Genomic DNA, 144,179 nt, shown 5'->3' on the forward strand with positions numbered 1-144,179 from the left:
CTCAGGCGTTGTGGGGGGAGAAGGATGACGTCATTTTTTTTGGCAATGTATAAAGAGAAAAATCTGGTAGAGTGGGTTCATGGTAGATCTAGTTAGACTTCAGATTTCAAAGGTGTAAAAAAGGCTGTGTATTGTGCACAACTTAAGTGACTTGTGCATGATAGCACTCGCCTGTAAATAAACCATAAACACGTGAGGCCATAAGCCCGTAACCTCAAAATAAAGGACAACTTAAATTTCTATAAACTATAATACTTACAATCCATCTTTCAAATCATTAACCTAATTCCCAGCCTACGGTAGTAGTTGGATTATGTATTCTCCCACATCCCACAGTAGTTTCTTTTCTCAAGACACTTACCTAAACTGTAACTATGAAGTATGGACACTCCTCAGATTAAGCATGTTCCGGTGTCCGACACGTGTCGACACCACCGACACCAATGATTGCATCAAACCATGTCATTTTCTCAAATTATTATCATCTTGTTGTGTCCGGTGTCCGTGCTTCATAGAACAAAAATCCCTAATCTTGTGAATAGAATACCAGTAATAACCAGACTATATCAAATATCATTTTTTGACAAAGTAGGATAAATTTTGGGAAAAACCCAATAAAGAAACCAATTTTGATCATCAAAAACCATTATTCTTCGCTAATACTTACAATCCATCTTTCAAATCATTAACTTAATCCATGGCCTACAGTAGTTGGATTAAGTATTCTCCCATATTGCACAATAGTTTCTTTTCTCAAGCCACTTACATAAACTAAAACTATAAAACACGGACACTCCTTAGGTTAGCCATAGCGACACGATTCAACAAAACACCAACACCTATAATTACATTAAATTTCTCAAATAATCATCGGTGTCAACGTGTCAGTGTCGTGTCAGGTATGTCTTTGCACGTGCTTCGTACAACTAAAATCCCAACTCTCGTGAATAGAATACCAGTGATAAATTAATAAGAAAATGATATCAAATATCATTTTTTGATAAAGTAGGGTGAAATTTTGGGAAACCCCCAATTAAAAAAAAACAATTTTGATCATAAAAAAATCATTATTCATAACTAGTTAGTACTTACCGAATTAAAATTCCTAATTCACAACCAATGAATCAACTCTAATCATCAAAAAAGCTCAACAACATCGAAATTCACAACAACTTAATCATTTTCCTCAAATAATAACAATCCAAAATCGATCCAGAAACTTACAATTGGAGAGCTTCTAGAAACTTCTCATGCTCCTGATCAGTCCAACTCTCTCTAGATTTAGTAATCGTGTATGGTTTTCGGATCTTCTTACTCGGATCCTCAGTAGCAGCGGCGCTAGTATGTGACGGCGGTGGCGGCGGAAGATTGTTGACGCCAGGAAGACCCATGTTTGAAGGATCGAAGAAATGGAAACCTTGTGCTGGATTAGGGTTCACTGATACCATTAATTCGAAAAGCGTAATTTCGAATTTTCGTGTGCGTGTTAGTGTTTTTTTCTGTTGCTGTTGTTAACCGTTCTTGTTGTACTCTGTTTGCTTCTGTTCGCAGTATTCGGGAAATTTATATGGATTCTAGAAGTTTTTAAATGACTGTTTTGACCTTGTCTCTTGTTTGCAGTCCCTGTGTGTACACGTAGTATGTCACCATAGTACCAATGAGTCAATGACGGTTGTTTTCTTTCCTCCTTCAATGATCGATAAGTGTTCTATCTTTCAATTCTTTAATCATTAATAACCATTTATTTCAAGCAAAGGAATAATCATTTATTTCAGAATCGATAGAATTATAAGTTATTACTCCGGACACAAATATAATAAAAAAAAACACTTTAAATTTTGGATATAAATATAAGCAAAAGTCAATTATTTTTAAACTAATTAATACTATTATTCCTAATATATCCTTATTTAATCATTTCTTTATGTGATATTCAAGACATAAATCACTTCTCAAAGGGTAATATAATAAACTTAACTCATGTTTTGCATTAAATCAAGAAAATTAACTACATTTAACTAAATTTCTTAAACACCGTGTAAACGATTATTTTTTCTTATATTTGTGTCCGGAGGGAGTACTACTTGACAAAAAAAAATGTACTCCCTCCGTCCCAAAATATAAGCATAAAGGGGTCAACAAAAGTGAATGTATCTGGACTAAATTTTAAACCAAATTCATCAATTTTCGTTAACAACTTTTTGCTTCTATTTTGGGATGGAATGAGTATTAATTTTATTTTACATTTTCTCGTTTACATTAAACTAGTATCCGGACCCGTGCCAAGCACGGGTTAAAAAGTGACTATAAAAATTAAGATTTTAATATTTCAAATTTTATAATTATCTAACACAAAAAATGATAAATTACACTAATATATATGTTTAATAAGTCACCAAATTTTTTTGTCTTTAAAAATCTGTGTAACAAATTTTGCTACTTCAAAAATTAAAATGCCAATAATTAAATAATGACTAAAATTTTGGAAAAAAAAAATAAGCCCAAAAAATCATTTTTTTTAATAAGGGATCTAAATTTTACTTTTATGAAAATATGAAGACCAATATACATTTAAATTTATTTTTATTACAAAAACAATTTAATACAATTCAAATTTGCTGCGCACATAAAATAAAGTAGAATAGTTACATTCGAATATCATCTTTTTATTTCTAAACTTTTGACTTTCTGCATTTTATTGAAAGTAAAATAGTTACATGCGAATATCATATTTTTCTTACGGTTAGCCTGACATAATTCGGTTTCTGCTTTATCCTTACTCAATCATCGGAAGTTGGACACTTCCTCTATTTTTACTCGATGTGGCCACCAGGAAACGACTTTCCTTCATTGTGTTTAGGATTATACATTCTCTAGAAACCTTTGGCACCACATTGAATTCAATGACTGAACTTTCTTCTCTATAATTGACGCACATGATTGGCTCAAGGTTGGCTCCATGTGTCCCCAAGCTAATTCCTTCTCGGCTGGTGTTTGGTGTATGGAGATATCATAATTTAATTTATTTAAACAATGAATCTTGTCCTTAAATCAGCTATCCTTCAACATCCAGAGCTTGGTCGAGATTTTCACGTCTTTTTTCTCCTCTAATCACGTTGGTACAGGTTCATCAAATGGAACAATGAAAACTTCTCTTGTGTGGTCCTCAACGTTGACAATAGTTATTTAGGTTCCCCGATTAGAGCTAGTTATGAGGGTCTTATCAAATACAATTTATATTTTTTACTTACCAGACTTTTATGGCTTCATTCGTGAGTCGTCTGACATGATGCTTGCGAAACTTTATGTTGTTTATAGAGGTCTTACATTGGCCAAAAACTTGGCTATTGAAGAACTTGTTTGCTACTCTGACAAAGTGTTAAATTTTTTTGCATTAGAAGTAAAAAAAAAAAATCATTGATTATTTTGATTATATATAGAAAAACTGACAATTTGAAACAAAAAAAAAAGAAATTGAGAAGATCTGATTTTCGTTCCTTTAATTCATGATTCTGAATAATTAATTGAGAATTGTGACATTTATTGTAGTTCAATTTTTAATAAATGTCCATTATTAAGTTGAAAAAGTTATGGTAAGAGAAGTCAAGTCAAAATTCTCGAACATAATTAAGTGTTTTTAATTTATAATCATATTCAAAATTCACATGTATTTGAATTACAAAATTGCTCTCAATTTTACTCTTTGTTTAATTATTCGGTAGAGTAAATCTTGTGACAAAAGAAATAAAACATTCTGATTTTATTTTTTTACAAATAAAAGAGTGATTCATTCTAAGTTAATCATCTTAGAGAAGAATAAAAACAAATTTGTATTTTCTAACAAAAGATTTATCTGCATTAATTTATCTATATTTTCCTCTAACATGTCTCCAAAGTTTTTCATCCATTTTAATCTCCTTGTTGTGGTCATTCTTCTACAACCATATAAAAATAAAAATAACATTAAAACCGAACTCAAAACAAAAATTCAAATAAAAAATATAATCCAATGAGAAACAATCGTATCCATTCAAAGGACACATTAATGTCACATAGAAGCAAAGCTAATAAACCACATTCACATTATAAAAGAAAAACCACTTTCGTATCGCACGGATTATAAAATGCACTGATGTCCAAAGAGTTTCCAAAGGAAAAATTAGTGGTGTTATAGAGAAAGTCTTAGTTGGGCACATACCAAACACATGACATTTAGGCACATTCAATCAAATATTGACAGCACATAAAGAATATTACTTTTTAAAAAAATGAAATTGAAAGTGTTTTGTCTTCTCTCTATGCACTTTGGTCTTCTTTCTCTTCCGTCTCTGCAATATCCTTACCCTCTCCCATAATTGGATCAAATCAAAATCCTTCTTTCAGTCTATGTTTAAATCCTCATAAAAAGCTAGATCTATGATCTGTCAGCTACTCAGCTCTAAAATGAAGATGTGTGTCAAATTATCAGTGTTTTCTTTTGTCAAAGTCTTCATTTTTAGTTTATCACATATTGAAGAAAGAGTTAAAATTTCTCATAGCCAGAAGATGGTGTTGGTTTGAGTTTTGTTGACTCAATGATTGATTGTGATTATTTTATTTTTGACAAAATAGACAGAAGATTGATTGTGATTATTTATTTTTAATAAAAGTAAAAAAAAAATTGCAAAAGAAGAACAATGGAGAACAACAATGGAGGAACAGTGGAGAACATGTTGAGACTGTTGTCTATTGTAGAACGTGTTGTAACTTGCTGACGACGTGTTGTCTATGGTGGTGAAGCAACAATGGAGAATAAAAACAACAATGGAGGAAATTGGAAGTTTGTGGATGCTGTGGTGATTCAAGCAATCAAGGAGACACTCTCTCTCTATCTTTAACTTTTTTATTTTCTATTATTTTTATAAAAAAATTAAATATAAATGTGGTGTCAAATTCTTATTAGCTGTGCTTAAATATGAAGTGTTGGGCACGTGCCCAAGTAAGAGTTTCTCGGTGTTATATGTCCGGTAATCAATATTAGACCATACTTACATATTAGTTTTCACAATATAATTTGATATAATTTGGTTTTACTATTTCATTAGTAAAAAACATGATATTAGTGAATAGTTGCTACATACATAGATCATCTTACATTAAAATAAATAGGATATAACAACATGGCCATATGGTTTGGAACAACAAAACGTTTTATAACCTTTGCCAAACTTTGTTACCTTGAAAGATAATCACATTTATCAATAGCATGATCTCCATGTAAAAATATTAGGAATAAAAAGTGTTAGAAAAATATTATTAAATATAAGAGTAAAACAATATACATATAAAAAAGTACGATAAAAAAGTATAACAACAATGGGATGGTAAAAATTGTGGTTGTTGTAGAAAATTAATTGATTGATATGCCTTTATATAGATAGATATATGAAAGATGGTTTTAGAGATGCATCACAATATTAAATAAAAAATTTTGTAGTACAACTATGTGATCTGACATATTTAATTTTATTTATGAATGAGATGAGATTAAAATTGATTAGTAACTGATGCTAATTTTAAGGAATAAATATTTTAAATATTTTCATTTAATAAGTTTTCATTTAATTTCGTTTCTTCAACAATAGTGCATAAAAGATTTTTTTTTTCTTCTTGTAGTTGGATGTTAATTTGATGATATTTCATATTATTCTATATATTACACAATTTTTGTTTGTTTTGTTCTCAAGTCATATTTTATTTGTTTTCTATAAAATGGATCCTAATATGTATAATAATAAAAATTAATTATTATATTTTTCATTATATATTTCTCGTCATATTTATGAACTTTTCACCATTTTTATTTATTGCCATGTATTTCTCATTATATGTTTGAATGAAGATACGTACCATGGGAGTACCATACGCGTACCGGTAACCGGTACCGGTACTCTGTCTAAAACGGAGTACCCGCGCAACATAGGAGCGGCCATAGTCACCATCCCGGGTCATCATTGGGCCAGTTGCTAACATGCTAGCTCCTTCAATTTTTAAATCATTGAATTGAACATTCTAAGGACCATCAAAATAATTTTAAAAACAGTGGTACAAATAAGCCAACAAAGAAGCCGATGAAAATGAACATCATATATACTATTCACACAAAAGAGATGAAGAAAGTAACTTTGAATGTTAGCTGAAAGAAAAAAACAAAAAAAAATGAAAAAATGATTACAGAATAACTTGAGTAAAAGATGTAGAAAATACCAACCAAATATAAAGAAATAGACTTTGATGATTTTCATTGACATGGAATACACGTATATATAGAATGTAATGTACATCCAGGAAATATAAAGTAATGATTGTAAATAATTACAAATAATGATATGAGATATTGTGGTACTAATTGTGAGGTGTATTTCTTAATGAGTAAAGTGACTAATTTGAGGTAATCAATGTCAGAAAGAAATGTTAGTGATGAAATGTCAACTCATCGTGAGTATGAATAGCAAAAAATGTTGTTAGTGAATATGAGATATATGAGAATTAATTGCCAAAATCACATGAGAAGATAATTGTTTTCATAATGCAATGTACAGTTTCTTTGAAAAAAAAGTCCCAAATAATATAAAAAATAGATTTTCTTTTAATTAAAATAGAAATAATTTATACAAAATTATTATATTTTATAAATCATACTTTCTATTATACCAAAATAAATTTAGAAACTTGACATAGAAATAATATAAACGAATTTGTTTTTATAAAATTCATTATTTATATTGTGTTTTTAATTTAAAACTTGTAGTTCAATTTTATCATTAATAAAAAAATAAAAATCAAATAACTACGTTGATGTTGTATGACTATTAAAATACTATATGGAAGCTGTAACCAAAAAAAATATATGGAAGCTATTCAGACTTTATCTTGAATCAAGCATAAGAGTGATAAATCATAAAAAAAGCGATCAAAACATAAGAGTGATAAATCATTGTTAATGAGTTGATTGTTCAAATGCAACTGTACGTAAGGGTAAAAATTGCATTTTTTCCAAACTCAATTATGATAATCCACATAAAACAAACCCACTTAAGATAATGTGTTGATAAAAATATATAGTAATCACTAATTGTTGAAACCAAAAATAATCAAGTTAATGTAACAAATCTACACTTTCTTCTACAAATAAATAATATTGATCTATTACACATGATATTAATGAATAAAAAAATGTGAAACAAATTGATAGAGTACAATTAGATAATACATATCAATTTTAAAAGTCTACATATGTCATTACAAAATTATTCATCAATAATTGATTTTTTCGATTCCGTGACACATCTCAAAGCATTCTTGAGATCAAAAAGACACATTTAAATCTTCTCTCCAAAGCTTTCTTTCAATTACATTCCTGAAAAAATAAAGTAGAGAAAATCATTAAATGATAAAAGAAGAACAAAATAAAGAATAAGAAGTTGGAGAAAAAATCACATAAAACGAAAACAACTAAAGAGAAAAGGGTCAAAAAACTATGAGTTGTAATGTTCACACAAAGATGATATATATAGAGAGAGAAAAAATGGACATATGAGTAATTTTATCTTTAATATTTAATTATACTCATTAAAGACAAATATATTAATTCCGTTTTTATTTTTAAAAACATGTTATTAAATAAGGTATATTTCATTCTAAAATATAAGACATAAAGAGACCTTTTTTTTTTAAGGTTACTATATATAAAATTATAATCGGCATATGAGGCACTTATATTTTTCTACGTGACCCTATAGGATTAGGAACTTATTATATTTAACTTTTAATCATTGTAATTTATATATGTGGATTATAATAATTTTTGTTGTTTAAAAAATAAAAACTTTTTTTTAAAAAAAAATTGTTGTGTATGAAATAAATATATAGTTGGCTTTAAAAATAATTAAATTTGAAACAATAATAATATAAAAATTTAAAAAAATTAAAATTAATTGACCCTAAGACCGAGAAAATAAAGTCTGATATGAATTTGCTAAACCAAAGTAAAATGGACAGTTATGGAAATTATGAAAGTGATCAAATTGCTATGGAAGAGCCTTTTACGGTGGTGTCCAAGGCTAAGAAAAAAAAAACAGCAACAGAAGGGATTTCCGGTTCGTTATATGGTAAGGCATATTTCATTCCTAAAAATAAGGCATATTTACACTGCATCCAACCAGAACATTATATATAAATAGGAAAAATAAGTAGTAGCCATATTTCATTCCTAAAAATAAGCCTCTTCCATAATGTTTACGGTAAGACATATTTCATTCCTTTTTAAAATAAGGCATATTAGAATATTTCTGTTTTAAAAAAAAGATTTCCATAATGTTTACGGTAAGGCATATTTCATTCCTTTTTAAAATAAGGCATATTAGAATATTTCTGTTTTAAAAAAAAGAATATAAGACATATTCCATTTTATTATAAAATAATAATAATAATAATAACAATTTATTTTGTCAATAATTCACTATTATTTTATTAATAACAAAATAAATAAATTAAAACATAAAGAATCTACATAAAGTTTAAAAAAAAATATTTGAACAATAATATTACGTTTTTTATATATATAATATAATTAGAATTAGTAGAGTCATTAATTGTAATAACCACATTAAATGTCAAATGCATGAGGTTGAATGAGGAGAGGAGAGAGAAAGACAAATAAATCTGGCTTATTACATATTATAGATTATAGATTTGTTTTGATAGATTTATAAGAGTGTCTCGAAAAAAAGATTTATGAGAGCGATATAAAGAAGAGAGAGGTAGCAAAGAAATAATAATGCATTTCTTTAGTTTGGATGAAGAAGATAAATACTTTATCCGTAATACTTTATAAGCAAAAAATGCACTTTGTAGATTCATTGTATATTTAATATATGTAGTCTATATTATGGACCAAATAGATTAAATATACAATGAACCTAAAAAATGTATTTTTGCTTATACAATGTACCTAGAATGCCCTTCTCCTTATATTTGAATTTTAAATAAGAAGGATAAATTTGTCTTTTATCATTTTTATTAATTTATCTCTACCCATTTTCTACTCATCCTCTTCTCTATTTTTATTCATCCAAACAAATAGGAGTTCAACTCAACTTCTCTCTTATTTCTCTCTTTCCTATTTCTTTGAACATCCAAACATAGTGTTAAAGAAGAGATTAAAAATAAGATTTCGTTCGATTCTTCTCACAATGCATAAACCCAAAACTTTTTCTCTTTTCTTTCATTGTAATTCCTTCATCTTAAATATTTAATCATGGTATTGACTAAAATTGTTATAAAAAAATATAGCATGGTATCCAATCCTTTGGCACAAACATTCTAACAATTGTTTTTAATTTTTAAATTAATTCGTGTTACGCAAATTAAATTTGAGTAGGGATACGTGAAATAATATCACATAAAGTTTAAGTTTAAATTTTTTAACAACGCATACGTGAACTCTGTGTGTTAATAGATTCTCAATTCATGTAAAGTAGGATTTACAACTGCCAAAAAAGTAAAACGTAGAATATTGTGGGGTGTTGCTGTAATTAAATACTATAATTTTTTTTTATTACAAATAAAATCTTTTAAACTACTTTGAAATGTCGATAACATTTCGATATTATTATTGACAAAAATAAGATTTTGAGCTCTAAATGGTAAATTATTAGAAGAAGCAATGAAAAAATGATTCATATATTATGTTATGTTTTTGGGTTTTTGTTGCTCTTTAGAAGTTGAGTTATGAGGTGTTTTGCCATGATTGAAGTGTATGCTTGGAATTTGCAATTTCAACATGCATAACTTATGGTGGATTCTCAAATAGTTGTCAAGGTGTTAAGGTCTAATGGTAGAGTTTGCCTTTGTAGTTGGAATTTATGTTAGAAGATAAGAATTTTATTACAATTATAGTGGGAAGTGAGGGTTCAACATACTTCTCGAGAAGCAAATATGTGTACAAAGGGTGATGTTGAATGTCGCAAATTATTTTTCATGAGAGACTTGCGAATGAGTTGACATCTTAAAAAAACAGGATTAAATGGAAACGCTTAACTTTTTTTTGCGTAAAAAAAATGTCTCTTCTACAACTAAGATCAAGACAACAAGACATTCTGTGATCCATCCATCCCATGTCTCTTCGGCAGGTTTAAGACTACTTAGTTGATAACCGTATAACAGAGTGGAGGTGGATTAACCTACCCAATATTTTTGTTTTTTATACAAAATAAAGAATAACTTAAATGCTTTAAAAAGCAACGATTCGTGACATTAGCATGAATTTTCGTTCGTTGTATATGGTTGTACTCGTGTACAAATAAGCTTTTCAAAATAGAGATTCATTAATTTTTCGCTATGTATATAATAGAGATTCATTAGTTTTTCGAAATTTTAAAAATTCATAAAGTATTACGAAATATTAAAAATTTGTATTAGAATTTTGTGTTAAGAATCCTAAAAAATCTTTTAAAATCCCACAAAGATCTCTATAAAAAAAAACCTTTAACAGGTTATAACCCCCAGTCTTGTTCCCTTTCCCTCTTTCGCGTTTTTGCCATGGGAAGGCTATCTTCTACCGTCGAAAGATCTAACCCACCCCGCAGACACAGCGACCGCCGCACCCCTGACTCCGATGTCTCCGACGACCGCCCCCGCTATCGTCGTAGTCCTAGTTACGACTCATACGATCGTCACACAGACCGCCGCCGCCGTACAAAATCACCGGAAAACAGAAACCCTAGATACGACAACGGAAACAATCTTCCAAAGAAATTCGGCCATCGAAATGGTGCGTATCTGGATCGCGATCGTGGTGATTTTAAGCGCGCTGAGTCTGAATCTGATGAAGAATTGAAGGGATTGAGTTATGAAGAATATCGAAGGTTGAAGAGGCAAAAGATGAGGAAATCGCTGAAACACTGTATCTGGAATGTTACACCGAGTCCTCCGAGACGCGAGAATGATGATTTTGAAGATGTTTATAAAGCTGAAGAAATTTCTGAGAAATTTGATGGAAAGAATGATAAAGAGGTTAAACAGAAAGCAAAATCTGAATCTGAATCAAAATCCAAATCCGAGGAATCTGAGGATTCGGATAGTGAATCGGAGGATCAACGTTTGAAGAAGAAGAGAAGCAAAAGTTATTCTAAGAAACCGCGTAGCGACAGTGAATCGGAATCAGAAGAAGAGGAGGATCGGAAGCGGAGAAAGAGTAAGAAGTATAGTTATAGCGATAGTGAATCGGAAGAAGAAGATCGAAAGAGGAGAAGGAGAAGAAAGAGTAGTAGAAGGAGAAGGAAGAGTAGCAGGAAGAAGAGAAGGTATAGTGATTCAGAAGAGAGTGAAAGTGATGACTCTGACTCTGATGATAGTGCGAGAATGAGGAAGCCTTCTTCCAAAAGGAGCAGAAAAAGAACTAAGAAAAGTTCTGAACCGGTAAGTGAGGGTTCGGAAGATAATGAATTGGGTTCTGATTCAGCTGTTGTGAAGAATAAGGAAGTAATTGATGATGTTGATGAGGCGAATATGGCTGAGATTAATGCTGAGGCTCTAAAGTTAAAGGAAATGTTTGACTTACAGAAGAAACCTGCTTTGGATAACGAACCAACTGTTGGGCCAATGCCTTTGCCAAGAGCGGAGGGGCATATCAGTTATGGTGGTGCACTGAGGCCCGGAGAAGGAGATGCTATTGCGCAATATGTTCAACAAGGGAAACGTATTCCTCGAAGAGGAGAAGTGGGTCTGTCTGCTGAAGAAATTTCGAAGTTTGAGGAACTTGGTTATGTGATGAGTGGTAGTAGACATCAGAGGATGAATGCAATTCGTATTAGGAAAGAAAACCAGGTTTATAGTGCAGAAGATAAGCGTGCTTTGGCTATGTTTAACTATGAAGAAAAGGCTAAAAGGGAGCATAAGGTTATGGCTGATTTGCAGCGGTTAGTGCAGCGTCATATTGGTCAGGATGTTGGTCCAACTCATGATCCTTTTGGTGCAAAAGATGGTGCTGATGCCTGATATTGATGTATGTAGCTTGTGTTCTTTTGCTTTATTTGTAGTTTTTGTTCTGTTGATTATGTTATGTAGACAACCTGTTTAAACTGAGAAAATAGAGATACATAAACTTATTGTCTTTGTTAACTTAGCATTTGGATATTCAGACAGTGGTGTATGTGTTTCAATAGGTGACTAAGTAACTACCGTATAAACCACTTGCTTTAGTTAATACTGTGTATATCTGTTTAATGTGAAATTGCTATAGAATGGTAGGTAGATTTATCATATATTGCAATATGTAAAGCATGTGGATTGATTTTGATTTTAGAAACTAGTTTAGCATTTGGATATTTAGACAGTGGTGTACGTGTTTCAATCAGGGACTGAGTAACTAGAATAACTTGGTTTAGTAAATACTGTTTATATCTGTTTATGTGAAATAGCTATAGAATGGTAGATGGATAAAACTTAGCCACAGTTCTTTAGGTACTCTTTAAACTGTTTTCCAATAAAATAAGGACAAGTGGATTAGTCAATTTAATCAAACGATCCTCCGTTAGTTCTCTATCACAAGGTTAACCCACACAATTATTTTTCTTCCTGGCACAATTACCACCAATGTTTCCGTTCGGTGCTTCTGCCATAGTTGATAGTTCATGAACCAACCACCTTTGCCAGAATAGCCACCATGAACCACCGTGCCTTTGCTACCTCCAACAAACATCCAAATAGTCCTTTCTACACCTTTTATGAACTAATTACAGTTCTTAGAACAATAATCACTTGGAATGGAGAATCACTTTTGCAGTGCTTTAGTGAATTCGGTGTAGCAACCACTTTTGGATTCAGCTCAGATGTTTATAATTGCTGTGTATCTTTGGTGTGGCGCGTCGTCTCTGCGCATCAGCTCATACTACGTGTAACGTGTGTTAGGTTTCATGATTGGAGGTAGTGGCTATGTTAAAGTGCATTCACTCTTTATAATTCTGTTTTGGTAGCATCTCATAAGGTCATTGTCCGGTTGTCTTGGGTTGGAACTTGGAAGCAGTCCCGCTTCTAAAGCCCAAGAGTATGTTAGTGTCGTGACGCGATATCCCAGGACGCGATATTTTTGGGAGGGTTGTGTTGTTAACATAGCCCTCTGCTGTGTTGATTTTTTGGATGGATTTCTAGCCTGGTTTTCAGTAGAAGAGAGCTTTTAATCTTTTTGACAGTATTTGAATTTTATGCATGATTATCTGGTATTGGTCTGAAGTCTGAACTAGTCTTAGATGCATTGGATATTCACTTGTGTAGTGCATCCTTTAATGTAAGGTGCTGTTTCCTCGGCAGTTTAGTTTAGTTTTTCTATTAGCCTGTTGTAAAAGATCAAGGTTGAATTGGAGGCCTAAAGCATCTGTATTGGAGGCTACTATGTAATCTGTATTGGATTGGAGTAGTGAATTTTGCATATCTTGTGCACAATTTACTCTTTTATAAAATTTGCTTTTCAAGAAAAAAATGGGGAAGTTCCACATCGTTATTCTTCAGGTTCTCTCAATTTGATAATCAAATCTTCTAAAGTTTTGTAAGTGTCGCACATAGAGGAATCAACGGCTGAGAGTCTGAGATATATTGTGAAGTTTTGAGAGAATAAATTAGAATTGTTTTTATTAATTTGAAATAATTGATGTAGAATCAGGTCAAAACACCATTCTTTTGAATGCTTCTGTTGATGTTTATATGTCCAGAATTGGATCAAGAGGTGTAATCTTTCTAAATTCTGATACAAATTTGATTCTTTTCACATTTCCCTCGTCTTACTGTCATTTTTACACCTGTTTCTTTTTTCATCATATCATTCATCTCTCTCTCTCTCTCTCTCTCTCTCACTTTCATTTATCTGGTCCCTCGAACTATTATTATTCATTCTGATATGCGTGCTGGGTCACAACTCACAAGTAAACATGTTTCACAATCTGTCTGTTCAAAATGGTGAAAAAAGTGACGAGTTATCTTTATTTTGCAAGCCATTTTTGTAGCTTAACTCTTTATTCATTTCACACTGTTATCTGCCTATTCCTTTCATTCCATATCTCTCACTCTCAATCTGCCTGAGAAGCTGTGTAGGGAGGTCAATCTGTTTCTGGTTCCTCTTCTCAAACACTGACTTCTTCTCAGCAGTTTAGGGATTCCCAGTTGGAAGAATGAATAGTTAATAGTTAATAATATTGACAGACACATTTTTTCTTTCAACATTGACATGATCAGGGTAAATGGACTTGCTAAACTTGTCCCATTTTCTGATATTGTTTACATGCTCTTTACTTTCTTTATGCTATTACTTATGTAAATCTGCACCAGAGATCGTAATTTTTCATGTGATGTGCGAAGAGTTTAAGAGTCTGTTCAGGAGGGGGTTTGTGAGGGTTGTGGGGAGATACACCCCTGTTTGGGAGATAAAAAAGAAGGAAAGACTTCTGAGATTTTTAAAACCCTCCCAAAACCCTTAATTGGTCTAATTCCAGAGTTTCCCCAAAATGCAGGGTCGTAGGGGGTTAAAACATGCGTATTGACAAAATTTACCCTCATGATAATATTTTTGGACTGAAGCTAATTTCACTCTCTCTTCACCCTGCACTCTCTTCTGTGTGTAAATGGTGCGCTACCTCTCCCCTCCCCTCTTCCATTCTCTGTCGATCGCTTTCATGATTAAAAAAATTCCCTCCCTGTTGATTATGATTTCTCTCTATGTCTATCCTCTATCTCTCTCCAGGTTCATTTCTTCCATATTTGCTCAATTTTTTTGTTGATATTGATTAATTTATCATCTGTTTCTTAGTATGATTGGTTTTAGCGATTTCTCATTTTCTCTATCTATTTAGCTTGCTGAACCAACAGAGTTTTGTTTTTACTGCTGACTTTACATGATTATGTGGTTTTATGCTTGAGTGAAGACTTTAGGTTTGTTTTTTTATTTTGGTTTCGATTTCTGAGATTGGGTTCCCGATCTCCATCTGTTTCTGGTTCTGTTGAGACTTGAGAGACCTTCAATAAAAAAAAACTAGTTTTAGATTCTTTGGAAGTTCCAGAGTTGCTAACTGTTCGTTCTACATTACATATTTTCATGGTTGAACAATTTCAGCATACACAAATCTATAGACTTTTTTTTCACTGTCACAAGAGACTGACTATGGTGATATTTCATCTTGTCAAATGATTTGTCATTCAGTTTTCATTGTATTAATAACAAACAAAAACAAAGTCGCGCTGTACTGTACCTAATTATACCGGAATCTAGATAGAAACTTATCAGATTGTTTATCAATATATTATTCAATATATTTGGTCGTCTTTCTTGATCCAGAATACATTCCATTTAATTTTATCTTAACTTTATTGATGTTGCTATATCAGAACATAGCTTCATAGAAACAGATGAATTCCTTTGCACATTAGGTGCTACAAGCCTATTACAATGATACAGATAAAAGCAGAGCCCTATTTGAAAATTTCAAAACCTCAATGACAGACCCCCCCTTTTTTTTTATAATTCTGAAAGCCACAAAAAGGATACATCTCAATATTCACTCTCACATGCACTGAAGCCAAATCTGAGTTGTAGAGTTTCAAATTCTTGCTGTCAATTTGAACGACAATTTGTGTTTATATATTGTCATTTATGTTGTTTCTTGTTGGCATGCATATATATAGGAACACGCATGTATTGTGTAACATGTAGAGAATCAAAATCCAAGCTGCACCATTTTTATGATTTTTTTAATGCATGAATCACATCATACCTAGGTTTCTTATTCCGCTTCTCTTGATCTCTAACTTGACACCCTTTCCTAAGTCCAAACAATGGGAAACTAGCTTTTGGTGTTGGGCTTGTTTTCTTCCTTTGTGTTCCTCTACTGTTATTGTTGATGTGTTCTTACTTGCTTCTGTTGCAGCTTCTTCCAGTGTCTTTTCTAGGCTTTTCGACTTCTAACACCTCTCTGATAATTAAACAGGTGATGAAGGGAAGTAAGAAAGGACATGAAATGACCATGGAAGAAAATGTCATCAGCTGGAGATAAATCAACTGTAAGGGATAATTGAGCTTTTGATTTGTTGTGGAGCAAGAGCAGAGAGGAGATTATGCAGCAGAACTTGGTAGAAGGCGAAGAGGAGGAGGATGCTTGGGTGATACAGCTTTAATTGCATTGAATGATTAATTTTTCCTCCTTCAATTTGTTTTCTACATTGTTTTCTCTTCTCTTTTGGTGGTGGTATGTTTCCATAACATTTGAGGTTTGTCTTTAAAGACCGACAAGTTTCGATGATGTGTCTGAAATTCTAGTTTCATAAGACTTTCTTTTTGATGGAGAGAAATTGAAATGTGTAGTGATCTTTCTCTTTGTTGATAAGAGAACTGAAAAACAAGGAAAGGGTTCATGTCATCTATTGTCACGTGAAACAGATCAAAAGTAGATTTAAACAAAAAAAGATTTTTTCTAAAATGAAATCTGAAGCAAATGCAGCCATAATCCATATATTTGTGATTTTTGTGGATTCTATAAGGGTGCTCACCCCTCCCATGATTCTTCAAAACCACTCATGTGTAGATTTATCTATTCGGAATCATTGAAATTGGAAAAGTAGTTCTCTTCTATTATTGGTAAACTATGATCTCTATAACTTTTATATTTGTAAATTGCTCTACCATTTTACTTTTGTACAATAAATTGCTCCTATCATTTATTATTGATGAAATATGAGAAAGACTTGTTTACAATATAGAGTTTGAAAATAAAGTTATAAATTAATTTTTTTTTTCCTTTCTAGTTTTTCAATTTAGTCTATAAATGTATAATTTTCATACTTTTCATCCCTATAAATAATTATTTTGCTTTTTACCCCGACCACATGACACTCATCTATTGCATGATGATGCAACATACTAGTGTTGATGTGGCCATAGATTACATAGCAATTTCATGCGGCAATGTTGACGTGACTCGTCAGTGTCACATGTGATCATCATCCATGTGGTGTTGACATGTTGCACCTACATTGAAAGCATGTCATGTACCTTCATTTACCGCATCATTTAAAAAAAAAAATGAAAAGTTCAATGAGACTAAAAATAAAATCATCTAATTTTGGCTTAAATATGTTACTAGTCCCTGCAGTTGTAACATATTTTGGTTTTGGTCCCTGCAATTTTTTTTGTTTGATATTAGTCCCTGCACTTTGAGAAACTTTGTTTTTGGTCTTTCACATTAGTGAGTCTGTTAAAAAAAATTGAAAGTTAACTAGAGTGCCATATGGCCCAATCATTTCATGCCACATGGCATTGTAAAATTGTTTTTTTTAAAATTTAATTAAATAAAATAACAAAATTGATTTATAATTTGTTTTATTATTATTAATTAATATTTAATAGAAGAAAGAATAAACAAACACATCTCCCTTTACCAAAAACAAACACAGATCCTCATCCTGTGTATTGTCTTCCCCATCACCAATCTTCATTTTTGCTTCTCTTCACCATCACCTTCACCACCTCCATTGTCAATACTCAATATTATTACAATTTTGGGTCTGCTCAGAAGGATTGTGGGTCTGCTCAACATGAACACCAATAGAAGGTTTTGTGAAAGGGGAAGAGTGAAACCTTGAGTTTTAAATTGAATGTGAATCGAACTCATAACTTCGAAATTGACTCTAACTGGTTCTTCTATAGCCTCTGCTCGCAAATGGATGAATAAATTTCGAAATTTTGCAGTCCAATTTTGAATGAATTTTGAATAAATTTCTTAATTTGTTGTATTTGAAGGGATTGATGAACTGTGAGTGGTGGTGATTCGATGAGTTAAGGTAGCCATGATTTTGTAGATGGTGTTTCTATGGTGATGGTGGATTGGTGGGTGGGTGGGGCGATGGAGAAGAAGACAACCATGATTTTGGTCTTTTTTTTCCTTTCATTTTAGTTACTAATTATTATTGTTAAAATAATTATAATTAATTAACTTTACTGTATTATTTTATTCTAATTACAAAAAGACTTTTATTGTGCCACGTGACATGAAATGATTGGGCCACGTGGCACACCGTTAACTTTAACTTTTTTTTAACAGACTTATCAATGTCAGGGACCAAAAACAAAATTTTTCAAAGTGCAAGGACTAATACCAAACAAAAAAAATTGCAGGGACTAAAACCAAAATATGCTACAACTGCAGGGACTAATAACATATTTAAGCCTCTAATTTTACATGCATATAGATATTTCTCCATGCTTCTATATTCTAAATTCACCAATTAATGGTTCTAATTCATTTTTACATTGACAATATTTTCCAATCAAACTGGAATAACCTTCATGAATGAGCATAATAATAAATTAAGATTAAAAACATTAGCATATCATATCACATATATCTGAATTCTAATATGAAGAGAGGACATGGGTGGCTGCAGATCTTCTCCAGTAACATATTTTGTCCTGTGAGATCTCATTTTTCTAAGTACATGCCATATTTTATTATTTAATAAAAATAAAGGGTCTTAATTTCATTGGATTCTCTCATGTATGTATGGGAGAGAATCCTTGCCCATACATGAGTGATCCATGATGGATCATTATGATCACCGTTCGATGTCAAACCTCTACCTAGTCAAATAGTGCACCATCCATATCAAATCTATCTATTTTCTATTTCTTTTCGGCCACCATCACCTTCCACAACTCCCACCTCCTTTCGATGTATCTATCCCTCAAGTGACCATCTACATTTGAAGCCACTACATAAATTGCATGCAAAACCAACAACTTCAATCACAAGTTAACCCTAAGATTTTGGAAAAGTCGACACATATTTGAAAGTTGAAACTAAAAGGTCCCCAACTGTAATAACCTTTTGATCTTCACATTCTCCGCCTCTTTGATGGCTGCAACCTTGTGAGTTTTGTATTCTCTAGGCTATTCGACCAGGAGATCTCACCCAATGTATCTGTCATTGCAAGTTCAGTGCAGCTCTAGGCGATTCACACACGACTAAGCAAAGACGGTTTCATGGATGGCTGAATACATATACATCCTTTACAATGCTAAACTTCAAATTATTCCCATCTAATGGTTGCAGAATAACCTTACCATTACCAGATAATTGAATACAACTGGTAATTATTGATTCAAATTGAAAATGAAATTCACTAAAAAGGGCATATAGTTTTAAAAATAAAATAAAAAAAATCATTTCCCATGGAAAAGAAATATACATATAAAAAAATGAATATAATTATAAAATATCTACAAGCAAACGAACAGTAAGATCTTGGTATATGTTCACATTTAAAACCTCTCTTAAGCTTGATGCTGGCCATTGAACACTTGTTCCTGTCGGCACACGACATCATGTTGTTGGAGGATCAGATACAACTTATTTAAAATGCAAATCTTCAAGTCTACGTGATAGATGAAAGCATCCGCACCAAACCTACAAAAACTAAACGATGCATAACCTTCCTCAGTCATTAACAAAACTCATGGCTCATGCATTCAAGTTGTTGTTGATCCAACTCCAGTATTAGTATATCTTCTTCGATTTCTCAATGAACGGGAGCAGCAAATTCATTACTATTGATTAGAAAAATTTCCTCCTAAAGTTTCTGGTAGTTGTTTGATATGAACGCATGAGTAATCCAACGCCAATCCCAATCCCTACACACATCCCAAGGCCAATCCCAACACCAACTCTAACACCAGCATTGAACCATGTGAGTTGTCCGTCCTCACCAAGATACATTTCTTGAGAGTAGAAACCGTTCGCCATCTTGCCATCAAGATCATAATCATCAACTTCCGACCCTGCAGACCCTGTTACCTGCAAGATATAATCAACGTAAAACAATTAGCATTTAAGAAATCCCAAGACTCGGATAAGATAGTGAGGCTATGCCAGTAAATACCAATATATTGACTTACTATGAAATAAACAATGCACTTAGTAACCAATAAAAACTAGAAGGTTGAATTATTTTATGGAGACACAAAATATGTATAAGAATTATGACATAATTGCATAAAGAAGGCAGTGTTATCAATCCCAAATAGCAGAGCAGAGCGACTGACCCAAAAATGCTAAAGCAAGATAGCAGCTAGCGGCATGGCCACTAATTTTTTTTTATAAAGTTTATATAACTTTCACTACATACATAGAAACTCAACAACTAGCTTGGACTGACTATTCACAACACGAGTGAGACCAAATGAGAGATTAGAAATCCAAACGCTGTTATGATGTTTTCTTAACTGAAAAATTCCTAAAATACCGCAATCAAAAAGCTCCGATGTTTAAATTTCAAGAGATCTTTTTGGAATTTCCAATCTCATTACGTGGTGCAGCATTATAGCAGCTATTTTGGCTGTTATATTAGCCACTACACGAATCTGCTCCTCTAATGCATGTCTTGTAGAGGCTAGGTCCTGCTCTGCTACCCTACACTACAGTGTCGCTATATTGACAACACTGACAGAAGGTTCCTTGGCCTTTAAATTAAAAGCATAATGAATAACTGAAAGAAGAGATACAATTTCTATCAATCAACCATAGTACCTCGGGTAGAAAACAGAAGAGAAGATAGGAACCAGTTCAGCATACAACACCATCTACTGAGAATGCCTCATAAACTAAGGGGGATGCATATCTCCCGAACTTAGATATATAGCTTACTTTAGGGTAAATTTTATTTGTCTGCTAAACTTTCACAAATTCCTGAGAGAGCTTTTGAAGAAAAAAATAGCAAAAAAGAAAGCTTTCCATTTTTCAAAACATGCTACTGCAATAGGGTTCATTAACAAACTAGCAATAGAACCAGAAAGTTCCTTTCTTTGTAAATTGATGTCATTTTAGATGTTATCCTTTATTAGCAAACATTTCAAACTAGTCCTTAAAGAAAATATTTCCTTAAAACTAAACGATTGATCACAAATACCAAATTAGTCTTCATAGGTGTTAATTAAAACTCAAAATACTGCAAAAAGTATAACATCTGAACTACAATCATCGACAGGTTACAGTTTCAAGACTTTTTTTTTTAACTTCTCTTATTTAAGGGATTAACCTAACAACAACCTATAATTTCATGAAGCAAATTGGAGATCCATTCTTACTAGATAGTGACAATACCTAGATTGGATTGCAGTATAATGATGTTTTGAACTGACAGTAGATGAAAATGGAATCCATATATATCTATCACTTCATAAAGGACTAATTATGATCCAAAGTGTAATGAAACTTGACTAATAGTGCTATTATTTTTGAACAACTAATAGTGCTATTATTATGCTTATGCCATCACAACACTTTCTTTATCTAAACAACTTATAAAAAAATCAAATTTTTTTTTTCTCTTTACAATGTAGCCAAATAGTTGCAATTAGAGTTGTGTCGTGTGCAAGAAATATGTATACTATATGGCCATATATCCATAATTTCTGATCAACGACTTTGACATTTCAAAGATCCTAGTCCTCTATATGTCAAGCATAACTCATAGGTTACCAATGTTGTCAACGCAGATTACAGAAAATAGTTATATGATCAAATTCCGGAATGTTATATTGCTATAGCACAACTCTTGCTGCTATTGACAACACTAGGGGATTGACAACATTAGATCATATAGCGGAACAATGGTATTTATTCAAATTCCAATAGGCTATAGCCGCCATTTAATCGATTTTTTATCCTAAAACAACATTAGACAAAAAGCCACAATACCACTAATAAGATACAATCGAATGCACATGCAAATTTTGTTACATTGTCAATTCATAGTCATCAAACTCAACAAATAAAACAAACCAACAAATTTAAATTGAGAAATTCATACTATATGAATAAAATGCTTATGAAAAAAGAAACCAAACAAAAAACAATACCTGCAATTTAGGGTGTGGAATTAATCCATTCACACCACTAACATGATCCTTATCCATCACATTCATCTCCTCATCTTCTGGAATAGCATCCAAAATAGCATGTCTAGGAACTCTCCTCCTAGGACTCATTGAAATAGTCTTACTCAAAATAACAGGCACACCAGAACAACATCCAGCAACATAAACTTCAACCGAAGGAGCTGAAACTCCGAGCTTCGGCCGAAAAAACGCCGAACAACCCTTCCCAATAGACCCAACCGCCACATGACAATCCATATCCCAACCAGACCCATTACCCCAATCAGCATCTAACCGTTCCAATGAACCACAAAGAAACAAAACATCTTTCTCATAAACCTCAAATTCAGCACCACCAGTTATCCTCACATTATCTGTGCTCACATACGTTACCTCAGCGGACTCTTTATCGATACGGTCACGACGGAGCGTAAGGGGCGGAGCTGAAACGGTTGCAGGGATTGGTGAACCGTTTATTACAAGAGAAAAACCGATTTCTCGTTTTGGATGACATAGGGTTAAACTTTCAGGAACACTATCGATTAAACAAGGTGAAATTCGAACATAGAAAAGACGAATTTCAAGCCAGGATCTATGACTCTTAAGAGAAGAAAAATTCAATGAGTTTTCGCTCTTTGAAATCGCTTCTTCGTTTTGATCCATATAACAAAAAATTTATAAATTTCGGATTTTGATTTGAATTAGAACAAACTAAAATGACCCTTTTGCGTTTTGATGAAATTGATTAAGACCCAGAAAGAAAAAAAGATGAATTTGATGGAAAATTGAACCTGGGTATGGATGAGAAAAATTGCTCTGTTTTGTTGATTTTTGTTCTGTTTTTTGTTTTTTTTGTTTTCCCTGAGAAGGGGAAATAGAAGGAGCGGAAAAGAAGGGTTTAATCGAAAAGATGAAAGGGAAATAAGAGGGAAAGAAAGAGAGAAGAAGGAAGGAGGGTTTTGTTTGAGATGGATGGAAAATGAGAGTTAAAAATAGGGAAATTTAATTTATTGTTAGAAAGGGTCAAAGTCAATGAATTAAGGTGTGAGATGGAGAAGAATGAATGAATGAATTAAGATGGTCTTTGATCCGTAGTAGTAGCTGCTGCACTCTATTTGGAAATTTGTAACAAACAATAGTAACTGCTGCTCTCTTTTTTTGGTGGCCAATTCAAATAGGGAGTAACTACTATTTTTTTTTTTTTTAATAGACAAAATAATAAATTATTAAAAATGTCCGCATAAAGTGAATGGATTGAAGTTCAAAATTCGGGTTATTATGTATGACCTAATAATTTTGACATTTATATCAGTTGAGCTAGAATTTATATCAATTGTTAGTTGATTCAGTGGTAATTGACGTTGTACTTAATAGAGAGGACTACAGTTGTCTCGCAACTATGATCAGGAGGGGTGAAACCACTTGATGTCAGAACTGGAGCTGTCAAAAGGGCCGGCCCGGTCCGGCCTGGAGGGCCCCGGTCAAATAAAGGGGTCGGCCCAGTCCGGCCCGGCCCGCTTAGCCCGACCCGATAAGCAAAAGCCTACATGGCCCGATGGGCCGGCCCACTAATTTTCATAGTATTTTTTTTTCTGAAAAAAAAAAACATATTCTACTAAATTTATGTTATATTTCTCAACTAAATCTTCAAGAAGGTAATTCGTATCCCTATATTTTCTCACATAATCTCCCAAACAACAATATATCTTCCTCTTTATCTTGATCAAACAAACAAACAAATCTCTAACAAATAATCTCATTCGTAACCAAAAAAAATAATCTCATTCTAATCCAATAAGTTTTTTGTCATATTATTATTATTACTACAAAAAAAACAAAATCCAAGTTTTATATCTTTCATTCATCCATCGTAATTTAAGTAAAAAAAAAAAACAAAAATATAGAGATTTTTTTCTTACTGTACCCCACTTTTTTTTTAATTTCCATAATACCCCTATTTTCAAAATAATTTCCGTAATACCCCTTTTTTAGGACAAAATCTGGCGCGTGCAGGTACATGATGATGGCGGAAACGAGGATTCCACCATGCATGGAGGTATGGCGGAAATGACAGTTCCACCATGTATGCAGGGATGGCGGAAATGGCAGCCCCGCCAAGATGATATGCTTAAAAATAGGAATAAAACAAATTATAGATAGGAACAAAACACAAATAATAACAATAAAACAACAAAAAAAATAAAAAAATTATATATGAATTTATGCATAAAAATAGGACCAAAATATAACAATAAAAAGATTATAGAATTTTTTTAATTCTTTAAGGGGCCGGCCCAAAAGCCTGTGGGCCGGCCCATGACGGCCCATGAAAAAGCATAACCCAATAAGGTCCGGCCCCCTTTTTATGAAGCCCAACCCGTGTAAAATGATAGGGCTAATGGGCCGGCCCGATAGCCCGGCCCTTTTTGACAGCTCTAGTCAGAACTGACCCCCCGAACCAGATTAAGCGATCTCGTGGACCGATACTGCTGGTGAAAAAAAAAACTAGACTGAACACATACTCGCAACCCGACTTAAAACTGACATAACCACTAACACATAGAAGCATCGGGTCGGGTGCGGATTGGATCTCAGTTCAACAATTGTGAAAAATAGGTCATGAACGGTTGCATACGAGTGGGTGCGGGTCTCTATACTAAAACCAACTAAAGGACGATTAAGATGCAAATTTATTCTTTCCTTTGATTTCAAGTGTCTCTCTCATACTCTTCACTTTGTTGTTTTTATCCATCTATAATAGATGAGAGATTTATATTTTACGGTCTTGTAATACGTTGAAAAAAAAAAAGAAGGTGTTAAATATACTCTAATATTTGAAGTCTATATTAATTTATATTTCTGATTTAATTGATCTATCTACTATATAAGAAAAGAAAGTACGAATGAAATCCCCAATTTGATCATGTTTAATTTTTTGACACATCATTTAGTTTAAGGTTTTTTTGGTTATATTTATCTGTCTTAAAGTTGTATATATTTTAAATAATTTTAAGAGTTATACTCATATATTAATACGGGGACATAATCTTTTGTGTGAATTCTGAGGGACCTATGTTTTTTTTTTGGTATACCTATGTTTTTCCTCTTATTAATAAGATTTTCTGTTCTTAAATAGTTGAAAAATAAATGACATTTTTTTAGAAGTTTTTTTTTTTTGTAATATTTTTTGTTGTTGATATAAGGACTAATATTTTGAGAAATAAATTCTCTTTTATTTTACCGTAACAAAAAATTAACTTGTCATCATTGACCATTCTTTTGGAATATATTGGTCATCAATACATTATGCAGAATCTATATTTATTCTCAAGAAACTTGTGTTCTTAGTAACGTTGGGGACGCATGGCTTATGTTTTTACTCTTATTAATAAAGTTTCCATTTTTTTATTATTTTTTTAGACATATATTTATGCTCATATATCAATACAACGACCTAATCTTTTGTGTAATTTCTGCGGGACGTATGTGTTATACTCATATTTAATACGGTGACCTAATTATTTTGATGATTTTTGTGAGTCATCTATTTTCACTAACATATTAATAATGTTGTCTATTTTTTAATACTTTTTAGGGGACTATTTATACTCATATACTAGCTGGACACCCGTGCGTCCGCACGGGAGTTGCGGCGTTGCCGCTCCTCACCTGATAACATGAAATAATAATTTATTGGAAAGTAATTTAAAAGATAATATTTGGTAAAAAAAAAATAGAAAAAGAACAATGGTAAAACTATCACAAAAAAGCCTCAGATATCCGTATTAGTATAATATAAATTTTGTTCGAAAAAAATATATAAATATAGATAATGTAGAAATCATGAAAAAATAGGCTACCTTATTAATATATTAGTAAAAACATCGTCTTGTAAAAGTAACCAAAAATTTATGTCTGTGTATTCAATATATGAGTATATATATAGTCCCGTAAAAATTAATAGAAAATAGGCAACCTTATTAATATGTTAGTGAAAATATAGGTCTCACAAAAATCAACAAAATAATTAGGTCACCGTATTAAATATTAAATATGAGTATAACCCGTAAAATTGTAAAAAAAAAATAGACAACATAAAAAATAAGTTTCCATGTTAATATATGAGTATAAATATAGGTTCCGCATATATTATAAAAGAACGTGCAAACTTATTAATATGAGTAAAAAACATAGCTCCCACAAAAATTACACAAAACATTAGGTCATTGTATTAACATATGAGTATAAATATAAATCTCACAAAAAATAGTAAAAAACTGGAAACTTTATTAATAAGAGTAAAAACATATAACCTTGCATAAATCACACAAAAGAAACAGATATATATATGCTGTTAAGCCATAAGTTGGGAAGGTGAAAAAGAAACAGATGAATTGAAGGAAAGAGTAGTGATGATCTCCATCGTTTTACTCTTCTCTTCCACTTACTCGACGAAATTCGAATTGACAACGTGAATTTTGTTAAAATTGAAATTAGTGATATGGAATAAATTAATCCACGTGTCATGTTTCAATTGGTCATAGTAAAAACCATTTCTATGGTTGTACAAAAAAAAAACAGTTTTTATGTTGTTTATAAGTTTTGTTCTTAAATATATTTAGTTGAATTAAAAATTAACTTAATTGAATATTGGCTTGAAGTCCATAAATGAAGTTGATATTAAAAAAAATTCAAAAAAATATGTGTAGACAAATATAAAATAAACGGACAAATATAACATTAATATTTTATTTTTTTTTAGGTAATTAGTATTGCTGGCTTATTGATGAAAACTTTCCATATAAAACTTTTCAAAAAATAAAAAAACAGAAACATAATATAAAAGGATAACTATTTTTGTTTTAAGTAAGATTAAAAAAAATATTGTAGACAAATATAGCATTAATATTTTATTTTTTTTGGTAATTAAAAAAATGGATTTGTAGATAAAAAGAAAAAAAATGTGGGAGAAGTTGTAATTTAGATTAAAAAATAAATAAAAATAAAGTGATGTAATTTAATTTGGGTTACATACAAAAAATTGGATTTGTAGGTAAAAAGAAAAAAAAATGTAATCTACCTATATTAACAAAAACGTGGCAGATGGTCGATGCCCAGTTAATAATTGATTTTTATTTACTAAAAAATTGAATTTGTATAAAGTGAGGTATTTGAATTTCGGTTACATACAAAAAATTGGATTTTTAGATAAAAAGAAAAAAATCGTGGAAGAAGTAACAAATAAAGTGGAGTTTTGTGGTTACAATTGGTCATTTAACTCATATTGATTATATGTTGGTTCCAAAAATATAACAAATTAATTTATATGACTTAGTGGTAAATGTAATAAGAAGGGTACCCAAAAGGTTAAGGGTTTGAATCCTATTGAGAAATTTCTTTTAGCATTTTTCTACTAACTTTTTTTGATAAAGACAAAAAATAACCCTAAATTGATTATGTGTCAAAAAATGAAAAAGGAGCAAATTGGGAATTTCATTAGTATCTTCTTTTCTTATATAGTAGATTTAATATAGGGATACCTAAGGTTTTTTTATGATGGTTGGTTTTACCATTGTTCTTTTTCTATTTTTTTTACCAAATATTATATCATTTCTATTTTCTTTTATCTTTTAATCTATTTCCCAATAAATTACTATTTCATGTAACCAAGTGAGGAGCGGCAAAGCCGCGACTCCCGTGCGGACGCACGGGTGTCCTGCTAGTTATATATTGTCTTTGGATCTACAAATTTCAAACAAGGTAATTGCATCTCACCCTTTTGTTTTTTATTTAGTTCTTTTATCTTTTGTTGTTTCGTGTATGTGGTGTTGAATTATTTGAAGAAAAAAATTTATGGATGGATGAAATTTTAGATGTAGCACCAAAGTTTCAATTTAACTCATTAAAACGAATCATTCTACTCGTCACCCGTATGACCGACACCCGAACAAATCGAATATGTAGATGGTCAAAATTGAGTCCAAATTAAGAGATTGCGATTTTTATCGGTTTAAGGATTTTTGGCCCGAACCCGACAATGCTCAGCCCTAATCACAAGTATCTATGATTTTTTTTTCACATATTAAAAAAAAGGGTCTTGCTAACCAGTGCCCCCGGGGCACTAGTTAAGAAACCAAAAGAAGAAATAAAATAAAAGTTGTGCATGGAAAACATCAAAATATAAACTTTTGTTGTATTGACCACACTATTTCTAAGTAAAACTTTCTAAATTTGAATCCTTAACAAGTGCCCAGGGGCACTATTTAGCATTTGCCTAAAAAAGATCTATTTTAGTCGTTAGAAAAATTGCAACACTTAATTTAGTCTCTGAAAAAATAAAACAACTTTTAATTCTTGAGAAAAATAAATCTGCACGAGAGTGAAAAAATAAGAAAATGGTGGGAAGAATGGCTATGGTGATGTGGGCAATATGGAACAATAGCAACAATTATGTGTGGAATAATACTAGAATGAATGCAGTGAACAATGTAGAAGATGCGCACCAGCAGCTACTGTCTGAGACTGATCGAGATGACAGCAACACAGTGGCAGCCCCCTATGCAAGGTCAAGTGTAACATGGACGCGAGCTTCTACAACGCAATAGGTGTAACTGGTGTGTTCGTTAGTGCAGGCTCAAACTATATTCAAGAAATTTAGGCTCAACACAATTGAGGGGCGAAGCAATGTGTGAAGTGATACAACAAGGCTTTTCTCATGTGACGTTTGAAAGTGATTCAAAAATTGTCATTGACGCGTATGGTTTATCCTAACTTTGAAGTGAAGTTTACTAAGCGGCAAGGGAATATGATTGCTCATTTGTTCATACCTTAGCAAGGGCGGCTTATTCTCAATCCAGTCAATGTTTGTTTGATTTGATTCCTCATTGTATTGAGAACACTTTGATTAATGAAATGAATTGAGTTTATTTTGATAAAAAAAAATATCAATAGTACACAATCGGAAGTCTCAATGATTAGGTTTTTAAGGTCTTCTAAACTCATAATAATTTTTTTAGGACTCAATATTTGATCTAACAACTGAATAATTAGAATGACATCAATCATATTCTTTATTTGTTATTGGAGATCCATTTAAAGTTAGAATTTTGTTCTGTATAGACTGATCCAATATATAAAGTGACACTAAGAAAATTCGAATTTAAAATCATGACAGAAGCACACCTCAACTTCACAAGTTTTCTCCGGACCAACATATGTGGGTTATGAGTGTCCGTGTAGTAGCAATCCTCTTTTGAGTAATAAGGTTACATATATATCCTAGATGAGGGTGTGATTGCAGCAGCTAGTTGTACATCAGAGTTCTGGTTCATAAAATCTAAGCCCATCTTGGTATTGCGGCTACGAAGTATTTTTGCTTGTAATTACAATTTTGACATCTAAACAAAAATTAAGGGGCTAATGCCACAAGTGGTCCACCGTAGACAAGTGATTTACCGAATATGAATTTTACAAAATTCACTATTGGATTGAAAGTTTATATCGTATAGATCATCCATAAATTTTTTAATTTTTTTTTAAAATCATTTGATATGTTATTGAGACCCATCAAAATTTATGTTATTTAATAAACCGTTAATCTTGATGTGTCTCAATAACATATCAAACAATTTTCAATTTTTCTAAATTTTTCTATGAATGATCTATATGATCTAAACTTTCAATCCAACGGTGAATTTTATAAAATTCGTATTCATTATAATGTTATTCGTGACTGGTTACCAAAATTAAGGTAGTTTAGGTTTATTGTTGTCTTTTGAAATGAAGAATAAACAACAAAGTTTTGTATTTGAGGGTGAGGCAAAATAATATCACTATGTAAAATCATATTATAGACCACATAACCATATAGATGTTCTAAACTTCTAAGGGGCCAACTAATACCATGATTATTCCCATGTGTGTTTTTTTTACCACACATTTGTAATATAGAATAGAAAGACAACTTTGAAACAAAAGTAGATCTCAATCAACCTCATAATAGAGTACAATGCTTTTCAGCCGCCCATGTCCCACAAGAAGGACAAAGACAATGGTACAAGCTCAAAATATTTATGGTTTAGTGGTTGAGGATGTGTAAACACAATTTGTCCAAAAAATTAATAATTATCTTTAATCATACTTTAATACGTATTTCTAAGATAAAAATGTTATTTGACAAAAAAAAATTGACATCACACATCAATACATCATGATGTATCATTCAATTTTGGTTTATATTTAATTTTTTTCTCTCTTTAAGTCAAATGTACATTTTCTATAAAGTGTCAACTTTTTATGTTTAAACATCTCTTCTCTAATGTAAATTTTTTTACACAATTAATCACAACCATTTGTATATATTATCGCTAAAATAATTACAATTAAAATTAAACATGTTTATCGATAGAGTTTAATTGTTGTGCACCGTCGGTGTAAATATTTTTTACACATACATCCAATGACGCGTTGCCAAATCATTTAATGAATGTGACACATCATGTGTTTTTAATTATCATACATGATGTGTCGGTATATTATTGGACGCATGTGCAAAATAACTTTAGACTGACGGTGCATATAAATTAAATTCTTATTGATAAGATAATATAAAAATATTTACACTTAAAATTCATATAAATTAAATCAAATAACTACATAAAAGGGTATAAATTATAACACTTTTTTTTTCAAAACCAAAATCCCCAAAATTTTATTCTTTCTCTCTACACATTAATATTAATAATGTTTCAACAAGGCATCACCATATTATATACAAGAGCTCCTACATTGTTGCATGTGGCCACCTATATGAAACTATGTGAGGAAAGATAATTAAATCCATTAACATATACTTAGAAACTTTTATATATTTCCCTCTTTTTTGGACATTTTGCTATTTAACAAATGACACATGCATTAGGATTCTCTTCCATGCTTTGAACATGGTAATGTGTTGTCATGTAGGGATTATATGCCCTATAATTCCTAACCCATTCTTGAATAGGATCTGGTTGTGGGGGTGCCTCTTTTTTCTTCTCTTCTTCTTTCTTTCCCTCTTCTTTCTTTCCTTCTTCTTTCTTTTCTCCCTCTTTCTTGGGTTCTTCTTTCTTCTTTTCAGGCTCTTTTGCTGGTCCAACAGCTATTATTTCTGTGTGCCAAAATTTTCTCAATTTGCTCACCACATTTACTGGATCTACTGTTCCTATCACTGTCAATTTCTTTTCTTTCATGTCCATTGAGATGGCATCAATCCCTAATAACATTGTTGAAGTAAGACATTTGAAAGTCTTGAATTTGTATTAGTCCTAGAGTTTAGTCTTTTAAATTTACGAAATAACAAATCAGTATTTCATAAATAACACTGATTAATTTAGTCACACCTTCAATTGCATAATAAGTAAGACATTTGAAAGCCTTGAATTTGTATTAGTCCTAGAGTTTAGTCTTTTAAATTTACGAAATAGCAAATCAGTATTTCATAAATAACACTGATTAATTTAGTCACACCTTCAAAATATCTATAGTTGTAAATATCCATCAGAATCGGTGAACGATTTATATAGTATATACATTGGTTTAAAAATAGTTTTTTGCTGAATTAAGAAAAATATATGAAATTGTGGTACTACATTTGGAAAAATGAATAAATTGATTCATGTTATTCAGTTAAAGGGACTAATTTATTATTTGAAAATTTTGAGCATAACTTTCAAATGTGAAGGAGGCCAATCAACAATTAGAACAAGCTTATCAAAACAAGAACTATTGGTGGATATATAGGACTCACATAAATGTCAAAAGCCATTGCAATTTATATTCTTTTACCAATTGAGAATTTGTTGACAATACCTTTATATATGATTTAAAATAAGAGCTTAGCTAATTGTTTCAAAATGGCCAAATTCCAACTATAAAATAATGGGAGTATTAAGAAAATGCCTTTTATTTAAGGGGAGAAATTTATTGACCCTTTGTTGCTTCAAAAGCTAAACTTCGAACAATTAGATTAATCTAACAACGAATCTATTATATCTCAACTGTTAGATTAATCCAATAACCGAAGTTTAACATGAGAAGACAAATGATCTAGTTTGAAAATTAGGCAGATCATTGGAATACAATACAAAAATATTAGAATTTTTATAGTTAGCATAAAATAATTAAAATTTAAATACTAAGTAAACATGAGATACTTAAGATTGTGGAGATATTAAAATTAACCAATAAAGTTTAACAACAAATTATTCTCTAATCCATTTTTTGACGATAGAAGGCAAAATTGTAAAAAATAACCCAAAGTGAAGAATAGTATAATGAATGATTTGGTACCTGAAAGAGTTGAAACTGTTTTGAGTGCTTTCTTCTTATCCTTGTCATCCTGTAACTCTAACTTGAGCACAAACTTCTACAAGTGGAAATCAAGAACTAATTTTAATCTTAATTCAAAATAAACCTTAATTTGATCAAAAAAAAAAATTAAGAAAAACAAACAAACACTTGACCAATAAAAAATTAGTAATAAAAATATAATATATATACACTTGAAATTGAAACCAATATTTTCTACCAACAAAAAAAATCTATACTTTAATGGAAAACATGAAATTTAAATCAAATCTAAACCAAGATCCTAATTAGGGTCATCTTATTTTTAATTCATACTATCCTAGATCTTTACATATATAGAAAAGGGAAGGCATAAAGTTCATGGAGAATAATAAAAGGAATTAATTTTAAAAATTCAAGGAACTTATAAAGAAAAAAAAAACACATAGAAGATTCAAAGTTAGAAAGTGTGAATCATACCTTCATTTTGTTTCAATGTTGTGCAACTTTAAGCAGATCAAATAATGGTATGTTGGAAAATATTGAAAGGAAGATATATTAGACTTTAGAGATAGAAGAAGTGAGAGGGAATGAAATAAGAAAACTATATAGTAAAATATTATAATAATTATATGAATATGAAAATGTTAGTAGTATATACTACTAGTACTATTGAAGAGGTGAAAAATGATGGAGTAGTTGGCTTTATAGTCAGAATGAGCAGCTATAAGAATTGAATGAAGTATAGCTAAGAATCACCCTTTTTTTTTTTCTGAGCATAACCCCACACACACAAAAAATGGCAGTAGCTGGTTTGATTTTGACCGGATGGTTCAAGGCTGCCACAATATTTTTTTGAATTAAGGGGTGGTCCTTTGATTAACTTCTTATAGAAAGTAGAATTACTTTTTATTAAGTGCTTTATAATTAATGTTTATTTTTTCAATGATGGTATCATTATGATAGATACATGCATTTTGTATTGAGTTGTGTTATTTAAACATAAATTTGACGGACACGTATATAAATACAAAAGGAAAAAAATATGCATGCAAATCTATAAAAAATAATATATTATTTTAAAAATGGAAAAATGTATATTTGTCTGATTTGTGTCTAAAAATTGTGTTTATATATCATTTCTGTTTTGTATTAAAAAAAATACTACTACTAACCTTGGTTAATTTTTGCTGATCTCACAATATCATGACATAACTCAATTCAAATCCATGGAAGAAATTATAGCGAAGGACAGTGCATTATAGAGGTTATTTTATCTTTAATGAAAAATTTGCGGATATAACATTTCTTTTTACAAAGGACATAACATTGTTATATACCGCGTTTTTGTTGTTACATTAGTGTTTTATATGTTAGCTAATAAAAAATAGGACACATCATCGTTTTATGGTGATAAATTGGAATCAAGGATAAAATTGTAGAAAATTAGGAAGACAAAAATGTTTGATTTTTAAATAAGAGAACCATAGTCATAAATTATGTAAAAAAAATAGAATGATTTAAAATACAATTAAACTTTTATTTTAAGGAGAAAACTAACACACGCCTTCATGGTACTTCCTCCGTACCACAATATATGTCACTTTGGAGAAAAAATTTGTACCACAATATATGTCGCTTTATATTACCAATGAAAAATTTGATGTTATTTTTCCTATTATACCCTTAACTATTTATTATTCTATCTTCTTTCAATTATTCAATTTATTTTTTCAATACCATAAATGAAGGACAATTTTGTAAATCAATTCATAATCTCTTTTTTCATACAATATTAATTACATTTCTTAATATGTGTAAAATTGTCAAAGCGACATATATTGTGGTACGGAGGGAGTACATGTTAAGAAACTCAATATAAAAATATTCATCTAAAATTCATGATTATTTTATTTTCTATGTAATTTTTTCATTTTTAAGTTCCTTAAACCTACAGTACGAATGAATGACTTCTACATCACATATCTTAGTTCGAGAACATTCGTCAAATACTTTTTAGATATTCCAATTTCCAAGAGTTATTCAAGGAAAATTTCTTTTACCAATCCATCATTGACTAAATATGGGTCATGCGCTAACAGTTCTGAATCTTCTATTATTCCAATTTCCATTAGCTTTGACTCCTATTTAATTTGTCAAAAATTACTCCCTCAGACCTTATTTATAAGTAAAAATTATTTTTTAGATTTATTGAAAAATTAATATATCTAACCTATATTTAAGTTAGATACATTAGTTATTAATTTAGATCATCTAAAATGATTAAAGTGTAACATAAAAAAATTAATAGTTTTGATTGAAATAAACCTATAATTATTATTATTTTTTTTACGAAAAACCTATAATTACTTGTTATACTATAATATTTACTTTTTTAAAGTAACAGTTGATATTACTATAGTGAATTATTCCCTATAGAGAAGTCAAATTTTATTTTTAAAATAAAGCTAATAAAATTTGAACCTACAACCTCGTGCATTCTACTCAAATTATTCACCACCAGAGGGTGGGATGGGTAACAAACAACTAATAATTTGCTATTAAAAAAAAAAATCACCACCAAATCAATCATAATTGCTTAAAATAAGGTCACATTCATTCAATTAAGGGTAAATAGTATTATACCCTCCTGCAAAATAGGCGAGTTTTGCGTTACCCCCTGCAAAATATTTTTTTGAGATTACCCCCTGTAATGTCAAGATTCCTTGCGTTACCCCCTGGCTCAACAAGTGGGCATATGACATGAAAGAATCTTGACGTGGCATGACACGTGGAAATTAATTTATTTTTTATTTATTTTTAATTGCCAACTCATTAATTAATGTGAGTTTTTAATTAAAAAAAAAAAACTTAAAAGTTGTTATATTTTTATGAACTTACTTAAAAGTAAGTTTTTTTTTTTGACTAAAAGTTGTTATTATATATAAAAAAAAAAAATCTTTTTTTTTGACTAAAAGTTGTTATTATTTACTCAAAAAATAATTTTTTTTTTAATATATAATAACAAGTTTTAGTCAAAAAAAAGAAAAAAACTTTTAGTCAAAAAAAAAAAGAATTTTTTTTTTATATATATAATAACAACTTTTAGTCAAAAAAAAAAGAATTCTTTTAGTAAAAAAAAAAAAGAAATCTTTTTTTTTTATATATATAATAACAACTTTTAGTCAAACAAAAAAAAATATCTTTTTTTTATATATACATTAACAACTTTTAGTCAAAAAAAAAATCTTTTAGTAATTTTTTTTATATATATTAACAACTTTTAGTCAAAAAAAAATAAAAATATGTTTTTTTTTATATATAATAACAACTTTTAGTAAAAAAAAAAGAAATTTTTTTTTTATATATATAATAACAACTTTTAGTCAAACAAAAAAAAATCTTTTAGTCAAAAAAAAAAAAAGAAATCTTTTTTTTTTATATATATAATAACAACTTTTAGTCAAAAAAAAAAAGAAATCTTTTAGTCAAAAAAAAAAAAGAATTTTTTTTTTTTATATATAATAACAACTTTTAGTCAAAAAAAAAATCTTTTAGTCAAAAAAAACAAAACTTTCTTTTAAGTAAGTTCATAAAAATATAACAACTTTTAAGTTTTTTTTTTCATTTTTTTAATTAAAAACCCACATTAATTAATGAGTTGGCAATTAAAAATAAATAAAAAATAAATTAATTTCCACGTGTCATGCCACGTCAAGATTCTTCCATGTCATATGCCTACTTGTTGAGCCAGGGGGGTAACGCAAGGAATCTTGACATTGCAGGGGGGTAATCTCAAAAAAATATTTTGCAGGGGGTAACGCAAAACTTGCCTATTTTGCAGGGGGTATAACACTATTTACCCTTCAATTAATGCACAAACAATTGAAAAGAAAACACCTTACCTTTCATTCTTATTAATTATATAAGACAATTTTCACTACATTATATTAAAAAAAAATTATTTTTTGTCTCTTAGAATTAGAATTATAAAAACATTTTTAATTCCTCTCTATTAAGAAAGTGGGTGCACTTGCAATGTAAGGACATGAAGTGAGAATTATCATTTTGAGAATTAGCACCCAAAAAGTTTGTGATTAGTTTGATTGCCATGTTGGAAAATTGGAATGATTAATCAAGATTAATATTCCCCACTTAGTCAATGACCAAATCATCTAGTCAATGACCAAATCATCTAGTCAATGGCTTAGACTAATACTAACATCATCTGTGACGTCAATTGCTCATATATATATATATATATATATAAACACAAGTGTCCGGTGAATTTCACGATGTAAATATACTTATTCAAGTTATGGGCATCTTAACGGTCAACATCATAATGATTGATGCATGATAATAAGATCTAGATTTCAACATTTATATCAGTGTTGAGGCCGTTTCGGTCGCTCTCACATTAGGAGTTGTGGCTTCGTGTCGGGAACTTATATATCTTTCATGCGAAAATTTTGGATATTGATTCTCTCATTCTTAACCTAAAAACAACAATAATAGAAAAAAAAACGGTAAACATAGCAGGAAAAAAATTAAACAAAGAAAGAAAAAGAGAATTATTGTGTTAGATATAGTTTTTTTGGGAGTTGATAATTAGTGTCAAAAGCATGCTGTCCCGGATGAATAAACGTGCAAGATATAAAGGCTTAATTAGTAAAATGGTCCCTTAAAGACATTTTTGGTTTTAGATTGGTCATCTCTTAAAGAAAAAAAGGTCCAAATAGGTCCCTTAAAGAAAAAAAAGTCCGAATAGGTCCCTTAAAGACATCTCCGTTAATCAGTTTGGTCCCTAAAAAGAGGTCTAAATAGGACCAAACTGATTAACAGAGATGTCTTTAAGGGACCTATTCAGACTTTTTTTCTTTAAGGGACCTATTTGGACCTTTTTTTCTTTAAGGGACCAATCTGAAACCAAAAATATCTTTAAGGGACCATTTTACTAATTAAGCCAGATATAAATAAATGAATTTTTCTAACACGTGTCTCTGAAGCACTCTTTAAACATTTTATTTAAAGAATCTATTTAATCAAAAAATGAAATATTTCAATTCTGATCTAATGCATTGATTTTACATATTTTCATAAAAAAATTATAATAAAATTACTATTTAAAATATTTAAAAAGTACTTCAGATCCCTCGTTAGCATTTTCCTAAATAAAATCTAACTAATTTCAATTACACAAGTCAAAGGTCAAGATAATTCTTGATCATCCTCAGGATGTTCCTAATTAATGTTACAGCACCACATGCGGTTTTTAAGTGCTATTGTATAGATGCTATATTGTTTTGAATTGGTATATAGATGCTATATTGTTTTGCATGTACACATGATTTAAATTTTCAAACTATATAATAGCATTAACAACATTTGTAGTCATATTTACAACATTTATGACGGTTGTTATGTCGGCTGTTGTGCAAGGAGCCGATATTATTAATGTCATTTTTAATCTCTTGTGGGGACTAAATGATGAAGATGCAGTTCAAGTTACCACAATTTTATGGAGTATCTGGAAACAACGCAACAATAAGGTTTGGAATAACACGGTTGATACTCAAAGTCGTGTAATTAGTTGCGCCGAGGAGATGATATGTGATTGGGCTGCTGTTTACGTGGAAATTTGGTAAATAACCGCTAGTTTAAGTATTTAAACTCGCGAGATCAACTAGTAAATCTCAGGACAATTTTGTGTTTTGTTTACTTAGAAAAATGTTTGAGTGTTCGTCCAAAAAGTATAACAAACACTTAAGAATTAAATCTTTTGCAAACGATGAAAGAAAAAGCTAGTTCGAATCGCCTCGAAACAGCAATTTCATAAACAAACATTAAATAAGATTAAAGAACATTGCTGGAAAGTAAATTGCATTGAATGAAAATCAATTACAAAGTAAATGGTTCACAAAACATACATCTTCTCCTCGATATTCCTTTCGTTCGATCGCTGAGTACTTAGAATTTTCAGAGAAAGTTTTGTATAAAATTTTGTGACCCTTGTTTTGAATGAAAAACTACTATAAATACTATGGCGAAGTGGTAACTGCTTCTTGATCATCTGGACGCTCTTCGATTTGCCACGTCGACCCACGTTCTCCACTTTCGACTCTTCTTTCTTCAGTGCGCGCCAATACTCTATTGGGCCGTTGTTGTTTCTTTTGGGCCTGGACCAACTGACCCTTTGATTTGTTTCGCCGTTTCGACACGCTCCTTGGCAGATTAACCTACAAGCATTAACTTCGACGCCTTCGAAACTCTTTCCCGTTTCAACATAGTTGAAGCTTCGACACAATATCTGAAAGTTTTATTTTAACAACCTAACCTTCAAATAAATATTGGACCCACCAATTATATTTAATTGATAAATACCAAATTTATGCCCAACAAATTGCCCCCCAAAAATGTCATTTTCGATTGTGTCTATCGAAAGAGGAAGTGACATTTTTGAAAGTATAAAGAGATATCTCTCTTTTTGTTTCTTTTCTCCTATCCTGATATCCAAATTTTTAGGATTGGCTCCAACACTTACTTTCTTTGCCACCTTTAAAGGGGATTAGACACTTGTCAGCGTAGGAAGTTGAAGAAGTTGTTATTTTCCTCTTTTGAATTATTTTAATTCCAAAATAACGCGCCCCTATATATAGGCAACTCCTTTCTTCGCTGTTCTTTTTCCCAAACCTTTCAACTGTTCATCTTCTTTCTTAACTTTGGCGATTTTCTGCTGAATCTTTCGCTTTCAATCATCTTTAACTTTGAAACCTTGTTTAACTTCAACCCATCACTCCCTTTTTCACTCGATTTATGTTAAAGTTGTTCTATCGTCTCGCGATTCCCAATTTCAACCCTAATCACCAACTTAGATAAACTTTTAAACTTCATCAATGGCGTCAAGCTCAAACACTAGGAAGCTACTTCCTTACGCTGGAAAGTGGACCACCAACACGCTCTCTACTTACGAAGAAGGTACGGTTCCAGAACCATCACTAAGACTTGATTTGCAAAAGATTTGGGAAAGTCAAGTAATCTTCCCATATTCTATTAATAACCTGGTGCATGCGTTCGGTGGACCTAAACCAGATGATAAGAACCGAAACCCCAACACCATGTCTATTTTCCCTGTCTACAAACCTTGTGCTCCTAGGGTTTTCATCAGCGAACCTTATAACTTTAGTTACATCAAGGCACCTAACAGGGTATTTTGATCAGCTCCTTCTTTGAATGACCAATATCTTGCTTGGTTAGAGAGAGTACAGTGTGATAAAGCTGATATTTGGCAAGCTTGTGGTATTTATGACCTTATTCAATTTTCTAGGACAGGCCTCAAATACCAGCAAGAGATTATTATTGCTGTTTTGCACTTTTTTGAGTCTTCTACCAACACTTTCCACTTTGAATGTGGTGTGATGACTCCCACTTTGCTTGATGTTTCTGCTATCACTGGTTTATCACCAATTGGGGATACTTATGACCCTTTCAAAGCTTCTGACAACATCAAATTCGACTTTCACCACAAATCCTACTCCAAATACATCCTGGAAAACCAAAAGGATGATGATGAAGTGAGTGCTGAAGAGCATGTTGCTTTCTTAACTCTTTGGATATCCCAATATGTGTTCTGCACCCAATCTCTTCAGGTGGCCAAGAAATATATCCCCATGGCCATTCAGCTTCATGAATGTCAGCAATTCAGTTTTGCTCGACTCATCCTTGTATGTCTTTACGAATCCATGAGAGATGCTTGTGAGCACCTTAAGAAAACAGGTGATGGATCTACCTTCCTGGGTCCTGGCCCCTTCTAGTTATTGCAACTGTGGTTGAATGCCATATTCCCTACGGAGTTAGACCTCTTCTTGCTAGAGCAATTTTATGTTGAATCTAGTGCGCGCCAAGTCGAAGGCACTAGACTAGCAAGATTGGTTCCTAGGATGAGGGGCCTTTCTTATGATGCAGTCTTCCAACAATATTTCAATGTCTTTTTGAGCCTAAAGGAATTCAAACCTAGCTTTGCTCCTTTTGTAGACAGACCACTTGGTCCTTATTGGTTTGTTCATCACTTTCCTCCTCTACCAGACTATGAAGAACTGATCACCAACATTTGGAGGGCTTACTTGATGCCTACAGTCCTCTCTTGTCGAGTTGGACCAGCTGCTGGAGAATTTGGGTTAGTTGGTTATTTCCCAAATTTGGTATCTCACCAATTTGGCCTAACCCAAATACTCCCAAAGAGCATATACTTAGAAGAAAGGGATGTTTGCTTAGGCAAGTATGGCATGACAGAGCCTCAATATCGTTTGTTCTTGGAACATTTCGACAAGCCTACTTATGAGCTCACCCCTTTCGAATTTGTATCTTCTCATGCTTGCACTAGGGAATTCTCCAGATGGTGGTCTCTCCATTATGAAGGGCGCCGGGTAGACAAGGATGTCTTGCTTACTACTATCTCTAATGTATTCGACTCATCCATTTTGAACAAGATTAAGTCCAAACTAAACACCAGAGGTAACCTTTGCTTCAAACCATACTTGTGTAATCCCCAGTTTGTACACATTTTCATTTCATGTGCATTTCCTTATGTAGGAAGCAAATCAAAAGTTGGCTCCAGCAGCTCTAATAAACCTTCTCTTCCACCAACAAAGGTTGAGCTAGGGGTAAGCATTTTACCTTTAAATACACTTCACATTCCTCTGTGGATTTTTGGCTAACTTTTTGCTATGCCATTTCTCAGGTTACCACGCGCAAAAGATCAAACCCAGTTGAAGCTCCCTCTTCTTCAAAGAAATAGAAGCCTACTCAAGTTACTCTTTCGAGCACTCCAAATGAGGTAACTTTTTGGCCATGAGCTTGCTTTTTCATTGTTCTTTGGCTTGAATGCAAACTTATTGAAATATGGCTTATAGGACACCACCACTCTTCCAACCATCAATGAACAACCCGCAGCTGCCACCATGCAAGATCCTCTTCCTTCTGATCAACCATCTAGGGACAAGAAAAAGAAGAAGAAGAAAGACAAGAAGAACAGCTACCTAGCTTCTCATGAAAATCACCCCACTGACTCTGCAGCACAGGAAGAAGCTTCTAGACCTTCTGAAGATCCTCCACAAGATCAATCAGAAAAGAAAAAGAAGAAAAAGAAGCACAAGGAGCCTTCCTCTTCAATTACTCCAGCTGAAACAGGCGCTGTCGAAGCAGAAACACCTAAGGTGCCTGAGGTTGATCTGGATAGCCATGTACAAGTAAGCACTCTCTTCTGGATCTTAATGCTTTTCCTTGTTTTTAACTTCCTGCTTACCTTATGAATTTTGTTCTATTCCAGCCACAAAATCCCCCACAACCTGTGCTTCAGGAAGATCCTTCTCCCAGCAAAGTGGTCAAGGATGTAGTTGAAGAACTGAATGCTACACAGCAGGACACTGTAGAAAGGACTCCTTCTCCTCAGCCTGTCGAAACGCCTATCCCCAACAAATCACCATCTCCTAAGCCCACTAGCTCGCCTCACCTTGGCGCAGGAGACGCTATACTTGAACCCAACCCTTTATTGGCTCAAGCACAAATGCCAAATCCAAATGAGCAAGTATTGGATGCTGTTAATGCTGAAGCTAGCCACAATGTAGGGGTTGCCAATGAGCAAGGCCCACCTCTCGAAGGTGAACATTCCACTACCAATCAGCCACAACCAAGTGGGCCAAGCCATTGCTCTGGTTCTATGAACACCAACAACTTCGACTCTGATGACAATGATTCCCAAACTGGAGATTCTTATGGTGAGGAAGGTACTTCTGTTTCAAAACCTCCTCCTTCCATCATTTTGCCAGCTAAACTAGCTAAAGAGTTGAAGGATTTAGCCCCAGCGGATGCACTTAGTAAGCTCCTTTCAAATCATGGTACCTCTAACCCTGATGCTGAGGACAAGGAAAGCTCATTTGAGCAAGAGCAATTTGATCATGAGCTGAGGTTTAAAAGAGAGATTCTTGATGGAGACATGTTAGGATTGCTCGAGCGTGATTCTTCCATCTACTTCAACATCAAAGCCTTGTTCAATAAGCTCCAAAATCCTAGGACCAGCGAAACAACTTTCTTCCTAGTCACTCAAGCAGAGGCCTACTTGGAGCAATATGTCAATCAATCTCAACTCCTGACCAGAACTGATGAGCTTCTGAACTCTCAACTTTCTGCACAACAACGTCTTTTCGACCAAGCAGCCCATTGCAATGCAGAAGTCACGAGGGTCAAAGCTACCTCTTCTGATGCCCTCAACCAAATTGTGGTTTGTGAAGACAACATCACCAAATGGCAATCTAAGATCAAAGAGTTGGAAGAGAAGATTCGACAAGAGGAAGCCAAGAAGGAGCATTTTACTGCATTGGCTGTCGAAGTTCACAGGGTCAAGATTGATGAGCTAGCCCATGAAGGTCTTCAGCATTATAGTGATGGCTTGGCTGTTCAGAGGCAAGTGGAACGTCTTGCAAACGACAAGGAAGTGTTGTAGCGTAAGTTGGTTTCCATTCGAAACCAATATTACCAATTCAAAGCAGCTAACCAGAAGCCACCTTCTTCGTCACAGCAGCGCTCTTAGGACTTATGTAATTTAATACAATATTTGTGCTTTTATTATTACCTTTGTCTCACTCGAACAACTGCCTTTTATCTTTACATTCGAACAATTTAGGCGTACCTTTTTTAATGTATGCCTCCTTTTGGTTTTAATGTTGTACATTCCTATTTTGCCTAAGTTATTTTATTCTTAGGATCCACGACTGCTTGCTTTTCCTAATTTTGGCCAACATTCCAAGTTTGTTTAATAACTTCTCCAGAAGGATAAGACAAACAGGTTTTCAATGCAGTCAAATCTAACTGACTACACCCACTTGATCATTTATTGAACCAACACTTTCTAATGCGAAACTAATTATGGTTGTAACCATTTATGCATTTAAAGCGCGCTATTTAACCCTTGTGGCTCCTTCTATAAATACCTCATTTAGAGTCTCTCTATTCCATTGTCACAATCGATCAAACCAAAAGAAAACAATTCTTTGAAAATGAATAGGGAGAAAGATCAATCTCTTACCACCAAAGACTCCAAAATTCAACGTCCCCTTGGAAGGGGAAGAATCAAGAAACCAGCCTTCAAACCTCCACGCACCAGATTTCCTCACCCTAGGAGGGTAAAAGATAAGGAAGTGGAAACCATCGTCCTCTCCTCTGATTCCTCTAGCTCAGACGATACTGACTCAGACTATGCTGAATTCCTCAGCACCTGGGAGCCTGATGAGCAGTTTCCAGGATCTCTTTCTTCTGAGAAAGAGGATTCTCAAGCATCTGAGCACTCCAGTTCTGATTCTAAGGAAGAAGAAACTGAGGACTAGGATAAACCCTAAGTGGTGATCCTGCAACATTCAACCATTCTTGTATTTTCTTGAATCATTCTTGAATGATTGGTTGTAATGTTTTATTTTTAATGAATAAACTTTTATTTTCTTGGCAGTTTTCTTTACCATTTCGCATCTTTAATTCTGAACTACTCGTTCTTTATGCGTATTTCTTGTAACGTTGGCTTATATCTCTTCAAATATTTGCCATTCATGTTCACTGAACGTTGTTCAGGCGTTAATTCTTCAATCTCATAAGCCCCATTGGATAATACCTGGGAGATCTTGAATGGTCCTTCCCAATTAGGAGACCATTTCCCAAAGACTTTATCTCTTCTATCCATGGGAAGAATAACTTTCCAAACCAAATCTCCTAAGTTAAAGGCTTTAGGTTTAACTTTTTTATTGTAAGCTTTGGCAATTCTTTCTTTTTGTCGAACTAATGCATCTAATGCTTGCAATCTCTCCTCATCTACATCTACCAACTCATCTAACATCAAGTTCCAATAATGGTCAGTAGGTAGTTCCAATTGCCTTTGCACTCGGATTGATTGCATCATAACCTCCACAGGCAATACAACATCATGACCATAAGTCAGTCGAAAAGGAGTTGAACCTGTTGATTCCTTAGGAGAATTTCTACATGCCCATAGAACTTGATCCAAAGTTCTGTGCCAATTCTTTGGCTTTTGAGCAATATGTTTTTTGATTAGACCAATTATGACCTTGTTAGCTGCTTCGACTTGACCATTTGCTTGAGCATAGTAAGGTGTCGAAGTTATCAGCCTAAAACCTGCTTGTTCAGCAAAGTCTTGCATTTTTCGTCCCACAAACATTGTCCCTTGGTCTGTAGTAAAAGTTTCAGGGAGCCCAAACCTATAAATAATGTGGTTTTGGATGAAATTAATCACAACCTCCTGATCCACATTTGTTAGAGCCACAGCCTCTATCCACTTAGTGAAATAATCAATTCCAACCAGTATATAGCGCTGATTTTTTTGATGAAGCTGGCCTGATTTCGCCAATTAAATCTAAGGCCCAACCCCTGAAAGGCCAAAGCTTGACAATCGAATGCAATTCGCTTGCGGGAACATGTTGTATCCCTGCATGTTTTTGACATTCTTGACACCCTTTTGCGTACTCTATACAATCCTTAAGCATGGAAGGCCAATATAACCCTTGTCGAAACAAAAGCCATTTCATTTTGTGGCCTGCTTGATGGGCGCCACAGGCCCCACTATGAACATTGGAAGTTGCTACATATGCCTCATTTTCATTAAGACATTTCAACAAAACTCCTTCAGGTGTTTTCTTAAACAATTCATTCCCAATGATTGTGTAGCTTAAGGCTCTATACTTAACCTTTCTTTCAGTTGTACCTACTGGATTCTCCAAGTAGTTGACAATGGGTTTCCTCCAATCATTATCAACTAAGTTATCAATGACGAAAATTTCAGCCATCACCTCATCAAAGTGCGAATCTACTACTTCAAGGTTTCCTTCGACACTTTGCTCGTTTGCCCCCAGCTGCTCAAATGCTGTCGACACATTGGGCATTGGCTCACATGAAATTAGTTTCTCTTTAATCTCAACTAATTCCTCTAGTTTTTCTTTTGTCATCTTATAACCAGAAGCAATTTGAGCTAAATTATTTGCCTCTTGATTCTCAATTCGAGGTACATGCCGAATATCACATGAATCGAAACGTTTTAGCAAAGAAAATGCAATAACAAAGTACTTCATCAAATGCTCTTGAATGCATTTATACTACTTTGTTAATTGCTTTATTACTAATTCAGAATCACCTCTTATTTTAACATGTTTTGCCCCCAGGTCTAAAAGAATCTTTAGGCCTGCAATTAAAGCCTCATACTCAGCCTCATTGTTGGAGCAAGCCCCATTAATCTTATACCTAAACTTTGTTGGAATTCTCAATGGAGAAATAATCAAGATTCCAATTCCTGTACCATGTTTATGCCTTGAGCCGTCGAAATATAAAATCCAGGGCTCAAAATCTACATAAGTTACTGGAGCTTCGACTACTGAATGATCAGCAAGGAAATCAGCAACTATTTGGCCTTTGACAGCCCTCAAAGATTGATAAGTTAGTGAATACTCTGTTAAAGCCAAAGCCCACTTTCCAATTCTACTATGCAAAATTGGTTTCAATAACATATGCTTAATAATGTCAAAGTGAGAATAGACATAAACATCAACTGGCTTAATATATTGCTTAAGTTTGGTACAAGAAATATACAAACATAAACAAAGCTTTTCAATTGAACTATATCTAGTTTCTGCATCATTTAAAATTCTACTTAGATAATAAATAGCTTTTTCTACGCCATTTTCATCCTCTTGAGCGAGCATGCTTCCAATAGTTGAATCTGATGCTGAAATATACAACTTCATTGCCTTATCTCAAATAGGAGGCATTAAGGTAGGAGGCTTCGACAAATATGTCTTAATCTCATCAAATGCCTTTTGCTGTTCTATTCCCCATTCGAATACATCATCTTTCTTGAGCTTTAGCAGTGGAGAGAACGGTTGAGCCTTCCCACTTAGGTTTGAAATAAACCTTCTCAAAAAATTGATCTTACCTAGCAAAGACTGAAGCTGTTTCTTTGTTCCTGGAGGCTTCGTCTCCATGATAGCCTTTGTCTTGTTTTGATTGATTTTTATGCCCTTTTTATGCACAACAAAGCCAAGGAAATCTCCTGCACGTACACAAAAAACACATTTTAGTGGATTCATTTTTAATCCACATTTCCTCATCCTTTCAAACGATTTTCTAAGATGATCTATGTGTTCATCCTGAGATGAGGATTTCACAACAATGTCATCAATGTAAACTTGCATAAAAATCTCAATAAAGTCATGAAAAATTAAATTCATGGTTCTTTGATATGTTGCCCCAACTTTTTTTAAACCAAAGGGCATTACTACCCATTCATAAGTGCCTAAGGCACCAGGGCAACGAAATGCAGTTTTTGACACATCATCTTCATCAATGAAAATTTGATTATAGCCTGAATAGCCATCTAACATGCTCAAATATTCATGCTCTGCTGCTGAATCAACTAGCATTTCCGCCACAGGCATGGAATATTCTTCTTTTGGTGTAGCATTGTTTAAATCCCTAAAGTCTATACAAACTCTAAGTGATCCATTCTTCTTAATAATAGGAACAATATTTGTTAACCATTCTACATACCTGGTTGTTCGAACGAACTTGCACTTGAGCAACCTTTCGATTTCTGCCTTGATCTTTGTCATGATTTCTGGTGCAAACCTCCTTGGAAGCTGCTTTACAGGTTTCTTGTCTGGTCGAAGTGGCAGCCTATGTTCTACCAAGTTTCTGCTTAGCCCAGGCATCTCACTATAATCCCATGCAAAGCAATCTTTGTAATGTTTAAGCAATTCGACCATTCTATCTCTTAAGCTTGGATCAATATTGGCACTAATATAAGTTGGTCTTTTAATAGAGCCATCTCCAATATCAATTTCCTGCAAAGGATCTTGGGCTTGCATTCTTTGAGTTGAACTGTGTGGATCTTTTTCAAAACCCAAAGGTTCATCATCATAAATGCAATCCAACCTTTGCTTCTCACCATTATTCAAATCACTAGCCTCTAAGGCCACTTCATTTCCTGAGTCGATATTGGCTTCGACAGCCATATTTTCTTGTAAATTAATGGCCTCTAATGCCATTTTGATTCTATTTTCGGCTGCATAAGCCGTAATCCGATCCCATGTTGGGGACTTAATCATCATATTCATTGAAGTTGAACCATCCAGAAGCTGATGGGTAAGCATCCTCAAACAAGGGCTTTTCAATATCTTCTCTTTCCTAACAAAAGCCATGGGTTGGATGCAGCTTGACTGAGTGGTATACATTTTTCGACACCACCTCATTTGGATCGAAGGCAGCATCTTGCTCACCACAAGGAGCAATCGAAGCCAAATTCTTATCAAAATTCTGGAGAGTCACAGTGCCTGTTTCTGAAACGTATGCACTTTGATCCGCCTCTACATTTTCGACTAAACCATCCTCTCTCCAAATGATTAATCTTTGATGCATAGTTGAGGGAACGACCCCAATGCCATGAATCTATTCCCTTCCTAATAACAAGTTGTAATTAGGTCTGGCAGAAATGACCATAAAGAGGGTTTTTCGAACTGTGCTTCCAACACAAACCTCCAACTGCATTGCCCCTAGAGAATGTCATATTCCAAAGGCAAGATGGACACAACATTAACCATTACGTCGAAATCTGATCCCTCATCTAAGAGGTCATCATCATCCATGTCATTTTCGCCTTCTACCATGACGGGATTGCCCCCAGCCTCAGCATCTTTACTTGCCAATTTCTTCTTCCACTGAAACCTTCGCCACTGAGTGCGAGTCATAGGATTTTTCCCCTTATAATTGTTTCTATAAGAGTACTTATTGGCTTCTGTGGCAGCATTCATCTTTTCATTCCCAGCTACCACTTTTGAACCCTTAGGCTCAGAAACAATGTTAACATTAACATTGCTTGAACTTCCATTCTCCATCATTCTCTTATTGAAAGTCACATACTGCCCACTTACCCACTGGTTAATGGGTGCTCTTCCAGATGGCTTGAAAGTGTTTTGGGGGCCTAGCCTCTGATGAATCGAAAGGCCTTTGGTAATAGGCTTTCCCCAGTTAGCTCCTTTGTATGGCCAAGCTTTTTGATTATGCTTAGTCTTTGGCCATTTTCTTTTGCTTTCAGCATAAGGCACAACACTTTGAAGGCCTGCAGTAGCCTCTTTATCACACACAGCGCTGCACCTGGGGCAAAGCATCACTTCAAAATTCTTGAGTTTGCACCTATTCAGGAAGTCCACCAATTCTTCCTCAGCATTGGGATACACTTCACGCACCCTCTTCTCATACTCTTCTTCAGGTACAACCTCAATCTGAGCAGCAGCATCTACGACTTCAACCATGTTGCAGTCATAAACTTCGACATAGGTGGCATCAGCAGTTGGCAGAGGATCTGCGTCCACCTTCATTGGAGGCTTTGCCTTATCAGCATATTTCAGCCTTCCTTCATTCAGCGCTTTTTGCACCAAATCCCTGAAAACAACACATTGATAAGTCTTGTGTCCCAAATAGTTATGAAACTTACAATAACCCTTTTTCTTTCTTTGTTCTATTGGTGGTATTTTCATATCTTTTGGCACAACTATTTGGCCATCAGCCACCAACAAATCAAAAATTTCATCACATTTTGTAATATCAAAAGTATAGGTTTTTGTGACAAACTTGTCATTTTTGGGTTCGACTGGATTTTTTCCATTCGAAGGCCTCAACAGTTTACATGTGTAAGGAGGCCCAGGCTTTAATTCAGCCACATTGACATCACTGTCCTCAAATTCCAAGTATTCGTCATCAATTTCATAATCAATTTCATTGTCATAAGAGTCAATAAAACTAATTTCTTTCTTTTTCTGAAACTTAGAATTTCTAACTTTTTCAGCTTTTAACCTTTCGATCTATCTCACTCTATCAGCTAATTGTGACATGTCTCGAAGGTATTGTGTATCTAATTTCTTCCTGATCGAATAATCTAGGCCACCAGCAGCCATTTCGACTAGCTCATGTTCAGGCACTTGGGTAAAACATCTGGCCTTAAGCAAACGAAACCTATTTAAGTAATCATCAATTGACTCTTGGTTTTTTCGTTTGACACTGGCTAGTTCTTTGAGACTTATTTTGGTTTGGCCCATATAAAATTGTTCATGGAAAACTCTTTCCAATTGGGTCCAACTATGAATCGAATTGGGAGGCAAAGTTGATAACCAAGTAAAAGCGTTCTTGGTAAGCGAATTGGGGATGTACTTCATTCGCAGATTTTCATTATTTGCCAAATTCCCAGATTCAGCTAAGTACCTAGCAATGTGTTCCAAAGTCGACTCACTAGTATCTCCAGCAAACTTAGTATACTTTGGGACTTTCCAACTCCTTGGCAACTCTGTTTGCAACACATACTCATTGAATGCAGAGACAAAATTTGGTCTTCGACAACCTGTGTTCAGACCATTTTGGGCCAGAATCATTTCTACTATGTTAGTCAAGTTATTTTGGCCAAGTAAGTTATTGTTCTAAACCTCTCGAACCACCTCATCAGCATCTTGGTTTCTCATAACCATCACCACTGGAGGGTTTTGATTAACCACTTGAGGATTTTGATTTATCACTTGAGGATTTTGATTAACCTCGTAAGGGTAATGAGTCTCCTCTTGTATAATTGGTGCAGGTGTTGGGTTTGGAACTGTTTCATTGGCCACATAAGCTGGCCTTTGTTGCACTGGAGTTGCAGACATTGCAGGTAATATTACTTGTGGAGTAACAGGATTTACTCTTGGTGGTGGAGGGGGTGTACCAAAAAAATCAGCAATTCGACTCATTTGAAATGCTAACATTTGGTAACCGTCATTGGTATTTTGAATTAATGGATTAAACACAGTACCAATTTGCTGCGTCAAGAGGTTAACCATTTCATGATTACTCTCATCCATTTGTTGTCTTAATGACAAAACAGACGCAGTAGTTAAAGGTGTGGATGTTACCCTAGACGAAGTGTACCTATCAGGTTCGAATACTGGCATTCCAAGGCCAAGTGTAGGGGGAGGCCCATACATAGGATTAAACCCTGAAGATACTTTTGGACGTCCATAACCGGCGGTTACAGATGGGAATGCCATAGTTGTTATTGGCATAGTTGGAATGACATCGTGAACGTTCGAGATTACAGGACTAGAAACCGCCGAAGAAGTTACTGAACTAGTCGTGCTCGAACTCTGTGTGGGTGGATCGACTCCTCCACTCGAACTTGCCTCACTACTCATTGCGCTAGAACTTTGGTTTTTACTAGAGTTATATCTTTGAGTAGTTCTAACCATAACCTATCAAAACTTACGAACAGACAACAAGTTTCTCATTCCACGACACAAATATTTTTTAAACAAACACAAAACCAGTCCTACTAGGCGTGCCAATTTGTTTACGTGGAAATTTGGTAAACAACCGCTAGTTTAAGTATTTAAACTCGCGAGATCAACTAGTAAATCTCAGGACAATTTTGTGTTTTGTTTACTTAGAAAAATGTTTGAGTGTTCGTCCAAAAAGTATAACAAACACTTAAGAATTAAATCTTTTGCAAACGATGAAAGAAAAAGCTAGTTCGAATTGCCTCGAAACAACAATTTCATAAACAAACATTAAATAAGACTAAAGAACATTGCTGGAAAGTAAATTGCATTGAATGAAAAGCAATTACAAAGTAAATGGTTCACAAAACATACATCTTCTCCTCGATATTCCTTTCGCTCGATCGCTGAGTACTTAGAATTTTCAGAGAAAGTTCTGTATAAAATTTTGTGACCCTTGTTCTGAATGAAAAACTACTATAAATACTATGACGAAGTGGTAACTGCTTCTTGATTATCTGGACGCTCTTCGATTTGTCACGTCGACCCACGTTCTCCACTTTCGACTCTTCTTTCTTCAGTGCGCGCCAATACTCTATTGGGCCGTTGTTGTTTTCTTTTGGGCCTGGACCAACTGGCCCTTTGATTTGTTTCGCCGTTTCGACACGCTCCTTGGCGGATTAACCTACAAGCATTAACTTCGACGCCTTCGAAACTCTTTCTCGTTTCGACATAGTTGAAGCTTCGACACAATATCTGAAAGTTTTATTTTAACAACCTAACCTTCAAATAAATATTGGACCCACCAATTATATTTAATTGATAAATACCAAATTTATGCCCAACAGCTGCTGTCCGCACAGTGCAGAACCGTGCAACAGAGGTTCAGCCTGATGCTGTTATGAACATGTGGAATAAACGGTTACCAGGTCGCTTCAAATGTAATATTGAGGTCGCCTTTACAAGAGATAAAACGGAGTAGTTTTTCGCCAAAATGTAATGTTCATGTCGGTGAAGCACTTGCTCTCCAATCTGCTCTTAATTGGGTTCATCAATTTAATTTAGGACCAATTTGTGTGATGAAGAGACTTGCTATGCAAGAAAAAGAAATGCAGGACATTAAAATGGTTAAGGCTGAGCAAAATATCCGTACTCGCCCGAAACCCGATAACCTGAGACATAATTGGGTGACACAGGTCGAATTTTCTCGGGTTGCGGGTGCTAAATTCACCAAAATCAATCATAAGTGGGTCTGCATGGTCGGGCCCGGTTCAAGAAAACAAACCCACCGGTACCTAGACCCGCCCGCACTATGTAACGTAATAAAGAGTGAGACTGTAATGTCAAATTTTTCTGTTCTTTATCTAGCCACAATACAACTTTATGTCACTTTATAATATAACTTTTCCTCTACTAGGTTCTTTCCTCTCTCCAAATAGTCAAAAAACACACAAACCAACACCATTTTTTGACATTTGATAGCAAGTAATTAATTACTACTACTCCATAGTACTCCTATTTGAGTGTTTGTAAATTTTCTTCCTCATAAAAAAACTATTTCACAAGTCACGATAACTTTGTTTGTAAAAAGGTAAAGGATAATAGTAATAAACAAATATATACTCACTATATCCAAAACAAACACACAACTATTTTTATTGAACTACAAACATACTACTACTATAGTGGTATCAATATATTTCAGTTTCCAATAAACAAATATAATATAATACCTTTTCTTCTTCCATAGTACTCTTTCTTCTTCAAAGTCATGGAAACAACTAGTAGTTTGTAGTTTATCTCTTACCCACATGAATCCGCCCGATTTACCTGTTAACTGAACCAACCGCCAACCGACTTAACCGATCAAGGAAATGGGCGGAAGTGGGTAACATTTTAAGCTTCTCGAAACCGACCACTGCTCACCCCTAAAAATGGTAAACATCAAAGATATGTAGAAAAGATTCTAATGCTAGTTTAAGAAATTTGTGTGATGAAGAGACCCAAGGTTTTAAATTGTGGACCGCATCACTTGATGCGGCCGCAATATTGCGGATGCGGTAGGCACTGCAACCGCATCGGACCGCAATTGCGGTGTGAACTCAAATCACAAGTGATGCCGCATCGCAACCGCAACGCAACGGCGTTTTTCCGCAACGCAACAGCGTTTTGACCGCATTGACCGCAACAGTCATTTATGCCCCAAATCAAGGAAAAAAGGTAAAACTAAAATCAGAGAATCTTAGAATCAATTTCAGAAAACACAAGAAAACAAACGAAAAGCAAAAAAACAGAACAAAACAGAGGAAAAGCAAAAAAACAGAACAAAACAAACGGAAGGGAATCAGAATAAACTTACTTTTTTTCCTTTACGTCAATTCAATTCATTTTAGAATCTCTTTTTTCTCTAAATCATAGACTTGGTGCTGTGAAGAGTTGTAATTTTATCGTTCCTCTGATTCAATGTGTCCTCCCTTCCTTTCCTCTTTCCAATCGGTCTGATATGCTATGTGATATCTCTCAAGGTATGTTATTGTTAACTACTTATTCAAGTTCTGTTCTTTCCTCTTTCTGGCTTTTTGGGTTTTATTTGGAAATTTGATTTCTAATTCTAGGTTTTGTGTTTCTTTGGGTGTTTGTGTGAGTGGGTGAGAATGAGATGATTCTTTGTAGAGAGAAATAGCAGAGTTGGTTCTGAGAGAGTGAGGAAGGAGATAGAGAAGAGAAAATTTGGGATTTGTGGTTTTGAGAGAGTGAGGAAGAGATAGGTTCTGAGAGAGTGAGGAAGAGATAGGGAAGACGGAAGAGATAGGTTCTCGAGAACTCAAGAACAGAGAGAATGAGTTTTTTGTTTTTTTTAATAATAAATAGAAATGTTTAATTATTATAATAATTATAATTATCTATAACAATATATAAAGGGGATAAGGGAGTTTGGGCTGGATTTTTTTTTGTCTATTTTGCCCTTAACTTCCTTTATGGTTTTTTAATTATTCCATAATTGCCCTTAACTTCCTCTTTTTTTTTTTATGGTTTTTTCATCTATATCTATTCTATACTATATCTATAACAATATATAAAGGGGATAAGGGAGTTTGAGCTGGATTTTTTTTGGTTCATTTTGCCCATAACTTCCTTTATGGTTTTTTAATTATTCCATAATTGCCCTTAACTTCCTCTCATTTTTTTTTTATGATTTTTTCATCTATATCTATTCTATACTATAATATATAAAAAGAATACATGAGTTTTGGGGTAGAATTTTCATAATACCAACATTACCCTTGCTTTTTATATAGTAAGTGATATTTATCTTAATTTTTTTTTAATTACTATTGTGTTAGTTGTAAACAAAAAAATTGTGTTAGTTTATATTTTTTATTCGTAGATAATTATTAGTTAGTTTATGTTATTGATTGACATTTATTTATTATTATATTTAATTTAATAGGTACGATTAAATATACACAATGCCACCAAGAGAAGCATTTCCTACAAAAAGATTAGAGGGTGCTCCAAGTGATGATATTAGATGGCACTTTGGAACACCGATACCTGGAAATAGAAACAATGTTCGTTGTGAACTTTGTAGAGAAATAATAAGAGGTGGCATTACGAGATTGAAGCAACATATAGCACATATGCCAGGACAGGTCAAACCTTGTCCTAGAGTGAACAGAATAGTTAGGGAAAGTATGATGAAACTTCTAGTTGATGCAAAAGCAAAGAGAAACGATTCTAAAAGAATGAAAGAAGAATTCGAAGAACATTTAAGGGGAGATGTTGTTGAAGTAGATGATGTGGATCATTCTAGTGATGATCAATTAAGGTTTGCTACACAAGAGAGTCTCAGATCACATCATGAATGGGAAAATAGGCAAAAATTCAGATATGAAACAGGAGGATATAAAAATGTTTATGACCAAGGTGGAAGTTCTCGTGCAAGTGTTAGCGGAGGTGAAAGACCAGAAGATCTAACTTTTTCTTTGAGGTCTACCAACGTTGATCTTGTGAGGACCAAAAGCATGAGGCAACCTAAAGTCAATAAGGGCATGCTAAACACATGGAGGAAGAGGCTTGGAGCGGCCGTAAGCAAATTTATAATTTATGAGCGTTTGCCTATGAATTTATCTAATTCTCCCTGGTTGCATAATTTGATTTATATAGCCTCTAAGGTGGGAAAAGCTAAATTCCCAACTCCTTATGAAATCTCAAATGTGTATTTAGAGGCTGAATATGAAGAAATGAAGCAATGGATAACTAGTATGAAAAAAACTTGGAAACAAAAAGGGGCAACAATAATGTGTGATGGTTGGACAGACGGTATCAACCATTCTCATATTATGAATTTTTTAGTGTATTGTGAAACGTTGATCTTGTGAGGACCAAAAGCATGAGGCAACCTAAAGTCAATAAGGGCATGCTAAACACATGGAGGAAGAGGCTTGGAGCGGTCGTAAGCAAATTTATAATTTATGAGCGTTTGCCTATGAATTTATCTAATTCTCCCTGGTTGCATAATTTGATTTATATAGCCTCTAAGGTGGGAAAAGCTAAATTTCCAACTCCTTATGAAATCTCAAATGTGTATTTAGAGGCTGAATATGAAGAAATGAAGCAATGGATAATCAACCATTCTCATATTATGAATTTTTTAGTGTATTGTGAAAAAGGAACAGTGTTTTGGAAATCAGTTGATGCTTCCGATGTTGATAGTAGAAACACAGAGTACTACTTTCAATTATTGGATAAAGTTGTGGACGAAATTGGCGAAGAATGTGTTGTTCAGGTGGTTACAGACAATGAAGCTGCACTAAAAGCAGCCGGTCACAAACTAATGGAAAAGAGGCCACATTTGTATTGGTCTTCTTGTGCGGCTTATTGTTTAGATATTTGCTTAGAGGATATAGGGAAGAAAAAAAATATACAAAAGTTATTAAGTGAAGCAAAGTTGGTGACAACATTCATCTACAACCATACGTATATTGTGAGTCTCATGAAAAAATATACTGGAGGTAGAGAGATTGTTCGTCCTGGTGTAACCCGATTTGCAACACAATTTCTACAACTTCAATCAATTGTGAATCAGAAGGAAGGTCTGGAAAACATGTTTCATTCGGAAGAGTTTAGAAAAACAAAATATGGCAAAGAGAAGAATGGGCCAGGATATGAAGCAAGGAAAATTGTTTTGAGCAAGGAGTTTTGGAGTAAAGCCAAAGATATATTGAAGGTGTACGAGCCTATTGTTCAAGTTTTAAGACTAGTTGATGGTGACGAGAAACCAACAATGGGTTTCCTATATGAAGCCATTGATCGAGCAAAACAGGCAATTCAACAAAATTCTCGTTATCATTCCACCTATAATGATATAATTGACAAGCGTTGGAAATTCATGCATTCTGATCTTCATTCTGCTGGTATGTCTATATTTTAATTTTAATTTCTTCATATAATTTTAAAATATGTTTCTTCATGTCATGTAATTTTTTCATGCATTGTGATTATATTTTTTTAATTAGGTTATTTTCTTAATCCACAATTTCAATATGGAGTTGAACATGGAGATGATGTCTATAAGGAAACATTTGAAGGGACGGCTAGAGTGATAACGAAATTAGTAAGAAGTATAGATGATCAAATCAAAGCTCTGAAACAGGTTAGTAATAAATGAAATATTTTAATCTGATAAATTATTTGTTATAAAAAATATGTTTACATATTAATGTATTTTGTTATGTTATTTAGTTGACTCTTTACAGAGAAAAGAGTGATTCATTTGGTACACGTCTTGCTCAAGATTCTTGGTCAAAGATGAGGGCAGGTAAAATACTAATCCATTTTTTATAAGTTTCGCAAAATTAACTTTGTTTTTTAATATATATAATTATAACCAATAATTTGCTTTTTTTATTGTTTATTTACATAGATTCTTGGTGGGGGTATTACGGTACATGTGCTCCTGAACTTCAACTTGTAGCTATAAAAGTTGTTAGTCAAACAACTTATGCTACAAATTGCGAGAGAAATTGGAGTACATTTAGTTATATTCACACAAAGACGAGGAATAGATTGAAGTATAGAAAGTTACATAAACTTGTCTTCACACATTACAACATGAAGCTGAAAATGAGACAAGAAATGAGGAGAAGTCAAGAAGAAATAGAAACAAGTTTTGATCCTATAAATCTTAACTATATATTTCAAGAAGATCCTTTATCTGAATGGATAGAAGAGAGAGAAAATCCATTATTGGATGGAGTTCAAAATGCAGAATGGTTGCATATAGAAGATACAGATGATGAGATTGTGGAAGTTGATGATGATAACAATGGATCAAATGATGGTGATGATGGTGGTTTAAGTCCACCAAGCGGTAACAGTGATAATGGGGGTGGTAATGAAGAAGCTGGCGAAGGTGGTGGTGGTGGTGATGATGATGAAGATGCACCAATAGACCATGATCCATACGGTGAAACACCACCTATTTATAGGCGTTATAGAAATTTGACTGATATGGATCGTTCTGATGGTTCACTACTTAACAGTGGAGGAGATGTGTCACATTCTAGATCAAGAAGAGGTAAAAGGAAACAAAATGTTCCACTTGAAGATTCTTCTTCTTCTAGTATTGCTCAAAGTTTTAGTGACTTTGGGATTGGTGATTCTTCTCAAAATAGTCAACAATCTTATCCGCCTATTTATCAATATCCTTATTTCAACTCATATAACCAATATGCAAGTGATCAAGCTCCTTCCAACTACCAACAAGCAATGAATTACCAAGATCCTTATTATGAACAATCAAGTGATGGATTTTTTGGTTATGTCTTTGGGCAAGGAGCTACACAAGATGATAGCCAGAGTGAAAGTACAAGTAATGCTCCTCCACGTCATTCCACCATGTGGTAAAAAGTATCATGTAAGTTATATTTTAAAAAATTTAAATTTATATTCAGTTAATTTTTATGATGGGAAATATAAATACTCTTGAGTTATTAAGATATTTGATTATTAATTTTTCTTTCTATTTTTTTCAGCTAAGACCATATATTTATATGGAGACAAATATGATGTTGCTTTTCAAAGTCAAAATTGCAACTTAGTGCATTTATCTATTTGTGATGTATTAATTGTATTAGTATTTGCATAAACAATTATGAATGTTATTTATGTTAATGTTTCTTCCATTCAAGTCAAGGTTATATTATTCATAAATAAGACACAATGTCTTAAAAATGAATTAAAATTGATATAGAATTATAAGTAAAAGATATATAAGGAATTACAATAATTATAGTATTTTTTTGTGTTTGTGCGGATAAAAAATTATTTCACGCTGCAACGGTTGCAATTGCATCGCAGTGTCTGCATTAGCCGCAATCGCAACACCTGCAACCGCAACCGCATCCACGACCGCAACCGCAATTTAAAACCTTGAAGAGACCTGTTATGCAAAACATTAAAATGGTAACCACCAAAGATATATAGAAAAGATTTTACTTCTAGTTTAAGAAATTTGTGTGATGAAGACACCTGTTATGCAGGAAAAAGAAATGCAGGTACAAGTTCATTGAATTCTATCTCACCAATTTTTTTTCCCACTGGTTTATATACATCACTTTCACAACACAAATTTCTCATCAAACAAATTTCTGTTTCTACTGCTGATTTATATATATATATATATATATATATATATCCCTCACTTTTGGTGTTCTTACCTATTAGCTGAAGTCTAAGAACGAGAAGAGGAAGAAGAAGAAATGAGCGATGCGTGTACAAGTCAACAAGGTTGTCACAAAAAAATAAAAAATAGTTCCCCCTCCTGAATTAGTCAGATGTCCTTGCGATTCAAAACCTCGAAAATATGTATTTTTCTTCTTTTAGTCTCAACCTCTCTCTCAACTTATGTATACTATTTTTTTAAACTGTTTTAGTTTTGGAATGATCTAAAATGTTGTTATTTGTTTGATTTTTTAGATAGGAAAACATCACACGGCATAAATGTTTCATGTAATAGGAAATGAGCCTAGAGATGAAGTTGAAGTTTATACATGGATGGATGCTACTCTAAAAGAAATAAACCATGTTTGTATATTCATTTAATCTGAGTTTTGTTTTTCTTTTTCAAAATCCCTACATTTTATTCCAATTATTTGAAGCAGCTTTTGGATTAGCTTATATGCTTATGCTCGTTTTAAATGTATATTTGGTATAGGTCAAACTTAAGGTTCATCATATTGCAACGAGAAGAAATGCAAAGTTCTCGCTTGCTACTGTGTCTCGTAATAAAAAATTTAATTACGAAGTTCGAAAGGTAAATCTCCTCTATTTATTTCTCATGTTTTTTTAATGGTGAATAATATTATACACTACTTCCGTCCCTAATTATAAGATCATGTTTGACCACTACACGTACGCCAATCAACAATTTTAAAATTTAATAAAAATTGAATAAGATTTTATATATTAATATTTATATTCTCATTATAAAAATTTAATATTTTGAAAATACTCATCAAAATAAATTGAACAAGATCTTATATATTAACATTTATATTTATTTATATATTATTAAAAAAATACGGTCAAAACAAGGTAAATGAATAGTACATTTTTGTTAAACAGAGTCTTATAATTAGAGACAGAGATAGTATAAAATACAAAAATAGTACAAAAAAAACATGAAAAAGAGTTGTGTTTTGGTTTTTTAGTTGTTTACGATATGATTTTTTATGCACTATGATGGGTCAAATCGGATGTTATATTAAGGGACAGTAGGCGGGAGATTTCTTTCCACGTTAGGCGGGAGACTTGAGGAAAATGCCACAATTTAAGTGTTTTTCCCATTTTACCCCTGCAAAGCCGTTGTGAAAAAAATGTAGCCAGTAGTGCTCTCTCTATAGCCAATACTAATTTCTTTGCATTTCTCTCTTCTTCTCACTCATCTCTCGTTCTCGTTCCCCACCAGTGCGCTTCCCTCCGTCGTCAACCTTGGAGGCGCCACCGTACCTTCTCCTCTCAGAACTGTTCCGCCACTATACGGCCCCTACATTTATTGGTTAGTAGCTAGCTATTGCTCTTTGTTCAAGTTTTTTCTGAAATCAAATCTAGGGTTTTGTTATTGTTTCGTTAAATGATGAATTTTGTGCAAATTTAGGGTTTTGTTCTTGTTTTGGTGTTCCTTAGAGTATTTGGACTAAATTTTAAACCAAATTGTTGCTTATATTTTGGAACGGAGGGAGTATTGTTGGAGCAATTGTTGACCTGTTTGTTCCTCAAAACATAGTTGTCATGATTCAGACATGTTTAGAAAATATCTCGTAGGATTGTGTATGTATGAATGTACATTCATTGAGTGCTTTCAATTTGTAGATAAATGTTTTCCACAAGATATCAATTGTACTCCTAAAATTGAATGTTTTTTATTAATGTTTACAGGGAATTTTTCATTCAAGGAAAATGAAGCGTGGTGGTTCAAATATTGGCGTCGTCAACGTTACCAATAGCAATGACAGTGATGAATTGGATCCAGAATACGCACTATTCCTTAATTCTGTGACGATTCTTGATGGCAATGACGATTATATGCATGTTAAGAATACCACAAACACATCCCAGGAGGAGAATATGAGTAATTCTTCTGATTCGGATCTAATTATTGATGACAATGAGGATTATGACGATTCTCAATTTAGGACAAGACTTATGGAACGTCTTAACAAGCCTTATGACCATGAAGAGTATAAGAACCTTATAAGCAAATTATGTGACACAAATCAAAAGGAACGCCACTTCAAACAACGGCCGAGGGTGGTTGAATCATATCACTCGAAAGGTTTCACGACACCGTATTGTGAAACCTACCCTGGTAGGTCCATATTTTCTCTGTAGTCAAGGTAGTTCATGGTGCCTTTTAAACATGGGATCATTCTTTTACTGACTAGTAATAATTTATAATCATCACTAAATTTGGGTTAGATTTTGCTGAAAGAACATCATTTGGGTCTATATTCTAATTTGTGGTTGGTTTGTGCATGTTTTTTGGTAGCTTCTACTACGTCTATTAGATTTTTAACTTCTATTCTCATTATCGCCCAACTCTTTCTATGTTCAATCTGATTTGAGGCCTATATCAAATAATTTGTTTCATAATTGTGCAGATATAACCAAAGCTATTGCTAAGGTGTCCACGGAAAAGCCTAGAGTTTTGTTTCTCTTACGCGGATTTTTTTTCTGGTTGGAAGTAAGTCAATAAAGTTATGTTCACATAATTTGCATTATTCGATCCTTATCGTGTATGAAGAATATTTTGCCGTAGTAGGTATGTATCAGGTTGAGTCGAATCAGTCTCTTGCAAATTCAATGGCAAGAGATATAATGCACCGGGTTGCCCCTTTGAAGCAATATTTTTATAAACTATGTTGCTTTAGGCATTCAACAGGCGTGATTTATGAGATTGAACCAACTCAATATTGTGGAATATGGTTAACATGGTGGTGATGAGTTTTTATGGCTTCAAATTTAGAGCACTTTCTTTCTGGTTATGTTTTTTATCCTTAGAGCTATGGTAGCTCTTGAAATGAGCCATAGTCTAACACTCTAACTCTAACTATATAGGTAGACGATTTTTTTGGGGTTTGATTGTTCGCCTATGACAATGAATCCCCTATGGTATTCTTTTCATACACATGGATCCAAGGATCCAACCTAAGAATATTGTCTATTTAGTAGTTTTAAGTTATGATTATTTGTGACCTTGCATATTCTCATGGAATCCACTAGATTATTGTACAGTTCTGTTTGGTGCATTGTTTCATAGTAATTCAACTTTTGATATTTTTGTTTCTAAGACAGGTGAATATGTGAGTGTCTTGTATACATCTTTTGCTAACTGTTGTGAATTGCTCGCGATGGAAGTTTTATCTTGATGTACTTTTATCTGTCCATTTTTGCAGAACGTGAGCCACATGGGATCATTTCAGCCTTGGCATGATGAATTGTGTTTGGAGTTATTGCGAAAAATGTAAAATTGGAGTCTCATATATGTAGGATTAGGAAGCAATGGTATCAAATCTGCAGAGGCAACAATGTTTGTGTACAATTAAACTTTTCACTGAACCATATATTGTGCAGTTTGTAGTGTAAGAGTTATTTCCAAAATATATAAACTTGTTGTAATAGTGTTTATAACTATTAATAATCAAAATTATATTAGTGTTATTGAATGTGTTCTAGTGGTTGAGCAATGAATGGGGCGACCTGCATGTGCATGGTTCGATTCCCGTAACTGCAAGAGATATGCATGCCAACACACTAGGAGAGCAATTATGAATTTATTTCAAACTGAATACATCAATAACTGTTATGAAGGGAAGTTTGTTTTCCTCAAGTAATAGTCATTTTCTCTATAAATAGAGAAACATGGATACGTAAATCACTACAAGGTGATCAAAGTATCCTGCAGGGTATTCGCCGTATATCCCAATTGCATCCAATACACATTATTAGTGGGGGCGAATAGAACCTAAAGGTTAGTGTGAAAACACGTTTTGATTCTTTACGTGCATCCGCATCTTCTTTGTTCAAGTGTTGCAGTATCTTCCCCAACAAATCTCCAACATGTAGTATCTGAGAGTTAAAGTTACTTTCTTATTAGCTATTGGAGGAAGAAAACCATATATTTTGAGTGCTTTTTCGTATTTTAATTTTTTGCAAATGTTCATTTTGTTTCTTTTGCTGCACCTTAAGAATAAGAGGAAGAGATGGTTATTAGGGCTTATTAACAATTAGACTAAATGTCTAAGGACAAGGTGATGTGAACTTGAATTTATCGGTCAAAATGGCATGTCTTTTGTCAGTCAAAGAGAGTTGGCATAGAAGGCTTGGAAATTATAGTAGTACCCCCTTTCATTTTGTGGTGGTAGTGATGGATACAGACAAAGTAGCAGGACAAGAAGCTGTCAAACTTATGTTACAAGAGAACTTCACTAATTATGAGAAATACTTTTATAGGCACAGACTTAAATAATTAGTCTCAGGTACACTCACATACAATTAATTTGTGATTGTGCCCAAATAAAAAAATGATTTGTGTATGTGTGCCAAATAAAATTAATTTGTGATTGTGTTCATAGAAGAATGCCTCATTAACTCTTGAAATGCGTAAAAGGGACAAAATTATCATATTCCTTTTCACAACTAACTCGTTCGCAGATCAAGGGACAAATGGTGCGTTTGTTTTAACTTAAAAAAAAAAATTCTTTGTATTTTTAAAAATGATTTTTATAATAACTTGATTAAAAATAGTAATAGTGATTTTAAATTCTTTGTTAAAAAAATAGTTATTTTAAATTCATCTTTTTATAAATAAGAAGAGTTATTTTGATATTCAATAACTTAAATATTCATGTTAGATATTTTAACTTAATAAAAATCACAATTTTAAAAAAATATATCTCTCAAAAATAATTTTTATGAAGAGTTATTTAAAGTAGTTTTTTTTTTTAGAGATTCTTTTTGAAATTTTATGATCCAAAAAAATTTGTAACAAAATGACGAAATACAAAATGACATTTTAAGATAAACTATTTAAACCGATTTTTCATTTGAAGCTTTTATAAAAAAAATTGTGTTAAAAAACTTTTAACAAAAAAAAAAAAACACTACAAAAATCATTTTAAAAAAAAAAACCAAAACCAACGCGCCCAAAATTGCATGAATCTTTAGGAAATCTCCCCACATACATATTGCATATAGGTCCCGTTTGGATTAACTTATTTTTTGAGCTCATGCAAACAACTTATGCAACATAAATTATGTTTTATGCTATTTTATAAGTTCACACTAGTGAAAATTGTATTTTTATAAGCTATTTTCCCATAAACTACCTTGACAAACTTATAATAATACGTAAAAATTACATAAGTTGTTTGCATAAGCTCAAAAATAAGCTAATCCAAACGGGACCATAGTCTCCCTAACAATATATTAAGCACATCAATTTCAAAAAAAAAAAATCACAATCAATTTTCCTAGAAATCGAGTTTTAAATAAGAGAATAGATTTGAAACTGAATAAATAGAAATCGAGTTTTAATTTGAAAAGGAAACTCATAGATAAACCAGATTCACATTTTTTCAAAGGAAATCGAGCATAAAATCAAATAAATAAAAAAGCAAAAGTTGTGGGATATCTTTCTTATTGTGAATACTTGGAACAAAATTTGTTTGATGGTTGGTACCCCGAAATCATGAAAGGTTTAATTAGAAAAAACCATTTTTTTAATCCTAATCTCTTAAATTTTTGGATAATTTTTTAAGTTTGACACCAAATCTCAACAATTAAAATCAATTAATCACACGGCTCAAAATATTTGATTTAAAAAATATAAAATTAACCAAGAAATCACCACGTGACTTTTTCACTCTTTTATTTCTCTCTTGAGGTTTTGCCCCACCGCCAAAAAATAGAGGACGTCGCCGTCATCACGTCGATAATATCTGGTTTTCTAATGACCATGTATATTCATTATTCATGAGAGAAGAGAAATAAACCCACGTAATTTACTTCATGATATCACAAAGCCAATTTGAAAAAACCAAGAAAAAACACCAAGAAAGAGGAGCCAGACAAAAAAGCCCGAGCTAACAAAATTTGTTCCTTCAAAGCACATAATGTCTTATTGTAGTCTCTTAATTGTACAAAATTGTTTCATACTCCAATAATCGATTAGTTTTTCCTAAAATTTCTAAAACTTTAATCTTTCGAGGAGAAAGAACATAAAACAAAAATCATAAAATTGGAAACTGAAAACACTCGCATATAAGAATACGCAGTAAGCTTCAATGACGGACGGAGGAGAGGGACTACAGAGGAGAGGGATAAACCCTTTCTGGTGGTTAAGCGAGGAAGACGATGATGAATAAGATCTCCATCAAAACGATGCACGACGGTGAACGGTGATGCTGCTTGTGTCCTGTTATAAACAACGGATTGTGACGGTGGGTCAATAACAATCGATAGCAAGTCGTCCGATGTGAATTGAAGATGAGATTTGCTGACAGTGGGTAAAAGGAAGTTTGTATTGACGGTGGGGAAGAGGAAATATAGCGTAATCACAAAGATGAAAGTTGGGAGAGATGGTCACGTCCTAGTGTTAAGTGAATAAATCTAAGTCGTCTGATTAATTGGTTTAAACGGTTGAGATTTGGTGTCAAACTTAAGTTTGACACTTGGTGTCAACGGATCCCGACTCTTATAACATTATAAAAAAAAATATTTACTGAAACTTAGATGTTAGAGTATTTAATATAGGATGAATTAAATGTGAACTTTAAGCATTATAAGTTCAAGATAAAAATAACAATATTAGGACATAAAAATCAAATTTCAAGCTCATTTATTGTGAATAAACTTTTTATAATGTTCTAATAAACATATTTTGCCTTTGCTATTCCTTTATACTTCTTGTGAATAAACTTTTTATGCCTCTTGTAACGACCCAAATTTATTATTCACTATTTAAGTGTTTAATTATTTGGTGATGTGGTTTTTAAGTAAGATAGTAACTTTATGTTATTTATCGAGAGTTTTAGTTAACGCGCGAGTTAGTGAGAGTTAACGCAAGTTGGGCCAAGCTATTGGGCTTGAGGCCCAATGGGCCTTGGCATGTGAGGGGCGCCCATATAGGGCAAGGTAGAGAGAGAAATATCATTATTTCTCTTGTTCTTTGGAAGTAGAGAGAAGGAAGAGCATGGGTGAGCTAGGGCAAGAGCTTGGAGGAGGGATTCGATGAGCAATCTTCGTGAGTTCGTCGATCCAAGGTAAGAGAGTAGATTTCATATTCGTGGGTGACTCGAGGAAGGGGAGAATGTCGATTTCTCCTCACCCGAACTTCCTCCACCCCATTTTCGTTTTAGTTTGGATGGATTTTCTTAATGGAAATCGATTCTAAGGTTCATAACATGTTTAACATGCTCTTATCATGATGTATGAACGAATCTAATGGTTAAAAACGAGATTTATAAAGGATTAAACTCAAGAACTTTGTGTTCTTGAGAGTTTTGAGTAAAAGTGTTAAATCTCTACTTTTTCGTAGTAAAAATGGTAGATCGGTGAAATGAACCGTCCTTTTGTGTTTAGATATGTTTGTTGCACTTGAATACAAACTCATTTGGGGTTTATAACATGAAAAATGGGATTTTTGGGTGAATTTGGGTGGAAATCGCATGTTTTGAGCAGTTCTGGCAGGAGCTGTTCGCTACAGCTCGCTGCAGCTCGCTACGAGCAGGTGAGCCACTGGTGTGGTTCGCTGAAGCTCGCTGACCTTCGCTTAGCGAACAGCTCGCTACAGCTCGCTAAGGCTCGCTTAGCCACCGTGTCAGCACAGCACTTTGCTGTTTTGGAATTTGAATGACTTTGAGGGTTCTAACATGTTATATTATGTATTTTACCCAGTTTTTCGAGTAGATTCCGATTCCGGAGTTTGTTTTATGATAAAATGTATGCTTAATACACTTTACTTATATTATTAGTATTGTGTTAAAAATGTGAGTAAATGCATGATATATGAATATGCATGAATGTTGATGAATTGTTGATTATATGTGTGGAATATAATTGTTGTTGATTGTGTTGATGATGTTTGTTAAAATGTCAAAGAAGTATATTAAGGTGTTAATTAACTTAATAAAGAAGTATATCGAATTATGTTATTCGATAAAGAAGGATATTAAGGTATAGTGTTATCTTAATAAAGAAGTAATGTTGGATAATGTTCCACATTAGTAAATGAAGAGCTTAATGCTATTGATTGTGAGTGAATTCATGAAATACATACATGCATTCATGAATATATGTGATATTGGATATTCCAATAAAGAAGGATATCGGATTATATTTATCCGATAAAGAAGGATATTAGAGGTGAGATACTCTAATAAAGAAGATGGTACCACATGCATTAGATATGTCTAGGGGGCATAGCATGAAGATTGTGGCATTAGATTGCATTAGGATATGTGTACATTATTTGATATTTGATATGTGACACATATGTTTGGAATTTGTGATAATTGTCTATGTGTGTTAAACTTGTTGTATGTGTTGATTGTCCGATGATTTTAAATGTAATTGGCTCCAATATCTTGTGAATTATGATTGATATTTGATTATAACTTGTGTAACTTATAATTAAATGAAGTATGAGTGCAATTAGGTTATAACTCCTAATTTGATGTGATTAATGAAGTATATGCATGAGTTAGACTATGTATGATTTGTGATGAAGTGTTTAAGTATCATTTACTTACACTTGTATATTCTTGAGTATGTTATCTAACTCTCTTTTATGTGTTATGTGCTGGACCGTTGGGGGTCCAGATTTTACAGGTTATGTGTGTTTCGTTGTTCGAGTCTTTGGTGACGCTCCGCTCTGATTGTGACACGGGAAAAGGGGTTGTATATAGTATATAGAGTCATTCATGACTCATGTATCTAGATTGGAAAAATGTATCTTTTATAAGGAAATTTATATTGTATAAAACGAGTTTTTTATTAAATAATCATGTTAGTATTATTTTGTAAAGAGGAGTGTAATACCTAGAACTAATATTCTATAACTTAAATTGCAATTTTCCGTTGCGTATTTTGTAAAAGATTTAATAAAGGTAGAATTACATTAAAATAATGGGTTCGGGTGTTACAATTGGTATCAGAGCCCCGTTGTCTTCGGACTGTGTGGGTTATGTGTCGATCAGAGCAGGTCTGTGCAGTCAGACCAAGTGAGTGTTGTGTGTCAGTCGTTTTGTCTAACGATTTTGTTGTGTTAGTTTTGTGAAATCACTTATGTTGTTCATTTAGGAACTATGAGTGGTGTGAATTGGATTAATCGATCCATTCTTTTGTTGAGTAATGGTGTGAGTACTATACTCCTATGTTTATAATAGTTGTATATGCGTAGAGTTTAACCTTTTTGTAGTTTAAACTTGATGGATTGATGCTTATTGCTAATTGTTGATGATCCGGCATGATATAAAACTGCATGTGATGATCCGGCATGATATAAAACTGCATGTGACGATCCGGCATGATATAAAACTGCACGTGGTAATGATTTGAAATAATTTTAAAAACTAATATTATTTCTTGAAGATTTTAGTGAAAATATAGAGTTATTTTCTTTTGGGTAAGTGAAAATTAAATTTTCAAAATGGTGAGAAGATTAGGATATTAATGTGTCCTGGTATGTGTTTGTTATATGTTTGTTTATAACATGTACTAGATGATTACTAGGCATTTAAATTGCTATGCGTCTTGTGAGTAAAAACATGAAGATCTCATAATTCTATGTTGTGATTGTTGATGCATGATTCAAATTGTGCTTTCAAGTCTATAATGATGTTATATGCTTGATGTTTTGGATTTTGTGGATTAGTGAGTCGAGAAAACGAGAGTTTAGTGAGCGTAAGTTCAAAACCGTAGCAGAGCACCCAGATTTTTGGATGTGCTCGCTAGGCAAAGAATGAACCTCGCTGAGTCTCGCTAAGTCTTACTAAGTCCTGTGAATGTTTTTGACTTGTCTCGCCAGGAGCTCGCTAGCTTTTGCTAAGCGAGGGAGCCAGACAAGAAATTTATTTTGTTGATGTCTTGTCCTAAGTTGATTAGATGTGAGATTCTTGTTTTCTTGTGTTTGTTAAGACTAGAATAAATGTGAATATGAATTGTTGCTATGCAATATTCATTTTTCTTGTGTTGTTTTGATTTCCTAACTTTGAGAAGTGAGGGAAGTATAGGTTACTTGGATGCTTGCATGATTTTGTGTAAGTGTTTAGGTATCGTGGGTTAGGTTTTTCCCCTGTATGCGACATGCGTGTAAACGATGTCGATACTAGTTTCTTCTTTTGGGAAGAATATGTTTAGAGACGATAGAACCGTTAGGTGTGAACACCAGAAGTTCTAGTGGAAGAGTGTAGGTGGGTTTGAGATAAGTGGGGGAGAAGGTTGTATCCCTCCAAGATGTTTCGAATGTGAGAAGATGAGATGAGTAGAGATGTTCTTGAAGCGGAATATTCAGGAAGTGGTGACGTTGTTCGAAGTGGAATGGATGGGAACAACAAGTTGTGAGAAACTATTAGAAGAGGAGTTGTCGGACCAAGTGTTTCGCCGTGAGGCGTTAGTGAGATTGGTTAAGTGAGACGAAGAGTATTCGGAATGATTGGAGATCGTGTGTTGCACTAAAAGTATGGAGGCATCATTTTTGTGGACCAAGGTTGAAGTACCTGTTTGATCGGAAGGAGTCGAATATGAGGAAGAGGAAGTGATTATGATTCTTGAGAGGTGATGATATTGAAGTAAGTTGTCATCAAAGTGGATAGGATGTTGTAGCAGATGTTTGAGTAAGAAGCTTTACGTGAGTCGTGCATATGGTAGTAGGTTGAATTGGTTGAACAATTTGGAGTTCTAAGTCTAGTGTGTGAAGTAATTTTCATAAGAGATGTGAAGATTAGTGAACCGTTGGTGTTAATTAATCGAGGAAATTAAAGGAAGTAGGTTTTAAAATAGATGAGAATGGAATTGAGAAATATCATAATAGGATTGGTATGCTTGTTGAATCGTTGGAAGGAAGGATTGTATGAATAATCGAGTTTATTCGAAGATGGAAGTAGGATAACGATTCAAAGGATTTTGTGAGAGGCTTGTCGAAGAGTGATTGGATTTGGATAATGACAGGGCAATTTGTGTCGAAGTTGAATGAGATCCTAGAAGTGGAGATGAAGCTAAATGAGAGGTATCATTTTTGAATGATGAAGAATAAGAAAGTTAGCCGTTGGAGAACGTGTTGAGAATGAGTAGTATGAGGTCATGTTGGAAGTGACTTGTGTTAGGTGAGAATTTGCGAAAAGGATTATCGCACATGTGAGTAGATGTCGTGTTTTAGCACATATAGTAAGGAGTTGAAGGCGATGTCTAAGGTAAGTGTCGGAGAGCATTTAGTAGTGCCCACAAGATAAGAGTGAGTAAGTATTTGCTAAGGAATTTGGATTCATGGAATGGAAGAGTCGGTAGAGACTAGTTTTGTTAGATGCATCGTGGATGTTGATGTAGTATGGTCACAATCGGTGACAATGAAGTAAAAGATTTTAAATTGTTTCATCATGGATGATGGGACGGTAGTGATTTAGTGAATAAGAATTCGATGAGTGAATAAACGGAGAAGAGTGTGCTTGTTGCAATGCAAGATGATGGGGAACATGGATAGGTGGAGCGTGAGCGAACTGAAGATGTCGTTTGGAATCAACGAGATAGAAGTTATGATTGTTTGGAGAACCAATTTTAGGCGGTAGCCTAATTTTGAAGTAGCAAATTGCTAAGGGATTAAGGAGAAGTCGTATCGGAAAATGTTTGCGTTAAGGAATGCAAATATTGGTTGAGAGATTACTTGGGAACAGAGTAGTCGTATTGGATTCGACTCAATGTGAGAAAGGAATTTGACGGTTAGAGACGGTAGTTTTTAGCATTTGTCAATGAAGTTTGAGAATGTTGGTCATCAAGTGATCGTTGGAATTGAATTATCGAGTGATAAGTTGGAATAAGATTCGAATATGAATAAGTGGTGTAACACGGTTAAGTGATTCATGAGGGAATCAAAGATTTATGAGGATTATGGAGTTGTGGAAGTATTCCACGGAAGTATCTTTCGGAGAGTTCGATTGGTTATACCTATTTTAGCGTAACGTTGTGAGGTCGTAGAATGTGAGTCTATGGATGTTTCGTGCGGAGTGGACATTTTAGCGGTTTGATAAGAATGGTTTATGCCGATATCATGATTGTTGACTATCTATCGACAAATTGAGGAACTGGCCGTCCTTGATCTCTTGTTGATAAATGGACAAAAATTGTGTTGGATGGGATAAACTAATTTTGTCATACTTGGTAATGTGTAGCGTTTTGGGCGTTTCGTTGGAGGGTCGGATACAGGAGTTATCCGGAGTTGTTTTAGTCACGTAATTTTCGAGGGCGAAAATCTTCTAAGTAGGGGAGAGTTGTAACGACCCAAATTTATTATTCACTATTTAAGTGTTTAATTATTTGGTGATGTGGTTTTTAAGTAAGATAGTAACTTTATGTTATTTATCGAGAGTTTTAGTTAACGCGCGAGTTAGTGAGAGTTAACGCAAGTTGGGCCAAGCTATTGGGCTTGAGGCCCAATGGGCCTTGGCATGTGAGGGGCGCCCATATAGGGCAAGGTAGAGAGAGAAATATCATTATTTCTCTTGTTCTTGGGAAGTAGAGAGAAGGAAGAGCATGGGTGAGCTAGGGCAAGAGCTTGGAGGAGGGATTCGATGAGCAATCTTCGTGAGTTCGTCGATCCAAGGTAAGAGAGTAGATTTCATATTCGTGGGTGACTCGAGGAAGGGGAGAATGTCGATTTCTCCTCACCCGAACTTCCTCCACCCCATTTTCGTTTTAGTTTGGATGGATTTTCTTAATGGAAATCGATTCTAAGGTTCATAACATGTGTAACGACCCATTTTTCGTATTCGTATATTTTAATAAATGTATTTTTATTTATTAAATGGCTTTTATTATTTTAGTGAGCGACGAATAATTATTTAGCCGATCGTAAGTTATTAGACGCGAGAACCTTGGTTTTGGGCTTGAAGGGCGTGAGAGGCTTGGGCCTAAGCCAAATGGGCTTGGTTCATGACACTTGAGAAGTAGTATAAGTAGCAAGTCCAACTTATGAATAGTTTCATAACTTCATTTCTTGAGTTTGAGTGAGTAGAAGCAACATAGAGCTAAGCTAGGGTTTGGATCAAGAGTGAAAGCTTGAGCAAGAGAAGGCTTGGATCATCATCTTTGCTTAAGGTAAGAGATTAGAATTCATGATTCTTGAGTGACAAGGAGGGGGGAGATTGTCTATGTCTCCATTCCCGAACTCTCCCACTCAATTTCTTTTAGACTTTGATTAAGCTTTTGTATGTGAGTATGATGTTTTTCATCATCACTTTGTATGTGTTAATCACTAGTTTGATTCCATGATGAATATGTATGTGTTTGGATCATTTTTTGGAAAGTTTGAGAAAGTTACTTAAAACTCAAGTAATTGCCATGATTTTGATTATTAGAGGTATTTGGATGTTTGGAAGGGATGATTAATGTTCCTTGATACCATATATGTTTGGAATGGCTGTTTATATGAATTTATAACATGTTTGGATGAATTTTTGAGTTGATTTAGTGTTAAACCGCCTTAGACAACTCAAGAACAGATTTTCTTTCTGGTGTAGTTCGCTTAGCGAACAGGAGTTCGCTACAGCGAATAAGCTCGCTACCAGTTCGCTACCTGTTCGCCATGCACCTGTAATCCTCTGATGTAGTTCGCTACAGCGAATTGAGATTCGCTTAGCGAATGAGTTCGCTACCTGTTCGCTTTGGATTCGCTCAGCGAACAGTACTGAACCTGCAACTTTTGTTAATGTTTGTAAGTGTGATTTGGCACTTGTGACTTGGTTTAAGAGTATCCTTACATGATTGTTGATACATGTTGATACTGTTAATGCTTATTGTTAATCGTTATATGATTGATAAACGTGTATGCAATAAGTTGTAGCTTAAAGTGAGCAATGTGATGTTTTGGCATTAATTGTAATGTTAAGTGAATGTGTTTGAATTGTGTTTCCGCATTCATAATGAGTAGCTTCGAGCTAGAAATATCATATTGATGATATGTGCAAACATACATGCATTCATGTATATATATGTTGAAATTGGAAACTTGGGTTCCAATAGATTTAAATGGATTTTTGAGTCCATAAGGAAGCCGAGGATCGGATTTGATGAATCCATAAGATCTAGAGCTGCTATCCAGCAGGATATAAAACTGTTTAACTTATCCATGAGGGATATGAAGGTTTGGTAAGTTCCGAACAATCCGGCAAGATGTAAAACTGTTTAACTTATCCATGAGGGGTAAAAGGCAATTGGTACCACATGCATTAGTCGTGTCTAGGGATGGCATGACATAGAATGATTGGCATTAGATACATTAGGGTAAATGCGCATATATTTGATAAATGGTATGTGACATTATCTGGTTGAACTGTGCTAAACTTTATTAATTGATAACTGTTTGGTGCGATGTTTTGACGTGAGTTAGAATATGTATGATGTAGTTCGAAAGTGTAAGACCTTTCTTATACTCGTATGATATGCGATTATGTTTTCTAACTCTCTGCTTTGTGTTATTTGCTGGACCTTTGGGGGTTCAGATATTCAGGCTGAGGATTGTGCCGACGTTTAGACTGCTGTTCTAGCGTGGTGTTGAAGTACCTTTTGGTGAGGAGACTTAGCATAGATTACTCCTCTTAGTACTAGCTTTTGACTAGAGTTTGTAAATAGTAAATGCTCTGGTAATGTAACATCGAGTCGGGGATTTCGCTTGGCTTTCATCGTATATCGGTGTTACCTTTTTGTTATGCTAGTTCTTGTATAAGTGACATCCTTAGGGATGAATATGGCTTATGTATATATATATGTATATATATGATGTGAATGAATCCGCTGTTGCTTTTCATGTTAAATTTCATGACGCTCTGAGTGTATGCTTGTGTTTTAATTACCGCGTGGCACTCTGCCTTTACGCTTGTTAAAAAGTTTTTAAAATTACGTTTTTAAGGGTAGTACGGGTTAGGGTGTTACAATAGTGGTATCAGAGCAGGTCGGTTAGTGTGAACCAATTAGGACTTTTCTTTTCCCCGTATGAGCATGTGTAGGGAACACTGTTAGTACTTTCTAACGTCTAGTTGTGATTCGTTCAGGAATCATGGCTGCTGCGAGGACGAATGCTCAGATTGCGGAGGCTTTGGCCGCACTCACCAACATTGTGGTTAGAGATCATCAACCTGGAAGAGAGGTAGAGATGAGGTTGGAAAGGTTCATGAAGCAGAAACCGCCAACATTTACCGGAGGTTACAACCCGGATGGAGCTCACAAGTGGCTGGAGGAACTTGAGATAATTTTTGAAGCAATGGATTGTTCCGAGGAAGGGAAGACAACCCTTGGGACGTATGTGTTGCGTGAGGAAGCGAATGTGTGGTGGAAGAATGCCAAGTTGAGGCTAGGACCCGGTGGTATGGCTATACCATGGGCAATGTTTAAAAGGGAATTTTTGATTAAGTATTTTCCTGTGGATGTGAAGAACAAGAAAGTTGTGGAATTCATGGAACTGAAACAGGGAAATATGACGGTAGCTGACTATGCCGTCAAGTTTGAGACCTTGTGTGCGTTTAGTCCGCATTACAACACTATGGAAGCGGAGAACGACAAGTGTGTGAAGTTTGAAAGTGGTCTACGTCCAGATATTAAGCATATGATTGGATTTTCGCAGATAAGGGATTTTGCGACCCTTGTGAACAAGAGTAGGATTTGCGATGAGGATGGTAGAGCTAAGGTGAACTACTACAAGTCTGCGAATGACCGAAAAGGGAAAGGACAAGAGCGCGGAAAACCTTATGATAACCGCGGTAGGGGTAATACAAGTGGTGGTAAGAAGCCGGTGAATGGAAGTTGTTACAAATGTGGAGAGAGGGGTCATATGTCGTATGATTGCCAGAAGAAATTAGACAAGTGTTTGAATTGTGGAAAGTTAGGCCACAAAACTGAAGCGTGTAGAACAAGAGTGTTTTGTTTCAACTGTGGTGAGGAGGGCCACAAGAGTATAATCTGCAAGAAGCCCAAGAAGGTGATGGGCAAGGTGTTTGCTTTGAGTGGAGAGGATGCTAGCCTTGAGGACAATCTCATTAGAGGTACGTGTTTCATCTATGACACTCCTTTAATTGCGATTATAGATACGGGAGCGACGCATTCTTTTATTTCTTTGGATTGTGCGAAGCGTCTTAGTATTCCTTTAACGGATATGATGGGTAGGATGGAAATAGAAACTCCTGCTAATGGTTCAGTAATTACTCGACAAGTATGTCGTAATTGCCCCGTAACCATTTTTGGTAAGCACTTTGGTATGGATTTAGTGTGTATTCCACTTAGTGGTATGGATGTGATTTTTGGTATGAATTGGTTAATTTTTAATCGGATTCATATCAACTGTCGTGAGAAGGCCGTTGTTTTTCCGAAGCCGGAGGAGAACTTGCATTTGATGAGCGGGAAGGAAGTATCGGAAGCGTTGAGAGAACATGCCGAGATGTTCATGATGTTTGCATCATTGAAACTCGAAGGAGGAGTTAAGATAGAAGAGTTACCGATCGTTTGTGAATTCCCAGATGTGTTTCCGGATGATATATCTGACGTGCCTCCAAAGCGAGAGGTAGAGTTTTCTATCGACCTAGTACCTGGAACTAGCCCGATATCGATGGCGCCGTATCGAATGTCAGCGTCAGAGTTGAATGAGTTGAAGAAGCAACTTGAAGAGCTGCTTGAGAAGAAGTTTGTTCGGCCGAGTGTTTCGCCATGGGGAGCGCCAGTATTGCTTGTGAAGAAGAAAGATGGAAGCATGAGATTATGTATAGACTATCGTCAGTTGAACAAAGTGACGATCAAGAATAAATATCCACTTCCGAGGATAGATGATTTGATGGATCAACTAGTTGGAGCTTGTGTGTTTAGTAAGATCGATTTGAGATCTGGATACCATCAGATTAGAGTAAAGACGGAAGACATACCTAAGACTGCATTTAGGACGAGGTATGGGCACTACGAGTATTCAGTTATGCCGTTTGGTGTGACCAATGCACCTGGAGTTTTCATGGAGTATATGAACCGAATTTTCCATTCATTTTTGGATAGATTCGTGGTGGTGTTCATCGACGACATTTTGATTTACTCAAAATCCGAGGAAGAGCACGAGGAGCACTTGAGGATTGTTTTACAAGTCTTGAAGGAGAAGAAGTTGTATGCCAAGTTGTCGAAGTGTGAATTTTGGATGAAAGAGGTGAGTTTCCTAGGGCATATAATTTCAAGTGGAGGAATCGCGGTAGATCCTGCGAAGGTTGACGCTGTGTCACAGTGGGGAACGCCGGAATCTGTTTCAGAGATTAGAAGTTTCCTTGGTTTGGCCGGTTATTATAGAAGATTCATCGAAGGTTTTTCGAAGTTGGCTTTGCCGTTAACCAAGTTGACGAGGAAAGATCAAGCGTTTGTTTGGGATGGTATTTGTGAGAAGAGTTTCCAAGAGCTCAAGAGAAGATTGACTACTGCACCCGTGTTGATTTTACCTGATGCCAAAGAGTCGTTCGTCGTGTATTGCGATGCTTCGAAGTTAGGACTTGGCGGAGTGCTTATGCAAGGGGGTAATGTGGTAGCATATGCTTCAAGGCAACTGAAGGTTCACGAGAGGAACTATCCGACGCATGATTTGGAGTTAGCCGCCGTGGTGTTTACTTTGAAAGTGTGGAGACACTACTTGTATGGATCGAGGTTTGAAGTGTTTAGTGATCACAAGAGTCTGAGATACTTATTCGACCAGAAGGAGTTGAATATGAGACAACGGAGATGGCTCGAATTCTTAAAGGACTACGATTTTGAATTGAGTTATCACCCTGGAAAAGCCAATGTAGTGGCCGATGCATTAAGTAGGAAAACTTTGCATATGTCATCATTGATGGTGAAAGAGTTAGAGTTGATAGAAGAATTCCGAGACTTGAGTCTTGTGTGCGAGGTTACTTCTACAAGTGTGAAGCTTGGAATGTTAAAGTTGACGAATCCTTTTCTCGAGGATATTAAAGAACGTCAGAAATCGGATAAGAAATTGATGGAGAAGATGGTACTCATCAATGAAGGTAAGGAGACCAATATCAAGATCGACGAGAGTGGAGTCATGAGATTTCACGGAAGAGTTTGTGTACCGGATGTACCCGAATTGAAGAGAATGATCATGGAAGAAGGTCACAGGAGTGGTTTGAGTATACATCCTGGAGTAACCAAGATGTATCAGGATTTAAGGAAGTTGTTTTGGTGGCCGGGAATGAAGAGGCAAATTTCTGAATTTGTTTATTCATGCTTAACTTGTCAGAAATCGAAGATTGAGCATCAGAAGCCGTTTGGTTTGTTGCAACCAATGTTTATACCCGAATGGAAATGGGATAGCATTGCAATGGATTTTGTGGGAGGTTTACCGAAGACCAAGAAAAGTCATGAGGTGATTTGGGTAGTAGTAGATCGTTTGACGAAGTGTGCTCACTTCATTGCTATTAGGAAAGGTACTTTGGTGCCTAAGTTGGCCGAGATTTATGTGGAGCAGATTGTGAAGCTACATGGTATTCCAACAAGTATTATTTCGGATAGAGATCCGAGATTTACTTCTAGATTTTGGGAAAGCTTGCAAGAAGCTTTAGGAACGAAGTTGAGGTTGAGTTCAGCGTATCATCCTCAGACAGATGGTCAGTCGGAGAGGACGATACAATCCTTAGAGGATTTGTTGAGGGCTTGTGTTTTGGAGCAAAACGTGAATTGGGATTCTTGTTTGCCGTTGGTAGAGTTTACATACAACAACAGTTACCATTCTAGTATCGGAATGGCACCGTTTGAGGCTTTGTATGGGAGAAGGTGTAGGACACCTCTGTGTTGGTATGAAAATGGAGAAGGTGCAATTCTTGGACCAGAGATTGTACAAGAGACAACAGAGAAGATTCGGATGATTCGTGAGAAGATGAAAGCGTCTCAGGATCGACAGAAAAGTTATCATGATAAGAGGAGGAAGGACATTGAATTCCAAGAAGGGGATCATGTATTCCTACGAGTTAAATCGACTACTGGAGTAGGACGTGCATTGAAGTCAAGGAAGTTGACATCGAGGTTTATTGGACCGTTTGAGATTTTGAAGCGAGTTGGGAAAGTTGCGTATAGGATTGCATTACCGCCATCATTGGCGAATTTGCACGATGTTTTTCATGTATCACAATTGCGCAAGTATGTGTCTGATCCGACACACGTGATTGAATCGGACGATGTTCAAGTGAGGGATGACTTGACCATCGAGACTGTGCCTTTGAGAATCGAAGGGAGAGAAGTGAAGAGGTTGAGAAACAAAGAGATTGCATCCGTGAAAGTCGTGTGGGGAGGACCGGCTGGTGAGAATGCGACGTGGGAATTGGAAAGCAAGATGAGAGATTCTTATCCCGATCTGTTTCTAGGTAATTTCGAGGGCGAAATTCTTTTAAGGGGGGTAGGATTGTAACGACCCATTTTTCGTATTCGTATATTTTAATAAATGTATTTTTATTTATTAAATGGCTTTTATTATTTTAGTGAGCGACGAATAATTATTTAGCCGATCGTAAGTTATTAGACGCGAGAACCTTGGTTTTGGGCTTGAAGGGCGTGAGAGGCTTGGGCCTAAGCCAAATGGGCTTGGTTCATGACACTTGAGAAGTAGTATAAGTAGCAAGTCCAACTTATGAATAGTTTCATAACTTCATTTCTTGAGTTTGAGTGAGTAGAAGCAACATAGAGCTAAGCTAGGGTTTGGATCAAGAGTGAAAGCTTGAGCAAGAGAAGGCTTGGATCATCATCTTTGCTTAAGGTAAGAGATTAGAATTCATGATTCTTGAGTGACAAGGAGGGGGGAGATTGTCTATGTCTCCATTCCCGAACTCTCCCACTCAATTTCTTTTAGACTTTGATTAAGCTTTTGTATGTGAGTATGATGTTTTTCATCATCACTTTGTATGTGTTAATCACTAGTTTGATTCCATGATGAATATGTATGTGTTTGGATCATTTTTTGGAAAGTTTGAGAAAGTTACTTAAAACTCAAGTAATTGCCATGATTTTGATTATTAGAGGTATTTGGATGTTTGGAAGGGATGATTAATGTTCCTTGATACCATATATGTTTGGAATGGCTGTTTATATGAATTTATAACATGTTTGGATGAATTTTTGAGTTGATTTAGTGTTAAACCGCCTTAGACAACTCAAGAACAGATTTTCTTTCTGGTGTAGTTCGCTTAGCGAACAGGAGTTCGCTACAGCGAATAAGCTCGCTACCAGTTCGCTACCTGTTCGCCATGCACCTGTAATCCTCTGATGTAGTTCGCTACAGCGAATTGAGATTCGCTTAGCGAATGAGTTCGCTACCTGTTCGCTTTGGATTCGCTCAGCGAACAGTACTGAACCTGCAACTTTTGTTAATGTTTGTAAGTGTGATTTGGCACTTGTAACTTGGTTTAAGAGTATCCTTACATGATTGTTGATACATGTTGATACTGTTAATGCTTATTGTTAATCGTTATATGATTGATAAACGTGTATGCAATAAGTTGTAGCTTAAAGTGAGCAATGTGATGTTTTGGCATTAATTGTAATGTTAAGTGAATGTGTTTGAATTGTGTTTCCGCATTCATAATGAGTAGCTTCGAGCTAGAAATATCATATTGATGATATGTGCAAACATACATGCATTCATGTATATATATGTTGAAATTGGAAACTTGGGTTCCAATAGATTTAAATGGATTTTTGAGTCCATAAGGAAGCCGAGGATCGGATTTGATGAATCCATAAGATCTAGAGCTGCTATCCAGCAGGATATAAAACTGTTTAACTTATCCATGAGGGATATGAAGGTTTGGTAAGTTCCGAACAATCCGGCAAGATGTAAAACTGTTTAACTTATCCATGAGGGGTAAAAGGCAATTGGTACCACATGCATTAGTCGTGTCTAGGGATGGCATGACATAGAATGATTGGCATTAGATACATTAGGGTAAATGCGCATATATTTGATAAATGGTATGTGACATTATCTGGTTGAACTGTGCTAAACTTTATTAATTGATAACTGTTTGGTGCGATGTTTTGACGTGAGTTAGAATATGTATGATGTAGTTCGAAAGTGTAAGACCTTTCTTATACTCGTATGATATGCGATTATGTTTTCTAACTCTCTGCTTTGTGTTATTTGCTGGACCTTTGGGGGTTCAGATATTCAGGCTGAGGATTGTGCCGACGTTTAGACTGCTGTTCTAGCGTGGTGTTGAAGTACCTTTTGGTGAGGAGACTTAGCATAGATTACTCCTCTTAGTACTAGCTTTTGACTAGAGTTTGTAAATAGTAAATGCTCTGGTAATGTAACATCGAGTCGGGGATTTCGCTTGGCTTTCATCGTATATCGGTGTTACCTTTTTGTTATGCTAGTTCTTGTATAAGTGACATCCTTAGGGATGAATATGGCTTATGTATATATATATGTATATATATGATGTGAATGAATCCGCTGTTGCTTTTCATGTTAAATTTCATGACGCTCTGAGTGTATGCTTGTGTTTTAATTACCGCGTGGCACTCTGCCTTTACGCTTGTTAAAAAGTTTTTAAAATTACGTTTTTAAGGGTAGTACGGGTTAGGGTGTTACAACATGTTTAACATGCTCTTATCATGATGTATGAACGAATCTAATGGTTAAAAACGAGATTTATAAAGGATTAAACTCAAGAACTTTGTGTTCTTGAGAGTTTTGAGTAAAAGTGTTAAATCTCTACTTTTTCGTAGTAAAAATGGTAGATCGGTGAAATGAACCGTCCTTTTGTGTTTAGATATGTTTGTTGCACTTGAATACAAACTCATTTGGGGTTTATAACATGAAAAATGGGATTTTTGGGTGAATTTGGGTGGAAATCGCATGTTTTGAGCAGTTCTGGCAGGAGCTGTTCGCTACAGCTCGCTGCAGCTCGCTACGAGCAGGTGAGCCACTGGTGTGGTTCGCTGAAGCTCGCTGACCTTCGCTTAGCGAACAGCTCGCTACAGCTCGCTAAGGCTCGCTTAGCCACCGTGTCAGCACAGCACTTTGCTGTTTTGGAATTTGAATGACTTTGAGGGTTCTAACATGTTATATTATGTATTTTACCCAGTTTTTCGAGTAGATTCCGATTCCGGAGTTTGTTTTATGATAAAATGTATGCTTAATACACTTTACTTATATTATTAGTATTGTGTTAAAAATGTGAGTAAATGCATGATATATGAATATGCATGAATGTTGATGAATTGTTGATTATATGTGTGGAATATAATTGTTGTTGATTGTGTTGATGATGTTTGTTAAAATGTCAAAGAAGTATATTAAGGTGTTAATTAACTTAATAAAGAAGTATATCGAATTATGTTATTCGATAAAGAAGGATATTAAGGTATAGTGTTATCTTAATAAAGAAGTAATGTTGGATAATGTTCCACATTAGTAAATGAAGAGCTTAATGCTATTGATTGTGAGTGAATTCATGAAATACATACATGCATTCATGAATATATGTGATATTGGATATTCCAATAAAGAAGGATATCGGATTATATTTATTCGATAAAGAAGGATATTAGAGGTGAGATACTCTAATAAAGAAGATGGTACCACATGCATTAGATATGTCTAGGGGGCATAGCATGAAGATTGTGGCATTAGATTGCATTAGGATATGTGTACATTATTTGATATTTGATATGTGACACATATGTTTGGAATTTGTGATAATTGTCTATGTGTGTTAGACTTGTTGTATGTGTTGATTGTCCGATGATTTTAAATGTAATTGGCTCCAATATCTTGTGAATTATGATTGATATTTGATTATAACTTGTGTAACTTATAATTAAATGAAGTATGAGTACAATTAGGTTATAACTCCTAATTTGATGTGATTAATGAAGTATATGCATGAGTTAGACTATGTATGATTTGTGATGAAGTGTTTAAGTATCATTTACTTACACTTGTATATTCTTGAGTATGTTATCTAACTCTCTTTTATGTGTTATGTGTTGGACCGTTGGGGGTCCAGATTTTACAGGTTATGTGTGTTTCGTTGTTCGAGTCTTTGGTGACGCTCCGCTCTGATTGTGACACGGGAAAAGGGGTTGTATATAGTATATAGAGTCATTCATGACTCATGTATCTAGATTGGAAAAATGTATCTTTTATAAGGAAATTTATATTGTATAAAACGAGTTTTTTATTAAATAATCATGTTAGTATTATTTTGTAAAGAGGAGTGTAATACCTAGAACTAATATTCTATAACTTAAATTGCAATTTTCCGTTGCGTATTTTGTAAAAGATTTAATAAAGGTAGAATTACATTAAAATAATGGGTTCGGGTGTTACAATTGGTATCAGAGCCCCGTTGTCTTCGGACTGTGTGGGTTATGTGTCGATCAGAGCAGGTCTGTGCAGTCAGACCAAGTGAGTGTTGTGTGTCAGTCGTGTTTGTCTAACGATTTTGTTGTGTTTGTTTTGTGAAATCACTTATGTTGTTCATTTAGGAACTATGAGTGGTGTGAATTGGATTAATCGATCCATTCTTTTGTTGAGTAATGGTGTGAGTACTATACTCCTATGTTTATAATAGTTGTATATGCGTAGAGTTTAACCTTTTTGTAGTTTAAACTTGATGGATTGATGCTTATTGCTAATTGTTGATGATCCGGCATGATATAAAACTGCATGTGATGATCCGGCATGATATAAAACTGCATGTGACGATCCGGCATGATATAAAACTGCAGGTGGTAATGATTTGAAATAATTTTAAAAACTAATATTATTTCTTGAAGATTTTAGTGAAAATATAGAGTTATTTTCTTTTGGGTAAGTGAAAATTAAATTTTCAAAATGGTGAGAAGATTAGGATATTAATGTGTCCTGGTATGTGTTTGTTATATGTTTGTTTATAACATGTGCTAGATGATTACTAGGCATTTAAATTGCTATGCGTCTTGTGAGTAAAAACATGAAGATCTCATAATTCTATGTTGTGATTGTTGATGCATGATTCAAATTGTGCTTTCAAGTCTATAATGATGTTATATGCTTGATGTTTTGGATTTTGTGGATTAGTGAGTCGAGAAAACGAGAGTTTAGTGAGCGTAAGTTCAAAACCGTAGCAGAGCACCCAGATTTTTGGATGTGCTCGCTAGGCAAAGAATGAACCTCGCTGAGTCTCGCTAAGTCTTACTAAGTCCTGTGAATGTTTTTGACTTGTCTCGCCAGGAGCTCGCTAGCTTTTGCTAAGCGAGGGAGCCAGACAAGAAATTTATTTTGTTGATGTCTTGTCCTAAGTTGATTAGATGTGAGATTCTTGTTTTCTTGTGTTTGTTAAGACTAGAATAAATGTGAATATGAATTGTTGCTATGCAATATTCATTTTTCTTGTGTTGTTTTGATTTCCTAACTTTGAGCTATTTTCTCATAAATAAAAAACTTATAAGTTTGCATTTTTATGCTATTTTAACAGCTTATGTAATTTTTACATAGATAAACCAGATTCACATTTTTTTCAAAAGAAATCGAGCATAAAATCAAATAAATAAAAAAGCAAAAGTTGTGGGATATCTTTCTCATTGTGAATACTTGGAACAAAATTTGTTTGATAGTTGGTACCCCGAAATCATGAAAGGTTTAATTAGAAAAACCCATTTTTTTAATCCTAAACTCTTAAATTTTTGGATAATTTTTTGCAGACATATTTATAACATTATAAAAAAAAATATTTACTGAAACTTAGATGTTAGAGTATTTAATATAGGATGAATTAAATGTGAACTTTTAAGCATTATAAGTTCAAGATAAAAATAACAATATTAGGACATAAAAATCAAATTTCAAGCTCATTTATTATGAATAAACTTTTTATAATGTTCTAATAAACATATTTTGCCTTTGCTATTCCTTTATACTTCTTATGCATAGAATAGTGATATATAATTTTTTTGCAGTTTAAAAAAAATAATGTTCAAAACCTATGAATATGAAAAAAAATCATTCAAAAGTAAATGTTAATTCAACAACAGAGACTAAAGTTATGTGTAGTATACTTTCAGTTTCTTAAAATTAATTGGGTCATCATCACAAATAAAATAAAATAAAACAAAACAAAACAAAATCATATATAAATTGCCAAAAGTTACCAAAGTTCACACACAATTTTTTTATTTTTTATTTATAAAACATTAGCGTGCACAAGCATCACATGATAACTATGACATCCCAACTATGTTGGCACCCCATAATCATCACCTATCATTTGTAGCACCCTAATAAATTTATTAAAAAGAAAGAAAAAAGAGACAAACTTGGGGGGACTAGACCAACACTCAAGGAAACAAAAATACAAGGAACCTGCCACTGCCTCATTAAAAACCTTTCCTAGAAATCCCCAAGGGATAAAATCAAGGATAAGGGAAAAATAGTGCAATGGACAATGAGAGATGACTTAAAAGCTAAATTAACTCACACAAATTAGTTGTTTGTAAATTGGACAATCTACCCATGTAGATATCTCTAGCTAGAACACTATTGACAAGCATTACATTAATATTCTTCCCACATTAATTTATCAAAGTGATTACTAAGAAAGATTTCATGTGGACATATTCTAACCAGTCATGTAGCTCGAACAAGTGGTGAATGAGGAGAGATAATTATGTGATTATGAGGTGACAAAACAGTCTCATCAAACCTCTTTGAAGTGAAGCTAAGCCTTAAATTTGGTTGCCAACGTTTAACTTGTTCAATTTTCTTCTTTGTTTCTTTGCCTATAAATTCTCTTATTCTTTTCAATGCAACTTCAACCGTTTCATCATCAATATTAGCATAACAAACCCTAAACCAACCTACCTCGGAACAATTAAAAGAGGACCCCGGTGACACATTAAGCTTCACCTCATTAATAATCACCTGCCAAAGCTTCAACTCTTCTTCAATTGTTTCCTCTTTAAGCAAACTTTTCAAGTTCATCCAGTAAAAAAGTCCCGCATTACTTGGAAATCGAATGATCTCAACCTCTTCAAGTCCCTTTGTAAATTTTTCATGTCTTTTAAATAACCTTCTCGAACTCTCTAAGAGAAACTTGTCAACAAATTTTTCATCACAAAGCATTGAAGCAAGCATATGTTGAGTTTGAGATGAGACTAATCCAAAGCTTGACATTTTTCTTCCGCAATTCACAACTTGATCATTGTACGAATAAACAATCCCAACTCTAAAACCAGGGAACCCTAAATCTTTTGATAAACTATAAATTATGTGAATGAGATCAAGGTTGCAATTGATTTCTTGTATGACTTCACTAACACTTACATAGGTTGGAGATGTGAAAACTGTGGCTGCATAGATTTCATCACAAACTAAATGGATTGTTTTCTCATTAATGAAACTTATAAGACTCCTTAGTGTCTCTTTGTCTAAGGTTGTGCCTAATGGGTTGGAAGGATTTGTTATGATCAATCCTTTTATATTGATGTTATCTTCTTGTGCTTTGTTGTATGCTACTTCAAGTGCTTCTCTTGTTATCTTGAAATTGTTGGAGCTATCACAATGGACAGGAATTAATTGAACCCTAGTTCTCCAACACAAGTCACGGACGAATCTGTGGTAAAATTTTATAAACTAGTTACATTCACTTCAATCGATGAACTGATATAATCACTAATTTACTATAATACAGAAAATATTATAGTAAATTAGTGTATTTTTTTTATATGATATATAGTTTGTTTTTTTTTTACAATAAGACATTTATTGATGTTGCCACTTTATAATCAAGTCATCTAGCTAAACATATGAGCCTAATAAGTGTATAATTATGTGGTCCATATATTGGGGATCCATGGTAGACAACTTATAAATTTTTACATATTAAAATCATGAATGTAGCAATCTAATTAAAAAATTGAATGTTTTGAATTTAAAGGTACACCAAAATAAGTAGTATTTGATTATTTTATTTTTTTGATAATTAAGTATTTGAATCTGTAACCACTTTTACTAAAAAAGTCAATATTACCGCTCAAAATTTGGTACCAAATTTTCAAAAAATACTATTCTATGTTCTTAAAGGCACACCAAAATTATGCTCAATTTTTCAATTAGTCTTATTAACACCCCCTAGAATAAGTATTTTGAATCTGTAACCACTTATACAAAAGTCAAACTCTTACAACTAAAAACAAACTTAACTTGGTATCAAATTTTCAAAAATACTTTTGTATGTTATTATTTTCTTTTTAATAAATGAATATTACTTGTTTGAATATGTAGACTTCCTTCTCAAACTTTTTTGGATGTCCTCAACTCAACCACTTTCCTTTATTGTTTATAGAGGGAAAAAACGAATTTGAATCGCATGCAGTCGTATAGTTATGATAGAGATAGTCGTCAATCAAAATCTAGACATTTAAATTTGAAACAGTCATATAATCTGATAATTTTTTTTAATCTGAAACGTCTGATTATAATCAAATCTATTCCAACTGCATGCAATTTTGACTCATGCATGATCCCCATTAAAAACCACATACACACCTTATTTTAGCTGTGTTCATTTTGTCCTTTAATTAATATATACATGGGTGACCCTACACAAAGTTGTTTATGGTTTTGAGTGTTAAACACACTCACTCTCATATATCACTTTCACACCTTTCTGATCTATTCCTTTCTTATGATACATCAATAGTCAAATTTTTCACTTTCTCTTTATTCCCTCACCTACACCCTCTTTTAATTTGTTCGTATGATTTCGTTTTTCAAATTAAGGTCAATGGTTAATTAATTTCCACTTAGCTATGAGTCATGAATATCTATTTTGGGAGCAAACAGGTTATTGACTAATCACAATATTGGGAAACTAATTAATTACTATTCTTTATGTAAATTAGGTGTAATTTTTGTTTTGAGAGTTCAACCTAACATACCGAGTCGTGCTTGAATTATAAATGTGGAGAATCATAAATGAGGAAGGTGACACCTCACAATTAGATAGAGAACAAGATTAACATATTGGTACTAGGGTTGGGAACAGGCCAGGCCAGGCCAGGCCTTGACAGGCCTAAGCCTGGCCTATGATTTTTTTTCAGGCCTGAGCCTGGCCTGCGGCCTATTAAATGTTATTTTTTTTGGCCTGGCCTAAGCCTTTTAAAAGTCTGGCCTGGCCTTGTAGCCTGTTTAAAAGCCTGTGTTACATTAAAGCTTCTCTATATAGTTTTTTTAAATAGGCTAAACAGGCCTTAAAAAGTTCACATTTAAATTTTTATAATTTCTACAACATTAAGAAAAAGCTAATAATATGATTAACACAATAATTAAAAACTAATAAAATAACAAATACGATTACGAAAAATAATAATTATTATAAATAATATTTTTTTATAAGATATAAATAATAATATTATATAAATAATAATTATTATAAACAGGCCGGCCTATCAGGCTTCGTAGGCCTTTTTAGAAGCCTAAGCCTGGCCTATTTATGTAAACAGGCCGTTTTCAAAGCCTAAGCCTGTCATTTTTAATAATCAGACCAGGCCAGGCCAGGCTTATACAGGCCAGGCCGAAGGCCCCTGTAGGCCGCCTGGCCTATTCCCAACCCTAATTGGTACTATGGATAGTAATGTTTATTCTCCGTCAGAAAATTTATAGTACACACGAAGTAGATTCTATCCTTTCGATCGAAGTATCTCTATACGCACAAGTCAATGATCGAATCACCGACCATATACTTAAGAGAACTAAATCTTTTTTCACTAAACCAATTCATTTGTTGGTAACTTATATATAATTTACTCAAAGAAAAACATTAACTAATATAACAACTAAAAATTAAGAACAATGTGATTTAACGAGTCAACGTTATATTAGTATTTTATTTTTCAGTTACATATGCATTATTTTGATTGATATGAACGCACTTTTTATTAGTCAATTTGGTCCATCAAATTACTAACAGAAAAAAATATTAATTAAATATAAAATATATCGTCACGACACATAGATTTTATCACATTTAGGTTTCAAACGTAACTAACGATAGTCCAAGGGACCACGGTCATCCACACTATGATCTAAGTTTAACTATATATTGTTTAATTAAAAGTTAAATTAAACAAGCATATAAGATTAAATATAGCATGCATCTTGCACTACATTTTTGTTCCATGCACTCATCCTTCCATCAAAATAAAATAAATTCAATCTTAATTATGAATCAATAGAACAATGAATGAACACAAAAATAAATAATGAAAGTGAAACAACATGCATACCCTGGATAGTAAGGGGTAGGAACTAGAAAAGCATCTCCTGGATCAGCCAAACAAAACATGATTAATTCATTTGCTCCTGTTGCTCCTCCACTCATCAATATACGGTTCGGATCAAATCTCACTCTACCACCTCTCACTTTTGACATAAATTTTGCCATAGCCTGACCAAAAACATATATAATAAACATTTTAGCTATAACCAAAATACAAAATTATGATCAATCATCATATAAGACATATGGACAATTTTTTCGTCTTTGTTCGTCTTGTGCAGAGACCTGATTACTAATATATTTGCTTTAAAAAAAGAGTAAATATTTTATTAAAAATAATAAGGTCTATTTTTAGACGAGGTTCATATTAAATGTACTCCTAATTTTTAAGTTTCTTTGTAAAATTTTGTAAAAAAAAAAAAAAAGTTGCTTTGTAAAAAAAAGGTTTTTAATATTTGCTTACACTTGTAAACTCTGGCAGCCCATGATAGTCTTGAAAGTTAGCAATATCTCTGAAATTATGCATTCCTTCTGGAGTGCAAATTGAAGCCTTGGGATTATTCTTTATCCATTCTTCTATTAGATCAAAGCAAAGCTGAAAAAAATAAAAATAAATAAATAGTGTACACCAATATGATGCAATTAATTATTAATAATAACTAAAAATGAGTAACATTCGGTTATGTTTTCTTGTAAATAATAAAAATAAAGAGTAAATAATGAACACAAATATATGATTCAACTAATTATTAAAAATAACTAAAAATGAGTAACATTCAATTATATTTTCTTGTAAAAAATATAAATAAATAAATAAATAATGAACACAAATATATGATTCAAATACTTAATTAATTATTTAAAATAAACTACAAATGAGTTACATTAATTCAATAAAAATTTGTCTTGTTTAGTTAAAATAAATAAATTTTGTGGTGTAAAAAATTAAAATTAAATAAACTACATTTTATTGTGGCAAAAAATATGATACTGCTTTTAATCTATTTATTCCATCCATATATATACCTGATTTTCAGCAAGACCCATCTGAATTACACCATGAGGATTTTTTGTAGGGTGAAATGGGTTTTTCTCATATGCTTTCCACCCATCAAAGTATGGAGAATTTTCACCATGTTGGTCATTGGTTGCAATCTTGGACAGAAGTTGAAAACTCTTACTCCCTAATCCCATGTTTTAATTATAAATTTCTTGAAGGTATAAAATATAATTTAAGGTCACTTTATAGTTTATGTGGACTAATGTTAGCTTATAAAACAAGTCTTGTGGATTAATAATGGAGAATGTTGGGTAATTTATAGTGATGGATATGGAATTATGTAGGAGGACAAGTCAATTTTGAACTTCAAAATAAGAAGACTGAAAATAATAATAATTATATAATATATATATATAAGGGTTGAAATAAATTAATGGATATATATGTATTGTTGGTCAATGCAACAAATTGCTTTGCGTGTGTTATTATAATTTTGTTATAGCTTGTCACGTGGGGAAACTTAAGGGCAAAAAGGATTTTCATTTATGCAAACTTGCTTAGGTTGCACATATGTTAGGTATTTGTTCCTTCAATGAAAATCGGTTTAACTTGAAATATATAAAGGGAATTATTGTGCCGCAAAAATGTTCCTTTAGGTAATGCATGCGCTTGGGATATAGAGAGTCCAAGGCACTTAAAAAACTAGCTAGAACATATCCATTATAACATATCCAAATAGTATCGAATGATGGAAAAAAGAAATAGAGAAAATAAAAGAGTGCAGTTACGATACAAAATATAACGTGAAAATTCTCAAATTGAAGAAAAAATCATGGTCATTGTCTAAACCGACAACCAGATAATAAACACTAGTACACTCACACTATCCAAAGTAAATATTTGAACTACGTCTCACAATACTCTAAAACAAGAGCATAAGAGAAAGCAAAAAGACACAAATATAAACTTAAAGTGTTTTCAGGTGCTACTGTTTGGTGTGTTGAAACAAGGAACTTGAGGTCTTTATATATAACATTGAGCTCTCCCACCTTTCAATTTTCTATGCAATGTGAGACTTCTTTAATATAATTTCCTTAACTTACATTGCTTTCAACCCCAACACCGACTCCTTTCATAGCAACCTTGAATACCAGATATCTCCAAATAATACATACTGCAATAGGCCATATCCTACCATTAGGCTTTAATAATGGACTCAAGAGTGCATAAGCTACAAACTATAACAAACTAATCGGGATTTAGTATTTGAATTGACTTTTGACTTAAGATAGCATACCGTCCAAGCTCATGAAGTACACTTGGGAGAACAATATGTCAAATAGTAAAGTTGCAAGCAATTGATTAATCTATTATTTATATATTTAGGAGTTTCTCTCTCATGGTCTTATTCTTATGTGGCACTATTTCCTTGATCCATGTCTTATGTGGCATTCTAATATTTCTCCAATTCCTACGTGGCTAACTATGAAGGCCTTTGCAATTTCTCTAATACATGATGATATCATTTTACTTAGAATCTTTGGTTAATTTGGAAATTCAACATTTTTCAATTATTGTTTATAAATCGAATTTAATGCACCTATTAAAAATAATTTTAAAAGGAAATAATTGACTATTTTTGTACCAATTTCGTCAAAAAAAATTATTTTTGTACCAAAGCAATTGTTTTTAAATTTTTTTTTATGAAAGGAAGATTACCAACTGCATATAATAATTAGGTATAATTGTCAGCTGGATATAATAATTTTTATGTTCTTCAAATTCAATTAAAAAAATATTAAATCTTTATGGTCTCCAAATTATTCTCTCACAAATTTTTTTCTAAATGGTCGTGTATCAAAATACTAAGGTCACACACACACACACACACACATATATATATATATATATATATATATATATATTGTATTACGGTAAAAAAAATTATATATTTTCATAATTTTATAATTATATAGAGTCACATAATATAATTAATATTTTATTATTATTTAAAAAAATTGGAATATGTGTGTTATATTCATGTGCATTAATTTATTTTATTTATTTATAATATAATGGAATATGTCTTATTTACTAATTTACTAATTACTAATTTACTAATATATTTTTAAAATTAAAAATGGAATCAATATATTTGACTTTTAATGAATTTAATTTCATATTAAAGACAAAATTACTCATTTGTTCATTTTTTTTACTATATATATAACATTTGTCTGAACTCTAAAACTCACAATTTTTCAATCTTCATTATCTCTTATGCTTCTCTCTCGATAATCACTATTTTTTCTGTATATTGTCACCTTTTTAAATTTCTTTATTTTTTCTTCTTTGTTCGATATTTCTTATATTTTTAATATATTGTTTGTTTTACCTTTTAGATTATTTTCTTTTGGTCATCTTTTTATTTATTAATCCTATTTATTTTTCGTGACAGGGAAATAATTGAGAGGCAAGACGAAATGCATCACATTCTCACAAAATGGATTGAATTGCGAGCTCGGAGTCTGTTTTAACAACTGTAGTTTTGTTTTTTTAGAAAATCTTGCTTATAACACTTTATCAATATCAATGATGTCTTGGATACAAGTTGGAATATCAATGATGTATTTACTTGATGAATCTATCAACAAATTAATCAAATGATGTATTTTTCCAATAGTATTAAGTTCATCATTATTGTATATTTTTCTATTGCAATTTTTATTTTATACTTCTTTTTTTAAAAAAAAGGAGATCTTTATTTTTGTGAATCTATTATTTATATGTTTAAGAGTTTTTTCTCAAGGAAACAAATCTACGTGTCACTTTCTTATGAACTTTAATTTTTATTAATCCAATGTGGCATCCTCTCATTCATCATTCTCTTAGGTGGCGTCCTCTCATTTCTTTTACCGGTCAAAATCTCACGTGACAATCTCTCAATTCATTTTGCTGATATGTCATTCTTCTATGTTTTTTCCTTTAGTCATTAGTGCTCAATTATAAATATAGAAATTGTTCAATCAGGTTTTATGAACAAATGTCTATATATTAATATTTTGATACAATTGAAATTTTACATATGGAAACTTTTGATTATTGATCAACTCATTTTTGGAATATATATTGATTAAATTAAATCAATGCTGAAATGTATGGAAATTTCAAATATTAAGGACCAAAAATCTACTATAGTTTCTATATATACGGGTTAATATGTAAGTGTGAGGGTCATTTAGTGTCTCAACGCCCCTTCTCTATTTTCTCTTCTCACCTTCACTACTCTTTTTTTTTTTTGACAGAATCACTACTTTTTTTTTTCTATCTATTGCTATTGTTGGTTTTTTTTTTTTAAATAAAAAATCTATTGCTATTGTTGGTTATTTCTTATTTATTTGTTCAATATAATTTTTGAAATAAACAAATAAAAATTATATAAATTTGGACATTTTTTAAAATTTGCACATTAACAAATGAGATATGCTTAAAAAAATTATATAAATTTTTTTTGTGTCAAGCAAATGACAAACAATTCTACTGTTCATTACTTTTAAATAAATAATATTAAAATTAAAATCGGCCCATTTTGCTTCTCAAATGTAAAATTTTTTCACACGGGGACATGAGATAAAATATTCCTGAAGAAAACAAATGTCTAAAGGAGAGAGATGACGATTAAGAACAAGTATATTAACCGTTAGATTAGTTTTTGCATAATGACTTTTTTTTATGAAAATAAAAGAATAAATATATGAACATGTGAGTTTGGAACGGGAAGTGGAATATCACTCTCCATTATGTCATTTCTCCTTAAAATATCCAAAATTTGGATCTTTTATCATATTTAAATAAACTATTACATTAAATATAAAATTAATTTTACAAATAATTAAAAAAATCACAATATTAAAATTTTAATAATCCATATTTTTCATGTGTGAAAAAAAATGATCTATATTTTTCATAGAACATTAACCCGGGCGATAGCACGGGTAAGTTATACTAGTTTACTTTGTACAAGTCTTTGATTAATTTAATTTACCGTGTATTGGCTTTGGGTTAAAATTAAGATTCAATGAAATTCGATAAAAAAAAAATTAAACACTGAAATTAGTATTAATTATATAAAAGAAAGGAATTAGTATCTAAAAAAAAATAAAGAGAGATTTACGACTTTGATTGTGCTATGAGGAGTGCTAGCAACACACTCTTTAACAAACACACTCTAACACACTCTCTTCTATTGGTTAAAATTTATATGGGTCCCATAAAAATTATATGGGTCCACATTTTTTTATGGGACCCATGTGAATTTCAACCAATAAAAGAGAGTGTGTTGGAGTGTGTTTGTTAAAGAGTGTGTTGCTAGCATTATTCTTGTGCTATAGACGCCTCTGATTAAGTAATTAACTTCAATTTTTTTAGTTTACAATGGTGCAGAGAATCTAACACGGGATGTCATGCATGTTATTCAAATATCTAACTATTAGACTTTTAGACCAAACCTAATGGCTTAAATTAACTTCAACTAAGTACTACAAATTAGTTAGAAGAATTTAAATTTAAATTTGGATTGATATAATTTTTAGTTATAAACTTTATACGCGAACCTATATGAAATCTGGCACGCAGTGAACACAATGCTGCACAAGATGCTATAGCACACGTTGCAGCAAGACAGTCGCAGAACACAGTAAATAAATAAATAAATTGCAGAACAATAAATAAGACAGGAAATTGTTAACCCAGTTCAGTGCAACGTCACCTACTCTGGGGGATACCAATCCAGGAATGAATCCACTATAATAGCTCTAGTTCAAAGCCCTCGACCAACACCCGGTACTTGACTTATCACCTAGACACTACCAATGCAATCCTACCTAAGAACCTCTTAGATAATGAGACCCCGTCCCAAATTCCCTCTAACAACACGTACTATGTTGCTGTCAATAATAACGATAAGGATGGAGACACTCTCCTAGAAACTAGACAACACTCTTGCTTAAAAGCTTATGAGTGAATCACACAAACTAACTCCGTGCTTAAAAGCTTAGGAGCAGCTTACAAATAACAACACAAACACAGTCCTAAACTTGCATCAAAACGATACAAGAAAGGCTCACAAAAGACACACACACTAAACCTTTTAAAACGCACGCTTTATGAAATACAAGGTTTAGAAATCGCAAGTTCAATAGCCTTGAGGCTTACATATTTATAGTCTTCAATTGTCTTGATGTCCAAGTTAGGTCTTCAGACTTGTACAGCTGTGAAAATTGCGGCCAACCCTATATTATTTTCAGAAATATAATTCCTGTTGTTCCAAACAAAAAAACGCAAAAATATAATATAATTATATTTTTGTTTTAAATCACTTTCCTTTGACCGACTTCAATAAAACTTGCTGAGTAAGTCTCGTCTTGCCTGGACGCACGTGCCTGAATATATAATTGAAGCAAATCTTGGCTCAGATTTGAAATAAAAATTCTGCACGAAAACAGAGCTTCAGGATGCTGTACTATAATGCTACAGCATCTTCGTTCAGCATCTGGCTGGTTGGCTTTTGCAAAATGTAGCCAATCAAAACACCAACAATCTCCCCCTTTGGCAAATTTTGGCTAAAACAACCTTAGGCCAGTGCATAGAGAGATACAGTCTAAACTTTCCTTCGAGTCAACATAAGCACACAACTAGGAAAGAAAGTAGAACGATGCTAAGCTATTTAAACTTTCCTTCGAGTCAACATACGCACACAACTAGGAAAGAGAGTAAATAAATTCATCAGATGAATAGATAGCTAGCACGTAAGCATCAGAGGCATGCAACAGCGGAACTTAACACATCTTAGCCTCAAAGTACAGACAGATAGAGAGAAATAAACTCTCACATAGTGGATTCAAGATCGGAGAAATAAACTCCTTAAAATTTTAGCAGCGCCACAGAGAATAGGAAAAATAAATTCCTATATAAGCATGCATATTAAAAGTAGTAGAAAAATAAATTCTACCTACTCCCCCTCAATTTATGCATAAACATTCACTCCCCCTCAAAACATGCATATCACATAAAACATGCTATACTAGATGCTATAGCATTTTTCATCACATCATGCACACAAACACTTTTACTCCCCCTTTTTAGCCATAAATTCTGACAAATAAAGTCAGTACCATAGAATAGGAGCAAAACAGAGAACCATAGAATACCAAGTACCACAAAGTCATAGGATGTCAGAGCATAAGGAACCACATAGTACATATTACAACCCAAGAGGCCTAAGCCTTCAAAAAATAAAATCCAGATAAAGACAAAAACAAAACAGCCAAAAGAAAATAGGCAGCTCATATGGAGGGGCTTTCATCAGAGGCCATTTCCTCTTCTACAGTGTCACCACCTGCAAGATCATCATCATGAGAAGCACCATGGGAAGGACCAACTCCATCCTCATTTACCTGTGACTGCTCAAGCTCCAAGGCTTGGATAACACCATCTACCAGCTCCTTCTTCTCACCTAGCATATTACTAACCTCCCTGAGATTAGCAATCATCTGTCTCTTGGTCATACCTACAGCTGGTGTCTTCAAAGATGCTACAGCAATGTCTGCAGCATGTTTTCCTTCCAATAATCTAAAATCCATGGTTAAAGCTGAGGGTCTAGAGACAGGCACATCAGAGTTAGTGCAGATGTCAGGATGTTGAGACAAGATAATGCCACAGATCAGAGTGGGAAAGGCTATTGGCATTTTTACAGCAGTGGAAGAGCCATGGAGAATTGTTGCATTAAAAATATGAGTGCCATAATCAAAAACAGTACCTGTACCTACAGCATATATGAATTTTGCCAAACCTGTAGCTACACTGTTGGAATGTGTAGTGGGTACCCAGTTTGCTGCACCAATTTTGTTTAGCAGAGCATATTTTGTGGTTAATTTAGCAGCAGATAGTTTTCCAGCCCTTGGCCATGCTTTCACTTTGTCACCAGTGATGGTCCTGCATATCTCATTCATAGATGTCTCTAATTCAGCTGCAGGAGCAGTACTTCTTCCCAGATATTCATTGATGACAACTGGTGAGAAATCCACACATTTGCCTCTCACATATACTTTTAAGTACTCAGGACTCAGAGGGTTATCACAGTCAGCTGGGATGTTTACCAGGAACTCTCTGGTCAACTTGTCAAAGCAGTTTCCCAACTTAGAGACAGTATTCAGCAGTCCTGCTTCCTCTAGCAAATGCACCATGTCTTGACATTTCAAAAATTCTTCAGTTAGGTTCCTTTCAATGGCCATTCTTCTTTTGACTACAAACTTCCACCTGTCAACATATTCAACACAGTGGAAAGAGACATTGTCAATTGGTACAGATGGAACATTAGGCGCCATTCTCTTTCTCTTGGCAGATCTCAGAGGAGATGCTTCAGGAGATGCTCCAGCATCTTGATCTTCCTCATAATCAGAGTCACTAGAAGAGACAGTTTTTCTCTTCACAATCTTCTTCTTACTTTCAGATGGTACAGTGACTTTGCTCCACCGTTTCTTAGGCCCAATTTTAGTTTTGGTGGCTTCAGAAGGAGTAGCTATATCCTTTCCTGTATTACTTCTCAGCCTCCTAGATATACCAGCCTTAGGAGTACTCTTGAATTGAAGGCTTTCAACATCAATTACATTTGCCTCACTTGTATCAGGCATTCTCACACTTTTACCCTTATCTTGTGTAGTGACATCAGCAGGGATGGAGGTTTCAGTATCCTTTTCATTAACAGGAACCACAGGAGAGTTTGGTGAATCAGGGACTACAGAGGTACTAATATCAACATGTGCTTCAGATGCTGTAGCATCATTTGCAGCATCTAGCCCAGAACCTGCATTCTCATCAATTGTCATCTCAGACACAAGATTGGCCTTAGAGTTAGCGCCAATATCATCAACAACAACATCAGGGTTTTCCAAGGAGGTTTCCCCCAATTTCTCAGCAGACCTAGGTTTTTCTAACCCTAGGGTTTCAGTTAAATCCAATTCCAAACTTAAATTCTTCTTACTAGAATCAGATGCTTCAACATTAACATCAACATTTGCAGTAGCAGGATTATCAAGATACAATTCACGCATTGTATGAACCGTTTTAAGCGTAGATTTAGATTTAGAACACTTACCCCTTTTCTTCGATTCAGACGGCACACGAGACGTCGATTGGCTTCGTTTAGAGCTTTTCTTTGGTGTGGTCTTCTTCGTCTTCACTATATCATCAGGAAACACCGTTGAAAGTGGATAGGCGATGGTGATTTGTTGCGGAAGAGAATTATACGAAGATGTGGTGTCGTCGTTCTTTGCGGGAGAAGAAGTTTGAGAACTTGACATGATGTTTGTTGGATTTTGATGGAGGTTTTTGGTAATGGTGATTAATGGATGAAGTTGAGAGGTTTTTGAGAGAGGAGAGTGGAGAGAGATAGTGTGAGAGAGAGAATGATGAGGTTGTAGCGCGTGATAAAGGAAGTTATGGAAGTTTTTGATTACTTCCCTTAATTTGCGTGCACCAATGAATGAAGTGAGGAGAAACACTTCAACTGCACGCCTTTTGTGCTGTAACTGCTACAAATCTTCAAACAGGCAAATACCAAGTTTGCCTCGCAATTTTTCAAATTGAACTGCATCTAGAGCCTTAGTAAAAATATCAGCCAGTTGTTCTTCAGTTGAAATATGCTCAAGAGTTACAATACCTTCTTCAACTAGATCTCTAATAAAGTGGTGCCTAATATCAATATGCTTCGTCCTGCTATGTTGGATAGGATTCTTTGAAATATTGATGGCACTAAGATTGTCACAGTACAATGCCATAGCATCTTGTACCACATTGTACTCCAGCAACATTTGTTTCATCCATAATAGCTGGGAGCAGCTGCTACCGGCAGCTATGTACTCTGCTTCAGCTGTAGATAAAGATACACAATTCTGTTTCTTGCTGAACCAAGATATAAGGTTGTTGCCCAAAAAGAAACAAGCTCCTGAGGTGCTTTTTCTATCATCTGCACAACCTGCCCAATCAGCATCACAATATCCTACTAGCATAGAGTTCTCACCATGAGTATACAAGATCCCATAATCACATGTACCATTCACATACTTCAAAATTCTTTTCACTTGAGCAAGATGACTCATCTTTGGCTCAGCTTGGTACCTAGCACATACTCCTACAGCAAAAGTAATATCAGGCCTGCTGGCTGTAAGGTATAATAAGCTTCCTATCATGCTTCTATAAAGACTTTGATCTACATCAACTCCCTTTTCATCTTTGGTAAGCTTTAAATGGGTTGCTGCAGGTGTTCTTTTATGAGCAGCACTTTCCATACCAAACTTTTTCACTATATTTCTTGCATACTTGCTTTGGGAGATAAAAATAGTATCTTCCATCTGTTTTACTTGGAGCCCAAGAAAGTAGGTTAGTTCACCTACAAGACTCATCTCAAACTCAGACTGCATTTGCTGCACGAAATGCTGTACCATCTCACTAGACATTCCTCCAAATACAATGTCATCAACATAGATTTGTGCTATTAGAAATTTGCCTTGATCTTCTTTCACAAATAGAGTCTTGTCATTTCCTCCTTTCCTGTAGCCTTGACTAATAAGGAACTCAGTCAATCTTTCATACCATGCTCGAGGTGCTTGTTTTAATCCATAAAGAGCTTTCTTTAATTTGTAAACATGATTTGGAAAGCTTGGATCAACAAACCCCTTTGGTTGTTCCACATATACTTCTTCATTTAAGTATCCATTGAGGAAGGCACTTTTCACATCCATTTGAAATAACTTGAATTTTAGAATGCATGCCACTCCTAGAAGTAATCTAATGGATTCAAGACGAGCAACCGGAGCAAAAGTCTCATCAAAATCTATCCCTTCAATCTGTGAATATCCTTGTGCAACCAGCCTTGCCTTGTTTCTGGTCACAGTTCCACTTTCATCAGACTTGTTCTTGTAGACCCATTTGGTACCAATTACATTTGCATTTTCAGGTCTAGGAACCAAATCCCAAACTTCATTTCTCTTGAACTGATTTAGCTCTTCTTGCATAGCATTTATCCAGAACTCATCAGTCAGAGCTTCCTTCACATTTTTTGGCTCAAACTTAGACACAAAACAAGCATTAGAAACTATGTCAAGTGTCCTTCTAGTAGCAATTCCTTGATTGGGATTGCCAATAATCAGGTCTGTAGGATGATTCTTTTGAGTACGAGTAGAAGGTCCTTTCTTTGGAGTAGCAGAGATTTGGTCAGATGCAGTAACCTCTGTATCATTCTTTGATTCATTAGTAGTTTCACAATCTACATCACCTGTTAGAGATGCTGTAGCTTCTTCTGCATCATCTTCAGCAGTTTCACTTGAGGTGTCATCTATTACCACATTTATAGACTCCATCATGGTTTTGGTTCTATTATTATATACTCTGTAGGCTCTACTATTTGTTGAGTATCCCAAGAATATGCCCTCATCACTTTTAGGATCCATTTTGGTTCTTGGTTCTCTATCAGACAAGATGTAGCATTTACTACCAAACACATGGAAGTGCTTAACAGTAGGTTTCCTTTCCTTCCATAACTCGTATAGAGTAGTTGTTGTTCCAGATCTCAGGGTGACACGATTATGAATATAGCAGGCAGTATTCATAGCTTCTGCCCAAAAACCATGTGAAAGCTTCTTTGCATGTAACATTACCCTTGCAGACTCTTGTATAGTTCTATTTTTCCTTTCTACTACACCATTTTGTTGTGGTGTAATGGGAGATGAGAATTCATGTATGATGCCTTCAGAGGCACAGAAGTCAGAGAAACTGGAGTTCTCAAACTCCTTACCATGATCACTTCTGATTCTTAATACCACATTGTTTTTCTCCCTTTGAAGTTGAATACACAGATTTTTGAACACATCAAAGGTTTCTGATTTCTTTCTAATAAAATTTATCCAGGTGTATCTAGAAAAGTCATCAACAACAACATATGCGTACCTTTTTCCTCCCAAGCTTTCAGTTTGCATAGGACCCATCAAGTCCATGTGTAAAAGTTCAAGAACTCTGGTAGTGGTAAGATGCTGCAGCTTTGGATGTGGCATCTTGGTTTGCTTTCCAATCTGACAATCTCCACATATGCTACCTTCTTCAATTTTGAGATTTGGTAGTCCTCTGATGGCTTCTTTGGATATTGCTTTCTTCATGCTTCTTAGATTAAGATGACCAAGCTTTTGGTGCCATAGTTTTACTTCATCTTCTTTAGTGGTTAAGCATGTTGACATATTTTCTCCTTCTTGGGAAACCCATAGATAGCAGTTGTCTTTTGATCTGACACCTTTCATCAAAATCTCACCTTCGTTATTTGTAACCAGACACTCAGATTTGGTGAAGTTTACTTTCATTCCTTGGTCGCATAGTTGACTAATACTTATCAAATTTGCAGTCAACCCTCTTACTAACAATACATTGTTTAGTTTAGGTAAGCTATTACTTCTGAGCTCCCCTATCCCAACAATTTCTCCTTTTGCACCATCACCAAAGGTAACAAAACTAGTTGAGTAAGATTTTATTCCGACAAGAAATTTACTTATTCCGGTCATGTGTCTTGAACAGCCACTATCGAAGTACCAGTCTTCCCTTGATGAAGCTCTAAGTGATGTGTGAGCAATCAGAGCAGTAATCTCTTCTTCAGGTTGAGTTGTATCACTTTTCTTCTCATTTTCTTCTTTAGGTTTCCATTCTTGTTGAGTAGGAGCAGTTGTGGAAACAGGTTTGTGCTGAGGACGTCTGTTAGGGTACCCATATAGCTTGTAGCAGTAAGGCCTTATGTGCCCTTTTCTACCACAGTAATGACATCTCCAAGCATGGTGCTTTCTTCTATTTCTTGACATGGGATGCTGCTGATGATGCTGCGGCTTCTGATAAGGCATCCTTTGTTTTTGAGTTTCTTTAGGCTCCATGTACATGACGTCAGGACTGTAATTTTTGAATTTATTGACGTTCTCATAGCTAAGCCCAATATTTCTAGGCTTTCGAACATTTTTCTCTAAGATTTCCTCCAGTTGTCCATCAGCCTTATGAAGTTTGTCAAGATGCTCATCATCTTTATACAACATGTCAGAGAATTTTCTCAGCCGCCAAATGTCAGTATTTAATTTTTCAATGACTCCTTTAGCTTCTTCAAGATCAGAGGATAGATAATTTACCTTCTTTTGAAGTTCCTCCATCTTTGAGACATTCTCAAATTTTTCTGCTTTTAACTCATTGATGGTTACCTTTTGTTTCTCATTAACCCTGCAGATTTCTTCACTTTTAAGACAAAGTTCCTTGTAGGATGCAGCAAGCTCTTCATAGGTTACCTCTCCATCATCAGATTCTGTATCAGATGTAACAATACCTGTCAGGACTGAGATGTGTTTAGCAGTTACAGATGCTGTATCATCTTCTGAGTCATCATCCTCAGACCAACTGACAGTTAGCCCTTTCTTTGCTCTCTTCTGATATGTTGGACACTCAGGTCTGATGTGACCATATCCTTCACATTCATGACATCGAATGTTTCTGTTTAAGTTTGATTTTTCATCACCTTTTGGTTTTCCTTGATTTTCATTGCTGCGCATAGTGCCTGGAGCATTGTTTTTGAAATTAGATCTGGGTCTTTTATCCATTCGTTTCAGAACTTTGTTGAATTGTTTTCCCAATAACACCATGGCCTCAGAGATACTCTCATTAGATTCTTCTTCATCCTCCAGTTCTTCTTCATTATTTTTGGATGAGAGAGCAATGCTCTTATTTTTCTTTTCACCTCTTCCATTTGCAACACTTTCATAAGTTTGGAGTGATCCAACCAGTTCATCCAGCTTCATCTGAGATATGTTTTTGGCTTCTTCTATAGCTGTGACTTTCATATCAAATTTCTTTGGAAGTGATCTAAGCATTTTTCTTACTAACTTTTCTTCGGGAATTTTCTCCCCCAAAGCATCAAATTGATTATCATAGTCTAGAATAGTCATATGAAAATCTTGAATTGTTTCCTCCTCCTTCATACGTAAATTTTCAAACTGAGTAGTAAGAATCTGTAATTTAGACATTTTTACCTGAGGAGTACCTTCATGAACAGTTTCAAGAATCTTCCAAGCTTCCTTTGCTGAGACACATTGCTTGATTAGTTTGAAGATGTGCTTATCTACCCCATTGTATAATGCATATAATGCTTTTGAGTTTCCCAAAGCAAGCTCATCCTCTTCTTTAGACCAGTCCTCCTCAGCTTTTAGTTTAAGTGTTGGCTTTCCATCCTTGTCAATGACCACGGGAGGGTCCCATCCTTTCAGAACAGCCTTCCAAGTTTTGCTATCCATAGATTTTAGGAAAGCAATCATGCGTGATTTCCAATAATCATAGTTGGAGACACCAACTAGAAGCGGTGGTCTGCTTACAAGCCCTCCTTCCTTTTCAATGTTGCCAGACATTTTCCCTGGAGCTCACCCTATAACCAGAAAGGGTGCCCGCTCTGATACCAATTGAAATCTGGCACGCAGTGAACACAATGCTGCACAAGATGCTATAGCACACGTTGCAGCAAGACAGTCGCAGAACACAGTAAATAAATAAATAAATTGCAGAACAATAAATAAGACAGGAAATTGTTAACCCAGTTCAGTGCAACGTCACCTACTCTGAGGGATACCAATCCAGGAATGAATCCACTATAATAGCTCTAGTTCAAAGCCCTCGACCAACACCCGGTACTTGACTTATCACCTAGACACTACCAATGCAATCCTACCTAAGAACCTCTTAGATAATGAGACCCCGTCCCAAATTCCCTCTAACAACACGTACTATGTTGCTGTCAATAATAACGATAAGGATGGAGACACTCTCCTAGAAACTAGACAACACTCTTGCTTAAAAGCTTATGAGTGAATCACACAAACTAACTCCGTGCTTAAAAGCTTAGGAGCAGCTTACAAATAACAACACAAACACAGTCCTAAACTTGCATCAAAACGATACAAGAAAGGCTCACAAAAGACACACACACTAAACCTTTTAAAACGCACGCTTTATGAAATACAAGGTTTAGAAATCGCAAGTTCAATAGCCTTGAGGCTTACATATTTATAGTCTTCAATTGTCTTGATGTCCAAGTTAGGTCTTCAGACTTGTACAGCTGTGAAAATTGCGGCCAACCCTATATTATTTTCAGAAATATAATTCCTGTTGTTCCAAACAAAAAAAACGCAAAAATATAATATAATTATATTTTTGTTTTAAATCACTTTCCTTTGACCGACTTCAATAAAACTTGCTGAGTAAGTCTCGTCTTGCCTGGACGCACGTGCCTGAATATATAATTGAAGCAAATCTTGGCTCAGATTTGAAATAAAAATTCTGCACGAAAACAGAGCTTCAGGATGCTGTACTATAATGCTACAGCATCTTCGTTCAGCATCTGGCTGGTTGGCTTTTGCAAAATGTAGCCAATCAAAACACCAACACTATAAATTATTGATGGTCATTTTTTTTGTTCGTAGAAAAAATTCAGTTGGTAGCTCTTAAAAGACATTACGGAAGTAAACATAGTTCGAAATTTAAATTTTTCACTACTCTACTTTTACAATGTGAGTTTAGCTGCTAGATCAAAATTTACTGCCCTTTTTTTTTTTTTAAGCTAATGCTCATTTTCTTTTGCAAAGATGAATTAAAACTGAAACAAACCAAACAAAATCTATTATCTATGAAAATAGTTTGGAAAATATACTAAGTGGTGCTCATTTAAATTGTAAGGGAACACATTTATACATCTAATTAACATGCAAGGGAGCATGAGAAATGTGGGACTTCAAACGTACCTCATTCTTAGTGTGGGTCCCGAATCCATTTTTTACATTGTAATCCTTAATTTGACACTGATACTATGCTAAATAAACATCTTAGAGAGGCTCAATGGATCTTGGAGAGTTTTTGACACCATCTTAGAATTGAGAATTGAGTGTAACTCAACCCTACAAAACCAGACTGTAAAGGTGATGATTGTCTATACTTTATAAACCCATATTCATACTATCTCACATCATGAAGTTGGTTGGGCTCACTTTGTAGCATTCAACGACTACCTTAAATCAAATAGGTTTAAGAAGGTGTTATAAAAAAAAAAGTAGGTTTAAGAAGGTGAAACATTTTATTTGGTGTGCAACAATTTGGTGTATTTGATCATTTAGAAACAATGTCATTTTTAAGGGAGAAACAATAATTCTCTGTAACTTGTTGGAAATGATATTTATCTTGGTTATGATTTATTAGGAGTGGTAGAAACTTATGTTACTCTTATAACAACCGGTGTACTAATGCTTTAAATTGTCTTCAAAACATCTAAAGATCTCTTGTAAAGATTGAAGTACCCTTAATACTTCCTTGTTTATAATTAATCATTACTTATAAAAAACAAACCTCAATATTTTAGATTAAAACAGATTCCAAATAGTTAGAAATTCAACCGTATATTTTTCATATACCATTAATCAAACCAATCTATTACTGCTAAAATCTTACTTATTGTCAAAGACCTCGCACTAAAAATATTTATGTACACATTCTTTCTACTCAAGACTTAATATGATTCCTTCATTTTATTATTATTTTTTACTTTTTTGATATTATATAGAGGACTTAAAGCCCAAAAATAGATTACAAGAGAATTAACCGAGGAATACTAATTCCCAAACCATCCGATAAAAATAAGTGTCTTATTCTACTAAAACAATCATCAAAATAGACAATGTTTGGCCGGTATTAATTGGATTCTATTTCAAAAATTGTGAATTGGAGGTAAAGCAAATTAACCATGCTACTCCCTCACTACCAAAATGAGTGACACAGTTGACTGTTTCACGCATGCTGATGCATAACTTTGACGACTAATATTTGTAATTGTATAATAGTAAAAATTATGAAAATCTTATATTTTGGAAATACTCGTCGAAACGAATCTAACATCATATATGTTAATATTTATTTTTGTTTATTAATAGAAAAATATAATCAAAATAATATGTGTGAATAGTGTACAACAATCAACTGTGTCGACAGAAAATAACAATTAATTAATCACATGAAAAAGGGTCCTCATGAATGTCGGACGGCATCAAAAGTTATCTACGTGTGAAATTGACCCCACTCTTGTGACCAAAGAAATGTTGAGATTATTTTCACCATGTTATATGTATGTATAGAAATGCATGTTTTCAATAACTTGTGACCAAAGAAATGTAGAGATTGGGTGTCACCATGTTATTTATAGTAAACAATGACCACAAAGCATTGATATTGAGATATATTATGGTTCCCATTTTCATGGGACCATCTTTGAAATTTTGGACGTGTCACATTCAAAATGGCACATGGAACTCACTCACCTGCTTCAATCCAGCTCAATTACCAATCAGAACCGCACTCGAACAAGGACTTTCACTCGGTTATCAATTATGATTATTTCCCTTTTCAAATAAAGATCAAACCGTGAGAAACATGAGTTTGATCTGGTAGTAAAAAGACACTTCTTGGATTCGGGAAATTATGAATAAATATAATTATCTTTATAAGTGTTTTAAGAGTCTTAAAGGTCTTTTCTATCTTAGAGTGGGCACCATTCTCTTACCCTAAATTTTATAAATAAATAAAAAAAATACCTTTTATAGTTATTACATGATGATTGTCTTGTAAGTGCACAAAATTATCTTCGTAATTATAAGATTATTGACCCATAAAGCTAAGAAGAAACAAAGTAAAATTGTTGTCTATGTAGTTTTCAAAAGGATTGATTTTTGTTAGAAATAATATAAAACCATTGATGTGACTCTATCCTAATAGTTTAAACTTTTGGGATAATCGGTTATTTGACATGGTATCAAAGCATCTATGACTAAGTGGTCTAGAGTTCGATCCCCGCTCCCATCACTTTCTAATTAAAAGTGGAATTTAAGCATATGGTGGGTGGGCATATGCATTATCCATCCTTCAAGCCTAAGTGGACCTTGCGTGAGGGGGCGTGTTAGAAATAATATAAAATTATTGATGTGGCTCTATCCTAACGGCTTAAACTTTTGAGATAATTTCTATCGTTAAGCTTAAACTTTTGGAATAATCGGTTATTTGACATGTTATCAGAACCTCTATGACTTAGTTACTCAGAAGAGTTTGAACAATGCATTTTTGGAGTTACTTGTTTATTTCTCTTTGTCCTCACTTTCTTATTCCTCTTAGTTTTGGCTAATTTCTTCTCCAAATCTTTCACCCTCCCAGTTAAATTTGAAATTACACTCAATTGTTTATTCCCAGCTTCAAACAACTCCTTCATCAACTTTCTTAGCTTCTAATTCTCTTCCAATAATTTTATGTCACCATTCAACTCTGCATCAACTTTTGTTTCTTGCTGCGCAAGCTTCTCTTCTGCTTCATTTTCACTCATCAACATTCAACATGTTAGCTACATCATTTCTTTCCAAGCATGCTTCTTCATTTCCTTGATCAGGACTTTCTACAGATGATAACTTAGTATCAATTCCAATTCTTAATTCCTCTATGTCCATTGGTGCATCCACTTTGATTTCATCATCTTCATTCTGCAATTCAATCTTTACCCAACCATCTGATTCCTCACTAGTAAATATGTGAAAAAAAGGTAGTACTTTACCATATTAAATGAATAAATCTAGTAACATGACCATATTAATTATTTAATCAGCTTTGGCATGTTTGATTTCCTCATTTAGCATTCATATATTGTTTTTAGGATGTTTCAAAAATCGAAAGGGTTCCAAAAAGATCGCTGCCAATAATATGCTTTAGAGATGGAGGTCCCCCTCTACCAGATGCTTTAAACACATCTCTCAAATATTCAGCTATCTCAGGTAGAACTTAGAAGCCCCATCTAAACAAAATCAGGTCTTGTTTGGATAAAAGGCTTAATTAAATGCTTATAGCATAAGCACTTATCATATTAGTGCTTACATATAAACTATTTTTGTAACAAAAGATAAAATAAAAGTCAAATTGTTTTCATATAAACTATAACCTATTTTCATAAGCTATCCTGTAGAGCTTATGAAAATAAGTTGAAAACAACTTATGAATTGTTTCTATAACCCTTTTTTTTTCAGGAATAAATGGTCTTGATACGGAGCAGTGCAGTGCTTTCTTATGAAGAAAAATATCACTATGAAATTGACTAATGAGCTGGTATTGTTATAAGTATAACTCATAAGTCCTTTTATTTGTGTGTGATGTTATTGTATGTTAAGCTCAGTTTCTTCTTTCCTTTGTATCAAAACTAGATACACATGACTTTGTATCAAAGCTAAGCTTGTACTGAAAACTTGTGCAACACATATCGTTGAAAGAACCTACGTCAGTAACGATTTAAAATCTGTGTTTAATTATTGAGCAGCAAGACAAGAATGTTTCATTCATTTTTTGTCATTTCAATACAACTAATAAAACTAGTATAAATTGTCCATTCCGATTGAGGCCTGTTTGGATAAACAATTTAATTAAGCGCTTATAGCATACGCGTTTATCATATAACTTATGTATAAGCTATTTCTATAATAAAGTCAAATTATTTTGACATAAATCATAAGTTATTTTCATTAATTTGCTATAATGAAGAGTTGCTGGAAATGAGCTGAAAACAGTCTCACAAGTGTTTATTCTAATAGATAAGCTCAAATAATCCAATCCAAATATGCCTTGAAAACAAACTCAAGTATTGTATTATTGCATCACATCTCAAAACAAATATTAATTCTTCAACTGATTCCAACTTTGCTCATTCAATCTCTTAAAACTTTTCTACTTCTGCAGATTATTCGTGACACATCGTAGTCCTTTAGTGCCAATATATAAGTGTGGAAGCTTGCACAAATTCGATGATGAGAGGGGATTTCTGTAACAGCACCGCCAATCCACTTTCATGCACAGTATCTGATGTCTACAATTCTACGATGGCGGCTACACTGAAGAATCCAACGATTGAAAATGCGGTGACCTGCAAAAGGGACCAAAAAAACCATTCTTCATGTACCCTCATCATCGAGAATATAAGTGGTTCGTTTTGTTTCTATACGCAATTCAAGATTTCATTTGTGTTCTGACGATTTCTGATGTGAATTCGGTGGGTCGTCCCCCCTTCCTACATGTTCCCCCACTAGAGCCTGCTTAAGACATATACACTATATTAATAATAATTAATAATAACTAATATAGTGTGTGACACATATGGTAGATATTTTAGTCCCTTAACCATTTAGTCCTGATCGAGTTTGATCCACAGCCGGTGCGTATGGATAAGTATTTGTTGGGAGAGGTCAACCCCTTAAATGGATCTCAGTTACCTCGAGAGAATTAGTCTGCAGTTGCGCACGGATGATACCTTTGATTTAAAAAAAATAAAATAATAATTAATAATAAATAATATGTTTAAAGGTCTAAATAAAATATAATCAATATATAATATGTTTGCAGGTCTAAATTAAAAGTCCACTCTATTAATATAAAAAATATATGGATGAATTAAATATAATTTTATTAAAAGTCAAAAGTGTGAGATAAAAGTAATCCCATGTTGATTTAACAATAGAGATTAAAAAAAAAAGTTAGCTTTTAGCTTTTGTCTTATTGCTTATAAGTGAAAAGATCTGTTTTGTAACAGTTTTTTCAGAAAGAGCTTTTAGCTTATTTTACTGACTTATAGCTTTTTTTCCAAAAGCTATTTCAAGTAGCTTCTGAGCTTATAGTTTATAGCTTTTCATTTTTTTAAGGTACTAGTATCATCAATTTTGATACCCTATGTGTCACGTCACGGAACTCTAATGATAAAAAAAAAGTTCCGTATCATTAGTTTATGAAACTCTCTTAGATATCTTTATCGGAGATGCTCTTAGACGTATAATAATAGATTAATGGTGTTGGCCGGAGAAAAAGAAATAAGAGTAAAAGGATTAAAACAGTAAGGTGAAGAGAAAAATATCAAAAGCTCTACAACCGTTTACCAGCTAGTCCCTCTTATCCTATACTATAAGAAAATGTTAGACTTTTTAGATAGATCGTAGAATTGATTTATCTAGGCTATAATATTACCCAGATATGTTAATTTTACGATGAATCTAAAAAGCAAATTTTGGAGAATGTTAACATGTGCATATATGACACATGTTAAGGTAGTAAAAATAGAAATTATGCTTTAGAATTTGTGCATTTTAACTTTTCAAGCGTTAAATGTCTTGTATCATTAAATGTTAAATTTCTATATTAAGATACTTTATCATGTGCCCTATATGCACATGTTAACAAGACCCTTTCTTATATACAAGACCGGAGGGAGTATAAAATTTAGTTAACTTTTATAATAAACTAGCAGGACACTCGTGCGTCCGCACGGGAGTCGCGACATTGCCGCTCCTCACTTGGTAAGATGAAATTTATTGGAAAGTAGATTAAAACATAAAAAAATAGAAAGATATAATATTTGGTAAAAAAAAATAGAAAAAGAACAATGGTAAAACCATCACCAAAAAACCTTAGGTCTCCGTATTAATATAGGAATATAAATATAGATAATGTAGAAATTATGAAAGAAAAAAAAAAGGCTACCTTATTAATATATTAGTAAAAACATAGGTGTTGAAAAATCTCAAAAAAACTTATGTCCATGTGTTAATATATGAGTATAAATATAGTCCCGTAAAAATTATTAAAAAATAGGCAATTGTATTAATATGTTAGTGAAAATATAGGTCTCGCAACAATCAGCAAAATAATTAGGTCATCGTATTAAATATGAGTATAACCAGTAAAATTGTAAAAAAAAAATAGACAACTTAATTTTTTATTTTATTTTTGTTACAAACAACTTAATTAATATATAATTAAAAGTATAAGTCCCGTAGAAACCACACAAACAAAAGAGTTTCCATATTAATATATGAGTTTAAATATAAGTCCCACAAATGTTATAAAAGAACGGACAAACTTATTAATATGAGTAAAACACACAGGTTCTCATGTACCCCCAAAAAAAAACACATAGGTCCCAAGAAATCACACAAAAGATTAGGATCTCGTATTAATATATAATTATAAATATAGGTCTAAAAAAAATAGTAAAAAATTGAAAACTTCAGTAATAAGAGTAAAAACATATGCCCCGCAAAAAATACGCAAAAGATTAGATCTTTGTATTAATATATGATCATAAATATATGTAATGCAGAAATTATGAAAGAATGACAACTTTATTAATATATGATTAAAAATATAAGTCTAGTAGAAATCAGAAAAAAAATATAGGTTCTCGCATTAATATCCGAGTATAAATTTAGGTCCTACATAAATTATTAAAGATCGGGAAACCTTATTAATAAGAGAAAAATCACATGTCCCGTAGAATTCAAACAAAAGATTATGTCCACGTATAAATATATGAGTATAATACGTAAAATGATATAAAAAAAAATAAACAACTTTATTAATATATGATTAAAAATATAATGCCCGTAGATATAACAAAAAAAAGGTTCTCGTATTAATATGAATATAACCCGTAAAATTATTTAAAAAAATAGATAACATAATATATTAGTAAACACACAAGTTCCGCGAGAGTCGCAAAAAATAGTAGATTTTCGTATTAATATATAAGTATAAATATAGATTTTGCTGATAGTATTGATGGTCAATCTATTCCAAAAAAAATGGCCAATGTATTGATTACACAAAATATAACTCCCCCCGTTTTTTCATCAAATTTAGCGTTTCTAATTAACTGTCCAGTTTGTGTTTTAAGGATACGATTTGTCGATTATACACTTTGTCAATTATTATTATTATTATTATTAATATTATTATTATTATTATCTTTTTCAATAATTTATATATATATATATATATGGGGTTTTCTAACTTAGACCCTAGTTAGGTCTAAGTTAGCAAGGTGCACCTTTTCAATTGGACCAAAATACCCATTCTTTTTAATTAATTTGCTTTTTAAAAGTAGGACACGTGTCACACAATGGTTGGCTGGACGTGATTTTTGTTCATTTAATACTTTGAACTCAATTATTTCGTTGTAAATTAATTTTTTATTTTTTTATTTTTATACCAAAATTCATAATTTTTTTTTTCTACAAATAGAGACTTGGTTCGTTTGATTTGGACACCGAAAAAAAAATGCAATTTTTCACTACCTTAATCTCATTTTTTGTCTACTAAATACGTTACTTGTGTGTTGTAATTTAACACGCACCACTCAACCAACTCACTGAAACCATTATACCAGGAAAATAGTAGATAATATTCTGGAACTTTTGGTATATTTTATGAAATTTTTGGAGACCTGAAACTATTTTTAGTTAATTAAATGAGATAAAACGGTAATTAAAAACTAATGTTTGCTTCTGAAACCATTTTACTGGTAGAATGGTTGCACATAGTTGTATTCTGAAACCATTTTACTGGTAGAATGGTTTCAATGAGTAATTTATTAATTGTGTTTGCTTCTGAAACCATTTATCTGGTACAATGGTTTCAGAGAGTTGTAATCTGAAACCATTTTGCTGGTAGAATGGTTTCAGTAAGTTGATTATTAGTTATTTGCTTCTGAAACCATTTAGCTTGTAGAATGGTTGCACATAGTTGTACTCTGAAACTATTTTACTGGTAGAATGGTTTCAGTGAGTAATTTATTAATTGTGTTTGCTTCTGAAACCATTTTGCTGGTAGAATGGTTTCAGTAAGTTGATTCTTAGTTATTTTCTTCTGAAACCATTTAGCTGGTAGAATGGTTTCAGAGATTTGTACTCTGAAACCATTTTCCTGGTAGAATAGTTTCAGTGAGTTGATGTAAGTAGAGGTGGGAACAGGCCAGGCCGGCCTACATGGCCTTAAGGCCTAGCCTACATAGGCTCAGGCCAGGCCAGCCTATTTCTTTAAATAGAGCAGGCCAATGCTTTTTTATAAGCCTATTTAGCTAAAAAGGCCAGGCCGCAGGCCATTAAAAAAGTCTTTGAGGCCTACTAGGCCGGCCTATTTAAGTTAACATGAATAATATTTTTATTACGATTATTATTTATATATTAAAATTTATACTTTGATTAAATTATAAATCTATTAACTTTTTAAGTAATTTAAGTTTATTAATCTACATTAGTTTTTAACATATATAAATGTATTATTATAAACTAGAATTGAAATATGATGACATATATAGTCAAATTCTCTAAAATATCAAATGGAACATTATTTTATTAGTTCATAAGTATATTTCAAAATAAATATAATTATTTATTTAAATATGTTCATATGAAATAGGCTTTTAAACAGGCTAACAGACCACATCAGACTTTCAAAAGGTCAGGCTCAGGCCTAGAATTTAAGCCTATGATAGGCCACAGGCCAGGCTCAGACCTTCGATTTTTTGACAGGCCAGGCTCAGGCTTGGCAAAGCCTAGCTCGGCCTAGCCTATTCCCACCTCTAGATGTAAGGTAGTGAAAAATGAGATTAAGGTAGTGAAAAATTGGGTTTTTTTTTCTGTGTCCAAATCAAACGAACCAAGTCTCTATTTGTAGAGAAAAAAAAATTATGAATTTTGGTATAAAAATAAAAAATAAAAAATTAATTTACAACGAAATAATTGAGTTCAAAGTATTAAATGGAAAAAAATCACGCCCAGCCAATCAGACAGCGACACGTGTCCTGCTTTTAAAAAGTAGATTCATCTCTCTCCAGGGTGTAATCCAGTGTGGTGCACGCGCTGGAATCTGATGGATTCGGATGATCTGGGCTGTCTGATTGATCAGACAGTCTTGATGAGATCAGATCTTGGCTGTCTGATGGAAATCAACGGCCTGTAACCATGGTCCTGCGGTACGCGCGCGACACTGGATCCGCGTCCATTGATGGTAATTTGGTTAATTAATTAAAAAGAATGGGTATTTTGGTCCAACTGAAAAGGTGCACTTTGCTAATTTAGACCCAACTGGGTCTAAATTAGCAGCCCCCTATATATATATATATATATATATATATTTGAAAAACTAAAAAAAAATCTAAAAAGAAATTTTGTTTTTTTTTACGATAGGAAAGTTTGTTTCTTCCTTGATATATTCATATTTAATAAGAATTTGTTACCAATTTCTTTTTGTATAAAAATAAATTTGTTTGTTTGTTTGTTTGTGTGTTTGATGATTTTACAAAACAAATATGAACCATGGGTACTCCTAAAATGGTGAAGTACCACCCTACGCATATGGTACTTGGGTACGTACAAATCCAAATCCATTTTAATTTGGTTGATTCTTGGTGGCAGATACAGCACATAACATAAAATATTTTAATTTTTTATTACATATTAATCATTTATCTTGCTTTTGATAACAATAGTTGAGACGGTGGACAAATTCACTCAAATCATAATTATTTTGATATTATGTATTAACGTCTTAAGTTTGCTGTATCCCGTACTAGTATCCGCACCCGTATCGGGTACCGTACCCGTACCTAGGCAACATAGCTGCAATATAATGATTGACTATTGATTTATAATGTTTTGTCATTCATGCAGACATGGCCCTGCTTTGTCCACGTCCCTGTTTTTTACAATCTAACTCAAATGGAGATATTCTCCGACTTAAAGCTTCTAAGTTGGCCTAAGAAGTGGATGTGGATTCTAGAAATGCTTCAAAATACTCCCAAGCTTCAACATCTTATCATTCATGAGGTTTCACATATAATTTCATTCATTTCCTTGTATTTGTTTAACTCTACCTCTACATATCTTAACTTTTCTTTGCTACAGGAGATAGAAAATGGGAATGATCATGAGAAGGAGTACAGTTGGTGGGAGGACCCAAAGATTGCTCCCGAATGCCTTTCATCTCAGCTCAAAACTTGCTTGTTTAGGAATTATAGAGGCAATAAGTGCGAGCTTCGATTTGCTGAATATGTTATGCGCAGTTCAAAAGTATTAATTAACATGACAATTCACTATGCCTGTGTTTACACTGATTTTTGGTAAACAACCGCTAGTTTAAATTAATTACTTGAGAGATCAACTAGTAAATTTCGGGACAATTGTTCATGCATTTCGTTAAAGGAAATTTGGAAGTTTATCTTTACAGGCATCCTTATTTTACAAAAGAACATGTTTAATTTCTGAAACATATGTTAAATATAATTAAAGCAAGTTCACTCGAACGAGGGAACTAATGAAAAGCAGAATTTATAAATGCTTTAAGAAAATAAAGACTTATGAAAAGTAAATTTGCATTTAGAATATAAAAGTTACAAAGAAATTGAAAAGGTTCACCGATTCATACATCTTTCTCGAGTAACTCGTTTCTCGCCTTAACATGGATACTTTGAGTGTTTGAGATTTTGTGTAAATGAATTGTGACCCCTATTTCGACTATACATACTTCTATTTATAGAAAACTAAGTAACGTCTACTTTAACGTTAAACTCCTAAACTTCAGCCACGCGTCCTTTTGTATTTGAAATGAACCAAGGCCTGTAAACCGTTGTAACTGTCGAATTCGAATCATACTTAAATGATGAAAAATACTCCAAGTCCATAATCCCTGACTACTTCGATTCATTGGCTTCCATCGAAACAACCTGTAATCTCGAGCTATGAAGTTTCTCATTAGAATCCTCTTGTTCTTAAAGACATTACCCTTAACCTTCATTTAAACGATGAGAGAAAGAATCTCTCTTGTTTTTGAAGACATTAAAAACTAAGGCTACTTAAAGCCATTCTAACAGGTTTTTATAGCCATAAATGTCTTTGGAACTGAAGATTATAACATATTTTACCTTGAGCTAAAATATGGGATAACAAATTGCCCCCAAAAATGCCTATTTCGATTTGAATGACTCGAATGAAATAAGAGATTGGCATTTTTCAAAGTGCCTCTATCCAAACGCCATCCCTTTTATTTCAATGTCTTTTGCCCCCAGGTTCAACAATATTTCTAATCCTGCTATCAAAGCCTCATATTCAGCTTCATTGTTCGAACAAATACCATTAATCCTGTATTTGAACTTAGTAGGAATTTTTTGTGGGGAAATTATCAAAATACCTATTCCAGTACCATGTTGATGTCTAGACCCATCGAAATACAAAGTCCATGGTTCTAGAGCAATGTAATTTTGAGGTGATTCGATTGCTGAATGATCAACAATGAAGTCAGCCACTATTTGGCCTTTAATTGCTTTCAAAGGCTTGTATGAAAGTGAATATTCAGAAAGAGCTAAGGCCCATCTCCCAATTCGACTATGTAAAATTGGTTTCAGCAACATATGTTTAATAACATCATAATGAGAATAAACATAAACATCAATAGGCTTTATATAATGCTTGAATTTCATACAAGAAAAGTACAAACAAAGACAAAGCTTTTCAATACTACTATATCTAGTTTCAACATCATTAAGGACTCTACTTAGATAATAAATGGTCTTTTCTTCGCCATTTTCGTCCTCTTGGGCTAACATACTACCTAATGTGGTATCAGATGCTGAAATATACAACTTCATAAACTTATTTCTAATTGGTGGCATCAGAGTTGGAGGATTAGACAAGTATCTTTTGATTGCATCGAATGCTTCTTGCTGATCCTGCCCCCAAGTAAAAACATCCTCTTTCTTGAGTCGAAGCAATGGTGAAAAAGCTTGAGCTTTACCACTTAGATTCGAAATGAATCTTCTCAGAAAGTTGATTTTTCCCAACAAGGATTGAAGTTGCTTTTTGTTTGTTGGAGGGTTAGTCTCCAAAATCGCTTTTGTCTTGTTTTGGTTTATCTCAATGCCTTTTTTATGCACCACAAACCCAAGGAAATCTCCTGCATGTACACAAAAAGCACATTTTAATGGATTCATTTTCAATCCATATTTTCTCATTCTTTCGAATGACTTTTTCAAGCAAACCAAATGATCATTTTGTGATGACGATTTAACAATAATATCATCAATATATACTTGCATAAAAGTATCTATAAAATCATGGAAAATTGAGTTCATTGCTCTTTGGTATGTGGCTCCAGCATTTTTCAATCCAAACGGCATTACGACCCATTCATAGGTACCCAAAGCCCCTGGGCATCGAAAAGCTGTTTTTGCCACATCTTCCTCGGCGATAAAAATTTGGTTATATCCAGAATACCCATCTAACATGCTAAGATATTCGAAACCTGCTGCTGAATCTATTAACATTTCTGCTACAGGCATCGAATATTCATCTTTAGGGGTAGCATTATTTAAGTCCCTAAAATCTATACATATTCTAAGAGAACCATTTTTCTTAATGACAGGAACTATATTTGCTAACCATTCGACATACCTAGCAGTCCGGATGAACTTGCTTCTCAGCAGCCTTTCAATTTCCTCCTTGATCTTAGATAGGATTTCTGGTGCGAATCTTCTTGGTGATTGTTTAACTGGTTTCTTGTCTGGTCGAATGGGTAATCTATGTTCGACCAAATTTCTGTCTAAACCTGGCATTTCATTGTAATCCCAAGCAAAACAATCTTTGAACTCTTTAAGGAGTTCGACCAGTTTATCACGCAAGTCCTTTGGGATATTGGCACTTATGTACGTTGGTCTTTTGATAGAGCCATCTCCAATATCTATTTCTTCCAAAGGATCTTGGGCCTGCATCTTTTGACTGGAACTGGAAGGATCTTTCTCAAATCCTAATGGTTCTTCATCATAGATGCAGTCCATTTTTTGAGTCATTGGCAATAATTTGCCATTTACACATTTGTTGGCTTCGATAGCCATATTTTCTTGCAGCATTGTGGCTTCTAAAGCCATCTTTATCTTGTTTTCGGCCATATAAGCCGAAATCTTGGCCCAAGCATTGGGCTTAGTCATCGTAGTATTCTTCAAGGTCCCACCCAGTTGGGCGGACTTTGCCTTCATCCACATGTGGACCTTCGTCTATCTCCTCTCTCTCCCAAATGAATCCATGAGTTGGATCCAATTTGACAGAATGGTAGACATTATCAGCAGGGGCATAGGCATATCCCTGTTCAGTGCATGGCGATATATTCGCCAATTTCTTATCAAATGAATGCTTGGTTATGTGGTGTGTTTCAGCCCTAAAATAACTTTGATCGGCTTCGATATTTTCTACCACACCATCATCTCTCCAAATACTCACTCTCTGATGGAGAGTCGAAGGCACTGCTCCAACACCATGTATCCACTCCCTTCCTAGAAGCAGATTATAATTGGCCTTCGATGCTACAACCAAAAACAAAGTTGGCCTAACAGTGCTGCCAACTGCCACATCGACTTGAATTGCCCCCAGCGAGAAACCAGTCTCACCTTCGTAATTCGAAAGAACGATGTTGTGAGGGTGCAAGTCAGTAGAGAATTTACCAATCTTGGTAATCATGAATTCTGGCATCAGGTTTACCGCTGCTCCTCCATCAATCAACACTTTGTTGACCCCCACATTGTTTACTTTGGCCTGAATAAAGAGGGGTTTCAAATGATTCTTCATTCCCTCAGTTGGCCTCTCAAAATTGGCCATCTGTTCCTCTAAGCAGCCATTATTCATTACATAATAACACATTGGCTTGTGCAAAGCCAATTCAGACTCATCGAACTCATCCTCCCCTTCAGTCACTTCTGACCACACGTCATATTCAGCAGGGAGGATCGAAACTACGTTCACCAGCACATCAAACTCGGGATCTGAATCGAGGAGATCCTCATCTTCCATGTTCTCTCCTTCAAACTCATTCTCAACCTTTTGATCATCCTCTGGTTGAGTCAATCTTTCTTTCAGAGGCCTTCTAGTAACTTCGACAACCTGTTTTCCTTTGTTGTCTTCAGTCTTTTGAGCCTCTTGAAGGGAGAGCCTTTGTTGGCGCTGATGCCTACGCCATTGTGTGCGGGTCATGGGATTCTTTCCCTTGTAATTGTTTCTGTAAGCATACTTCTTCGAATCAACAGAATGACTCGAACTTCCCTTGTCAACAGAATTTCTGACAAAGTTTGATGCATGACCATGAACCCATTTGTTCATTGGTGATTTGTTGGATGGCACAAAAGTATTTGGGTTGCCCAACCTTTGATGTATTGGTTTAGCATGCGCCATGTTCTGTTTTTTCATTGGCCTTGAGTTTGGCCAATTCTCTTTGTTTCTTCTGAATGGTATAAACTTGTTAAGGCCCTCAGTAGCCTTCTTGTCGAATACAGCACTGCACCTTGGGCAAAGCATCACCTCAGACTTGTTAAGCTTACACCTTTGTAGAAAATCAATCAGTTCCTCTTCAGCCCCAGGATATACTACTTTCATTTTCTCATAGTACTCATTCTCTGGAATAGAAACTAATTGAGCGCCTCCTGATAAGTCCATGGCATCGATCATCAAGCATTCGACCGGTTCCACATAGGAAGCATCCGATATTTGTAGTGGATCTTCGTCAATTTTCATCTTTTGTCCGGATTTATCTCCAAACTTCAACCTTCCATCTTTCAAAGCCCTTTGAACCAGATCCCTGAAAAGAACACATTGTGAGGTTTTATGACCCAAAAAATTATGAAATTTGCAGAAACCTCTTTTCTTTTGTTGTTCAAGGGGAGGCACTTTCAATCCCTTTGGAACAACAATTTGGCCATCAGTAACCAACAAATCGAATATTTCATCACATTTAGTTATATCAAACGAATAGGTCTTAGCAACAAATTTATCATTCTTGGGTTCGACAGGATTTTTTCCATTTGAAGGTTTTAGTAATTTGCAGACATAGGGAGGGCCAGGTTTTAATTCGGCCACATTAATTTCATTATCCTCTATGTCTCCATAGTTTATTACATATTCCTCATCATCATCATCTATAGTTTTGACATAAGCAATCTTTTCTCTCTTCTGAAACTTCGATGATCTAGCCTTCTCAGCCTTAAGGCGTTCGACCTGTCTTACCCTATCCGCTAATTGTGCCATGTCTCTTAGATGTTGTGTATCTAATTTCTTTCGAATTGAATAATCTAGGCCTCCAGCAGCCATTTCAACTAACTCATGTTCAGGCACTTGAGTAAAACATCTGGCCTTAAGTAGCCTAAATCGATTCAAATAATCATCTATGGACTCTGGTGTCTTTCTCCTCACACTGGCCAATTCCTTCAAACTAATCTTAGATTGGCCCATATAAAACTGTTCATGAAAAGCCCTTTCCAATTGAGTCCAATGCTGAATCGAACGGGGGGGAAGAGTTGTGAACCAAGTGAAAGCATTTTTTGTAAGGGAATTTGGGAAATATTTCAACCTTAAATTTTCATTATCTGCCAAATTTCCTGCTTCGGCAAAAAATCTTGCCACATGTTCCACTGTTGACTCAGTTGTGTCCCCAGCAAACTTCGTGAATTTAGGGATTTTCCATCCCCTTGGCAATTCAGTTTGTAATACATATTCAGATAATGGGGAAATAAAGTTCGGCCTATGTAGGCCAACATTGAAACCGTTTTGAGTTAAGATAGTTTCGACTAAATTTGCCAAGTTATCTTGTTGCGCAAAATTATTTCTTTGCACATTTCGAATCACTTCGTCAGCATTCTGATTTCGATTAACCAAAATTACTTCAGGCTCTGGCACATGGTGCACCACTGGAGCCGGCGGTTCCTCTTGTACCACTTGTGGTACTTGATTGTTTGGAACTTCATTGTTCACATGAAACCCTTGGTTCTGAACCTGTGTTTGGTTTCGAATGGGCTGAAGGTTTTGGTTAGGCATTGCAGGAGTACCAAAGAAATCTGCAATCCGCCCCATCTGATGGGCTAGCAACTGATAATTATTATTTGTATTGTTGATTAAGGGGTTCAAAATAGTCCCCAATTGTGAAGTCAGAGTATTAACCATTTCATGATTACTCTCGTCCATTTGTTGTCGAAAGGACATCATAGTTACATTGGTTAAATTTTGTAAGGCAATATCTCTGGTCCTATTTCCCACAACAGAAGCTGCTGGGGAAGGCATGGTACTCCTGTCAGGATTTGGGTTAGAATTATGTAAGCCTGCCATCAAAGAGTCTGGCATTCCTAATCCTGATTGGTTCAGCAAAAACGATCGAATGGGGCTCCTTACATCTTCAGCACCAGGCTGACTGCCCCCTATACCATGTGATACTAACGAAGATATCGACCCAGATACAGTCGAACTCGTTGAGGGCATTGTTACCCCTATATTCCCAAAACTGACTGCAGGAACGCTCGAAGCAGATGTTCCAGAGCCTTGGGCCATGACAGTAGCGTTACTAATTGACGCTTGTGTTGGCTGTCCTTCAGGATTTAGGACATTGTTGCTATTGTTTTGATTGTTATTTGGTGGTCTAACCATTTTTGATTTAGATTTAACACTAGTTAAATTTGGTAAAGATTTACCACTTCTCAAATGCATACAAAATCAAAACACAAACTATAAACACTAACTGTCTTAGTATTTGTAAAAGGATTTTTAGAAAATAAACTTCTTTCAAGAATATAAATTGCACAAAACAACCCGTCCCACTGGGCGTGCCAATTTGTTTACACTGATTTTTGGTAAACAACCGCTAGTTTAAATTAATTACTTGAGAGATCAACTAGTAAATCTCGGGACAATTGTTCATGCATTTCGTTAAAGGAAATTTGGAAGTTTATCTTTACAGGCATCCTTATTTTACAAAAGAACATGTTTAATTTCTGAAACATATGTTAAATATAATTAAAGCAAGTTCACTCGAACGAGGGAACTAATGAAAAGCAGAATTTATAAATGCTTTAAGAAAATAAAGACTTATGAAAAGTAAATTTGCATTTAGAATATAAAAGTTACAAAGAAATTGAAAAGGTTCACCGATTCATACATCTTTCTCGAGTAACTCGTTTCTCGCCTTAACATGGATACTTTGAGTGTTTGAGATTTTGTGTAAATGAATTGTGACCCCTATTTCGACTATACATACTTCTATTTATAGAAAACTAAGTAACGTCTACTTTAACGTTAAACTCCTAAACTTCAGCCACGCGTCCTTTTGTATTTGAAATGAACCAAGGCCTGTAAACCGTTGTAACTGTCGAATTCGAATCATACTTAAATGATGAAAAATACTCCAAGTCCATAATCCCTGACTACTTCGATTCATTGGCTTCCATCGAAACAACCTGTAATCTCGAGCTATGAAGTTTCTCATTAGAATCCTCTTGTTCTTAAAGACATTACCCTTAACCTTCATTTAAACGATGAGAGAAAGAATCTCTCTTGTTTTTGAAGACATTAAAAACTAAGGCTACTTAAAGCCATTCTAACAGGTTTTTATAGCCATAAATGTCTTTGAAACTAAAGATTATAACATATTTTACCTTGAGCTAAAATATGGGATAACAGCTTGTGACATAGATTTAATAAATGCCAAGTTCCAGATGTTACATAAATTATGTCGGTGTCCAAGGGAATGTAAAGTTGTCGTATTTGATTGACAAGGGAGGCTATTAAATATTTCTAAAATCGTGTTACCTCAAGTGAAGAGCCTTTTATATTAGGAACTCGTTATTTTTATTTTTCTTTCCTTGGTTAGGTTTTTGTTCTTACTTTTTTCTTCAATAAATTTTTAGCTTTATAAAAGAAAACAAACTTTTACTTTTCTTTTCATTTTCTTACCAATTGTTTATTATTTTAGTTATCTCGATCCCTATCATTTTCTAGCAGTTGTTTATTAAATATTGATATGATGCATAGCTACACCTACATGGATCAAATGATGTAAATTCTGAATTCATGTTTTTAAGTTTGTCACTAGTGTACTTCTTTTGGGTATTTTGGCCAGGGTGAGAAAATGCCCTAGTGGTCCACGGCTGAGAACCGTAAAATTAAGAAGTCTCGCCAGATTCTAAGATGCAATATGTTCACACTAGATTTTGCTCAGTCACTCACTCACCTACCTCTCGTTTTCGAGTGAATATGCAAATTAGTTTGTTAAATTGTAACCATCGGTCAAAATGCTCATGTAGTCTCTAGGTTGTTCTTGTGGTGATTGTCGTTAAAAGTCAGTGTGTGCTCTAATTCAAGCCCTTGAAAGTTGGTTCTTTAATGGTAACAGAACATATGAAGTGATTGTATGAAGTGTCTTGACTTGACTTTAGCAGTCTTATACATCATACTGATATGTGTGTTCTTGGCCAGGCTGAGGATTGTATCATCGGTTAAGGCAAAGAAAGCCAACATATTGAACAAAATCAGTGTCTAATGTTATTAAAGGATACTCCAGCTACACTTCAGTGAGTGGAGATATCCTTATCTAGGCTAGTCTCTAGGATATCTAGAGTATACCCTCACACATAGTAATATTCTCTTGTAACTATCTCCTGAAAATCAGGAACCTTCTAACAGATTCAGTTAGGCTAGTTAAGCTTACAAGAGATCTATAAATAGATCTCACGCGGATTGTAACAGATTTAAATTTGATAATTGCAAAAACTGAAAAAGATTCAGTTGAATCAGTTTGGAATTCTCTCTCAATATTCATGAGTTTATCACAAAGTTAACAAATATCATTAGTGGTGGCATGTTTGTTTTTAGGCTTAACTATACATTTCGTCCCTTACGTTTATTTTAGGTTTCAATTTGGTCCCTTACGTTTAAAAAGTATCAATTTGGCAGTCAATTTGCATACGTGGACTGACACGTGGCACTTGGACACGCTGACACGTGTACTGTTCAAACGGTGTTAGTGACAAAACTAACGGAAAGGACTAACTTGAAACTTAAAATAAACGTAAGGGACCAAATTGATACTTTTTAAACGTAAGGGACCAAATTGAAACCTAAAATAAACGCAAGGGACTAAATGTGTAGTTAAGCCTTGTTTTTACAATTCTGACTTTGTTTTGACTGGTGGCTTTTATTATGAGATTATTGAAGATGTTTCACAAAACAGAAATGAAGTACAGGTCACTGCACATGCCAATTTTGGTCCTGGCTTCATCTTTGGCTATAGTTATTCTACTTTGTCTAGGTCTGACCAGAATAAAGGTTGAGACGCGGCCTGAGAAGTTATCACATAGCTTCTACACTGAGAAGGTATTCTACTTTGATTCTTTTAAACATCCCTTTGTTTCGTACTTATCATTTTATGGATTTAATAAGGTGGACATTACTGTTTGAGAGTTGTTTTTAATCGGGTAAATTCGTTGGTTGAAAAATCTTCTGGTGAGTGTGTTGACAAGTACTATGAACTATAAATTTTAAATTGAAATGATGGAATACAAAAATTCATGGACAGGGAAGGATTTTTGATATTTTGTTAGTTATTAATTTATTATGCTTTAGTGGGTTACAAGATTTCTGAACATTTCTCTTTTACCTTGTACCTATTGACAAAACTGTTGGTATAAAGAACTCGTTTTTCTTTATTAATTTAAGGGTCATGCTAAACAGTGCCCCCGGGGCACTTGTTAAGCATACCTAAAATGGAAATAAAAAATAAAATTTATATTGAAAAGACAATTTTTTGTACTTTTGAGGCATTGAATGCACGCATTTCGAGACAAAATTTCTATTTTAAGATGCTTAACCAGTGCCCCGGGGCACTGGTTAGCATTTTCCTTAATTTAATTCTCTGCCTTAATACATTCTTTGCCAATAAAACATGAATCGATGAAGCCATGTTGTGTGTAATTGTTATCCACACTAAACACGCTTGTCATTTTTATTTTATAGATTTTTGTTAATATCATTTTGATCATCCCAACAAGTCAACACTATTCTGTATTATGCAACATAAGGCAATATGTAATCATCTTCAAGCAATTTTATTGCTCATTTATCTTGTTAAATGACATGGTTGTTTTACTTGCAGCTCACACTGGAAACAGTTCCAGATCATGTAAATAGTACATGATAGAGGCCCGAGTATGAGAGATTGCCTATCAGGTTGATGTAATTCGTGCTAATTATTCTGTCTTGATGGTATCTCTCCAAGACATTTAATAAGAAGCCACTTATAGTGTCGTGCAGGTATATTATTTATTGTTTTTCAGGCAGAGAACTTGAATTCAATTCATTATTATTATTCGTAAAAATTTGCATGATTTTACCATTAAGATAGTAGAGTTCATCATCAGTGGTTGGACATGTATGAGAAGATCAATAAGGAGGGTAGACTAGATGGAGGATAGCTCCATAGTTAAAGGTAGAGGGAAACTACAGAAAACTTTAATTCAACCATTAAAATAAATTTTGATTTAAGTGGTCTACCTCTTAACATGATTCATGATAGAGTTGTTGAAGTTATGTGATTTTACATAAAAGAAGAAGAAAAAAAATAATAAGGATTTTGAATATTATAATGCTGTAATATGATTGATACTTAGTTACTTACTTGATAATGACTTTGATACAAAAGACTAACACGATCCCTATTTATAGGATATACAATTAATATTTTGTTAGATTATTGTATCTCAAGGTTAGCTTCATACGTTCAATATAAGTTTAGAGACTAAATATATGGTGATATGCAAATTCTCTCACTTCAATAGGCTCACATCTTCTTGAGGACGAGGACGACCAACAAGATTTAAGACACTTCATTGCCAAGAATTTTGAAGATGTTTTTTTTTTACACATTCAACTTGGTCCTTTCTCTTCTTTAAAATCTTACACAGCTCACTTCATTGCTTCTCCATTCTTTGAAAGCCTTAGAGTTAGAGTGGATGTACCAAACTCCTATGTATCTGCTAAGAGTTCTAAAGATGTTCTGTTTGAAAAATAGAATTCTAAATTCAGGTAATGTTTAAGAACTTTGTTGTCCCTTTACATTATTAGTCCTTTTAATTCAATAAGTACTATTTTTCTATTCCATTAAGGTCTGTGTGGATTGCCTTATTTGATGTTGTATACCGACAATACACTTGCGAGACTGTTTGTAAAGGCTTATGGAAATAGTTTATGACTTGTTCGTAAGTTGTTTTCAACTTATTTCTATACTGATATAAACAAACACTTGTGACTGTTTGTAAGAGCTTATGGAAATAGTTTCTGACATGTCCATAAATTGTTTTCAACTTATTTCTTTAAGCTCACAAAAGTAGCTTATGAAAACATTTTGAGTCTGTTTGGGTTGACTTATTTGAGCTTAGCTATGGAGAAAACTCTTATGACATTTTCATAAAAAGTTTTCAGCTTATTTCTATAAGCTCTTCAGAATAACTTATAAAAAAACTTATAGCTTTTATGAAAATATTTTAAATTTATTTTAAATTTATTTTAATCGTTTGTTATAGAAATATCTTATACATAAGCGCTTATAGTTCTTTTTAAGCTTTTGTATAACAAATAAATGATTTGTTTCTCTTTATGATTTTTCAACAACGAGCAAGGTAATTAAAATCGGACCGGACATCGAACCGGTGAAGGCCCTGGTTCAAGGTTTAAAGGTCGGACTGGGGTTCAACCGGTATTAAGTAAATATAATTTTTATATTTATAAATATTTAAATAACATAAAATAATAATAATAATAATAACTAAAAATAACAAATTTTCATTTTTTGTACGTTAACATATTTTCATATTTATATAGTACTTTTTTTAGTTTTATTTTTCATATTTATAAAAGCATAAAAAAAGTTGCTTTTATAATGTCTTTGGTTTCTTACTTTCTTTGATTGATACAGTAGAGAAAGAAATGCCCCATTTTTTTTATGCAATTGATACAAGTTGCTTGTTGGAAATATAAAATATTGATCAACACTCTAAGATGAGATCTTGCTTTTTATGAGTTGCTTTACATACCCAAATACAATTTCTTTGGATTCATCTTCCTCTATTTCTTGTCATGGAAAAGCAATGAATTTTGGTGGTTTGAGATTTTGCCTTTGATCTTTCTCAATTAAAAATAAAAATAAAAAAAAACTACATCGTTCTTTCTTGATCAAGTTGATTATAGAAAAGAAAAAAAAAAAAGAGTCCAGAATCGTCGGACCGCTTGACCAGGCTGGTTTACCGGTTTTTCGCGGTTCCGCGCCGGTTCGAGTGTTTTTTCCCCGGTTTTCAGGCCTGACATGACCGGATACATGCTTGGTTCCCGTTTTGATCGGACGGTCCGGTTTTGATAACCTTGACAATGAGACACTAGAGGACTGTTTTTAGTAAGATGGAAGATTTATCTGAGAAAGAATTTTGAAGCTTGTATTAATGAGCTTAGGAGAAGTATTTCAAAAGTTACGTTATGATTCTCAATTCAAAGTGTCAAGGTTACTTAAGAATAAACAACTATACATCACCAGAAATTTTGGATTTAGAAGATCAAGTTGAGGGACTTGGAATGCATACAAGGTGTGTTATCCCTTCCAACCGAATTTTTTTCATACGTATAAATCAGAAATCGAACTTTTGACCACATACTTGAGGGGATCAAGACTCTTACTAATTTGACCAATTCATTGTTAGTATCAAGACATAATTGTGCCTGTGAAATTGCTACCACACTTTAAATGGTTGTGGCAAAAGTGTAATATAGTCGTGGCTAAATTTAACGACACCAGTATAAGTCAAAGTCACCCTCAATATTTACGTGGCAAAAAATGTTAGCTACGGTGAAAGTAATGCTTAGCTAAAAGTCACCCTCAATATGCTCTTTGTCAATAATTCTTATTATTATTATTATTATTATTATTATTATTATTATTATTATTATCTTTTTCAATAATATTTTTTTATATATATATTTGAAAAACTAAAGTTTTTTTTAAAAAGAAATTTTGTTTTTTTTTACGATAAGAAACTTTAAACAGAATTTGTTACCAATTTATTTTTGTATAAAAATAAATTTATTTGAAAGAGTGCAAAAAATAGAATTTATTGGTGAATTAAGATAAGGGTATAATAGGAAGATAATGTGCAAAAATCCACTTTCTTAATTTAGTGTTATCATTCTAACTGAACACTTATAAAAAACGGAAGGAGTAAAATATTAAAATTGAATTAATCACCACAAGAAAAATTTTAAAATATTGAAATTATTTACTAACTTTCAAATATGACACAAAATACCCATGAAAGTGATGACGTGTCAAATTATTAAGTAGGGGTAATATGAGATTTTCAAATGTATCTTATTTTCTTAGGTCCCTGTATTAAATATATATATGAGTACGAATATAGTCCCGTAAATTTTTTTCCTTTCATATATCAGTATAAATATAGGTCCCGTGGATGTTATAAAAGAACAGACAAACTTATTAATTTGAATAAAACACATAGGTCATGCATAAATAACACAAAAATTAGGCAATAGTATTAATATATGACACAAAATATTAAACCGGAAGTAACCACCTAAAGAAAAATATTAAAATATTGAAATTAGTTATTAACTTTCAAATATAACACAAAATATCCTTGAAAATGATTGTGTATAGGATATATCGATGCCTAATTAATAATTAATTTTTATTTAATAAAAAAATTGAATTTTTATAAAGTGAGGTAATTTGAATTTGTGTTACATACAAAAAAATTTGAATTTTCAGATAAAAAGAAAAAAATCGTGGGAGAAGTAACAAATAAAGTGGAGTTTTGTGGTTACAATTGGGGATTTAGCTCATATTGATTATATGTTGATTCCAAAAATATAACAAATTAATTCACATGGCTTAGTGATTAATGCAATATGAAGTCTAACTAAAAGGTTAAGAGTTCAAATCCTGCTGACTGAGAAATTTTTTCGCTCTTTTCTACTCACTTTTTTTTATAAAGATACAAAATAACCCTAAATTGATTATATGTTAAAAAATGAAAAAGGGGCAAATTTGAAATTTCATAGGTATCTTCTTTTCGTATATCGTAAATTTTTATTATTTTTTTTACATAAAAATCTTAATTTGAATACTAAAAGATAGTGTATTTTTTATGATAAAAAATATTTTAAAATGATTTGAAATCTCAATGAATCCCGTTAGATTTAGTGGTGTTTGTCCTTATTTAAAGGCAACCAACCAGTGGCTGGCTGGCAGGCAATCTGAAAGAAAGAAATAAAAAATCAAAAGGGGATTAGGGTTTGCAGAGATCGAAGGTGTTACGATCTGAAACTCAATCCTAGCTTCAAATTCTTCAACAAAGCTTCATCCATCCATGTCTACTAAGTTCTCCAAGAAGCAGCCGCAGCGATTATCATCATCAACGTTGTCTTCCAAGAAGAAGAAGCAGCGATTATCGATTCCAACTCGAACAGGAGAAGAAGACGACAGCCGGGTTAGTTCCCTTCCGGACTCAATTTTATGTAACATTCTCTCCTTTCTCCCAACAAAAGAAGCAGTTGCCACAACCATACTCTCAAAGAGATGGAAACCGTTATGCCTCTCAGTTTCCACTCTCGATTTCAATCTCTACAACCTCTCAAGACGTACCATGAAAACAGCAGCCGATCTATCCCGTCTTGTAAACTCAGTCATGCTATCGCGTCACGACACACTCCCTATACAAACATTCCGCCTCAAATGTTGTCCTTTTAGAATCTGGGATGCCGACGATATCATCGAACTTATTATTTCAGCAATACAAAGAAGAACTCAAACACTAGAACTTAACATGATGTTTATTGATGTACACAACAATTTTGTTTCCAGCCTATTCACTTGTAGGACGCTTACTGTTCTTAAGTTAAAAAATTTAACCATCCGGGAAGACATTCCTCAAATAAATAACAATATATCACCGCTCAAAACTCTTCATTTGGAGACAGTTTTCTTTGTAACTCATACACACCTCATCAACTTTCTCTTATCTTTTCCTCTTCTTGAGGAGCTGGAAGCAAATGATGTACTTATAACTCCTCCGACGATATTTGTTCCAAAAAAAGCAGACAAGGTCAAATGCTTGTCCAATTTGGTGACAGCCAAGCTTTCTGGTAACGAGCTTATTCCTTTATTCTTGCTCTCTGGGGCACATACAAGTCTCATCATAAAGCTAGTAAGTTGATAGTTTGATTTGTTTGATTATTTTACAAAACAAGTCACCGTAGGCAATATGATTGATTTTTTAATGTTTGATTTGCCATTCATGCAGACACGGCCCTGCTTTGTCGAAGTCCCTGTTTTTTACAATCTAACTCAATTGGAGATATTCTCCGACTTAAAGCTTCAAAGTTGGCCTAAGAAGTGGATTTGGATTCTTGAAATGCTTCAAAATACTCCCAAGCTTCAACATCTTATCATTCACGAGGTTTCACATGTAATAATTTCATTCATTTCCTTATATTTATTTTGTTTAACTCTACCTATACATATCATAACTTAACTTTTCTTTGCTACAGGAGATAGAAAATGGGAATGATCATGAGGAGGAGTACAGTTGGTGGGAGGACCCAAAGATTGTTCCCGAATGCCTTTCATCTCACCTCAAAACTTGCTTGTTTAGGAATTATAGAGGCAATAAGTGCGAGCTTCAATTTGCTGAATATGTTATGCGCAGTTCAAAAGTGTTAATTAACATGACAATTCACTGTGCCTGTGACATATATTTAAATGCCAAGTTCCAGATGTTACAGAAATTATCTCTGTGTCCAAGGGACTGTAAATTTGTATTTGAATGACAAGGGAGGCTAGTGTGTGTGTGTGTGTGTGTGTGTGTGTCTATATATATATATATATATATATATATATATATATATATATATATATATATATATATATATATTGTTAGATACTAGTGCGAGTCGGTGGTGTTTGAAAGACAATAACTCTTCCTTATTTGTCTTTTCAATTATGTATAAACATCCATTATCTATAAACTGTTACTGATGATAATATACATCCCAACGCTGTTCTTGACTTGGAAGTATTGGAGAATTTTTTGAAGGATAAAAAGCATTTCTAGAATTGCAGAATTTGAAGGATAATATACAGATGATGAAGAGACAACGGCAGCTGTTAAATATTTCTAGAATCGTGTTACTTCAAGTAAAGAGCCTTTTATATAAGTGGATCCAGAGAGTATCACTCCGGACTTGCGGATTGTTGGTTCCTGGAGTGACGCAGTGACAGCTCGGACTACATTCAAGATCCCCATCTTGGTGTGGTACTTCTCCCAACATCATTGCTTCTGATGTTGTTCTAGCTAGCGACACTGGGCATAGGGTGTATACCGATGAGGAAGAGACAGAAGCAGCTATTAATTATTTGAAGAGCCGTTCTGCCGCCATGGAAGAGCCTTTTACAGTGGTTTCTAAGGCTAAGAAAAAGAAACCGCAGAAGGCATTTCCGGTTTATTTTACCCGTTCTACGGGAAGTAATTTGATGTAGTATGTGTCCCTTTGTTTTCCTTTTGTAGCGTTTGTTTTTCTTTTCTTCGTTTTGTTATGCAGCTGATGCTTTTATTTTCTTGCTCTTTTTGCTTGAGAAGGTTTTGGTCCATGTCCCCCTTCTCTTTTTGTATTTCCTTCTTTTTATTTATCTATCTAGGGTGTTGTAGTTGGTTCTCCATCTGCACCCTTTTTGCCTAAAAAAAAAGAAATATAAGTGATCTCTAAGGCAGTGAAAAAAAGGTATGACAAAGGATGTTCAGCTACATAATACCTGTTCAAGGGGTAGAAAATTAGGAACTCTTTTTCTTTACTTTTCTTTTCATTTTCTTACCGATTGTTTTTTATTTTAGTTATCTTGATCCCCATCATTTTCTAGCAGTTGTTTATTAAATATTGATATAATGCAAAGCTACACACCTACACCTGCATGGAGCAAATGATATCTATAGATTTAAACCAATAAAACATTTCATGGTGTTGTGTTTATGTGTAACTATTACACATGGAATCCTTATATTAGTAAAAAAATGTATAATAATCAGCTATTTCGGATTGGTGATGTATAGTAATCAGTTGTCCATCTGATATACTGGGAAGTTGGACAGTTCTGTTTCATTTTATGTCTCTGTCTTATCCCTTGTTTTAGACTTTAGTTTCTCTGTAATTTGTTTAGGAGGATTCTTGATCTTCCTTTGTCATTTTCTGTTCATATTTGATATTTCTATTATAAAATTGATGTTTTTACTAAAGCTGTATTGAATGCCTTCTGTGGTGTTGCCATATCTCTGTTGAAAGTTATTGTTGCCATATTTCTCTTCTATATCTGACAAGATTTCTCATGTATGTTGAGTGTGATAAATGTTCTGTTGCTGTGAATATCTTAGAGTATTATCATCCACAAGAGTAAGTTGGATAGTTGCTGTGACTTCGCTTCTAGTGAGAATTTTCCTGCCTTTAATAGTTTCTGTGTTTGGATTTGTGAATAGTTTTTAGCAATGATAGAATTGTGTCATTCAGAGAGCTTCTGTATTATTTAGAGTCATGTCAATTCCGTGTTATTGTGATACTATAGCAGCCGTGAGCACTATTTTTTAGGCGTCTCATTATGGAGTCACCTCTGTCATGTCCACTATAGTGCTGGAAACGGGGATAAATCCCAACAGTTGTGCCATGACTTCATAGTGCACACAAAACCCTTTATTCCCACAGTCAAAGTGGTGGGACAAATTTTTTGGGGGAGAATACTGGGATTTCATTCCTCTTCTATTCAGGAAAAAGGGTTTGAAAGAATTGATATCCTTGTTCATTGTCCTTCATGCTGGTTTGTATGAAAACATCGGCTTCCGACACATTTGCTACCATCATTCTGGCCAAGCCTGGAGTTTTCAGGTTAAATCCTGTATTTTCTCGCTAGGCTATCTAGTCTTCTCTATAAACTCGTTTCTGAGTGTTTTTAATCACATCCTTTGTTCTTCATTTGCAGGTTCTGATCATAATCTATTCGCCTGTTGCCTTTTTGTTTGCCCAAATTATTTGGCTAGTTTTCAGTCAAGTCCTCACTTAGTTTTTTCTTTTGTTGCAATAAACTAGCGGGTATAGCTTAAAACATTTCTCACTTTCATTGATTTTCAATCACTCGTTTCTTTAACATCATTATAAGATATCAATATATACCAGCCTTCCTCCAATGCGCCATCATGTTAAACAATTTTGGGGGTCTGTTGTTGCACACTGCCATCTTGGATAGCCGTTTCTAATGTGGTGTCATAGCATTTAAGTGTCTCTAGTTTAATCTCTGCCTAATTACCAGAGAATCTAGGGTGCTTGCTTAGTCTTAAAAGTGGGGTTGGGCCTAACCCAACCCTACAAAGCTGGCTTATAAGGTGAGTGATGCCTCTACTTATCAACACTGTTTTCGGCCATATCTCATCCAATGTGTGACCCTCAATACCCCCTCCCCCACGACCGAGACTGGACATCATGAGCATGACCTGAGTGACCTGATAGCGGATGACTAAATGGATCTTGGATAAACTAATGACCATTTTACAACCGGCCCCGAGGAGATTTGAACTATGTACTGAGCTAGTATCTCAAGTGTAAATTTATCTTAATCTGTTGACCTCTTATTGGACTACCTCAAGTGTTGGTCTTTCTCTACCTCTTATTGGACTATTTTTATCTAGTGTTTGAGCCCGGCTTACTGGTGCATTTAAGGGTTTTCTCTTCTCTAAACATGGCTGAACCACTTAAGATGGCAATATAATTTTTTCTACAGTGAATTTATTACCCCAATTTTTTTCTTTCTTTCTAATTATTATCATTCATCCATTATTATATTTTATATCTGAGACACTATGCTTGTTATTCTTTATTGCTCAATATTTGGTTCCACACAGCATTGCAGTTCTTATAGGTGTAGTACAAAATTTCTCTGAGTTAGAGTCTAGAGAGGTATATTCCTATAAAAAAGAACTCTCAATTTCATTCCTTATAGGCATGTAAAATTTTTCTTTGAGCTAGAGAGGTATATAGATTACGATAGAAATTCCACCATTTCATCCATCTTGTTTAGTTTCTGTGGGCGACATTTTCTTCTATCTGTCCATTATTTCAGAAACATAGCCAAGTTGTTTATAATGTGAGACTTGTATGATATGATCTCCATTTTTCTCCTCTAAGGTTGGGTTTTGTGTCTCGCTAAATTTACGTGCAGGCGGAACCTGTGTTTTCCGTCGAACATTAGATTTATCATTTCTCTTGATTTTTCAACTTATAGAGTTCATTATTTGCAAGAAGCATGTATCACTTTCCGTAAGCTTGTCTTCAATCAAGACAGCAAGATAAAGGTTCAAATTTGATCCTTGGTAGACAAGACACCTACCTCCCGACCCTGAAACTGCCCTGTCCCTGTTCTCTGCCACGGGGAATTTTTCTCCCATGTCTGATCCCTCACAGGGATCCTGTCGGCATAAATTATTTGACAAAGGAGTCTAATCTGCTTAGCTAAAACATGTTTTTTTCAGAAAAAATATTGAAATTCAAAATCAAAGCTCATTAATGTTGCTTTGTGTTACTCGTGTGATATTTATTGACCCATCCCTCTTCACTTCGGTGTGGGAATTTTGATTATTTTCATTACAACAGCTCTTGACCTAGCAGTATCATTATTATATAATGTTATAATTATGATGAATTCCTTGATGGGTGGTTTTAAGTTCTATTTTTTATTTTATTTTTTTATAATGAGGCAATTTGGGGCTAGGCTGTATCATAATAGAAACTAGAACGTTGACTAGAGATATTTAGTGGTAATTTGTGAGGGTCGTTTAGAATGACCAACTTTGAATTTTTTGTTTTTCTTAATGCATCGATTATGATGAAGTTTGGGTTTTTATCTTGTCATATGATAAGGATTGAAATATAAACCTTAAGTTTCAAAGCTAAGACATGTGCATAGTTTCTTTACAGCAATTCATCTGTAGATTCATTTTCTTCCTCATCTTCCTTCAACAAGTGTTTTTGTTTGTGCGCACATAAAGATGCAAAGTAGGGCTAAATGTGTTAAAACAAAATTTGCTTTATTAACTCATGGCTTGTTGCTCATTGCGATCAAGGTGCATTGGCAGTTTGTATTATATGTTATAATTTGAAATGATGTTCTTCAGGCAGTAGAATGAATTATCTATGTCCCACATCAGGGAAATAATGTAAAGAAAAGAATTCAAAAGAGAACTCTATTTAGAAAAATTAGCAATATTGTTGTCCCTTTGTAACATTTCGCAATTGATCGAGTCTCTATTTGCATTTGGTGCTAATGGTTTATTCTAATCATTTAAAATATTTTGCAGCCGTTTCTTGCAGTGTCGATGTCCTTTTGCTAAGAGAAGGCATCCATTGGTGGACTCATCAGTAATTTTAGAAATTAGAAGATGCCTTGATGAAGGGCTTGAATTTCAAGGTGAATTGTTGAATTTCAGGAAAGATGGATCTCCACTTATGAACAGATTACGGCTGACACCTATATTTGGAGAAGATGATGAGATCACTCATGTCATTGGAATTCAATTATTCACAGAGGCAAACATTGATCTTGGTCCTGTTCCCGGTTCTACAATTAAGGAATCTTTTAAATCATCTGGTCGGTTTCATTCTGTGCTTTCCTCATTGCACCCTCTTTCAGTGGGGGACCGAAATGTGACTCGTGGAATTTGTGGTATATTTCAATTGAGTGATGAGGTATTGTCTCTCAAGATACTTGCTCGCTTAACTCCAAGAGACATTGCATCGGTTAGTTCGGTTTGTAGGCGATTGTATGAGGTAACAAGAAATGAAGACCTTTGGAGAATGGTATGCCAAAATGCATGGGGCAGTGAAACTACTCGTGTTTTGGAGACTGTTCCTGGTGCAAAGAGACTTGGATGGGGACGACTAGCAAGGGAACTGACCACTCTTGAAGCAGCAGCATGGAGGAAACTGACTGTTGGAGGTGGTGTTGAACCCTCACGCTGCAATTTTAGTGCTTGCAGTTGGAAATAGAGTTGTCCTATTTGGTGGTGAAGGAGTTAATATGCAACCCATGAATGACACCTTTGTATTGGATCTCAATTCTAATAATCCTGAATGGCAGCATGTCCAGGTTAGCTCTCCTCCCCCTGGTCGGTGGGGCCACACACTTTCTTGTGTAAATGGTTCTCGTTTGGTTGTATTTGGAGGCTGTGGAACACAAGGCTTGCTCAATGATGTGTTTGTTCTGGACTTGGATGCAACCCCTCCAACTTGGCGTGAAATTTCTGGATTGGCACCTCCACTTCCAAGATCATGGCATAGCTCCTGTACTCTTGATGGTACTAAGTTGATAGTTTCCGGTGGCTGTGCTGATTCTGGAGTACTTTTGAGTGATACTTTCCTCCTTGATATGTCAATGGAAAACCCTGTCTGGAGGGAAATACCAGTGACATGGACACCACCTTCCCGTCTGGGCCATACACTATTTGTTTATGGTGGTAGGAAAATTCTGATGTTTGGAGGTCTGGCCAAGAGTGGGCCCCTGCGTTTCCGGTCAAGTGACGTCTTCACGATGGATTTAAGTGAGGAGGAACCATGCTGGAGATGTGTAACGGGGAGTGGAATGCCTGGTGCTGGCAATCCTGGGGGCATAGCTCCTCCTCCTAGACTTGATCACGTGGCTGTTAGCCTTCCAGGTGGTAGAATTTTGATTTTTGGTGGATCTGTTGCGGGCCTTCATTCTGCCTCCCAGCTTTACATACTTGATCCAACTGATGAGAAGCCTACATGGAGAATTCAAAATGTACCTGGGCGCCCTCCACGATTTGCTTGGGGACATAGTACATGTGTTGTTGGAGGGACAAGAGCTATTGTTCTGGGTGGTCAAACTGGGGAGGAATGGATGCTAAGTGAACTGCACGAACTTTCCCTGGCAAATTCTGTCATCTAGATCCAGTGAATAAATTGCATGCCGTAGTGAAGGGAATGCTCATGTTGTAAAATCATTTTGAGCAGAATTGGCGGCAGAAGGTATGTGTTGGTCACGGACTATCTCAACAAGCATTGCTCTGGTCAGAACATTTGTGTATTAAGTTATTTCGACAGTGCATTTTTATGGTATGATTGGTTTTGGCTCGAGAAGAACTTTTTGAATGAGTGACACAATACTACCATGTTTGGTGTTTTTTGAGGTTATGTGAAACTTTGCCCTTCTGTATGCACAATGAATTGTTCTTCCTGAATAGATAAATAGTGTCTGATAACAAGTAGGGAATATATTAGGATAGCTTTCCCCATGTATTGTCTTTTTCTAATTGTGTAATTTAAACCATGACAATGGGCCACAAAAAAAATGCATGTTCATACATAGTAATGTAATAGGTCTATTGTATTTGTATGTATGGAAGTTTCTACTTCTGTTTTGTGCTTTTGAACTTAAGTCAGCTGACATGGTCATAATTGGGTGCACTTATTTGCCCCATTAAAACAGGTGTACAAGGTAGAGGACGGTGCAGTTTGTATTGTAGATAAATACAAGAAAATACAAGTCATTAACGTATTTCTATTATTTTAGCTAAACAATACAAAGTAAACAAAAATATTTTTGTAAAAATAATCAATTACTAATACAAAAAAAATGAAAGAAATCTTATGAAATTTTCTCAAGATCCCATATATAAGAGTGAAGATAGTATAAATAAAATATAAATGTTTTACATTGGAAACACTTATCTATTCCTTCTGGACTTCTTCTGGACTTTATATGACTTTCACTTAAAATACCAAACAAACATCTTCTAACATTTTATAGTCACGATCTTCCATGACACAAGTCGAGTTTGATACATATCCAACTCGAATCATCTACAACCGCACAGCCAATGTGATAAAATTTGTTTTTAAATCAAGGTACAATGCAAATCCAAAGGTAGGCATTCGGTTGGACAGACTGCACGAGAATCTACGTTGGAACTCGACCATGTCTCCTCGAATTTAAACTCTCTACAGATGTTGCACCGTGCAATAGTTGTATTGTATCCTCGTTAGGATACACGGAATATCTCTTACAAGAAATAGATATCAAACTATGTAGAAAGGAAAATATTGTCTAAAACATACTTGCATGTATGATATATATATCGAATATTTTACACAAACGACACAACTTTAGGATTGGTTTAGAATCTGGAAATAAACATGCATATATATATTTGTCACTTAAGTCGCTGTAGAATTCTACAGATTCATCATCATAGAATTCGTCGTCACCATCATCATCATCATCATCCCACTCATCCATCATAAAGAAGAGATCTTAGCTGTTGTACCTTCTTTCCCACGGTACGTCTCTTGTTGTTTCTTCACTCTCTCCTGCAATTTCTGAAGTCCCATGTTCATTCTCAATCTTTTCTCCTACAAATAAGAGATCATGTATCAAAGATAATTCTTTCCTCCCAATACGAGAGCTAGCTCCTTTCTTGAATAACCACGATCCAAATTACGCATTACATACTGGTTGGTTATAATCTTTGATGATTCTCATTATGATATCAGATATGTAGAAATTCCTTCGGTCCGCTTTGTTTCCTTAAATTTTCCAATAGCCTTAACCTGTAAAAGAAATTAATTGGCGTAATATCATCAATGGAAGCTGCAAATTTGAGATATTTATAATAATTAAGTGATAATCTAATACAGAATGACAGACACAGCCAAACGAGGAAGAGACTGAAGAAACAAGAAACCAGCAAGATGTAGGCGGACCAGCATATATATATATATACAGAGGAAATGTTTGTGAAATAAATAAAAGTGACTGATAAAAATGCTTCAAGTAGTCAACACAAATCATAACCAAAGAGACGAATAGTTACTTAGAGAAATATCTATCAAACTAAATTAGAAATCAGTTCTTGTTTGGATAAAAATACTTAATTAAATGCTTATAGCATAAGCGCTTATCATATTAGTGGTTACATATAAACTATTTCTGTAACAAAAGATAAAATAATGTCAAACTGTCTGTTTTTTTTTTTTTGAACAAGCCAAATTGTCTGTTTTAATATAAGCTATAACCTATTTTCATAAGCTATCCTGCAGAGCTTATGAAAATAAGTTAAAAACAACTTATGGACTTGACACAACTTCTTTCTATAAGTTCTACCAAACAATCTCACAATGCTTATGCTAGTAGATAAGCTCAAATAAGTAAATCCAAACTGACATGCAATCCAAGTTAATTAGACTGCTTTGTTAACATAATGTTTGACCACATAAATTATATTATATGTCTTATTTCATTCCTAGATATTTATAGCTAAATCAAACATTTTTTATAAGCAATATTCCCATATTAGTAATGCGTCCAAAGTGTTTTTGCTTAGAGTTCTTTTATAATGTCATAATGTATAAACCTAAGAATTATTGTTCAGATATCTCCAGGTGCTTATTGGTCTTTTCAACGGCATCGGAGATGCAAGAACACAATCAAGGATGGTATGGTTTATTATCCAAGTACTACTTTTACAATATCATAAAGAATATCCCACATATTTTTCATCACACGTTTCATTCATATTTTGTCATTTCAATACAACTAATGTATACTATTTTTTGTCATTTCAATACAACTAATGTAACTAGTATAAATTCTCATAAATAATTTACAACTAATGTAACAACCCTAAATACTATAAAAACAATAACAAGAACATGACCATTTCCCCTCAAGTCAAGTCATGCATATAGCAAAAAGTAACACAATAGAAATATTACCTTAGCAGCATTAAATAACTATCAGTTTCTTGATATATTTCGTAAAAGCATTACTTATGACAGCAAAAATGCATTAAATACCTTAGCAGCACTACCATTGGGACCTTAAGAGCATCACTATCATCATCAATGGCCACAATTAGCCAGTTTGGCAGTGAGTGGAGAAATGGTTGTTTCTTAATGCCTTTGAGATGACAGAGAAGCCATGCATTAAATTATGATGCCATACAAATCTGAAACAGAAAAAATAGCCAACAAAAACAAACATACTATACTTTACAATTGGGACCTTAAGAGCATCACTATCATCATCAATCACCACAATTGGCCATTTTGGCATCCAAGAACTAATGAGCACGTCACTTAGCAAAAAGACAAGCATCCAATACCTTTTCCCCCACTTTTAACAGCAAAACTGTTGTGTCAAAAAAAAAAAAACTGCAAAATTGTCCGAACAATGTGGTTCAAAATATCTTGACCTACAACTTTTAACTTACATTGCTTCCTCCACACATGCATCCTGATTTAATTTTATCTATTGGGACTGTTGGTAAATTTCTATTCCATTTCTACACAAGATTTGAGATTTAACCATTTTATCCACTCGTTTAAGCCTCAAAAAGTTGTGAATTTGGTTCTAGGGGTCCAATATATGTTCTGCTGGTCTATTGGATATGGCTTCTCTTGTGAACTTAGTATTTGGCAAATCAAAATTGTGGGAGAAAACCCCATGTCGAAATCATTTTTCATTTGAAAATCATGTCATTATGATGTTGAGCCTTTTTACACCATTTGGTACAAACTAGAGTGCCATTAAGTGAATAAAACCAAAACAAGAAATGACAAAGAGAATTGCCCCAACTGCAATGAATAAGTAAATAAACCTGACATACATGAAATACACAACCAGTGTAAGTGAGCCAGAAGATAAAGTAGTATGAGACGTATATAGAAGTAACAGTTTGTACTTTGGTAGTTAATATAATCCATTAAGTTTGTTTCTTCAGCACTAGCAACAATAAGTAATGCACCAATTACAACAAAGAATGAAACATGATTCCAACTATCGTATAACTACAATCAATTGGCATCGCATTGACATTGGCAGATCTCCACATGGTTGCTCAAAATAGAAACCTTAAAATACAGGTCATGCCACTAACATAATGGTAACTGTGGAGATCTGATTCCTATGACCTAAGCAAATCTGCAGGAAGACCCAAATGCCATTAAGTAAATTGTGGGAGAAAACCCCATGTCGAATATTTTTCATTTGAAAATTATGTCATTCATGTATGTCAGGTTTATTTACTTATTCTGATGTCGAAACTAGGGTCATCGAGGCATTAATATCGCAATTAAATTCACGACATCATTAGGGTCATCGAGGCAACAATATAGAAAATAAATCCAAGGCATCATTAGGGTCGTCGAGGCATCAGTACCAAAAGTAAATTCAAGGCATCAGTAGAATCATCGAGCCATCAATATCACAAGTAAATTCAAGGCATCTGTAGGGTCATCGAGGCATCAAAATTGCAAGTAAATTTAAGGCATCATTAGGGTCATCGAGGTATCAATACCGCAAGTAAATTCATGGCATCTGTAGGGACATCGAGGCATCAATATTGCAAATAAATTCAAGTTATTATTAGGGTGACATCAATATCCAAATAATGCCAGCTACACATAGTTCTCCCTATGTATCCAAACAAGAGCTCCAAACAAGTTAAACCAATTAGAATTTTATTCACAATTGAAATTATAACGAGCCTCAAAAAAGAAATAGGCAGTATGACTACTTTTAACTGTGTGCAAAAATAGTCAACAGAATAGGAAATCCTGGTCAGTTTATCATACTTTATGTCACCTACATTAGGTCTCACTTAAATGTTAAAGGGCATTTATTGTGTACTAAAATAACACTAGTAGAAAAAAGCTATTTTACATCTGGCGAAAACCACTTTTTACATCTGAACAATTTCAGATGTAGGCGCACGAGACTTAGTAAGTATACACGTTTTACATCTGGCGTAGTCAGATGTAAAAAAACACTTTTTACCTCTGACCAAGGCGAAAATCAAATATTATTTTTTTAAAATTAAATTGGACTTTTTACATCTGACCAAGTCTACCAGATGTGAAATCTTAACTTTATTTTTTTTTTTTTTTTGAAAAACCTGCATTTTTTTTTATATATTTTAAATCTTTTTTTTTATTAAAAAAATCTAACCCACAATGCCAACAATATAACATAACTTGCATCAAGAACATAATACTAAAATTCAACATCCATAGCCAAATTCAACATTCAACATATATATATAGTAATAATGTCATTAAAGTACAACCACATTGTAATCCAAAATACAAAACATCATAATAATTAATACTAATCCATCCAAAATACAAATTAAAACATCATCGTAACTAGTCCATTGTAAGTTCACACAAACCTAGCTAGCTCCTAATCTTTCTCGTCACCATCATCATAATCTACCTCGGGATTATATAGTTCAAGAAAACAAGTTGCCCAGCGGTCTCGCAAATCATACAGCTCCTTCTCTGTTAATGCCGTGGGATCATTGAACACCTACAATATGTAAATAACATAATTCATATGTAAACTACAACATGTTAATTAATGTATGGTAAATGAATCAGCATAGCCATTTAGTGAACCAGCATATAGCACAAAAATTGTGAACCAGCATAGCACAAAAATTGTGAACTAGCTGATGGAGCCAAAAAAGGTGCCCAAATAGAAATGCACAGCAGCAGAAAAAACAAGCACATCAACAAAAAAACAAGCACAACAATATGCACAGCAGCCTATATATCATCATTCATTCACTACTAAGTATACAAATGTCTTCCTATCATCATTCATTCACTACTAAGTATACAACTGTCATTAACTACTTAGCTAAATGCACTAAACTATGAGTCTCATAGAAAAATATAAATTCATTACATAGAAAAATACAACCTTAGTAGAGACAACATCGATAAAGAAAAATACGATACCTCCATCCAATTCTTTGTAATACTAGCAGAGACAATGTCAATCATATTCTTCATTACATAATATCCACAGTCAATGCCGTTAGGCTGTACCCTTTTCTACGTATAAATGACATTTAGTTAATATATATATATATATATATATATATATATATATATATATATATATATATATATATATATATATATATATATATATATATATATATATGCCAAAACAAAAATACGAATCAATCATCATGTGTTATTAACGTAAATAAATATTAAAATTTACGCAACTGATTTTGTATGTATTGTTTACCCGCCTTTTGAAATGAGACTGGCTGTGAATCTGTTGGGCTACTCTCATATTTTTTGCTGAAGTCTTCTGAACTCAGATGCTCACGATAGGCCAAAAGGAATTGAACAGCCTGTTGAAGAAAGAATTGAAAAATAAAATGTTAATTCAAAATCAACTAGAACCAAAGGGCGAACAAAAGATAACCCCTATATTTCTACTGAATGAGCATTGATACCAGAATGGTCATATGGTGAAATATGATGATTATACACTAAAGACTAAGATAAGTAACTAATTCAAAATTTGTTTGTGCAGCACATTCATCTGAAAAATTGATTATCAAGACTACAAACCTCATCTGGCTTCTTGGCAGCAAGTAATGAATTGGTAAGGCCACGCAGAACATCAAATTTGATATCTTCAGATACCTATCAGAATCAACCAAATATTTATGGATAACACTAGGTGAAACTACTGTGCCTGAAATAACTAATCACTAAGATTTAGTATTGATTTCAGCAAATCGAAGAAATTCAATCACTCCCTGTTCAAACTTGGCACTTAATCTACTAGCTTTCATCCAATCCAAGTACATTCTTAACATACAACTCTCAAAGCAACATAACATAGACCAAAATAACCACATGCCTAAGATTGGACTGCTATGACCTGAGGCTGAGATACACACACAACAAGAAAAAGCTTGGCAATTATATTTATATTTCACTAGAATGCTATCTTTTATGGATATATGAAACAGGTCAGGGATGCTGAGTGCTGACAATACAAAAACATATCATTTCCACAATGTACCATCCAGACATGGCAAAAAATGCTACTAATAGACCAACAAAAGTTGAATTTTTTTAAAATCGAAAAATCTCAGAGTTCTAACTGTTCCTAGACATACTTTGGATATATTCTCCTTGGTTCGATTGGTCCAATTTCCTTAAAAGCATCTGCAAGTGTTTAGATCGCTCCTCCCAGTGCACATTTTTAAATACCTTGGCATTGCAGATGGTATGTCCAGAAGAATTCTAGCTCTTGTGATTATCCCAAACTGTCCAAGACCACCAAGAACAGCATGGAATAAGTCTGAGTTACGTTCTTCTGAACACGTCATCACCTCACGCTTTCCTATTTCACACAAATAAAGTACACACACCATGACATACCAATAAGATAAGAGAACACTATAGTACTAAAATTGATTAGCATGTCTACACCAAAGACAAAAAAGGAGAGCTTCATATGTACTCAATAATTAATCAACATATACTATGTCACAGCAATGGCAAATAATAATTTATGAAATAAAACTAACAAGCAATTAAGAAATTAAATTACCTGTAACAACATCAAGTTAAAAAACATTGGAAATTTGAGGACCATAATTGAAGGTTTGACCACTAATACCAGCGTTGGATAAGGTACCACCCACAGACAAATACAAGTAATCAGTCCAAGACATAGGTGCTAACCCATACTCCATTGTTGCTTTCAACACATCTATCCACAATTCACCACCCCAAACATCCACATACATTTCTTTCTCCCAAACCTTAGGACCCTTAATTCCCTTTCCCATTTCAACCACCACACATTTCATCCTTGTATCTGCTTGTCCGTTTATCGAGTGTCTGTGTCCTCTCACCGACACCGCAAAAGGCGGCCACTTATTTGCCGCTTTAACCACTTTTACCACATCATCTAGCGACGTTGGCCGAACTGGTGCCAACATCATGCCAGACTTCACAAGTGAAATAGGAATCGAAGGCTTTCCAGATGAGCTTATTTAGGTTACTTTCAACACAGAAGTTTATCAAAAGTTTACTTACAATTTTCTCGGCAACAGCTTGTGTAGCCGTTGATGCGTACGAACCATCTTTTGTTTGTCGTGCCCTCTTCCAGCTCTCATGAAGTGGGGGTGGAGATGGACTACGATCATTATCTTTAAATGAATCGGATTTCAAATTAATCACTTAAACTTTACCACTATATACCAGACAAAAAAATCACTGAAAATCATTATATACCACACAAATTATGAACAACAACAGATTTCCACCATATATACCAGACAAAAAATCACCGAAACTTTAAATGAAATTAAAAAAATACTTTAAATGAAATTAAAAAAATGTGAAAATAACAATAACAAAAAATAATACAAGCAGAGAAAAAAAACCTAAATCTATTGCAGTAGAGAGAGAGAAAGGAAATTGAAAAATTGGAGTTGAAAATGGAACTGACCGGTCAAGAACGGAGATGTATTTGAGAGTTGAATAGACGGATTTGGGATTGTCGCGGTTGAAGGATGAGTCGACGTACGGTTGCGATGATGCGTTTCCCTTATAACTTCGATTTGGAGCTAGGGTTCAAGAGAGAAGCTTCGATTTGGAGCTAGGGTTCGAGATTACGAGTGAGAGAGAGAGGACGACTGAGAGTGAGAGGGAGAGGACGGCTGAGAGAAGGCGGTGCTTGGAGAAGACGGCCGAGAGTTGATTTGGGGTTGCTGGGTTTCGGCAGTAGATCGAGGGTGGTATGTTAACGTTGATTTGGGGTTGCTGGGTTGC

General features: G+C 33.9%; 15 protein-coding genes and 1 long non-coding RNA gene across 19 annotated transcripts in view; 8 read left to right on the plus strand and 8 right to left on the minus strand.

The window, feature by feature from the left end:
• LOC123884480 (protein REVEILLE 5-like) overlaps positions 1-1,701 on the minus strand; it is a 7,726-nt gene extending 6,025 nt beyond the window's left edge. Inside the window, exon 1 of the mRNA XM_045933572.1 lies at positions 1,225-1,701. Coding sequence (XP_045789528.1) covers positions 1,225-1,448 — 224 coding nt within the window. The 5' untranslated portion in view covers positions 1,449-1,701. The remainder of the gene's footprint in view (positions 1-1,224) is intronic.
• Positions 1,702-10,428: 8,727 nt separating this feature from the next.
• Positions 10,429-16,593, plus strand: LOC123884698 (NKAP-like protein). Its single transcript, XM_045933861.1, has 2 exons — positions 10,429-12,046; positions 16,014-16,593. Exon 1 carries the CDS (start codon positions 10,582-10,584, stop codon positions 12,037-12,039), a length of 1,458 nt encoding a protein of 485 aa, XP_045789817.1. The 5' UTR covers positions 10,429-10,581; the 3' UTR covers positions 12,040-12,046; positions 16,014-16,593.
• Positions 16,594-19,231: 2,638 nt separating this feature from the next.
• Positions 19,232-23,012, minus strand: LOC123885877 (uncharacterized protein At1g01500). Its single transcript, XM_045935218.1, has 2 exons — positions 21,935-23,012; positions 19,232-19,871 (listed from the first exon to the last, which is right to left on the minus strand). The coding sequence occupies exons 1-2, from the start codon at positions 22,613-22,615 to the stop codon at positions 19,632-19,634; spliced, it is 921 nt and encodes a 306-aa protein (XP_045791174.1). The 5' UTR covers positions 22,616-23,012; the 3' UTR covers positions 19,232-19,631.
• A 7,619-nt stretch (positions 23,013-30,631) lies between these two features.
• LOC123887084 (heavy metal-associated isoprenylated plant protein 39-like) lies at positions 30,632-33,071 on the minus strand. The gene is made up of 3 exons (XM_045936366.1): positions 32,759-33,071; positions 32,282-32,357; positions 30,632-31,205 (listed from the first exon to the last, which is right to left on the minus strand). Exons 1-3 carry the CDS (start codon positions 32,762-32,764, stop codon positions 30,850-30,852), a joined length of 438 nt encoding a protein of 145 aa, XP_045792322.1. The 5' UTR covers positions 32,765-33,071; the 3' UTR covers positions 30,632-30,849.
• Positions 33,072-44,628: 11,557 nt separating this feature from the next.
• On the minus strand, positions 44,629-45,405 carry LOC123886340. Its single transcript, XM_045935667.1, has one exon. The coding sequence runs from the start codon at positions 45,403-45,405 to the stop codon at positions 44,629-44,631; it is 777 nt and encodes a 258-aa protein (XP_045791623.1).
• Positions 45,406-54,368: 8,963 nt separating this feature from the next.
• On the plus strand, positions 54,369-56,690 carry LOC123886341. The gene is made up of 6 exons (XM_045935668.1): positions 54,369-54,945; positions 55,158-56,039; positions 56,142-56,278; positions 56,368-56,443; positions 56,549-56,610; positions 56,664-56,690. The coding sequence occupies exons 1-6, from the start codon at positions 54,369-54,371 to the stop codon at positions 56,688-56,690; spliced, it is 1,761 nt and encodes a 586-aa protein (XP_045791624.1).
• LOC123887231 lies at positions 56,565-57,798 on the plus strand. The gene is made up of 2 exons (XM_045936509.1): positions 56,565-57,541; positions 57,665-57,798. The coding sequence occupies exon 1, from the start codon at positions 56,737-56,739 to the stop codon at positions 57,529-57,531; it is 795 nt and encodes a 264-aa protein (XP_045792465.1). The 5' UTR covers positions 56,565-56,736; the 3' UTR covers positions 57,532-57,541; positions 57,665-57,798.
• A 571-nt stretch (positions 57,799-58,369) lies between these two features.
• On the plus strand, positions 58,370-61,760 carry LOC123887229. The gene is made up of 7 exons (XM_045936508.1): positions 58,370-58,491; positions 58,603-58,710; positions 58,841-58,939; positions 59,594-59,683; positions 60,064-60,493; positions 60,786-60,868; positions 61,581-61,760. Exons 2-7 carry the CDS (start codon positions 58,627-58,629, stop codon positions 61,650-61,652), a joined length of 858 nt encoding a protein of 285 aa, XP_045792464.1. The 5' UTR covers positions 58,370-58,491; positions 58,603-58,626; the 3' UTR covers positions 61,653-61,760.
• A 22,253-nt stretch (positions 61,761-84,013) lies between these two features.
• LOC123885146 (1-aminocyclopropane-1-carboxylate synthase 1-like) lies at positions 84,014-88,903 on the minus strand. The gene is made up of 4 exons (XM_045934413.1): positions 88,692-88,903; positions 88,129-88,260; positions 87,673-87,833; positions 84,014-84,998 (listed from the first exon to the last, which is right to left on the minus strand). Exons 1-4 carry the CDS (start codon positions 88,857-88,859, stop codon positions 84,014-84,016), a joined length of 1,446 nt encoding a protein of 481 aa, XP_045790369.1. The 5' UTR covers positions 88,860-88,903.
• Positions 88,904-95,009: 6,106 nt separating this feature from the next.
• On the minus strand, positions 95,010-97,025 carry LOC123886342. The gene has a single exon (XM_045935669.1). The coding sequence runs from the start codon at positions 97,023-97,025 to the stop codon at positions 95,010-95,012; it is 2,016 nt and encodes a 671-aa protein (XP_045791625.1).
• A 9,180-nt stretch (positions 97,026-106,205) lies between these two features.
• Positions 106,206-107,097, plus strand: LOC123887116. Its single transcript, XR_006801350.1, has 3 exons — positions 106,206-106,354; positions 106,466-106,583; positions 106,833-107,097. It is a non-coding gene; the product is annotated as an uncharacterized LOC123887116 (long non-coding RNA).
• A 5,840-nt stretch (positions 107,098-112,937) lies between these two features.
• Positions 112,938-113,744, plus strand: LOC123886343 (F-box/FBD/LRR-repeat protein At3g52680-like). Its single transcript, XM_045935670.1, has 3 exons — positions 112,938-112,979; positions 113,292-113,447; positions 113,526-113,744. Exons 1-3 carry the CDS (start codon positions 112,938-112,940, stop codon positions 113,742-113,744), a joined length of 417 nt encoding a protein of 138 aa, XP_045791626.1.
• Positions 113,745-116,591: 2,847 nt separating this feature from the next.
• Positions 116,592-119,615, minus strand: LOC123886344. Its single transcript, XM_045935671.1, has 2 exons — positions 118,781-119,615; positions 116,592-118,702 (listed from the first exon to the last, which is right to left on the minus strand). Exons 1-2 carry the CDS (start codon positions 119,613-119,615, stop codon positions 116,592-116,594), a joined length of 2,946 nt encoding a protein of 981 aa, XP_045791627.1.
• Positions 119,616-127,698: 8,083 nt separating this feature from the next.
• LOC123884836 (F-box/FBD/LRR-repeat protein At3g52680-like) lies at positions 127,699-130,260 on the plus strand. Of its 3 annotated transcripts, XM_045934068.1 has the most exons (4): positions 127,699-128,683; positions 128,780-128,944; positions 129,027-129,331; positions 129,417-130,258. In XM_045934068.1, exons 1-3 carry the CDS (start codon positions 127,847-127,849, stop codon positions 129,303-129,305), a joined length of 1,281 nt encoding a protein of 426 aa, XP_045790024.1. In that variant the 5' UTR covers positions 127,699-127,846; the 3' UTR covers positions 129,306-129,331; positions 129,417-130,258. The 3 variants fall into 3 exon arrangements, with proteins under 3 accessions (XP_045790024.1, XP_045790023.1, XP_045790025.1); XM_045934067.1 differs by having other exon boundaries at positions 129,027-130,260; XM_045934069.1 differs by having other exon boundaries at positions 127,703-128,683; positions 128,780-128,935; positions 129,027-130,255.
• Positions 130,261-133,935: 3,675 nt separating this feature from the next.
• LOC123885001 (adagio protein 1-like) lies at positions 133,936-135,946 on the plus strand. Its single transcript, XM_045934235.1, is given in 2 exon segments — positions 133,936-134,542; positions 134,544-135,946. Coding segments are annotated over 2 exon segments (1,458 nt in total). The 5' UTR covers positions 133,936-134,015; the 3' UTR covers positions 135,475-135,946.
• A 4,648-nt stretch (positions 135,947-140,594) lies between these two features.
• Positions 140,595-144,118, minus strand: LOC123884911. Of its 2 annotated transcripts, none has more exons than XM_045934139.1 (4): positions 141,957-142,104; positions 141,625-141,733; positions 141,327-141,422; positions 140,595-140,892 (listed from the first exon to the last, which is right to left on the minus strand). In XM_045934139.1, the coding sequence occupies exons 2-4, from the start codon at positions 141,670-141,672 to the stop codon at positions 140,767-140,769; spliced, it is 270 nt and encodes an 89-aa protein (XP_045790095.1). In that variant the 5' UTR covers positions 141,673-141,733; positions 141,957-142,104; the 3' UTR covers positions 140,595-140,766. The 2 variants fall into 2 exon arrangements, with proteins under 2 accessions (XP_045790095.1, XP_045790096.1); XM_045934140.1 differs by lacking the exons at positions 140,595-140,892; positions 141,327-141,422 and adding exons at positions 142,951-143,554; positions 143,857-144,118 and having other exon boundaries at positions 141,541-141,733; positions 141,957-142,031.
• Positions 144,119-144,179: the final 61 nt, after the last annotated feature.

The sequence above is a fragment of the Trifolium pratense genome, linkage group LG5 (genome assembly GCF_020283565.1).
Source record: "Trifolium pratense cultivar HEN17-A07 linkage group LG5, ARS_RC_1.1, whole genome shotgun sequence".
Lineage (NCBI taxonomy): Eukaryota > Viridiplantae > Streptophyta > Magnoliopsida > Fabales > Fabaceae > Trifolium > Trifolium pratense.

Excerpts from the sequence above, each read along its gene's own strand:
- LOC123886343 (XM_045935670.1), top strand. The coding sequence starts at position 112,938 with ATGGGTACTCCTAAAATGGTGAAGTACCACCCTACGCATATG. Across the intron at positions 112,980-113,291 it reads AGTACCACCCTACGCATATG|ACATGGCCCTGCTTTGTCCA; the intron begins GTACTTGGGTAC and ends TCATTCATGCAG. Across the intron at positions 113,448-113,525 it reads AACATCTTATCATTCATGAG|GAGATAGAAAATGGGAATGA; the intron begins GTTTCACATATA and ends TCTTTGCTACAG.
- LOC123886340 (XM_045935667.1), bottom strand. The coding sequence starts at position 45,405 with ATGAAGTACTTTGTTATTGCATTTTCTTTGCTAAAACGTTTCGATTCA.
- LOC123885877 (XM_045935218.1), bottom strand. The coding sequence starts at position 22,615 with ATGGATCAAAACGAAGAAGCGATTTCAAAGAGCGAAAACTCATTGAAT. Across the intron at positions 19,872-21,934 it reads TTCCACACCCTAAATTGCAG|GTAACAGGGTCTGCAGGGTC; the intron begins GTATTGTTTTTT and ends TATATCTTGCAG.
- LOC123887231 (XM_045936509.1), top strand. The coding sequence starts at position 56,737 with ATGAAGCTGAAAATGAGACAAGAAATGAGGAGAAGTCAAGAAGAAATA.
- LOC123884911 (XM_045934139.1), bottom strand. The coding sequence starts at position 141,672 with ATGAGAGTAGCCCAACAGATTCACAGCCAGTCTCATTTCAAAAGGCGG. Across the intron at positions 141,423-141,624 it reads AGTCTCATTTCAAAAGGCGG|AAAAGGGTACAGCCTAACGG; the intron begins GTAAACAATACA and ends ATTTATACGTAG. Across the intron at positions 140,893-141,326 it reads TTACAAAGAATTGGATGGAG|GTGTTCAATGATCCCACGGC; the intron begins GTATCGTATTTT and ends TACATATTGTAG.
- LOC123887084 (XM_045936366.1), bottom strand. Across the intron at positions 31,206-32,281 it reads AACAGTTTCAACTCTTTCAG|GGATTGATGCCATCTCAATG; the intron begins GTACCAAATCAT and ends CAATGTTATTAG.
- LOC123885146 (XM_045934413.1), bottom strand. The coding sequence starts at position 88,859 with ATGGGATTAGGGAGTAAGAGTTTTCAACTTCTGTCCAAGATTGCAACC. Across the intron at positions 87,834-88,128 it reads GGCTGCCAGAGTTTACAAGT|GCTATGGCAAAATTTATGTC; the intron begins GTAAGCAAATAT and ends GTTTTTGGTCAG. Across the intron at positions 84,999-87,672 it reads CCTACCCCTTACTATCCAGG|ATTCGTCCGTGACTTGTGTT; the intron begins GTATGCATGTTG and ends ATTTTACCACAG.
- LOC123884698 (XM_045933861.1), top strand. The coding sequence starts at position 10,582 with ATGGGAAGGCTATCTTCTACCGTCGAAAGATCTAACCCACCCCGCAGA.
- LOC123886341 (XM_045935668.1), top strand. The coding sequence starts at position 54,369 with ATGAAAGAAGAATTCGAAGAACATTTAAGGGGAGATGTTGTTGAAGTA. Across the intron at positions 56,444-56,548 it reads TTGGTCAAAGATGAGGGCAG|ATTCTTGGTGGGGGTATTAC; the intron begins GTAAAATACTAA and ends TTATTTACATAG. Across the intron at positions 56,611-56,663 it reads AACTTGTAGCTATAAAAGTT|TTATATTCACACAAAGACGA; the intron begins GTTAGTCAAACA and ends GAGTACATTTAG.
- LOC123884836 (XM_045934067.1), top strand. The coding sequence starts at position 127,847 with ATGTCTACTAAGTTCTCCAAGAAGCAGCCGCAGCGATTATCATCATCA. Across the intron at positions 128,684-128,779 it reads CAAGTCTCATCATAAAGCTA|ACACGGCCCTGCTTTGTCGA; the intron begins GTAAGTTGATAG and ends CCATTCATGCAG. Across the intron at positions 128,945-129,026 it reads TCATTCACGAGGTTTCACAT|GAGATAGAAAATGGGAATGA; the intron begins GTAATAATTTCA and ends TCTTTGCTACAG.
- LOC123887229 (XM_045936508.1), top strand. The coding sequence starts at position 58,627 with ATGTTTCATGTAATAGGAAATGAGCCTAGAGATGAAGTTGAAGTTTAT. Across the intron at positions 59,684-60,063 it reads TACGGCCCCTACATTTATTG|GGAATTTTTCATTCAAGGAA; the intron begins GTTAGTAGCTAG and ends TAATGTTTACAG. Across the intron at positions 60,869-61,580 it reads GATTTTTTTTCTGGTTGGAA|AACGTGAGCCACATGGGATC; the intron begins GTAAGTCAATAA and ends CCATTTTTGCAG.
- LOC123886342 (XM_045935669.1), bottom strand. The coding sequence starts at position 97,025 with ATGTCAAGTTCTCAAACTTCTTCTCCCGCAAAGAACGACGACACCACA.
- LOC123886344 (XM_045935671.1), bottom strand. The coding sequence starts at position 119,615 with ATGGACGAGAGTAATCATGAAATGGTTAATACTCTGACTTCACAATTG. Across the intron at positions 118,703-118,780 it reads TAGGCTACTTAAGGCCAGAT|ATACACAACATCTAAGAGAC; the intron begins GTTTTACTCAAG and ends GAAAGAAATTAG.